Source organism: Marmota monax, unplaced genomic scaffold, assembly GCF_021218885.2.
Source record: "Marmota monax isolate L192 unplaced genomic scaffold, Marmota_monax_Labrador192_F-V1.1 WCK01_AAM20220418_F8-fsc00010, whole genome shotgun sequence".
In the NCBI taxonomy this organism is placed as follows: domain Eukaryota; kingdom Metazoa; phylum Chordata; class Mammalia; order Rodentia; family Sciuridae; genus Marmota; species Marmota monax.
In genome coordinates this window covers 19,190,538-19,328,288 of record NW_026692321.1, presented here as the reverse complement: position 1 = coordinate 19,328,288, position 137,751 = coordinate 19,190,538, and the positions used below count along the sequence as shown (strand labels likewise).

Below are 137,751 nucleotides of genomic sequence, written 5' to 3'. Positions count from 1 at the left end.
CAGGACCCGGACCCCATATCGAGCTAATACTCCAGCCTTTGTCAGTTCCACACCACAATTCAGGGCTGTCTGGCCCCCAAAAGTCAGCAACACACCATCTGGCCGTTCATTACGTATCACCTGAAGCAAGAAAGAGGAGTCATAGGCCTTTAGACCTTAGGGGTAGAGAGTGACTCAAAGCAGCTTAGGAACCCAGAGTGACCATAAAACCCCCCCATCCACCAAGAGTCCCCACCTCAGTCCAGTCTTACCCCCATCATACCTGGGTTACATAGTGAGGAGTTATGGGAAGAAAATAGACCTTGTCGGCCAGCCCCTGAGAGGTCTGCACTGTGGCAATGTTGGGGTTGATCAGCAATGTCTGGATGTTCTCTTCCTTCAGGGCTTTAATTGCCTAAGAGGACAAGAATGACCCATCAGCTTCTATTATAGAAGCAAGTCTTGAAATAGTCTTTGGCCAGCATTTCTACTCTTCTTCTTCCCCTCCTTATAATCTCAGTTCCCTAATAACCGATTTCTATCCTTCACCACCTCCTTCTTTCTGTATATCCTCAGACTTCCTCCCTATAATCAACATTACTTCAGTCCTTAAGACTCTACTCACATTTGCAGGTCACATACACTGGAGGGTGCAGATGACTATGACTTACCTGAGAGCCTGAATAGTCAAACTCCCCAGCTTGGCCAATGGAGAGGCCCCCTGAGCCTAGGATCAGAACCTTTCGTGGTGGTGGAAGACCAGAGCCAGGGGCAGGAAGCCCAGCTGGACAGAGGCGCTCGGCCAGCCGTTCTCGAACTGCAGAAACAAATAAAGTCAAGGAATGGCACAGCTTAGTGGGACCCAAGACACCATCTGGATTAGTCCCTTCACTTTCAGAAGAGTTCAGAACAAATCATGCATCTAATGACAGAGAGAGGACCACCAGAACCCAGGACTCATGACTCTGGAGTTCCTAACAGAGGTGACATAAACTGTCTGAGCTTGCTTATGTTCCCACCACTCCCAAACTCCAACAAGTATTTCTGGGGCATGTTGATCTTATGTTTAGGTCCACAATCCAATTCTACTCAGAGTGCTTACCTGTCTGGCCTCCAGGGTTGCCAGCTGCAGCCTCTTTCACAGTTTCCAGAAAGATATCAAAAAGTAATTCCATATCTGAAGGACCTGCTTGGTGCTCTGGGTGAAACTGGACACTGTTGAAGAGATTGGATGCTTTATCACTGGCATGACATCAGCAGCCTCAGAGGTGGGTAGTGGACAGAGGGGACTCAGTTCTACTGCTGGGCTTTACTTTCCCCATCTTCAAAGACCCTAGGGCTTCAAAGCCACACACTTGCCAGTTACCCTGGCAAGACTATACAGGCTCACCTGAAGAATGGCAGGTTGTCGTGTACAATGCCTTCATTAGAACCATCATTGGCATTGGTGAAGAGAGGAGCCCAGCCTATGGGCAGGGAGTCTGTTTCCACAGCAAACCCATGGTTCTGGGATGTCAGAAAGCAGCGTCCAGAGCCCACCAACAAGCAGGGCTGGTTATGGCCTCGATTCCCATATCTGGAGATAGAAGCATGTCAAGTCACAGGCCCCTTTCACTCTCTTTCCTTCTGTGCCAAACCTAGCTCTCCTGGCCCTCATTACTTGCTAGCCCCACTCTTGTTCATACACTAACACTCTCTGACTCTCTTCCAGTCCCCAATGTACCCCACGCCCCCCTCATGTTACAATTGTGTCACCTTCCTCTTCTCACAAGTCTCACCTCATCTTGTAGGTCTTAGCCCCAATGGCTAAGGCCAACAATTGGTGTCCCAGGCAGATCCCAAACACAGGTCGGGGATTAGGCTCAGATAAGACACGGCTCAGTGTGGCTACCACACTGGGATAGGAGGCAGGATCACCAGGGCCATTGCTTAGGAAAAGACCATCATACTCTGCAGTGGGCAGAAAAGATATCATTGAACATAGGATTTCAACCAGAAGAGACAAACCACAGCTCTTATCATATGAACAGAAGCCCTGGTGCCTCGTCTTTTTCACTGAGACTATGCTATTTTTACAGGAGTAAAAGTTGCTCCTAGCAACTAGACTGATGGACTGATTTTCCACCCAAGCTCCTGGTCTGAAGCCCTGGGCAGGCCACAGCTACTCACGTTGGCTGTCTAATTCATGGTCCCAGGGAACCACAGTGACCTCAGCCCCACGCTGGCAAAGACATCGAATCTGATTATATTTGAGGCCACAGTCCAAAGCAAGGATCCGAGGGACGCCCCCTGCATTGAATATCTGCGGAGTCTAAGGAATAAAGAGCAACAACAGTTGGCTGCTATGATCAGCAGGTATAAGGTGTGCCCCAACCAACCCCTACCTTTGAGGTCCCCCTGATTCACCCTCACGTATTTATCCCAGTTGTGGGCAGAAAATAACCAACATGCTTCCACTTACAAAATTCTGCTGTCCCTTTGTACCTTAATGGAGACCTCTGGCACCAGGGGCCGGGCATTGGGGTCCAAGAATTGCAGGGCTGAAGGCTCAGTCCCATCCTGGATCAACTTCCCAAGCAGAGACCCTTGTTCCCGCAACTTCTTAGTCAGCTCCCGAGTGTCCACTCCTATAAAAATAGCATAGTCTCAGAGATCACACTCCCCCAACTAAGTCATCCAGGAGCACTTTCATTCCAGAGACCTAAGTCACACACCACTATTTTATGGGCATCAAAATCCTGGTCAAACAGCTGAGGTTGTAGCTTAGTGGTAGGATGCCTGCTTAGCACCTCAGTACCACATAAAAATAAAGGTATTGTGTCCATTTACATTAAAAAAAAAAAAAAAAAAAAACTCCTGATCAAAGGACACTACCATGAAGTATTTGTGCCCTGAATATCACATCTGAATTGAATCACAATTCTAGATCAATCCAATTATAGAAAGTTAATTCCACAAGGAAAAACGATATGATAACTTTCACTATATGAATATAGCCAACAAACTATGGAATATTCCTAGGGAAAAATGACCTGTTTTCCTCAAATAGGTTAAAGGTCCATAGATTACATTTAAGTAATAGCAACCAAATGTAGCATATGAACTTTGTTTAGAGCCAAATTCAAATAAACAAATAGTTAAAAGAAATTCCTGACCTGAGGAAATTTTCAACATTATCTGCATATAAGGAATGGATTTTTAAAAAATATAACAGCATTAGTCATTTTAAAAAAAAATTTCTTTCTCGTAGACATTAAACTACTGTAGATGAAATGATATGATGTTTGAGGACTGGGGTTGTGGCTCAGTGTAGAGCACTTGCCTAGCACACATGAGGCACTGGGTTCAATCCTCAGCACCACATAAAAATAAAATATAGGTATTGTGTCCACCTACAACTAAAATGTGTGTGTGTGTGTGTGTGTAAGTTTTAAAAAAGTGATATGTTTGAGATTTGCTTTAAAATAACCTAGGGATGGTAACAGTGGTGATGAAATAAGATCAGTCTTGAGTGGATGATTATGGAATTCATTATACTATTCTTTCCTTTGTATAATGGAAATTTTCCATTTGAGTGATAGCTCAGTTTCTTCCCCAAGCCCCAAATGCCAATCTAAACCTTTGACACTTTCTGTCACCTTAGACCTTGGTTCTGAAAGACTTCAGAAACCTTCTGATTCTTTCCATCTAGGCACACTATGCTCTGTTGTGACACACCAGTGGCCTGTCACCATACCTTGCAGGCCAGGAATGCCATGCTGCTGCAGCCATTCATGCAGGGTGCAGGTGGCACTCCAGTGGCTAGGTGTGGGGCAGCACTCTCCCACCACCAGTCCTGCCACATGGATCTTCGAGGATTCGAACCACTACAGACGAAAAGAGGAGAAGGTGAAGAGCTTGGGGCTAACTATCTCCCTACAGCATTTGCCCCCACTGTCTGGCCATAGACCTTCAACTTGACCACCACTTGACCACAACTTGACCTGTCATTCCTTCAATATACCTAGTATTTTATGCTTTTGCACGGATAGTTCCTTTACCAACTTTGCTGTGCACTATAGAAAATACTGAATATACAGGCTCAACATGCCTGATTGCTGAAAATGACAATCTGCTTTTCCCTTATCCAAAATTGAGTTCACAAATCCTCTTTTCTGTGAAGGAATTCCCATTCACCCACTATAGCTATGCCTCCTTCTAAGATTTCACCGAACACCTTCCCTTCTTGCCATTTACATTGTATTGTGAATATGTATTTATGTCTGACCACACAGTATCAGTTAATAAACATTTACTAAATGTTCACTAAGTGCAAGCATTTTAATAGATGCTGGGGAAAAGCAGGGAGTACAAAAAGAAGAGGTTCCTATCTTCATGATGTTAATTTCTGATTTAGGGAGCCAGAAACATATAAATAAATGTTAATTACATAGTGTGATAAAAAAAATAAGTTGCATAGTACAATACTAGACATATCATATTCTTTTCCCACTTTATTAGGGATTATCATTTAAAAAAGTATAACACAACTTTGTTACTCAATAAATAATAACAAAACAAAGTTTCTGGGGGAGGGAGTAGCACACTTAAATCACATTCAGCTCAATGGTGAAGGGTTTAAAGGAAGATGGATTTAATCCACACATGTGCAAGTCCATTTACAGCACACATGCCACAAAAGTATCAGTGTTAGGCTAAGGTTTTAGGAGGCCTCACTTCCACTGACCCTATCAGGATCTCAATTTTGCAGTTTTATAAACTCAATTTTGTCAGTGTGTCCACAGCTGATAAAGTTGATGACTGACATATGTTAACCAAATTCACAAGATATTGCATTATAAACTAGAATTCAGTGTGTTTAAAGGTTTATAATGAAGAAGGGTTCTTTTCAGGAATAACAATGAGAGTATCTCTTATTCAGTGCTCCCTTTTGCCAGGAGAGCAAATCAAGAATCAAAGGCTCAGCAAGCCTAGAATCAGGCCAAAGTAAGTTTTGAGGAATAATGAATCTAGGCTATGGTGACTTCCACTATTACCTAACTGCTATGTGTTGGTTCTTTTTTTTTTTTTTACTTGAACTCTCAGAGGGCAACTTAGTTTCCAAATTCCAAGGAGAAAGACTAGGGAAATCTCACTCTAGCAGGAGACTCAATTTTATAATTTAGAATAAAAACACTTGAAAAGTAGAAAATGAGAAAAGGCAATGTAAGAAGTCTAAAGGATAATAATCAATGTCACTGGTTTTTTAGGTAAACTAGTACTCACTGTCACCCAGAAAGGCATGACCCTTTCCAATCTCCTATTAATTTATGTAATGCCGGAGCCCAGCTCTCCTCACATGATTCTACTGTTATAAATCCTTTGCTGGTTCCTTAAAAAATTAAGCTCAAATTGGTTTGGCTTCAAGCCCTCCAGACTCACTACAACCTATCTGTAGGACTTTTATTTCTGCATTCCTAGCTATTTGGACAACTGTTCTCCCAAACCTTTGCCACTTTCCTGGCTCCATGCCTTCACTACAGACAAAATATTGCACTCTGCGCTTCTCCAGGTACTTAACAACCCCTACCTACAGTTGTCTTAGTATTTACCACTTCAACGGGTATCTTTGTTCTTTCCAGGATGCCTAGCAGGGTGTCAATGTCGTCACTTCACCAACAACTACTGATTTGAAAAGAAATGTAGAGAGAAAGGATTGGGCGTGGCTACCTTTCGGAGGCCGAACTCATCCACTTCATCTGGGGGGATGCCATAGTTGCCGATCAGAGGATATGTCAGCACTAAGATTTGTGCTTTGTAGGAAGGGTCAGTGAGAGCTTCGGGGTAGCCGACCATGCCGGTTTGAAACACTGCAAAAAGAGGCACGGCTGGACTCCGGCAAGGGCACCCTTCACAACACCGCCAGAGCGGAGGTTACCCTCGTGGAGGCTGCCTTGGTAGTGAGGGGTGAAAGGGCCGGGGCCGTGGCACGGATGGGGATGAGGGAGTGTGTAGGTGGGGCCTGCGCACCGCGGGTTGGGTAGAAGGGCATCTGAGGGGATGCGGTCGGCAGCCCGCCCGGGCTTGCTTACCCACTTCCCCGGCAGTCGACACAGCGGCCCCGAAGGGCCGGCCCCGCAGCACTGACCCGTCCTCCAACACCAGGGCCGCCATGGGAACCGAGCTGAAGCAGGGGTGAACCCAGAGACGCAGGAGGCGCTGCACGCCCCACTGGAACCACGCGAGGGCGGCGCGCCGGAGTCGGTCCACGTGGCTAGCAGCACAGAGCGCTAGAGAGAAGGCGGGCGCCGCGAGGTAAGAGCCCTGGGCGCGCTCCGCTACTGCACGACTGCGGCGGCGCGAGCAGCAGGCAGCGTGAGGGGCGGGGCCGGGCACGTTCGGGGCGGGGCTCGAGGTGCGCCCGCGTTGTCCCCGCTGCGCCAAACCAGCGAGACCTGAAAAACCCGGCCTCCACGAAGCTGCCCCCCAAGCAAGAAACACGAAAGACTAGCCGCCTTTCCCTAAAATGTAAAAAAGAAAAAAGAGAGGGGAAAAAAAGGGGAAAAGTTCTTCTTCTTCTTTTTTTTTTTTTTAATGTTTATTGTAGTTAACAGCACAAATGGGAACTGGTACTGGTTCATTCCTGACTCAAGAGTGTCCAACACTGGTGTAGTGCAATTTTTCTTTTTCCTTCCAAATGCAGCCTCAGACTTAGGAGGGTCCGTTGGTCAATGATGCCCGTCAAGTTAACAAATCTTCCTTGCTGGGCTATATACATCAGGATGATCTTAGGTCAGTAGGAAGCCCTGTGTAGTTCATGAAGTCTTGGCTTTTCGGCGCTGGGTTCCCCAAAGCAAAATGGAGAGGGATAGTGTGGTGGATCCCAGAATCCCAAAGAACATAAATAGTGAGAAGGAGCCCTGTGATTAACCAAAAAAAAAAAAAAAAAAAAAAAAAAAAATTACACAGCATTCATTGCACAGAGGACTACATCCTAACACCTAGTTCATTCTGGGCAATTCCCCTATAGCTCCTCTTCTCTAGGTAACTGGCATCAGCTTCTTGTGGCTTTCCTTTCAGTGAGGTTCCTGCCCTATGCATTCCTTTTATTACTAATAAGAAGATCAAATCCTCACCTGGTGCATACACTTGTATCCGTGGAAGCCATCAGCACAAACACACTGCAAGACACCAGGACCATCAACTGCACAAGATCCATTCTCGGGACACATTTCTGGAAGTCAGAAAGAAAGGAGAACATCACTGAATGGCATCAGGTTTATTCCAAAATATGTGCTTTAACTTAGTTCTCAGAATACAAATAATCAGAACATAATAATATTTAAGATCTTTTCTTTCCAAAGAGTTAAAGCCTCAGATCTTCAAACAAAAGACAACTTAAGTATCATTATATTTCTGATCTAAAACAGATAATATAAGGGAGGAAAGGAAATGCTCAGAAGGGTGGAGATAAGACAGCATACCTGGGTCTCCAGTGCTATTGCAAAGGTTCCTTTGCCCTTGGCAGATCTTGTTGTCTTTATAAGAGATAACTTGTTTCCAGGCATTATTACCCCCAGGACAGCTTATATCTTGTGGCAGTACCCTGAAGACAACATAGGTGATCATAACATGCAGCCTGAGGGGCTGAGGGTGTAACTCTGAGGTAGAGCAAATGCTTAACATGCAAGAGCCATAGATTCAATCCCCAACACCAAAAAGAATAAAATAAAAGAAAGAAGAAAAAGAAAATGTAGCCCAAAGTTACTGAATTTGTAGCATTTGCCCTATCCTGTTACTCACAGAGTCTGGAGCTGGATAAAGCCATGGAAGGTGTTGGCCAAGTTATCCTTGAGAGGGTTTGCTTGAAGGTCTCTGCAAAGCACACACTGTTCAGGAAAGCATCTTTTTCCTGATTATCCAATATTAATATTCATTCACTTTCTAAAGGGTCCATCTCCAAAGATTTTCCTATCAACACTTTATCATATTCACCTTTTGGGCAAGGGGGTACCTAACCACTTACATGATAACAGCAGTATATGCTTGAGGAAAGTTTGGCCCAGGATCCTCCAAAGAACAGTTCTGGAGATCCAATCTGAGGAAATAAAATAATTAGTATAACTATGTATCTTTTTTTTTACTCCAAGGCAAGGTTTGTATTTGATTATGCAGTCCCCCTTTCAGCTAATGATAATTGAATACAATTGTTTAGAGCCACAGACTAGGTGTTGTGGTGGACATTTCAATCATGCATTATCTGATACAATCAATACTAGCTATATGTAGTTACTTTAATTTAGTCTAAAAATTCAGTGTTTCATTTGCATTAGTCACATTTCAAAGTGCATGTGAAATAACCACCTTAGTGGCTATGTTTTGTTTAGTACAGATTAGAACATTTCCATTATCACAGAATATTCTATTGGACCAAACTGTTCTAATACTTTTTTCTATGCACTGTGCAAATATTGGAAGAAATTTTGTTCTTGTTTAGATTAGTGAATCTTATATCGATTCTCAGATCCACAGAAGACATTTAAATTTAAAAAAATGTATCACATACAGTTTTTTTTCCAAGTGCAATTTCTATTACCGACGGATTCTAAACTCCTGGACATTAAACTCCATGACATGCTATTTTTTCTTCACTATCTATTGTTTTCCAGTCCTTTATTTTACAAACATTTACTGAGTGCCATGTGCAGTGGTGAACACCTGTAATCCCAGCATCTTGAGAGACTGAGGCAGGAGTACCACAAGCTTGAGGCCAAAGGTATAATTTAATGAGATGTGTAAAATAAGCAGGATTGGGGATGTAATGTAGTGACACAGCTCCCCTGGGTTCAATCACCAGTCCCGGGCGGAAAATTTACTGAGTAACTACAAATGCGAAAATTAGGAGAGGATAAAATATATATAACACAGTATCTTAGTCTTCAAGTGGATTACAATGTAGTAGGGGAACAAGAGCATAACTTAAAAAAAAAAAAAACTAAAAATGAATACATTAAATTACAATATGAAAGAAATCATAGGAGACCATATACAGAAATTTGAATGGTATAAACACTAAGTGTTACAAGGGAAAAGATATTACTCTGGGATGTGGTAGTAGGGAGCATTCACAAAGGATGTTGGAATTTAAGTATTGCTATGTCCTAACTTGGTGGAGGAATGCAATTTTAGTTATGGAAAGAGGCATGAAGAAACAAACAAAAATGGAATGCCTTTGGGGAGGAGGCAAGTCTGGCTGGAGCTAGACCTTATGGAGGGTTTGAGTGGGCAAGTAATTTAAATGATGGACAAACAGGTTGGGACTAGTTATGGTAGTTCATGATTTCAACTGTATCCTGTGGGCAAGAAATAGTTACACATACAATATGAAGGCAAGAGGATGATAATGAAAAAAATTGGCTTTCAGAAAGTTTAACACAGGAAGTATTTAGGTAGATTAGGGAAAGAAGAGAACGAGAGCAAGGCATGACATTTTCCAATTTGAAGTTTAGAGTGTACCCAGGAAGAAATGTTTAATAGGCTAGAGATACCCACATGTACCTGGAGCTTGAAGAAGTCAAAGGTCACTAAAAGATACCTAATTTGGGGAGAGATTTGCATGATGGTTATAGTTGAAACCATTAGGAATAGGCAGATTCTTGGGCAGGATGGCACATATCTATAATCCCCACACATTGGGAGGCTGAGGCAGGAGGATCAAGAGTTCAAAGCCAGCCTCAGCAATTTAGCATGGCCCTAAGCATCTCTGTGACATCCTGCCTCTAAATAAAATAAAAAATAGGGCTAGAGATGTGGCTTAGTGGTCGAGTGCCCCTGAGTTCAATCCCCCATACCCTCCCCTAAAAAAAAAGAATAGGCAGACCCCCCCCCACAAAAAAAAAAAGTGTAAAGGGAGAAAGGCAGCCAGGCCAAGGAGTGAGGGGTTAACCTGAAAAAAGGGCCAGGAAGAGGAATTTGTCGTAAAGAAAAAATGAATTAATCAGAAAAGGAAGAAAAGCCTTATTAGTGCAGTGTCTTGGAGAATAAGGGGAGAATCTCTTCCAGACACACAGTAAATAACCCAAGTCTTGATAATAAACAAAAGAACAAAGCTCTTTTCAAAATGGTGCCATAAAAGCCCTTTTTTGGTACCAAAGGGACTTAACCATTGAGTCACATCAGCAGCATCCCCCCCCCTCCCCGCCTTTTTATATTTTAGCTAGAGACAGGGTATCGCTTAGTTGCTTAGTGCCTTGCTTTTTGCTGAGTCTGGCTATGAACTCGCGATCCTCCTGTCTCAGCCTCCTGAGCCGCTGGGATGACAGACATTCACCACTGAGCCCAGCATAAAAGCCTATTTTTAAAAAGGCCCAAACTATGACTTTTAAGCAGTTTCATCCAGGAAGCACAGGATTGTTTACCTAGCCAAAAACGCTATAACAAATTTAAAAGTTTGAGGATCATGGTTTAGATGCCTCCGGTTAGGCACCAATATTTATCCCAAAACCCAATCTGGCAAGGATTGTAGATTTAGGTCTGAAACTCTTTTCCGGTGTCCAAGGATGTCTTCTACTCCCTCACCCCAAGATGGTGCCCTTTTGATTCAGGCAGCAGCGGGCCTGCAGCATTAGCTCCGGAGTCTGCTTACAGTAAAGGGCCACGTTTGACAAATTTTGCACACTCCCCGGACACTGGGTACATATCTGCAGAAGAGAAAGAAACCTTATTAGGGTTGTAGAAAGAAAAGCCAAGAGAACAAACAAGGATCAAGAATTCACTGCCAGTACACCTCTCCAGAATTCCTCTAATGCAGGGGAGATGGCTCATGTCATATATTTTTATCAGGCTGGACTAGGAGATGCCATTTCTTCTCCTAAAGCTGGGCGCTGAACGAGTGAGTCAGATTTTCAATACCAGTCTTCACAGGGGAAAGATCTTTAACTTTGAGGATTACTACACAAGGTTTTTACTATGGTCTCTCCAGAGACTTCGCATCTTGGCAGCCCCAGTTTAGCCGAGCGTAAAAGGACTGCAGGAACACAAAGAACTCGTCAAGCATTACAGAAAGAATAGTCCTATCACCGCACCACGCACGGCATTCGTGACTGGACAGCTTGCAAAAGAGTCATAGGACTCATCCGCACGAAGAATTTAAAACTATTCAAAGGCTGAGGAGAGAGGAGGTCGAATTTCATAGGTCTTTGAATGTGGGCAGGGCGAGGGCGCGGAGGCCTGGGCAACGTGAGTACTGTGAGTACTCGGGAGTAGGATCCGTCTGGGGTATTCCTGGGGCTAGGATCTGGAGGCCTCGAGGAGGAAATCCGAGCTTGAGCCGGCAGAGGGAGGGGAGAACCGCGGGCAAGCGCGACACACAGAGGGTCAACAAACCCTACTTCAGCCCGGCTTCAATTTGCTTCTGTACCTCGGGTAGCGCCAGAGCCCTTTCCACGCCCAGAGAGAGGAGCAGGGCCATAGCCCTGGAAACCAAGCTTGCACCACTACTAGGAACGATAGGCGCCATTTTCCGCCCTCTCCCACCCTCCTTGACAGCTCGCGAGAGCAGCGCGGGGCCCCGCCTCCGGAGCGCCACCCCCTTCTAGTGCAATCGCCTCGGGGCGTGGCTTAGTCGGACAGGTCCAGTCGCCGAGGGGCGGACATCTCTACGAGGTCCGTGCTAGTTTCGGTGCGCTCCAATGCTCATTCGGGGTGGACAGACCCACCCGCCTTTTCATTTTCCCCTTTGGCATACGCCCCTGTAGCCGCTCAGCTCCCCTGAGCCGACTGCAGACTCCCTCCGGCCCGCGTTGTGCTAGTCCAGATGCCAAGGTTGCGCCTCCGTAGCGATTCGGGCCTCTCCATCCGCCCTCAGTAAACATGGCGGCACAGCGGCTGGGGCGGGCAGGGGGCGGGGCCCCGCTGTCACCCGGCCTGGGCGCTGCGGGCCCAGCCCTCCAGCAATCCACGTGTGGAGACCCGGCAGGTGGGCTGGGCCGGGCCGGAGTGGGCGGGGGCGAAGAGGCTGGGCAGAACAGTTTCTGGGCGGACGAGGAGGGACTGGTAGGGGCGGAGCGGACTGTCCCTAAGCGTGGGGACTGGAGGTCTGAAGTGCGAGCAGTTAAGAGGTGAGCTCGGCACGTGTGGAGGGCAGGGGAAAGCCGGGAAAGAAAGAGGGTAAGGGTGATGGAGGAGCGGAGGGCGAAGGGCAAATACGGGTGGGAGGACACGAGCCTGGGAACGCCCCGGGCGCCAAGTCGCCTTCACCTCAGTCCTGAGACCGCGCGGCGTCCCAGAGCGTAGCGAGGAGGTTGGGGCAACACAGACGTGCTCTCTCTCTCTCTCTCTCTCTCTCTCTCTCCCCCCCCCCCCCCCCTCTCTTTTTTTTTTTTTTTTTTTTTTTGCCTTTCCAAAGACAGGGAGCGATGCTGAGTTCGGAAAGAAAGAAGAGACCTTCCTAGCCCTGGCTGAAGAACGGAGGTAAGGTAAGACAGCAGTATCCCAGGGTAGCCGGTGTTCCGACCGAAGGGTGCTAGGGGACTCCTGCTCTTGGAGAAACAGTTTTTGCTTTGATTAGCGTCCCCCCCCCCAAAAAAAAAAAATAAAAGCTCATTGAAGCCAACCAGAACTCATCTCGAGTAGCCAGCAGAGCCTTCCCTTCATGTTCTCCCAGGTATCTATTACTAGGTACCTATACCTGAGAATTTTCGGAATTTGCGTTTTACATTTGGATGGCAGGCACATTTTCCAAGATGTTAAAATCCGATCTTGGCATTTTGATAAGAAGCCCCAAGCTTTTCAGACTTTGAGGAATTTTAGACACAAGACAAATTTTGAGAGAATCTTTTTGGAGAAGTTGATCCTACAGTGGGTCCTTTACATTTTGTAGGAGTCAAAGCATTCCAGTGCAGTGTGCGACCAAAGTGAGTAAGGCTTTTTTAAAAGGGGCCCCCATGAGCTGTTTGTACCTTGGTATGTTGAAGTTTTAGTAAAACAACTTGGTTCCTCCTTTTGACTCCAACTCTCTGGCAAGTCCATTGGATTTTATCAGTGTAGGGTTTTTAGAAAGCCACTGCTCTGTTCCTAGAATTATACTGTGTTCGATGAAGGCTTTGTTACCGGTTTTTTTTTTTTTTTCCCTGTCTTTCCTGGCTCTCTTTAGCCATCCAGGAAGGTTCTCTGTACTTCAGGCAAATAGAATTTTATCAGGAAGCCTATCAGTTTACCTCAGCAGTATGGTGTCCCAGTCCTTTCTGTAACCACCTGCCTATCAGTGCCATTAACCATTTAGTTCTACATGTTCTTTGTTGCACATAGCAGACATCTCTTTCTAGTAGTTCCCATCATCTCTATCATTAGCAGTAAAAATTGTCAAAGAGGAACAAGAAAACTCAAGATGTTGCAACATAAAAAAGCCCTGGCCATCTTTAGATTAAACCAGAGTGACCTGTTCAGAACTTTGTTCTAGACACTAGCATTCGTGACTGTAAACATGTGACCCAATAATTGCCAGCTCTTTCTTCTTTTCAATGGTCCCAGGAGGTTCCAAGTTCAGGTTCAGTCTATTCCTTGCTAACCAGGTAGCATATGCCCAAGAATACTGGAGAGCTAAAGGATGGCCTGATCTTCCCTCCAGTGGGCAGGACCAGAAGACACAGTTTATATTAATCTATCTCTAGATTAGTTGAAATCTAAACTATGTGTCTTGAATGATTGACTATAGTTAACACTCAGCTCCTGCCCTTTCTTGGAGTAGTAAGGACAGATCTTTTCTGGTGACTCACCTGCCATAGTTACAGACAATACTCTTCCTTTAGACAGCATTATTTTTTTTCTCCCTTGTTTTGTATCATACTGCATAACCTTAAGCAAATTATTTGTTTCAATTACCTTGTGAAAAATTCCTGTCTTAACCTGAGAAATGGTATTTTGAAAGCATCAGCCATTATAACTTCATTATTTAGTGTTACTAACGAGAGCAAAGCACTTAGCACACTTCTGGGCTATATAGCAGATGTTTAGAAAATGTTAACTGTCGTCATGTTAGGCTATCTAAATACATGACACTCTGCTGTTTTTTCCTCTGTACCAATAAGTACTCCTAGGGCATTGGTTCTGAAGACAAGATGATATTTATGGAGAGCAGAATGGATGGAGAATTATTAGATCTTGGTTCTGATCTGGCTTCTGACAACAATTGGCTGTGCTTCTGAAAAGTTCACTTGAATAATCTGGGCCTTTGCTTATCTGTGAAATGAGAGGGTATAATAGTGATCACCTAAGATATCTTTAAATGCTGAAATTCTGCAATTCTATCTTTGCTTCTCTGTGTGTTCTTGGAGGATTACTATTTTTTGTGTGGGAGTTAGAAAAGCAACTTTCCCATTTTCTCTCAGTTCCTCCTTTCTAACTCCCTCCAACACACAGGGTGCCAAGAGTGACTTAGGCTGAAAGCCTAATCCATCTAGGAATGCTATTGAATATGAGCTCACTGCTTCCCATTTTGGAACTTCTGAGTTGGGGTGATAGGGCCATTTGATTCACAGCGATTGGTTCCCTGCATGGATGGACCAGAACAAATAGCTTTTGAGCTTTTCCCCACGCCTCATTCCTAGTCTCTTCTTAGCCACTTTATAGAGCCGGACACTCCACCTCTGCCCAGCTCTGCCACAGAACAGGGATTACTTCTCCAGGTAGGTGTCTGCCTGCAGCAGTGTGTGAACATTCTCCCCAGCTGGTTAGCTTTTGTCCACAGTGGTTCTGGAATCATAATCTTCAATCCTTGGTTCCAGCACAGTGCCCTGGCACCTTGCCTCTCATTTTGGAATCCCATCATTCTTTCCAGATCTGTTATTGACCTTGGTAGGGCAGGTGGAGGGTCTGAGAAATTGGGTATCAGGTTGATTGAGTAGTGTTGGAGAGAAAGGAAAGGGCACAGAGTGATTAGAATGGAGTTCAGGCTGCCATGGAGGCAAGCTCACTGTTGAGCAGTGTTGAGAAGTGGTGCTGTTAGAAGGGTGATTCTGGGAATCATGGGAGGTAAGGCTGAGGCTGAGGCAAGGGGAACAGGGGAAGCCCTGCTGTCATTGTTCTCCATTTCTTCTTCCCTGCAGGCTGTGGCGCCAGGCTGGGCTCTACTAGCTTAATACATTATAGTGACTGGGTCTTTGCCTACAAGGCAAAGTTTATATTAATTCTGAAAAGAAACTGGAGCTAGAGTTGATTTTTCTTTTTGCTACTTAGGTGGAAGCCCAAGAATATTATTGAATTTCATAGCTTTGCACACCCAAAGGTCCTAGCCAAATTATTGTCTCCTGGCTCTCTTACTCTGCTGCTTCCTCCCTTTCCAATTTCCCCTATCCAGCCCATCCCAGGCCTTCACAGGTAGTTATCGCCACACTGTCTGGTGCAAGTCTAACAGGTATGGAACAAAATAGGCTTGACTAGAAGTTGACTCCTTGCAGCTCACCCTGGACCATGTCACTGGGTGGAAGAGGAGGACTGTGATAACCGTGGCTGGGAGCCAGCTTGTAAGTTGCCTGCCCTGCCCAGCTGAGTGGCAGCCCAGAACCCAAGAGCAGCACCTGGCTACAGACCACAGACACTGCGAGGATGAGTGTAACGATGAGCACCGCAGCCCCCCTCCTCTCAACCTCGGACACAAGCGTGGCCACATCTACCTTCTCCTTTGTGGACTATGTGGTATTTGTTCTGCTGTTGCTTCTCTCCCTGGCCATTGGTCTCTACCATGCTTTTCGTGGCTGGGGCCACCATACTGTTGGCCAACTGCTGATGGCAGATCGCAAAATGGGCTGCTTTCCTGTGGCGCTGTCCCTGCTAGCCACCTTCCAGTCAGCTGTTGCCATCCTGGGAGTTCCATCTGAGATCTACCGATTTGGGACCCAGTATTGGTTCCTGGGTTGCTCCTACTTCCTAGGGCTGCTGATACCTGCTCACATCTTCATCCCTATCTTCTACCGTTTGAATCTCACCAGTGCCTATGAGGTGAGCAGGGAAGGTCGGGGGAGGCATGGGGACCTCCAGAGATATGAATGGAGAAGAGGACAGGACATACATGAGGTGATCTAGGGCCCTAGATCACCGCCATCCAAGGAAGATGACAGAGAATTCCCCTGAGTTTCTCAGTTCTTCCTGGATGGAGTCCAGGTGGGGCTGGGAGTCCGGGGAGTGCCTTGCTGAGGAAGGCTTAGAGTGGACATGCGTTAGATGTTTCCTCCTGGGTCTTTGAGGGAAGGGGTATGTGTTGTGGAGGGCAGGCTTGGGAGGATACCTTTTCTTTCTGTGTATTCCTACCCAGTACTTGGAGCTCCGATTCAATAAAGCAGTGCGGGTTTGTGGAACTGTGACCTTCATTTTTCAGATGGTAAGTGGAATGTGATAGAAATTGAGCCCGGGGCATGTAGAGAGCTGAATTTAGGCATGTTGAGGGAGATGGAGTTTTCCCTGCTCTCAGACTGGCAGGATTGAAATTCCTGTGAGGGGTCAATGTCATAGAAGCCATCAGCGGCCTCCTGCTGCCCATTCTGTCCAATGCCACCATAGGCACTGGGGTGATAGTAAGCCAGACTTTGGGAGGAGAAGGGAGAGGGAAGTAAACTAGGAAAGGGGAAATCTTGGGGAAATTGGAGCTGAGGTCCATCCTTCTCTCATCCCACCTGCATCTCCTCTCCCCATCACATCATTTCGCATATCCAACAGGTGATCTACATGGGGGTCGTGCTCTATGCTCCATCTTTGGCCCTCAATGCAGGTGAGGAGTCAGGCCCCTGGCTTCCAGCAGTGGAAGTCTGGGAAAACACCTTTGGGAGGGTCAAAGAAGGGCAATGTGCCATAAGAACCTAACTTTGGACAGGGAGTTAAATCATTGCATGGGCCCTTGGGTTGGCTTCTATCAGGTAGAAGCAGGATTGGTTCACCTTACTTGAAAGCTGATCAAACATTACTATGCCTCGCCTGAATTGGTTAATCAACACCTTTTGGTGGAGCTTTGCAAACATTTTTCCCCATTGAGAATGGTTTATTTTGTCTTTAATGACTAATTGCTTCATCTCTATGACTTAGCATAGCTGCATTCACCAGGGCTTTTCTGGCTTCTGTCTTGGAAAACCCTCTTCCAGAGATATGAGTGTGACTTTTATCTGCTTATAGTGACTGGCTTTGATCTGTGGCTGTCTGTGCTGACCCTGGGCATTGTCTGCAACATCTATACTGCATTGGTAAGTGCAGTAAGGCCTGAGAGATAAAGAAAGGATGAGGGGCTGGGATTGTAGCTCAGTCGCAGAGTGCTTGCGTCCCAAGTGTGAGGCACTGGGTTCGATCCTTAGCACCACATAAAAATAAATAAATAAATAAATAAATGTCTTGTGTTCATCTACAACTAAAAAAAAAGAAGAAGAAGAAGGAATGAGATAAGAATATAGGTGAGGAGATGGGATGAAATCTACGGATAGGTTGGGGTGAGGGAAGATGAGATTTAGGATGGGAGGTAGGAGTGAGGATGGGAATGATGCCAGTAGAGTCCCAGTGATTACTGCCGGAAAGTTGTGTAGCCTCCCCGCTGGTTGTGTCCTCCCTGTGGATAATGTGGAAGATATCTTTGGCAGGTGTGCTGTCTTTTCTCTGCAGGGTGGACTGAAGGCTGTCATCTGGACAGATGTGTTCCAGACACTGGTCATGTTCTTAGGGCAGCTGGCAGTCATCATTGTGGGGTCGAACAAAGTAGGAGGCTTGGGGCATGTGTGGGATGTGGCTTCCCAGCACGGCCGCATCTCTGGGTTTGAGTAAGTACACACTTTGACCTGACTGCAGTCTGCAGTATCTGGGATCTAAGCCCATCCTAAAACCTAGTATCTGGGCATCATAAGCAAAGGGCATGCTGGGAAGCTCAGGTGCAACACTACATGGGCAGGAAGCTGGCACTACAGAGAGGAACAGTGATCACAGGTGCCCTGCTGGTGTTTGTGGAGGATCAGGATGGTACCAGGATGACTACCTGGGATGAGGCTGGGGTTGAAAAGAGGGAACTCTCCCTCCAGCTTGCTGTGCTGTCTCTTGAGTCTATCCAGGTCCTTGTCTTAAGTCATTCTCTTAGCATAGCAGTGGCACTTTGCTCTGCTGTCCACTTACCTCTCTTTCCAGGGACAGGAAAGCCAAGTTGGTGTCTGGGGCTCTGACATGGTGGCTGGGTGGCATCTGTTGCAGGCTGGATCCTGACCCCTTTGTGCGGCACACCTTCTGGTCCTTGGCCTTTGGGGGAGTCTTTATGATGCTCTCTTTATATGGTGTGAACCAGGCTCAGGTGCAGCGCTACCTCAGTTCCCGCACAGAGAAGGCTGCTGTGCTGTGAGTGCGGGGTCAGAAAGCAGTAGAGTAGGGGGTTCCCTGGAGATGCATGGGGTGGGGCAGGATGGCAGGGTGCACATGCATCCATTGGAGCCAGGAAGTAGACCTCCTTTCTGAAGGCTCAGGAGGGTGTGCCTGATGGTGCCCATTAACCCAGACTTACCCCTTGGCACTGACTTTTTGCAGCTCCTGCTATGCGGTGTTCCCCTGCCAGCAGCTGGTCCTCTGCATGAGCTGTCTCATCGGCCTGGTCATGTTCGCCTATTACCAGGAGAATCCCATGAGTACCCAGCAGTCTCAGGCAGCTCCTGACCAAGTGAGAGGGCCTCTCCAGCTCCCTCCTGTGCCCATGAGAGGCCAGACCTGGCTTCCAAGCAGATAGTTTGAGTAGCTACAGAAAAGCCCCATGGCCTGGATGGGAGATGGAGGAAAAGTCCTCTCTAACTCTGAGGTTCCAGTAGTCTAGAGAGTCAGATGCCAGCCCTAGTCATCACCTAATTAGTGCTCATCCTGCCAGGGTGGGGGCGTGGGGAGAAGGTTACTTTTAACCTGTCCCTCACTATGCACGACATGCCCTGCCAGGAGTTGTCATATGCCTGGTCTTATATAATCCTTCCAGAAGTGTCATTTTATAGAGGAGAAATCGCCTTGGTGAGGTAGGCAGTGTGCTGACATCACACTGCTAGTCAGAGGCAGAACTGGGACTTGTGCTGCCATATGTCACTCTCTCTTCAGGGCCCCTTTTCTGTTGACTTGGGGGAGGTCACTTATAGTAGCAGATGCCTGTGTATCTGACTCCCTATCCTGATGCACCAGGCTCTGGGGACTTGCTGGGGCATGTGCAGAGGGGTTTCTGTGCACAGCCTACCTGGGGAAGGCACCTTTCTGAGGAGGTCCATGTACTCTGCTCTGCTTGCAGTTCGTCCTCTACTTTGTGATAGACATCCTGAAAGGTCTGCCAGGCCTGCCTGGGCTCTTTGTTGCCTGCCTCTTCAGTGGCTCCCTCAGGTATCCCCTTTGACCACTTGCCCCAAGTGTGGTGCTCCTACTCCAAGAGGACAGGTGGAGGAGGGATCCCATTGAGTTTCTCACTGTGCCATCCATTGTGGATGACAAGATATAGTCCAACTGTATAAGACCACAGCCTCTGCAGATGATGCTCTGTTTTGATTAAGAGTTCTTTTTATAATGTCAGGAATCGATTGACTTCAACAAAAGCTTTACCTACATCCGAAAAGGACAGTGTCTGGGGCTCAGTAGTAGAGCACTTGGCCTACCACATGGGTGGTCCTAGGTTCAGTCCCCAGTGCTGCAAAAAAAAAAAAAAAGAAAAGAAAAGAAAGAAAAATCAACAAGGGACAGTGTCCTTGCCTTCCAGACCTCCTCTGAAGTATCCCGAGTTCCAACTGTGAGGATGGTTCTAGGTTGCATATGTCATCTCTGTCACCTTTTGGGCCCTGTTCTCTCTGTAGAGTCCCTTGTTAGTTCTGCCTATCTTGGCTCCTGGGCACAGTGCTGTTCCTCATTCTCTTTTTTTCTAGCACCATATCCTCTGCTTTTAATTCATTGGCAACTGTTACGATGGAAGACCTGATTCAACCTTGGTTCCCTGAGTTCTGCGAGGCCCGGGCCATCGTGCTTTCCAGAAGCCTTGGTGGGGTTACACTTCCCCATATTGTCAGTTTTGTTCTTTCTGAGATACACCCTGACTACTGTCAGCACCTATTTTATTCTGGGCACACCAGTTGCCTGGTGAAGCCCACAGCCTTCACCCCATGGTTTTATATATCTCAGAGCGTTTCCTGGGGAGGTTTCTGAGTCACATAGCACTGAGAATGGGCAGAGGGACCTGGAGCTGGGGCATGAGGAATATGTGCCCTCTTTCCAGGGCTCCAGGAGTGGTGGCTTGGTTGGGTAGTTGTATTGTTTTTCTCTCTTTTTATTGTGTTTGCTCACATCTGCTTATTTTCTCCCTTGTGCTTTTCCCCAGCCTTTGGCTATGGGATACTTTGTCTTGGAATGGCCTACATTTCTTCCCATTTGGGATCTGTGCTGCAGGTAATGAACTATGGAGAGAAGAAAATACTTTGTAAGGAAGAAAAGGGATTGATTGAAATAGGAAATTTTCAGCAGGGTATGGCTTAAGGAGCAGGTGTCAGAAATCCCCTTTGATGACCACCTTTAGCTTTTTGCCACTTTAGACTCTCAAGTGGCAAAAAGCTCTCAGGTTACTTCTGGGATATTGTCAGTTCAGAGAGACATAGAGTTCAGCCTGAAGTGGGAATCCAGAGCACATGCCCACAGTCATTTCTGCCCTCTGTTCCAGGGGGAGGAGATAGACAGCTGATGAGTGGGGCTATGAGGCAGTGATTGGTAGTTGTGCTTGCTCAGTGAGCCTGGGGTCTTTGATTGTGGGTGGTGTGTTCTTTTCTCATTTTTCCTCAACTCTATCCTCCCCAGGCAGCAATCAGCATCTTTGGCATGGTCGGGGGGCCACTGCTTGGACTCTTCTGCCTTGGGATGTTCTTTCCTTGTGCCAACCCTCCTGTGAGTGATGTATCTGGGTCCACAGTCATGTGCATGGGATGGGCCTGTGGACTTGGTTGGCAGGGCTTTCAGGATGGGGGGCTGGAGACTGTGAAGGTTTGGCCTTGTGACAAGAAAGTGTGCTGTGTCTTTGGGCAGGGTGCCATTGTGGGCCTGTTGGCGGGACTCATCATGGCCTTCTGGATCGGCGTTGGGAGCATAGTGACCAGCATGAGCTCTAGCATTGCACCTTCACTTAATGGGTCCATCTTCAGCCTGCCCATCAATCTGACTACCACTACTGTGACCACCCTGATGACCCCGACCACCCTCTCTAAGTGAGGCTGGGCTTGCTGTCCTTCTCCTTGAGGGCAGAAACTCAGTTTTAAGGATCTTAAAACAGGCCTTGCTAAGGGATTGGCCACCAGAGGACTTTGGGAAGTGTTGGCTTGGGAAGTGTTGTTGCAGGTGGATAGAATGAGGTGTCTAAGAATGCCCTTTCAACCATTGCTAATTGTCTTCCCCCCTCTCTTCTCTCCAGGCCCACAGGGCTGCAACGATTCTATTCTCTGTCTTATTTATGGTACAGTGCTCACAACTCTACCACAGTTATTGTGGTGGGCCTGACTGTCAGTCTGCTCACTGGTAAGGATCTGGTATTGCTGTGCAGAAAAATGAGGAGGGGCAAGGGGGCTCCTGAGGACTCTGCCCCTCAGAGCCCTTGGCTGTAGGTAACAGCCAGGCTTCCCAGCAGAGGTCCCAGAGGTGGGAGGGGGCTGAGACTTCTGCTGAAGGGACAGCCAAGGACTTGCTGCCCTGGAGGGTTCCCCAGAAGTCACTCAGAAGTTCCTTTGCCTTCAGGGGGAATGCGGGGCCGGCCCCTGAACCCTGGGACCATTTACCCTGTGCTGCCAAGACTTCTCTCCCTCCTGCCCTTGTCCTGTCAGAAGCGGCTTTGCTGCAGAAGCCACAGCCAGGTGGGACCCACTGTCACATGACCTACTTCCTTCTCTTGCACACAGATGCCACTTGCCTTCTAAGTCCCCTCCTATCCCCTTTTCTGTCTCCTGTCTCCAGCACTCCTTTTTCTAATCATGTGCCTAAACAGGGACTGTCCCTAGCAGCTGCCCTTCCACAAGGCCGAGCTGGCTCGGGGAGCAGAAGGATCAGCTCAGCTCAGCCTGGCCTTTCTGCTGCCCTGTCCCACTCCTGCTCTGTACTGTGCTCCTCCCTCTCCTCCCCTGCTCCCCCACTGGCCTGGCTGGGCTCCCTTCTAGCGGGGACCCAAGCAGGGTCTCTCGCTTTCCTACATGTGTCCCTCATCACCCTTGCCCACTCTTACCAGTTCCACTGCCTTGCTCTGCATGTTCCCAGGATGTCCCCACGGACTGTGACCTGTTTCCGGAGAAGATGAATGGGGTGCTGTGGGACAGCAGAGACAAGGAGGAGATGGCTCAGGATGGCTCAGCCCACCAGGGCAGCAGCCCCACTTTTGTTCTCCAAGAGACCTCTCTATGATGGGGACAGATCCCCACTGCCAGCCAGCAGTCGGAGGACACTATAGTGCAGGGATGGGACTGGGTGACTTTGTCTACACCAAAGGATTTTGTTCTTAAAGGTTCTCACCTGCCATGGAAATTGTCCCATTCCAGGCGGGTGAGGGGAGGGCAGAGTTTCTCCTCATCCTTTGCCAGTCTGTTCTCTAGAGGACCAGGCTGCAAGGGGAAGGATAGTGCAATAATGAGCATAGGAGCAAATCCTCTGGGAAAGGGATATGGCTTCTGATTCAGCATAGCCAGTGTCCTTTGGAGAAGTTAGAGACCATACTTCTGGGGAAAATTGTCCTGGGGCTCGATTTGACAAGATTGACCAGCTCCACCAGCTCCACATAGCTCAAAGCTCCTTAAAGGACAACTGTTCCCTTATTATTCCATGTTGACACCAATTCTGTCAGCCTTGGTGGGCCCTGTGATCCCTTTCCGGTTGTCTGTGAGTCCCAGGCTCCTCATTCTTGTGTGCCTAATTTGTTCTTGAGAGGTTTTGATGTCCCTGAGCCTCTCTGAATAGGCAGGTGTGTTCATCTGCTTTGTGTACAGTAGGCAGATTTTCCACATCACTGACCCCATCCTAAAACACTGAAATGGGCTTTTGGGGATGGGCAAATATGGATCCAAGGAACCAGGGCCGTAACCAGGTCCTCTGTGGAATATGCTATCCTTGTCTCCTGAGCCAGGCACCCTGGTATCATTCTGTCATTGATACTCCTATTTTCTTTTGGAGTTTCTTTCTCATGTATCTTTGTTCCTAGGGAATAAAAATTGCTGTTGGATCTAGAGTCTTGGCTTCTGTTCTGTCTTGAACTATCCACCCAGTCCCTGGAGAAGAAGAGCCCCTCCTGTGCATAGATGTGTTTGTCAGTGGAAGGGACAGAGGGGCCTTCCACTGAAACTTCCTGGAGTTTCTGCAGTTCCACATCTGTTGGGGCGGCATTGCGCTCCTCAGGGTGGAAGATGTACTTACTCCTTAAGGCTTTACTTCTTGTGGCTTAGGCTGTCACCTGTTGCCCTTTTTGTCCTTTGCCAAACAATCTCTGTTGCTGAGAAGCTCTCCAGATTACCTCAGCAGAGATGTCCTAGGCAGATCTGAGGATTCAGCTCCTACTGAGGCCACCTTATGGCTCCCAGACATGACCCAGCTAGTCTCATATCCTGTGCTGGACATTCTGTCTTCCTGTATCCACCCCAGCCTTATTTTTTAAGAGACAGAGTCTTGCTGTGTTGCCAAGGTTGGCTCCATACTCCTGGGCACACCTGATCTTGCTTCTGCCTCCTGAGCAACTGGGACTACAGGCATATGCCACAGTGCTGGTTATATCCCAACTTTCTCTTTCCACTTTAGTTCTCTTTCCACTGCTGCTCTGGCCAGCCCTGTGGGAGAACAGGCTCATCATGCTCAAACCCAGACCCCAGCCACGGCTACTCTGCCCAGATCCAATTAGAGCACCAATGAACCTAAAACCTTCTGCTCATTATTTCCCCAATCCATGACACACTGGAATTGAGAATAAAAATTCCTATTCAGTATGGGATGTAGCTCAGTGATAGAGCTATCTAGCATGTGTGGGTTTAATCCCCAGCACTGCAAAAATATATAAATTCCTATTCAATATGGACTGTGGATATATAGTCTTGAGCTATTCCAGACCTGAGAAATGGCTGTGATGGTCAGGTCCAAGATATGTCCATTAACACTATTTCAGACATGCCTGGATGGGGCTTCAGGGGTAATGGAGAGAATAAGATCCCTAGAGTTTGATTTGCCAAATTAGGGTAGAAAGAGTCTACTCAGAGGCCAGGTGACTAGGTATGTAAGTTGTCAGTATCCATGAGAACTGGTTCCAAGAACCCCCTCAGATACCAAAGTCCTCGACTGTGCAAGTCCCCTATATAAAATGATAAAATATTTGCATATAATTTATCAAACCAGGGTTTTCCAATTCAAGCCTTGTTTCCTGGTTCAAGTACCCTGGCTGAGCTGCCTCTGGAGCAAGGTCTTATGCTGAGAACAAGCTATGTGAAAATGTCTAGGCAAAGCAGAAATGGGAGATTTCTGGCTCAAGCCATAGGAGAGAGCAACAATTGTGTATACCAAGAACTAGTGAGATAAGATCATCTGTGGATTCTTTTTTTTTTTTTAAGAGAGAATTTTTTTAATATTTATTTTTTAGTTTTCGGTGGACACAACATCTTTGTTTGTATGTGGTGCTGAGGATTGAACCTGGGCTGCACACATGCCAGGCGAGTGCCCTACCACTTGAGCCACATCCCCAGCCCCATCTGTATTCTTGAGGCCTGGCCTCTGAATCTCATTTCTTGGCCAATCCAGGAGTTATGGAACAGTCAAGAGCAGGGCACATATCCCTAACCCCAAGCCCAGGGCTTAGTATAAAGAAAAATTCACATTGACCATTCTTTCAGGAAATGGGGCTGGGAAGAAATACCCATAATCAGTCTCTTGAACTCAGAACCCTGAGCCCTCTCTTGCCTAATCTCAAACCCCAAGCACTTCTGCCCCCTCCCTCCAAACCCAAATGTTCTAAGGATTGTCCATCCTCCCAGCAGGGAGTCCTAGAGAACACCAGATTGACAGAGACCCCTAGGTCTGCCCTCCTCTCCGGTAGCCCCTCCCACTGGGGGCTTGAGGGCACTGCTCCCTGGCTTACTATCCCTTCCCACCAATCTGCCAGAGATCTAGACCTAACTGGTGCTCCTTTGTTCATTCTTCAATATATTCATCATTTACTACAAAGGGCCTTAAAATAGTGGCCATTTTATAGCTAAGGATACTGCTATGTCACTCCAGGACCCTGAACCAGATGCCACTATTGGCATTTCAGAGTTGCCCCATTTAGCCTCAAAGTCTTGCGTTTAGTTATATTTGTACAGAAGAGGAAATAGTCCCACAAATTTTCAAGAACTATTATGGGGGGCGGGGAATGGCAACAGGTACAGTTCTCCATACAAATAATTCAAAGTTCAGAGAACAAATATGCTCCTTTCCTTCTAATGCCATAAATTTCTTTTCTTCACATAGCATTTTACAAGTGCCATTTAATGCTTTTGAGGATGGAGTGTAATAGATCTGGGATCAAACGCTGGTTTAGCCAAGTATGGTGGTACAGGCCTGTAATTCCAGCCACTCAGGAGGCTGAGGCAGGAGGATATAAGTTTGAGACCAGCCTGGACAATGTAGTGAAAACCTGTCTCTAGCATGTGCAAGGTGCTGGGTTCGATCCTCAGCATTACATAAAAATAAATAAATAAAGGTATTGTGTCCAACTAAAAAAAATATTTAAAAATTGTTTCCATTTAAAAATATATTAGGGCTTTAGGGTATAGCTCAGCGGTAGAGTGTTTTGCTTATCATATGCAAAGCCTTGGGGATAATCCCCAGTACTGTATTGAAGGAAAAAAAAAATTGCATGCACTTTTATACAGAGGTATATATGCAATCCTTAAATATTGGTTATTATAGTAATTATTGTATTTTTCAATGTACTTTCATATACTACCTGATTTTATGCTTTGAGAGAAAAGCAAATCTCATCTGCATTTGTGTGTGTGTGTGTGTGTGTGTGTGTATGTGTATGGTGTAGAAGACTGAACCCAGCTGTTTTAGTCAGCTTTTTTGCTGCTGTTGCTAAAGGATCTGACCAGCACAATTAGAGGGGAGGAAAAGTTTATTTGAGGGCTCATGGTTTCAGAGGTCTCGGTCCAGAGAAGACCAGCTGCATCCCTCAGAGCTTGTGGTGAGGCAGAACATTATGGTGGAGGTGTGCCAGAGGGAAGCAGCTCACATCATGGTGATCAAGAAGCAGAGAGAGAGAGACTCTGGCTCCAGATACAAAATATGCCCTGTAGCCATGCCCCCAATTAACCACCTCCTCCAGCCACTCCTTCCTGCCTCTAGTTGCCACTCAGTTAATCCCATCAGGGATTAATTCACTGGTTGGGTTAGAACTCCCACAATCTGGTCATTTCTCCTCTGAACCTTCTTGCATTGTCTCACATGTGAGCTTTTGGGGGACACCTCACATCCAAACCATAACACCAGAACCTTATGCATGTTAGGTAAATAAACTCTCTTCCATTGAGCTATACCCTCAACTCATCATCTGCATTTTTACTGATTTTTAAATTCACTTTTTTTTTTTGTATTTTAATGTATAAAGTAACTGAATGGCTTGATTGGTAAAGTGGTTGAGACAGCTAGAATTTGGGTTTTTGACTTTCAGTGGCCCAACAAGTTGTACTATTGCTGTGAAAGCAGCATCCTTTTGGTCAGGGTGTTTACACAAACAATGGGGTCTCTCTGGAGACAGCAATCTGGAGTACAATGAGACATTAATTGGGGAGGCCAGTAGCACCATCATTCTAGAATTTTTCTAGGGCCACAGCTTTTAAACTTTTTGGATTGAGGCCCATGGGAAGAAATATATTTTACATCATCATCCAATACATGCATTGCTATAGTTTGAATCTAGAATGTCCTCCAAAATCCCTTGTGTTTAAAGCTTGATACTCAGTATGGTGCTCTTGGAAGGTGGTGGCAACTTTAAGAGTTGGGGTCTAGTGGGAGGAACCTCAGGGCTAACACATGTTAGCTGCAGGGTGGGCTGAACACTCAACCCTCATCTGTCTGGTTTCTTATGTGTCTGGCTCCTTGTTTGCCTCAAATCTGAACACTCAACCCCACTCAAGGCTGAACACTCGACTCCACCTGTCTGGTGCAAGGGAAACCCACATCTGGCCCCTGCCTGGTCTTCCTGATGGCAGAAGATGGCACCCTTAGCAATTACTCTATGATCCAATCATTGTAGCCAAGAAGGCAGCTTACAGACTCAAAGACCCCATTAGATTTTGGCTAGTAAAAACTCTCCCTTCCTCTTCACTCTTTCTTCTCTGTCACCCGCCCCTTCTCTCTCACCCTCCTTCTCTCTTTATCTCTCTTTCTTCCTCTCTCACTTTGCTGTCTCTCCCTCTCTTTTACTCTCTCTCACCCCCTGTCCCTCTCTCTTTCTTCTCTTGCTTTCTCTCTCTCTTGTGCTTTGCTCTCCCCCAATCTCTCTCTTGCTTTGCTCTGTCCTTCTCTTTTTCCCTGCTCTCTTTCACTCAATTTCTTTCTCTCTCTCTCTTTTTTCTTCCTTCTCTGTTAATGACACTACCAACAATAAAGATCTCTTGGTCGCTCCAAGTGTCATGGTCACTTTCCTTTCAACACATACTGTGTACCTTACTAAAACTAGAATTTCATGAAAAAAAATACCCATAGGGTGTAGTTAGTATTTTCTGAGCACCTCACCTTCCTGAATAATCCAGTCCATTATATGAGTAGAGGAAGGTAAGCTTTCATGGTGGGGACTGTTTGGTGTGGGATATCAGAACTTGAGTGAGGAGGGAGTGCACACATGGGATTGGCCCAGGTTGGGAAGTCACAGTCTGAGCAAGGGAGAAGAGCATCCACCTGAAGGGGCTGATTAGCCTGGAGGCCACAGGGTGGGGATGAGGAGAGGCCATGTGGGTTGGGAGCCCGAGTGGATGAGCATGAGCTCAGTGGGAATGCGAAGGGCATCTCCACAGGGAAGAGATCTGATGTGGGGTGTCAACTAGGGTGTAGCAAGGAGGGAGCCCGGTTTTCATAGCCTGAACAAGCGTGTGTGTGTGTGTGTGTGTGTGTGTGACATGAAGAATCAGAACCTAAACAGAATGAAGAGGGCATCTATACATGTGAGTAGCCCAACCTGGGTTGCTGGAGCCTGAGGGCAATGAGAAGGAGGTCTGTATGAGAAGAAGCGCTGTGGATAGGTGGGAGCCCAAGTAGGGTGAGGAGGTCATCCATCCTGGAGATTTCCTGGAGGTGGGTATCAGCATAGGATGGGTGATGAGGTAATCCACACAGGGGCCAGGTTGGGGCAAGAGTTAGGTTTCTGTGCAAGAGACTCTGATGGGGCTTTGGCTTCAGAGCAGTGTGTCAAATAAATATATTAAGGATAACACAGGATATCAGAGATGGGTGTTATATGTATGAAAAGGAAGGATGAATTCTGTGTTATGAATTGGAATAGGAGATATTAGCATATATTCATGATTTTCAACATATCTCTAGGAAATAAATAGAGACAGAATTAGCTCTGCCCAGAGAGCCTGGGAGCAGTAGCACTTCAAAAATAATAAGTATTTTGTGCCTAGATTTTGGCTTCTAAATGTCATTGTCCTCTAAAAAAAATCCAGGGCTTCTGAGAGAAATAGATGATTTTAGGGCGGGGGCCAAAGCACAAGATGTTCCAGGAACACCTTGTGCAAGAAAGCAAAGTACTTCTCAAGGGTTGATAAAATCATCTCAAAAAGACATAGAACCCAGCTGGCTAAATCTGGGACAACGTGAGCATCACAATTATAGTATTGGATTATAACCCATTGACCACCAAACAGAAATCATGAGTTAATATTGACACAAGGAAGTGAATAAATCAGAAGTTAGAGGAAGAATAATATCTTTACATAATTTTAAATACCTTCCTCTGTACAAAATACTTATTGGTTACAAGGGGAAAAGAAACATTTTTGTAGTGAAAAAGCCTGGCAGATATCATCTTAATTAAGTAATCAAAATGAGCATTATTAATCGTGGGGCAAATGACAGTCATGTGCCATCTGATAAGATGCAATGGGAAGAATGTACTATCCTGAGGTATTCCTATCAAAGGTGTATAACCCCAATCTGATCATGAGAAAACATCAGATAAAAAACTGAACTGAAAGACATTCTGTAAGATAACTGGCTTGTAATCGTGGAAAGTATGAAGGTCATGAAAGTCAAAGTCAATGACAGATTGAAATATTTTAGGCTGGAGACTCAAATGATATGACAAATGCAATATGATTCCGAAGTTCATTCTTCTGCTATAAAGGACATCATTAGGACAATAGGTGAAATTTAAATGGGAGCGGAGGATGAGATGGAAGTGATATTAATTTTGTGATTTTCCCAGTTCTATTGCTATTACATGGGATAAAGTTCTTCTTGGTAGGAAATATACAATAAAATTGATTTCATGCATCATCTACTAATTGTTGCAACCCAATGTTTGAAAAATGCTGTGGTGCTCAGTGTCCTTCCCAGCTTGCAGGTATGCAACTTGTTCCTTTTCCATTTCCAAACACTAACAGTCCCACAATTCTGGGGCAGTCATGGATTTTCTATTAAAGTGGCCACATCCTCTGAGGAGCCACTTCTGGCTGGTCCCCTTCTCGTGGGAAATAAAGGGCCCATCAACCTGCAGTCCCAATAGGCCACTTTGCTTCCCCTCTGTCTGTTCAAAAATGAAGCAGCCTACTCCATGTCAGGGTGATGGTGGGAGGGGTCTTGAGTCCATTTGGCCATTTTTGCCAGTCAGAGGAAAATCCTTCCAATCATTCTAGTATGTCACTGAGCCATTGGCAGAAGCTCTAGCTCAGCAATAAACTGTTTGGATTAATTGTCAATGAGAAAATTTTCAAACTAAAATTTGACATGGATATCCCAAAATGAGCATTAAATATATTTTCAGGTTCAGAAGGACTTATGAAGACAGATGTGGTGACCCACGCCTGTATCTCAATGATTTGGGAGGCAAAGGCAAGAGAATGGCAAGTTCAAGGCCAGCCTCAGCAATTTAAGGAGACCCTGTCTCAAAAAATAAAAAGGACTGGTTATGTAGGTCAGTGGTAAAGTTCCCTCTGGGTTTATTCCTGAGTTCTAAAACAAACAAACAAACAAACAAACAAGGACTCATAAAGTTTTCAATTATACCCATTTTTTGGAAAGAATTACTAGGGGAGATATTCCAGAGAGAAGAAACAGGAATTCATCAAAAATGAACTATTAGGGGCTGGGGTTGTGGCTCAGTGGTAGAGTGCTTGCCTAGCATGTGTGAGTCACTGGGTTTAATCCTCAGCACCATATATAAATAAATAAAATAAAAGTCCATTTACAGCTAATTTTTTAAAAAGTGAACTATTAGGATGACAAACCATTTAACCAAAAAAATTATAATCTGGAACTAAAATCCAAGATGATATTAGAGGGTTATGGAAGAGAAAGGGACAAAAGGAAGAAAAGTGAGCTAAGATCCTCTTTTTTCTTTTTTAGAGAACACAATTCAGACCAGATAACTACAGTAACAGAAAAATTAAAGTGTACATTGAATATTTGGAAGATAACTACCCCAAGCAACTTAATGAGGCCCTGTCTCAAAATAAAAAAATAAAAAGGGGGGCTGAGTTATGGCTCAGTGGTAGAGCACTTGCCTAGCATGTGTGAGGCTCTGGGTTCAATTCTTAGCACCTCATATAAATACATTAATAAAATAAAGATTCATAAATATCTAAATAAATATTTTAAAAAGGACTACAGATGTGGCTCAGTGGTTCAGTACCCCTGGGTTCAATTCCTAGTACAAAAAAAAAAGATAACTAATAACATACTGGATATACAATGTATTACTGTCACACTATTAGAGTAAAAAATAAACTATGTGGAAAAAGAAAATCCTTGATTACTTCAAACAAAAGTAGAAAAGGAGTAGAGGGGAAAGCATGCTAAATAAAAATCCTGAATGATAGGATAAGAATAAATCTAAGCAAATCCCTAGCCCCATTAATTATGAATATATAAAATTAAGCCATAAAAGTCATAGATGTTTGATTTAAAAATAAACAAATAAATCAAGCTACTGGTTATTTTATTTATTTACTTAGGTACAGGAAATTGAATCCAGGGGTGCTTTAACTGAGCTACATCCCCAGTCCTTTTTATTTTGATTTTGAGACAGAGTCTCACTAAGTTGCTGAGACTGACCTTGAACTTGCAATCATCCTGCCTCAATCTCCTGAGTCGCTGAGATTACAGGTGTGTGCCACCGTGCCCATGCTACTTAGTATTTTAAAAGAAATTCTTAAAAGAATTTAATGGCATAGAATTATTGAAAATAAAGGATAGAAAAAATGTGCCACTCAAATGGTAAAAAGACTGTAGAAATAGGAGCAATAATGTCATACAAAATAGGGTTGGAGGCATAAAGCAGTGAGCAGTGAGTTAAATGCATTAATCAATGATAGTGTTTTGTGTTGTTTTAAACAAAGAAGACTTCTGCTGTATTTGTGTATCAAACAACCAGATTAGTTAAACATCTGGATTAAAGCTCCTGTTGAAATTAATTAAAATGCCAAATAAAATTTTTTAATCTTCTTAAGGTGGGGCATATAGGTCAGTGGTAGAGAGCTTGCCTAGCATGTGTGAAATCCTGGGTTCAATCTTCAACTACACAAAAACCTCTTTAAGTCATCACCTAGCGACTAAGAGATTACAGATTTATTGGGCCAAAGTCTAGACAAGGCAGGAATCCAGAGCGGTAAGCAGGTCCCTGAGACTGCTTTTGTCCTTAGTATATTTGCAGATTTGGGTAAAATTGAGCTTTAGTTTTGTCAGCTTCAATTTTGACAGCAATGACATCTAGGCATGTGCAGACAGATAGAACTTCTCTCCACAAAGCTTTTTTCCTTTTCCTTTTTTTTTGGGGGGGGGGGCGTGGAGGACCCAAAAGTGTGATACCTTCAGGCCCCAGGGACTGAAAGGAGTGTTCCTTTAGACTCAAACAGAGCAGATGGGGTGGGAAGTGGGCTGAATCTCTGGAAAATCACAAATTGTCTTCTCAATTTATAGCCTAAATTTGCTTTGGTCAATAAGTCAAAATGTGGTACTTTGAAAAGAATGATGAAATTCACCAACTGGCAAAAACCAAGAAAGGACTGAATAATTCATTCTTGAAACACAAAGGATACATAATTATAGGTAGAGAAACAAGAGAGTATCTGAATAGTCCTATTCCCTTTAAAGAAAGAGAAACAGTAGTAAGAAATACCTTATGAAGAAAACCCCAGGCTTGGGCTGGGGTTGTAGCTCAGTGGTAGCATGCTTCCCTAGTATGTGTGAGGCACCAGGTTTAATTCTCAGCATCATATAAAAATAAATAAATAAAGGTCCATTGACAACTAAAAAAAATATTTTAAAAAAGAAAACATCAGGCTCACAGGTTTCACCATTGAGTTTGACTCATTCTTCAAGGAATACACAATTCTAAATTTACACATATGATTCCAGAGTATAGAAGAAGACTTTCTGAATACATTTCCCAAAAAACAACAACAAGCATATAAGACAGGGTCCCACAAAGTTGCTTAGAACCTTGCTAAATTGCTGAGTCTGGCCTCAAACTTTCCATCCTCCTGCTTCAACCTCCTGAGCTACTTGAATTATAGGCATGAACCACTGTCCCTGGCTAAAATTATGCCTTGTACATATCTCATTGTACAATATTTTAAACCTACAAATATCATGATAATATTGGCATACCTCTCATTTCCAAAATATTATTAAGAAGAAAAAGCAAAGCCAGGTGTGGTGATGCATGCCTGTAATCCCTGCTTGTTGGGAGGCTGAGGCAGGAGGATCATAATTATAAGGACAGCCTCAGCAACATAGCAAGACCCAGTCTCAAAATAAAATAAAAAGGCCCGGGGATGTAATTCAGTGGTAAAGCACCTCTGGTTTCATCACCGGTACAGGGGCAGTGAGGAGAGAAAAGAAATATACTGTAACTATAGCACTAGACAAGCAAAATACTTGACAATCTGATGGGGGGGAAAACTCATTTAATTTTTTTTATTACCATTGAGTTTGAGAATCAATCTCTCTCTCTCTCTCTCTCTCTCTCTCTCTCTCTCTCTCTCTCTCTCCCTCTCCCTCTCCCTCTCCCTCTCCCTCTCCCTCTCCCTCTCTTTTCTTTTCTCCTGTCCCCTCCCTCATTTCCTTTTTTGATTTAGACTCTTCTGTAAATTGCCTGGTTCCTATCCTTTGTCAATTGAAGAAATTGTTAGTAGACTCCCAGCAGGAACCATCTTCCAAAATTTTGTATATTTTGTATATTTGTTCTCTAGACCTTTTATAAAACATGGAGTTTATTCCTTTGGTACGTTGGAATCTACAGGAAAGGTGATGGTGTGGACAAGGAGGAAAAGGATGTTGTCAAAAAGGAACAACCAATGAATGTTGCCATGGCTAGACTGAAAGGCTACAGTTACCCAGGACACTATTGACATTGTGGTAAATAAACAAGCTAAGGGCACGATTCTTGCCAAGAGGACTAATGTGCGTGGATATTTTGGCCTCTCAGGGCCTTTAGCATGCTAAGAATGTGCTCTTCCATTGAATTATACATCACCCCCACCAACATTTTCTCTTCCATGAGAGAATCAGAGTTCTCAGATTCCAATTTTTAAATCTTTTAAAGATTTGGTTAGAATTGCAATAAGTTTATAGATTAATTTGTTTGTCTTGGGTGGCAATAGCATAGAAACTTCTACTCCTGGGTGATGGGGGGTCCACTGTGAGTGGCTTTCTGTTTGGTCTCCTTTGAGAATACCATTTGATTGGGACAGGGATTTTTGAAGAGCCCACACTCTAACTTGTCCACTAGGGGTCCCCAATATCCACAGTATGGATGGTGCTTATGGCAGGCTCCCCAGTGTTCTTTAGATAGGCAGGTCACTTTCAAGTAGAAAGCAGATGCTAAAAGCCCTTTAACTTGCATTTTTACATGCAGAAATGCAGTAGCAAGCAACCTCTACCTTATGGACTCTGAAAAATGTACTGGCTGAGGGCTAAAGCCCACTAAAATCCCAACCCTAAAGCAATTATACACAATGTCTTCCATTCTTGAATTGCATACTTGCCAAGAACCAGTTGTCTTTTTGTTTTTTCCTCCCTCAAAACTGTTTGCTGGTGGTACATATATTGTAATCACCTTGCAGTTATCAGGTGGAAGTGGAAGTCCAGGGTCCCCACAGAGCCCATGTTGACACCCTGGAAAGATACCTGGTCACCTTGGGGAAGAGGATAAGTTTAGACTCCCCACCAGGCCTCTGCTGAGCACCCTGACTGGGCAAAGACAGGGTGCTCCCTATATGGTCTCCAGTGACACTATAGGTGTGGGGCTCTATTTTCTGACTATGGATTTGCTATTCTGAACATGTCATAGAAATGGAATCATATACTACATAATTCTCTTTGCCTGACTTGTTCCACTTAGTATAGTTTTTGAGATCTTGCATACTGTAGCATGCACCATTGCTTCATTCCTTTATATCGCCAAATAGTAGCCCAGTGTATGAACTACCACATTTTGTTTATCCATTCATTACTTGCTGGACTTTTGGAGTATTTCCACCTTTTGCCTATTGTGAATGAATAATGCTGCAAATAATATTTGTGTACAAGTTTTTGTGTGGATATGTTTCCATTTCATCTGGGATTGACTGCTGGGTTACATGGTAACTCTATATTTAGCCTTTTTTGAGGAATCACTGTTATAGGATATCTGTTACAGGATATCTGTCCGCTGTAAAGCTTAGGCAGTCATAGAGACCCCCTCTTCAAAACCTGATTCTTGCAATCATTCCAGAAAGATTTCAGACATGTCACTCAGAGTAATAGGCACAGGAAAAGAGAATACTCTCAAGAGATAGAATGGGTCCTCTCAGAGAAGAGAGACCGACAGTGTGCTCCTGTTAGGGAACAGTCAGGTACGAATGGTGGGAACATGAGTTTAAGAGAATAATTCTATAAAGTGGGCCCACTGTGCTGACCTCCACATGCTTTCTTTTCCAAGAAGCAATTTACTTGCAATCCTGCCTGGCCTAAGCGGACAGGATATGTCACATTCCTCAGTAAACTACGTGTTATCTGTAGGAGAAATACAGGCCCAAAATAATGCCAATAAGAGGAACCCAAGTCTCCCGAAGGAGACTTTTGTGACCAGATCCTAAAACTCAGAGAGAGAATTTTTTTTAATAGACAATTCTTTCTAACCATAAAATCTGTAAGAACACAATTAGGAAAAAAATTTCCAATTAGAACAGGTCAGAGGGGCCAAGGTGACCTAGAGTTGTCATGGCAGTGGGACTTGAAAATCAGAAGTCATCCTGCTGTCAGTCAAAATTCAAGAGGTGGACCTGGCCGGGAATTTCTGGAAATTTCTCTGGGATCCCCAATAAAACTGCAGTGCAGAAGAGATGGATTGTCCCTCTCCTCCCTGAGAGGACCCATTCTCTCCCTTAAGAGTGTCCCCTTTCCCTTTTCCTATCCCTTCAATAAAACTCATTCTTGTTACTCTGAATGACATGTCTGAAATCTTTCTAATTTGACCACAAGAATCGGAGTTTCAAGGTGGGGGTCTCTATGTTGCCTCAGTTTCCCGGAGGCCAGAGCTTTATAACACCCTTCCCGCCCTCCAGATTTTGTTGGGGTCACAGGGAAATTTCCAAAGAGTCCCACCCATGTCCACCTCTTGACTTTTGATTGACAGCAAGATGACATCAGACTTTCAAGTCTACATTGTTTGTGGAGACAATTCTAGGTCATTTTGGATATCTGTCTGCTGTAAAACTTAGGCAGTCATAGAGACGCCCTCTTTCAGTTTCTAACTGAAACCTGTTCTTACAGATTTTATGGTTAGGGGGGAAATTATCCTTATGCCTATGAGTTCTGCAATCTGGCTTGTGTAAGAGTCACAAAAGTGCCCCCCTTCAGGGTAACTTATGTTTTTATCAGCATTTCCCATTTGGGCCTGCATTTCTCCCAAAGATAACCTAGTTTGGGGAGGAATGTAACATATCCTGTCAACTTAAGCCAAGTCGGGCTGCAGGTAAATTGCTTTAAAAAAAATGCATGTGGAGGTCGGCAGAGTGGGCCTAATTCATAGAATTATTACCTTAACCTTATGTTCCCACTTCTCAAGTCCATCTGTTCTGGATCATTACCAGGATGTTTTTCCATAATGGCTGCAAATTTTACATTCCCACCAGCAACGTAAGGGAGTTTCTGTTTCCTCCATATAGTCTTCATTGTTTTGTTCATCTTTTTTATCTTAGCGGGTGTGAAGTAGTTCTAACTGTGAGATTTGTTTTTTGTATTTTATTTTTATTTTTAGAGCAGCTTTAGGTTTACAAAAAAAAAAAATTGGTCAGAAAGTACAGAGTTGCTGGACTTGCTTCCTCCCTGAGCACAATTTTTCTATTGTTTGTACCCTGTATTAATGTGGTACATATGTAATAACTGACCAATAGGTGTTTGATATATTATTATTAACTAAATTATTAACTAAATCTCATTATGGTTTTGTTTTTGTTTATGTTAGGGTTCACTCTTTGTGTTATATATGCTATGGGTTTTGCCAGGTGTCTACCATTTCTAGATCTTTTTTTGCATGCAGTATTGGGGATGGAATGGAGGAATGCTCTACCTCTGAACTCCATCCCCAACCTTTTTTATTTTTTATTTTGAGACAGGGGACTCACTAAATTGATGAGGCTGATTGGACTGATAATCCTCCCACCTCAGTCGCTGGAATTATAGATATGCACTACTGCTCCTGTATAGAATTACTAATCTTCTTTCTGTCTCCATAGTTTTATCTTTTCCAGAATGTCATGTCATTGGAATCATCACTATGTGGTCTTTTCAGATTGACTTCTTTCACTTAGCAATATGCTTTCAAATTTCCTCCATGTCTTTCTGTGGCTTGATAACACATTTCTCTTTATCATTGAATAATATTCCATTGTTTGGATTACTATAGTGCATTTATCCATCTTCTGCTATGAGATATATTGGCTGTTTCTGAGTTTTGACAATTATAAATAAAGTTGCTATAAGTATTTGTGTGTAGCCAGACATGGTGGTACATATCTGGAATCCCTACTACTCGAGAAGCTGAGGCAGGGGGATCTTAGGTTCTAGGCCAGCCTGGCAACTTAGTAAGACTCTGTCTCAAAATAAAAAAGGGGGAAAAAAAGGGACTGGAAATGTAGTTTAGTGGTAAAGCACCCCTGGGTTATCCCCAGTACCTTAAAAAAAAAAAGTATAGGTTTTTGTGTAAAGATGTTTTCAACTCATTTGGTTAAATACCAGGGAGGGTGATTACTAAATTATATGATAGGAGGACATTTAATTTTGTGAAAAATTGCCAAACTGTTTTCCAAAGTACCGTTTTGCATTCCCATCAGTAATGAATAAGTTTCGGTTTTTCCACATCTTTATCATTGTTTCTGGTGTTTTGGAATTTAGCTATTCTAATATGTGTGTAATGGTGTCTCATTGTTTAGCTCTTCTAATAGGTATGTGACAGTATCTCGTCATGATTTAAATATTCCCATGAGAGGCTTTCTCCTTGTCCATACTTTAGTTAGGCTCCTCTGAACACTTTTCTTTAGGCCTCATCTTCGGCCTTCTGAGCTCAGTTTTAGCAAGAATTCTGCTAAGCTAATACAGCAAAAATCCCCCACCCTTGATATTCTGTCAAGTTCCTCTTTCTCCCAGCTTCTGACACCTGACCAAGTTCCTCTTATTAATTCTGTCTTTCCCTCACCTGGCCTGTTGACTGTAAATCCCCAGATACTCTTGTACTATATTTACAATACCAATAAAAATGCCAACAAGATTTTTGTAGATAGAGAAAAGCTGATTTTGAAATTTATATTCAAAAATAAAAGAACTAGAATAGCTGAAATAATTTTGAAAATAATAAAGTTTAAGGATCCACACTAGCTAATTTTAAGACAATCTATTAAGATGCAGTGTAGAATTAACAAAAAGATAGAAACATAAATCAATGGAACAGAATAGAAAATCCAGAAATAGATCCACACACATGTTCAACTGATTTTTTTTTACAAAGGTACAATGGCAATTCTATGGGCAATCTTTTCAATAACAGTACTGGAAGAATTGAACATCCTTATATAAAAAAAATGTAACTTTGATCTATACTTCACAAATTATAGAAAAAATAACTGATGAATCTTAATGTAAAATTCTTAGAAGAAAACATAGGAGTATGCCTTTTATGACCTGGGTTAGGCAGAGTTCTTAGATATGGCACCAAAAGTACAATATATAAATTTTTTAAATGGATAAATTAAACTTCATTAAAATGCAAAACTTTTGTTTTGTAAAGGACACTCCTCGGAGAATAAAAAGCAAAATCACAGTTGAAGATAAAATCTCTGCAAATTGTGTGTCAAAAGATTTGTGTTCACAGTATACAAAGAGCTCTTGAAACCCAACAGTAAGAAAATTATCAACTGAATTTTTTTGGGGGGGGTGTTCTAGAGATTGAACTCAGGAGCACTCGACTGAGCAACATCCCCAGCCCTATTTTTTGTATTTTATTTATAGACAGGGTCTTACTGAGTTGCTTAGAGCCTTGCCTTTGCTGAGGCTGACTTTGAACTCATGATCCTCCTGCCTCAGCCTCCTGAGCCCCTGGGACTACAGGCATGTGCCACTGTGCCCAGCACAACCAAATTTTTGAAATGGGCAAAAGATCTGAACTGATATCTTACTTAAAAAAAAAAAATATATATATATATATATATATATATGGATGGATGCAGGTAGGTATTTGCAGCATAAACAGAACACTCAAATGAAAGTGGTTCATGCAGTGAGGACTTTTGAAATTTCACAGAACAGAACAGAGCATCTGGAGAAGAGGATTCCATATCTGCCTCCTTCAGAAGTTCAGAGTTCTGGCTCAGTCTCTGCCTCATGGTTTCCCGCTCCTAGTGACAAAGTGACCTCTGCTATTCCCTAGCACCACATCTTCACAAGATGTCATTAAAGGTAGAAAGTACATTACTCATGTGTAATGCTGTAAGTTCAATTCCCAGCATTGAAAGAAAAAGAAAAGAAAGAAACTCAATTTCTTTAGTCAGTAGGTAAATGCAAATTAAAACCAAAATATGATATACTTATTAGAATGACTAAAATTAAAAGTACTAACCATACCAAGTGCTAAAGAGGATTGGAGGATTGCTGGTGTCCAAGCATAATGCTGGAAACAGTTTGGCAGTTACATTCCATGTGGCCCAGCAGTATCACTTCTGGGTATTTGCAATACAGAAATGAAAACTGATGTTCACTCAAAACCTGTATGCAAATATTTATTATAGCATTGTTCATAACCACCAATAACTGAAAATAATCCAGATGTCTATTTCAATGGGTGATTAGACAAACAAACAGTGGCATACACACAATGGCATATACTCAACAATAAAAAATTGTTTAAGATGGGGTCTCACTATGTTTCTCAGGCTGGCCTTGAACTCCAGGGCTCAAGTCAGTCTCCTGCCTCTGTTTCTCAAGTAGCTGGGACTACAGGTACATGCCACTGTACTGGGCTTAGGAACAAAATATTGACACACAGAGCATGGATTAATCTCAAATATATCATTCTAAGTAAAAGGCCAGTATCAAAGGCTATATACTGTATAATTTATTTGACATAAGAAAGGCAGAAATATAGTTACACATAAGTCAGTTGTCAGGGGCTTGGGTTGAGGGAGGGTTTGACTACAAGGACATTCTTTGGGTTTTTGGAATGATTCTGTGTCTTGTCTGTGGTGGTAGTTACATTTGTGAAAATTCATACAAATTACACAGTGATTTTTACTATTAAAAATTGAAAAAATCATTAAGCAAAAATGTAGTAGAAGAAAATCTAAGTGATTTTTACTTAATAATCACTGAATAGAGAAGTCCTTTCTAAGCTTAAAGCTCAGAAGTCATAAAATAAGTGATTTCTAAATTTGACTACACAAAAACTAAAGAATAGACTATTTTTATTAATGGAAATATAGGCAAAAGGTTAACAGTTTATAGAAAATGCAAATGTCTTTAATATTTTTTTTACTTGTAGACAGACAGCATACCTTTATTTTATTCATTTATTTTTATGTGGTGCTGAGGATTGAACCTTGTGCCTCACACATGCAAGGCAAGCGCTCTACTCTGCTACAAACCCTGCTCCCAAATGTCTTTTAATATATGAAAACTTTACTCCCTAGCTAGGTCTGGTGGACATACCTGTAATCCCAGTGACCCAGGAAGCTGAGGCAGGAGGATCAAGGCCAGCCACAGCAATTTAGCAAGACCCTTAACCATTTAGTGATACTGTTTCTCAAAATATAAAATAAAAATGGCTGGGGATGTAGCTCAGTGGTAAAGTACCCCTGAGTTCTATCCTCAGGATCGACAAAGAAAAGTTCAACCTTTAATAAGATAAGTGCAAATAAAACCACCATGAGATTTAATTTTCACCTCTCAGATTGGCAAAATTTTTAAAAAGTTTGATCAGAGTCTGGAATACATTTTTGACAGGAGTGTAAATTGGTAGTATTTCATTGAAGCCAACTTGGCAATAGCCATCAAAATCACATTACTTTTGATGCAGCAATTCAACTTTTAGCATTTTATGCCATTGAACTTCCCAACACAGACACCAAGATATTTATGGATAATCATTATAGTTTTTTTTTCTGCAAACAGAAATAACAAGTTAGAAGGAAAAGAAAATGCCTATCTTAGGCTGGGCTCTTGGTTTCAAGCAGCAGAAGTGGCTCTGATTAATGAGTTGAAAGCTATTTACTATAAACACGATTGTTGGAAGGGCTGGAGAATAGGCACAATGCTAAACCTCATGAATAAAGCCACAAACCACATACAGAAATAGCAGACCAGTAAAACACCCAGAACACTGCACTGGGGCCAAGTACAACACACTGCCATAAGCACCACCTCCCAGAACTTTCCTGCAACTATGACTGTTGCTGGTGCCAGCACTACCAAAGAGTCTTCTGCAGCAGGAACTTTCTTTGCAGTTCCTATGAATCCCAAAGCCATAAGCTTGTGCTCCACCCTTGCCAACAAAATGGGTGCCCTGCACTGAGCCCATTTCCTCTGGGGTCCACTTCTGGTTTAGAGATGGCATGTGTGAAACTCATCAGTGGAGATTCAAAGGAGAATAGAGAGTCAGTTTTCTCACCAACATTAGAAGTGTTCAACATGACTCATGTCCAGTATACTGTCTATCAATTGGAGATGGGCCAATACATTATAGCACATCCACTCATCAGAATACTATGCATCCCTTTCCCAGAAAAAGATTATTTAAAACATAATGATGTGGCAGGATCTCCTAGATGTGACCAGTGTGTTTTATATTCTCTAATTTATATTAAAAATAGAGCTGGGATGTGGCTCAGTGGTGGAACACTTATCAACCCTCAGCCCCGCATAAAAATTAAAAAATAGAGCCATACATGTTTACATATATACGTAACCTATAAAACTCTGGAAGGATACATAAGAAACTAACTGATAACCATGATTGCTTCTAGAGAAGGAGAAAGAGAGACTAAGATGAAAATGAGACTTTATAAATATTTACTTTTTAGTTGTAGTTGGACACAATACCTTTATTTTATTTGTATGTGGCGCTGAGGATGGAACCCATGGCCTCGCACATGCTAGGTGAGAACTTTACCGCTGAGCCACAACCCCAGCCCCAGAAATGAGACTTTTTGATCTGAGTTCTACATATGCCATGTGTATATATAATCTATACACAACACTTTAAAATAAAAATATTAGCCATACATTAAAACTGTGCTATTAAACATGTGATAACTTTTACTCATTTTAGAATGTTTAGAAATAAAACCAACAAACTGTGGGTATGATCTACACTAAGATCAAAAGTTGCCATAGATACTAATAATATTCAAGGGTCACTAACCCCAACTTCTGGTTAAAGGCTTTCCTTCTCACACCCACGATTGTGAAACAACATCCATTTGTCCCACAAAATTGGCTGCCTAGCTAGCACTTCCTGTGCTGCCAGTTTAGCTCTCTAAAGAAATCAGTGACATTGAGGGCAGAGAAGGCAAGAATCAGTCTTTACTGACCCCTGCCCCACCAAGTTTATGCAGGGTTTCTGCCTTTTTTGTTTGTTTGTTTCAGTACTGGAGATTGAACCCAAGGACATCCTGTCACTGGGCTATATCCCCAGCCCTTTTTTATTTATTATTTTGAGACAGGGTTTTGCTAAGTTGCCAGGTCTGTTTTGGAACTCACAATCCTCTTGCCTCAACCTCCAGAGTAGCTAGGATTACAGGCGTGTGCCACCATGCCTGGTTTTCCGTGTTTCTTAAGATGTGAGAAGTTGAGAAAGACCTCTATGACATTGGTAGGCCAGTAGGTCTTATAATAAAATAATTTTGTCTATCTGAGTAGGATTAAGTTCTTTGGCTGAGCTCTGGGTCTGTTAGCCATAGTTATTTTACACCTGTTGAATGAGCTTCAAAATCCTGTCACAGCTGAATAATTTAGATTTTTAGACTTTTCTTTCTCTTATTCTTTTTTTTTTTTTTTTGGTTGTTGTTGGTACTGGGGGTTGAACCCAGAAACTCTTTACCACTGAGCCACATTCCCAAGCTTTTTAAAATTTTTTAAAAATATTTATTTTTTAGTTTTTTAGATGGACACAATATCTTTATTTTATTTTTTTGTGGTACTAAGAATCGGACCCAGTGCCTCACGCATGCTAGGCGAGCACGCTACCACTTGAGCCACATCCCCAGCCCCAAGCTTTTTAAATTTTTTAAATTTTTGAGATAGGATCTCACTAAGTTGCCTAGGCTAGTCTTATTGTGATTCTCCTGCCTCAGCCTCCTGAGTCATTGCGATTATAGGTGAGCCTTTCAGTTACTTCCAACAGCATAAACAGAACACTCAAATGAAAGTGGTTCATGCAGTGAAGACTTTTGAAATTTCACAGAACAGAGCATCTGGAGAAGAGGATTCCATATCTGCCTCCTTCAGAAGTTCAGAGTTCTGGCTCAGTCTCTGCCTCATGATTTCCCCCTCCTAGTGACAAAGTGACCTCTGCTGTTTGTTCCCTAGCACCACATCTTCACAAGATGTCATTAAAGGCAGGAAGTACAAAGAACTTCCCACACTGCTCTAGCCACCCTCTCTCCCCCTCTTGTTTTTAATCAGCAAGGAAAATATTTCCCAGAAGCCTCAGTAGGTGTCCCCTAAGTTCCCATTGGTCAGAACTGTGTTTTAAGCCAATTCCCAAATCAATCACTGACAATGAGAAAGGGTTTTCATGTCTGGCTTAATCATAGCTCTTCCTTGGTGCCTGGGGAGTAGGGCTGCCTATTGATTGTTTATCTAATTTAGTTTTAATTGGGCATCCTGCATTTTTTATTGCTAAATCTGGCAACCCTACTGGGGAACACACCCACCTTCACCAAGCCCACTGCCAGCCCATATTTGACAATCAGAGCTCCATTCACAAGAAGGTTGTCATGCCTAAAAATAATCAACATGGTCTGGAACAAGCTTCCTACGATATTCTACAGCTTCAGTCAAGAAAGCTCTGGTTTGTACAACCCAGAATGGTCACATAAGCATGGGGGTGGCTAGTACCATGTGTGTGGGGTGTGTGTCAGGCTGGTAGGCATTGTTTTATATTACAGAATAAAACCAGTTTTCTCAGGGTCAACTGGCTAAAAGAACAGTGACAGAGTTTTCAAACATAAGATGTGTGAGCGTTCTTCTATAGGAGTGCCTAATAATGACAGTCACAAAAGAATGCCAGAGTCACAAATTTGCCCCTAGTCCATATGAGCCTGGTCTCAAGACTACAAGTCTTCCTAACCTTCTACATAGCAGATATGATCTGTTTTTTGCTGGTATGGATTTCTAGCCCAGATACTTATCCCTGTTTAGTCTAAAAGATGAAATGTGGCACATGGAAGCCCTAATTGACTTTACCAAGAGAGGCCTAGATGACACGGCTAAAAGAATCCCTCTATTAAACTTAGATAATGCTAATTTAAAAAGTTATTTTACTAAATCAAATGGCTAAAAAACGGGGCGAGGGGTGTGTGTGCAGGGGATATGGCTCAGTGTCCTTGGGTTCTATCCCTACCACCAAAAAACAAAACAAAACAAAAAATAAATAAATGTGTATAAATTTCTAACAACTCTGCTTAAGTTTTTTAAGCCTTAGATGGTCTCCATTCACAAATCAATGATATGATGGACTCAACCTTACTTTTTTTTTGTACCAGGGATTGAACCCAGGGGCACTTAACCACTGAGCCACATCATCAGCCCTTATTTTATATTTTGTTTAGAGATAGGTCTTGATGAGTTGCTTAGAGCCTCACTAAATTGCTGAGGCTGGCTTTGAATTCATGATCCTCCTGCCTCAGCCTTCCCAGACTCTGGTATTATTGGTATGCACTACTATACCCAGCTACCTTAAGCTTTCCTGAATTATTGTCTTCAAGGTTTTTAGAGACTGACTGAAATACTAATTGCTTTTATACTAAATTTTTTTTTTAAAAAATAATACTTTGCTGTCTTGTTTATTGTTGTCTTAACATGACCCCTGCCCTATGTACGCCTTTGTATGCCTCATCCAGTCACCTACCCACTGCCACCATGGACCCCTGGACTGCAGATACTTAATACCCTTAACTGTCCACGTTCCATCTCACAGAAAACAAGGGCTTTAGGTCACTCCCTGCAACTTCACCCTCTCTCAGCAGGAAGCAACCTGATAACCCTAAGAAACTTTAAGGACCAAGTCTTTTTTTTTGGGGGGGGATATTAGGTAACTAGAAAGGACAGTGAAAGGTCACTGAAAACCACCGGAAGCCTTATCTGATAGGCAAGCCCCTGGAGGATGGGGTCAGAATGTCACAACCTCCTCCAGCCATAATTCATTACATCCCTGTAAGAAAAACTATTGTTTCAGGATCAGGTCACACCATACCAGCTGGCCCGGACTCTCCCTTATCTCAGAAATGACATCACAACTCCAATTTCCCTGACAATGAAAACATCAAGATCCCACAAATAAAGCTTGCTGAGGACTATTCAGAGAGTGACAAACTGATCAAGGGGGCAGGAAATTGAGGCTAAAACAAGGGCACTCAATTTCTTTTAAAACTCCCACTCAGTGAGCCCCTCACGGTCCTCTCTCTAGATGGTGGGTGCCTCTCCTAGGCACCCTCATTACCGTCGCTTCTAACTCTCTCTGGGCCTCTTAAAAAGCAATTTACGGGGCTGGTGTTGCAGTTCAGTGGTAGAGCGCCTGCCTAGCATGTGTGAGGCACTGGGTTTGATTCTCAGCACCACATATAAATAAATAAAATAAAGGACCATCAACAACCAAAAAAAAAAAAAATTTAAAAAGGCAATTTACCTTCAGCCCCACCTGGCTTAAGTCCACAGGATGTGTTACATCCTCAACAAACAACCAGGTATCTACAGGAAAAATGCAAGGCCTCAAATACAGGTAAAAAGAACACAAGTTACAAATTAGCATGGGCCAAAGTGACCTAGAGTTGTCATGTGTGGTAGGGACTTCAAAGTTTGATGTCATCCTGCTCTCAATCCAAAGTCAAGAGGTGGACAGGATTCTCTGGAAACTGCCCTGGGACCCCCCACCCCCCCCCAATAAAACTGGAGGGCAGGAAAGGTTGCCTACACCATCCTTCTCTCTGAGAGGACTCACTTTCTTCCTGGAGAGAGTCCTCTTTTCCCTTTTCCTACCCCTTCAATAAATTCATGCCTGCTACTCAAAAAAAAAAAAAAAAAAAAAAAGTGTGTAGGACATGTTACAACCTGCAATTTGCATTTGTATGATCCAAAGTTTTAGAAACCACCACTTAGTGTTCTTTTGGCTTTGTTGTAGTACCTGAAGAAGAGCGAACCCTGCAGCCTCTCTCTGTGGAAGATGGGTACTACTGCCTTTTCAAAGACTACTTGGGTCTGAAGATCAAGGTGCCTTAGAAATGATGAGGGAGAATGAGAATGTTCCCTATGGACTCAGTACTGTTTCAACATTGTTTTCATGTAAGGGGTTGATTATGATATAAGTAATCAAAAGGCGTTTTTATTTCTAATTATAAATTTGAAAATTGGGATGCCACTCAATAGATATACGTAAACTCACAACTCTTTTGCAAGTCACCAGATAACCACTGTTAGTAAGCTGCCCCTGCCCCAGTAGCCCACAGGTAAAACCATGGTCAGACCCACGAACTCTGGCCCACAGCCCAAGCAGCCCTGGAAATTCTATCTACCAGATCAGAAACCATGTGACATGTATGTCATCAGGGAGAGAGAAAAATTTGATGGTTTGTGTGGAAGTACTCATTGTGTCTGATAAGTGCCTGTATTTTCTGGCCAGAGTACCTTGCCCCAGAGATAAACTGTTAGTATTTATTTATGAGAAAATAGTATATATTTCCTAACCTATGTTTAGGTTGTAGACTTGGCTAAAGAAGAGCTTATGAAAGAGCTTATAAACATGAAAGATTGAATATGTATTTATCTGTTCCATCTCAAATCCCCACTGTAATAACAATAAAGAAATAAAAACACCACAGACCCATAAGGTTAAAGAGGAGAGAGAAATGATGACAGAAGTCAAAAAATTCAGCAGCTTTGGAAAATGACAGTGTGTGGGGAGTGATAGGTTATTTAGCAAGACAGGGAGGATTAACCCTCAGGGAGCTCATGGGAGAGGTGCTGTGTTTTATATGTTGAACCATAGTTGAAATCTTGGGATAAATCCCATTTAATCCTGGTATAAAATATTTTTGTGTGTGTGAGCTGCTAGGTTTAGTTTGCTAACATTTATTGATGATTTTTGCATCTATAATTCAGAGGGGACCTCGATCTATAGATTTCTTGTAATGTCTTTGGTGATAGGGCGGGGGGACTCACAAACAAACTGCCAACAGGGGAACACCTTCTGATTTGTTTTTATTTCCTCACCTCATGGAAGTATGAAATCACAGATGGAAAGAATGTGATCGAGGTATAAGGATTCTTATTTGCATGCTAGAAATGGTGCCAAATGTCAATTTTGACAGCTTAACAAACCCTGCAATTAACCACTGTTCAATTTGAGAAGCTGAAGCACCAAAGATCGTTATGCAACAAAGAGGCATTATATGTGATAAAATACAACAGCTAAAAAGTACAGCAGCTAAAAAATCTGAGTGCTATTCCAAAAAAAAAATGTATCCAAAAGTTTTGAAATGCACCCTTATGGTTACTGAGTCCTGCATGTACAGTTACAACAATATTATGTGTGTTCTCATCCTGGCAGGACTCTCTATTTCAAGAAAAACTAATTGGAAGAGTTGTTTTTATTATTTTGTTGCTTTTTAAATATTGAAAGGGTGTTTAAAGTCTATCCAGAGTGCCACAAAAAACAATCTGGTGCAATGGCTGTTTGGCAACCCAGGTACAGGATGTTACAACACATTTTCCAAATATTTTGCTGATGGTAATCTTCCTGGCAACATAATGACAATGAGTTTATCTCGTGCAAAATGTGCAAACATGGAGGTTGTGAATGACCTGTGAGGTGGGGCAAGGGATAGAGATTAAGCGAAGATGCTCTCAGTAAACTGCCTTGTATTTTTTAGTTTTTGGTGGACACAACATCTTTGTTTGTATGTGGTGCTGAGGATCGAACCTGGGCCACACGTGCCAGGTGAGCACGCTACCGCTTGAGCCACATCCCCAGCCCCCAGGTACAACATTTTTTTACACCTTTATTTTATTCATTCATTTTTATGTGGTGTCAAGGATGGAACCCAGTGCCTTGCACATGCTAGGCAAGCACTTCACCACTAACCCACAACCTCAGCCTGCAAGAAATCAATTTTAATTATAATAGTATTAAGAAGAATAAAATACTCAGGAATAAGTTTAACTAAAATGAGGCAAGACTTGTAACACTAAAACTACAAAGTTTATCAAAAGAAATTAAAGGCAATGTAAATGAATGGAAATTTATCTCTTGTTCACGTATTGGAACAGGAGATAAATTTGGAAGACTTATATTGATAAGATGGCACCATTCCCCAATTGATATACATGGTCAATGTACCCACTATTAAAGTTCCAACCTGGGACTGGGGTTGTGGTTCAGTGGTAGAGTGCTTGCCTAGTATTGTGAGGCACTGGGTTCAATTCTCAGCAACACATATAAATAAATAAATAAATAAAGTTAATTTCCATCAACAACTTAAAAACATGTTTTTTAATTTAAAAAAAAAATTTCAACAAGATGACTCAGTGGTAGAGCACTTGCTAGCATGTACAAGGCCCCAGATTGAATCCCCAGTACCACAGGGAAAAAAAAATCCCAATTGACTTTTGTAGAAATTGACAAGGTTATCCTAAAATTCACATGAAATAGCAGTAAAATAATTTTAATTATAGTAAAATAATTTTGAAAAGTATGAACAAATTTGTAAGACACACTTCCCAACTTCAAAACTTAACTACACAGTTACAGTAATCAAAACAGTATGGAATGTATAAAATGCATAAAATAAACACAGAACCATGGAATTAAATTGAGAGTCAAGAAATGAACACAACTGCATGGCCACATGAAAAAAAGTGGGTTCTTACATAATATCATGTACAAAAACTAACTCAAAAGAGCTCAAAGATCTAAAAGTAAGAACTAAAACTATAAAACCTTCAAAGAAAACATTGGGATTGATTTTCATGTCCTTGGATTTGACAATGGATGCTTAGACTCTAAAAGCACAAGATACAAAAGAAAAAACAGATAATTGAACTTTATCAAAATTTAAAACGTTTTTTACATCAAAGGACTCTTTCAAGAAAGTGAAACAAAACCACAGAATGAGCCAAAATGTTTGCAAATCATATTTCTGAAAAGAGTTAGTATCCAGAATATATAGAGACCTTTTGTACCATGACAATAAAAAGACAAATAACCCAATGAAAAAACAGGCAAAAGATTTGAACAGACATTTCTCCGAAGAAGATATGTAAATGCCCACAAAGACATGAAAAGATGTTCAATATCATTAGTCATTAGGGAAATGCTAACCAAGTTCACAATGAAGCCAGGTATGGTGGCACCTGCCTGTAATCCCAGGTACTGGGGAAACTGAGGCAGGAAGATCATGAGTTCAAGCTAGCCTGGGCAAGATAGCAAGACTCCATCTCAAACACACACACACACACACACACACACACAGAGAGAGAGAGAGAGATACCACTTAACACCTACTATGGTGGCCATATATAAAACAACAACTCAAAAAAATAACAATAATTGGTGAGAAACTAAAAAAATTGGACACCTCATATATTGCTGGTGAAAATGTAAAACGGTTCAAACACTGTAGAAAACATTTTGGCAGTTCCTCTAGAAGTTAAACACAGACTATCATATAGCCCATCAATTCTACTCCTTGATGTGTACTCAAAAGAATTGAGAACAGATATTCAAATAAAACAGCAATGTTCATGACAGTCCTATTCATAATAGCCAACAAATGAAAACAACCCAAATGTCCATCAACTGATGAATAAACAAAGTGTGATAAGTCCATAAAATGATATATTATTTGGCAGTGACGAGTAATTAAATACTCACAGGTGCTTCAACATGGATGAACCTTGAAAACTTCATGCTTAGTGAAACAAACTGGATACTAATGTTCACATATAGTATGATTCCATTTATATGAAATATCCAGTAGAGGCAAATCCACATAGACAGAAGATAGATCAGTGCCAGATGCTGTAGGGAATGGGGAATGAAGTCACTTTCTGGTTAAAGGCCTTTTTTGTTTGGTTGTTGTTTTGCGTTTTTTTTTTAATTTATTAATTAATTTATTTTTGTAGATATAGATGGACAATGTGCCTTTATTTTATTTGTTAATTTTTATATTGTGCAAGGATGGATCCCAGTGTCTCACATGTGCTAGGCAAACACTCTACCACTGAGCTACAGCTATAGCCCCCCTTGTTTTGTTTTTGTTTGTACTAACAATTAAATCCAGTACCTCCCATATGGTAGGCAAGTGCACTATCATTGAACTACATTCTAGCCCTTATATGCACAAGACTCTATTTTATTATGAGACAGAGTCTCACTAAATTGCCCAGACGGGTGTTGAACTTGTGATCCTCCTGCCTCAGCCTCCCAAGTAGCTGGAATTACAACATTCAGTTGGTTAAAAGTTTCTCTTTCTTGGGCTGAGATTGTGGCTCAGTGAAGGAGCACTCACTTAGCATGTGCAAGGCCCTGAGTTCGATCCTTAGCATACAAAAATAAATAAAATAAGGGTATTGTTTCCAACTAAAACCAAAAAATAAATATTAAAAAAAAGTTTCTCTTCCTTTCTTTTTTTTTTGTGTGTGGGGGGGGTACCAGGTATGAACTCTGGGGCACTCTACCACTGAGCCATATCCCCAACACTATTTTGTATTTTATTTAGAGACAGAGTCTCACTGAGTTGCTTAGCATCTCACTTTTGCTGAGGCTGGCTTTGAACTCTCCCACCTCCTGCCTCAGCCTCTGGAGCTGCTGGGATTACAGGCATGTGCCACTGTGGCTGGCAAAGTCTTCTTTATGGGGGATGAAAATATTCTGGGAAGAGAGTGGTGACGGTTGCAAAACATTGTGAATGTAATGCAAGCCCCTGAATTGTACACTTTAAAGTCGCTAAAATGATGATTTAAAAAAAAATACACACACACACACACACATACACACACACACACATATATATATATATATTCAGGGGATTGAACCTTGGGTGCTTTACCACTGAGCCAGGTCCCCAGCCCTTTTAATTTTTTATTTTTAGATAGGGTCTTGCTGAGTTGCTTAGGACCTTCCTTGCTGAGACTGGCCTTGAACTTGCAATCCTCCTGCCTTAGCCCCAAGTACCTGGGATTATAGGTGTGTGCCACTGCACCCAGCTAAAATGATAAATTTTTATATCATGTTAATTTCATCAATTTTTTAAAAAAAAGTTATAGTGCTGCTCTTGGGATGACTCATTGTGAAAATACAGAAAATCTGGGCTGCTTCACCACCCCACAAATTGTGCTATTTACCCAGTCATGAACTGAGTAAATCTGTGTTCTGGACACCCCTTTTCCAAACTTTGTGAACTTCGTACTTGGCAATGTCTTCTTATCTTCCTGTTTTCTTTTTGTAATCATAAAAGTGCCTTTTCATTGTTATTTGTGGGAATTTTCTTACAGACATTTGGGCTCCAAAAGTTTCATATTATCCTTTGTGGAATACAATTATCAATCTCTAAGCCTTGCTAATGAATTATCTTATAAAATGGCATTCAATCTTGGATACATAGCTCAGCTACTTAAGTATCTGGATATTGTTGTTTGCCAAAGAGGGTTTTGTGTGTGTGTGTGTGTGTGTGCATGTGTGTTGTACCAAGGATCAAACAAACCCAGAAGCGCTCAACCACTGAGCTCTATCACTGAGCCACATTCCCAACTCTTTTTATTTTTTTATTTTGAGACAGAGCCTTGCTAAGTTGTGTAAGGCCTCGATAATTGCTGAAGCCGACTTTCCACTTGTGATTCTCCTGAGCTGCTAGGATTACAGGCATGTGCCACAGTGCCAGGTGGTTTTTTCTTTAAATTTTTTTTTTTTTGTAGTTGTAGATGGACAAAATGCCTTTATTTTACTTGTTTATTTTTATGTGGTGCTGAGGATTGAACCCAGTGCCTCACACATGCCAGGTAAGCACTTTGCCACCGAGCTTTAGCCCCAGCCTAGTGCCAGGTGGTTTTTTAATCTTAATTTGCCTGATTCTTCCTTTTGTCAAAGAATTATTAATATAGAATAATTGTTGTCTTAACAAATTTGTTTGGAATGTAGCTCAGAGGTAGATTGCCTGCTTAGCATCAAAGGCCCTGTGTTGGTTCCCTAGCAGCATCAAATTATTATAATTAATAATATGACTAATAATCATATAAACTATCATTTAAATATAAATCAGAAGGATGTATTAGGAAGTTTTTGTTTTATTCTAATAAAAAAATGCATAGGAAGAAACACCCCTTTTCTTTAATGTGGATGAAATCATGTCTTCATGCATTGTCTGGAATTGCTGCAGCCAGCCTGAAACCGCAACCAGAAACATCATCAACATGTGGAGAAAAGCAAGGCAGAAAGATGAACTTGTTGGATCTGGACTTGTGATGACCTTATCAAGGCTCTGAGCCAACCTTGGACCACCTGGCCTCCGCTTTGCCATGTCATGTGAGATAATGGCTGTCTTTGTTGTGTAAGTCATTTGATTTGGGGTGTTTTCTTTCAGCAGCTAAAAGCATCCAATTAATGCCATTGCTTCCATGAAGGTGGCGGTGAAAGAAGGTAACCGGTTCACTGATGCTCTGGCAAACTTTGAATCAGTACGAAGCCAAATCATGCATTCAAGGTAAAGTATTCACATAAATCAGTGTATGTCTGGAGATGCTGTAGCCTGTCATCATAAACATCCTTCCACACTGTGATGATCATTTCTGATCCATGCAACACTGGGCCTAGGATCCACACATCCTGCTAACTCTTTCTAAAGATGAGGCACATTTTTTTTTAAACCAAGAAACTCTTTAGATCACAGTTATTTGATTCTCATTTATACCTTCATATAGCTCAAAGCCCAATAAGCAACAAACATACACTTAAAAAGATTCATATTCACCTTATCCTCTATCCATTACAGTTCCCACTCTAACAAGCAGCTGCTTTTCATTATTATGTGTGGGTCTTTATGCAAATAGAAGAAAGCACATATGTTCTTGTAGCATGATATGCACACCATTTTGTTCTCCTAATTCATTTAAAAATATCTCAGAGATCTGTTCATGATAATTTCACAGCAATAGTTGAGACCTTTTCCCACAGAGCATGTTGTCAAATTTTGGATCTTTAACCATAATGACAAGTGAAAATGGTATTTCAGTGTTGTTTTGATCTATATTTCTCTTTTTGATGAATAAGCTGGCCTCTTTGTATTGTTTAATGGCCATCTGAATCCTTTTCCTAACCTCTGTGTCTCTTCATTTTTCTATCAGGTTATTGGTGGTTTTCTGATATTTTTAGGAGCTCTTCAAATATTAGGGAGATTCCCTCTGTGTCCCTGACCTGAGCTGCAAATACCATCATACAGTTGTCATCTGCCTTTTGCCTTTGCTTATCATGAATTTCTCCTTATTCATTTTCTCTATGCTATTTTCACATTTAGAAGTAGAATAGAAGTAGAGGAGGAGCCAGGAAGAAGACTCAGAAGGAACAACCAGTGAGGAGCCTAAAGAATGGGAGCATTTTAAGAAGGATCAGTGGTCAAGAGTAAATGATGCTAAAAAGAAACAAAACAAAACAAGTCAGCATAATGAGACCACAGAAATCACTGGGAGCAGTGGTATGCACCTGTAATTCCAGTGATTTGGGAATCTGAGGCAGGAGGATCGTGAGTTCAAGACCAGCCTCAGCAACTTAGGAAGACCCTAAGCAACTTTGTTGAGACCCTATCTCCAAATAAAAATGGCTGGGGATGTGGCTCAGTGGTAAAGCACCCCGGGTTCACTCCCCAATACAGAGAGGAGAGAGGAGAGAGGAGAGAGGAGAGAGAGAGAGAGAGAGAGAGAGAGAGAGAGAGAGAGAGAGAGAGAACAAAATCAACATGAGATTTGGGGAAAAGGCAGCCATCAATGATCGCACCAATGCAGTTTTAGAAGTGAGGTGGAGATGGGACCTGGAGTGAGAGGGCAGAGATATGGAAACAGTAACAATAGAGGACACTTTTGTTGCTCAAGTCTTCAGTGAAGGACAGAGAATGATTAGTAGAAATAACCACCAAAAAAAGAATATTGCGGGACAGATCAGTTGGTAGAAACTTTAAAGCGGTTGGTACTGGGATGAGGTTGTAGTTCAGTGGTAGAGTGTTTATTTGGCATGCAAAAAGCCCTGGGTTCCTTCCCCAGCATTGAAAAAAAAAAAAGTGGGGAAGATGCTCCTGGTGCTTTTGAAATTGGAAGTAGAAGAAATGCTTGGAAAGCAGCAGTGGAGAGTAAGATGGGGACCTTTTCATTCCATGACCACAAAATCCTAGGTTTGACTCCCTCAGAATAAAGTGAATCGAGGGCTTAAGCCTAGATGTGGGGTGTAGTTAGCCCCTTTCAAACACCCCTGTGGGCTTAGTGGGGAGATAGTGGTGAACTATTATTGCTGGAAGAGGGTTTGGTGCAGGGGAGGAAAGTCTTTTTAGTGTGCCAGTTGCTGGTATTACTTTTTATTACGTCCATTTCTGTCACTTGCCTTGGCTCTATTTCATTAGAAACCACTATTTGGCTTAGTTTCCCTTCTTCAGAGTATTGAGTCATTTATGTAGTTTTCTTTAACCAATAATGGTTGGGTGTTCCCATTCAGGACAGGCTGCCAGGGTCTCTTGGACCAAGGTGACACACCAGGAATTAGAAGATGCCCATTTTCTCCTAGTGGACTGCAGCCACAAATATGCCCACCCTTGACCCTCCACTAGAAGAAGGAGGCCACACTGAGTGCGTGTGTGCAGAAAGGGTGTGTCTTCTGGAGCAGCCCCTCTCCGCGTCTATCTGTTAGCATGGGGTGATGCTTCCAAGACTCAACAACTGGTGGGGCAGGCCTGGGTTCCTCTTCAAGAGGATCCACTGGGCCTGAAAGGTGAGTTCCTGCAGGGCTCCTCAAGTTGACAGTCTTTATCCCAAGCTTCAGGAGAAGAAGACTTCTCTCCACCATGATCCTGGTGTTCATGTCCAGGCTCATAAAGCAGAAAGTTCCACATGGTCTTGCCTCTGTGGATCCCAAGAGAAATCATGGCCTGAAGCTCTGTTAAAATACTCACTGTGGTTGTTTCATGACTCCTGTGAGGGCATTGGGAAGGGCTGTGGGTCAAGGGTGCATTCACACAGTATCTTCCCACCCCTGCATTTTCGTCTGTGTTTGATGGAGTCCACTGACAAGTTGTAAGTGGTACCCAGCTATCATCTCTGAGGATGGTAGCTACCTTCGAATGGGTAGCTACTGACAGGGCCTCTGCCACACCTTAGCAAGCAGGAGAGACTTGATTCCCCTTTCCCATGTAAGAGGTGTTGGTAATGTTATGGGCTGTTGGCTTTCCATTGGCAGAATCAGATAAAGTCACACTGGCGCAGGAACAAGACATTTTATTCCTATGCTTGAGCACAAAGGAGCCTACTTGTGGGGGACAGAAATCCCAGGCTGGCTCAAACAAAGGACAGAAAGTGTAGCCTTAGAGTGCTTCTAAGGTAGGCCAGGACAAGGTCTCTCCCTGTTGCCGCAGGCGGAGATAGAGTTTCAGCCACATCTGCGCTCTTCTTTCTGCTGCCTCTTCAAGTCCTGTGCGTCCCATTATTATTTCAGACTCTACCTCGGGTGTGAGTTTCACTATGCTAATGGGGTAAAGTAACTATACGATACCTCAGTGACTGTTCTACATGTATGCTTGCTTTTTGTTCTTGGGGGGAAATCCTAATATTGTTTTAGAGAAGGCTAATATCGTCTCACAGCAGGGCAGGCTATCCTTCTGTCTTAGTGGACCTGATCCATAACTGGGTTAATTGCTGTGTTTTCCTTGGTCCTGGCTTCCTGGTATATTTGCTGACCACACAGTCTTGGAAGGCTGAGCTGACTTTCCAACCTCTCGTCTCCTGGTGTGTTATCTTAACTTCACGGTCATGAAGACTGATCTACTTTTAACTCCCAAGTTTCTGGCATGACTTAACCCCATAAGACTAACAACTAATTTAACTGTGTCAGTAGCATGGAGTTCAGTGCCACGTCACTTCAGAGAAATTCACATGAATCCTTAAAGCAAAGAAGGAGCACCTAACACTTGTTTTTCCTGAGAGGGATATGACAGCCAGGCCATACAGCCAGGACCCAAGAGGACATCCGCTTAGAATCTGGAGATGACCACCTACACCACTGCCTCATTACGAGTGCCTGCTGAATATATTTGACAACACAAAGATGAGACATTCAGCAGCGGGCTAGTCTGGATAATAAGGGCCACTCTGCCCAGGAATAGAGACCACCAAATTCCAGCCTGAATAGAATTTCTTAGTGCCTTCAGGGAGCTAAATGGGTCTCACACACACTCTCTCTTTTTAAATCAGAAAACTGGCTCACAGAATACAACTGGGTTGATAAAACATGTCATCTGAAGGGACTCAGAGAAAACTTCTGTTCATTTTTGCCCTATCTAGTACCTCTAGAAGAACCAAAAGATTGGCACAATCTAAAATTTATACATGCTGGAATTGTGGCTCAGCAATAGAGTGCTTGCCTAGTGCGGACAGGACCCGGGTTCGATCCTCAGCACCACATAAAAATAAAGGCATTGTTAAAAAAAATAAAATTAAAAATAAAATTAAATTTTTACATTAGGGAAATCTTAAGATAACATTCTGGTTCTGAGTGTAAATAAAAATAGAACTTAAAATAAGCAGTTTTTGTACTTTTGCTTTATTTAGACATTTAAATGGTGGGAACTATGGAGGGATGTATTTAACTGGGTTAGGAAAATTATATACCAATCGTTGTGAATTATTATAAACCTAGTCCACCCTCTCTCCCGCTCCCCCCTCAACATCCTTCATGGTATATAATTTTCCTTGCATATTACAAAACTTTTTGCCTTCCAGTTGCACAACTTTCTTGTTAGTTTGCTGAGGCAATCTCTGTACGAATTTATAATCTGATGAATGAATCAACCCTTACGATGGTGTTACTAAATACACATATACAATGGTGGCCATTGTAATGGCAAGGGGCCTCTGGAGTTGGGTGTTCTTGAGCCAGTTACTGTAACAACTTAGGATCGTGAAAACTTTAGAAAAGATGCTGTTTTCCCCCAATGGACCTTCATAGGAGTGTGTGTGTATGGAGGAGTGTTCAGCCAGATAACATTCATAAAGATTGGTGTGACCCCAGTTGTTCGCATGGCAGCCAGTCACACCCACCATGCTCCACTCCATGTGACCCTGGTTTATTTATGTAACCATGCCAAGACACCTGGACAACAAGCCAAGCAAGGCTGTACGGACTCTGTAGACTTTATTGCAATGGTCAGTTTCCCTGTTTAAAAGGGGAGCAATATTTCATGTATTTCTGGTCAGGAGGCAGGTCAGATATCCACAAAATCTTACCCTGGCTCTTCTATCCATCATGGTCCAATTAGGAACATAAAAACTGCACCAGTTACTTTAACAGAAGTAGTTTATTTTTTTTTCTATCTACTGTGTCCCAGGCTTCTTTATTATTTAAGAACAAAGTATGAGTGATGTGGGGATTAAAATCAAGAGCATCATTGAACTTCACCTTCCCTCCAACCAGTTCCCCAACTCCTCACCCCACCCTTTGTGCTTCCAATTCCTTCCTTAGTGAATGAAGAACTTAATCCCAAAAGCCCTGGTCCAGACTCCAGGTTCTCTCCCTAGCTCCTCTTTCCTCTGCCCCCGTACCTGGGAAAGGCAGGTACCTCAGTTTGAATGCATGGGAGAGCCCAGAGTGGTGACAGAGACAGAGGGAAAGGCTTCCCCCTCAGGAAAAGGAACCGGGGAATAGAGTGTGGTGAAGTGAGGGCTTCCATAACCTGAGGTACCAAAATGGGGCCCTGGGGCCAGAGGAAAGGATACTGGTCCCCCTGAGAAAGGAGAAGCTGCAGCCTCAAAATCCTTCTCGTTGGGAATAATCAATGCTTGATCGTTTGCCCTTCTGGCGCCGGTTTCAGAACCACACTCGGACCACGTCCTTCTCAAGCCCTAGCTGTTCAGCAATGTGGCTGATCTGCTGCAGGGTGGGTTTGGGGCACTGCAGGAACATTTTCTCCAGGTTGCCTCTGACTCGGTTCTCGAAACTTGTTCGCTTTCTCTTCCGGGCTTGCAGTAGGGTCTCCGCTTTGCATTTCTCCTGAAGGTTCTCATTCTTGTCTGCTTCCTCCACCCACTTCTGCAGCACGGGCCGCAGCTTGCACATGTTCTGGAAACTGAGCTGCAGAGCCTCAAAGCGGCAGATGGTCGTTTGGCTGAACACCTTCCTAAAGAGAACCCCCAGGGTAAGCCCCACATCGGCCTGAGTATATCCCAGGTTGATCCTCTTCTGCTTCAGCAGCTTGGCAAATTCCTCAAGTTCTTTCTGCAAAGCTTGGATATCTTGGGACTCCTCAGGGTTTTGATCCACCTTCTCCTTCTCCACTTTCACAACAGCAGGGTGAGCAATGCAGGGCTCGGGGGAGGCCCCCTCAGAGTTGCTCTCCATCCCAGCTCCCACCTCAACCTCAGGCTGAGGGGTCTCCAGGCCACCGTGGGGAATCAGTCCCTTTCCAACCTGAGGTCCACAGTATGCCATCCCTCCACAGAACTCGTGAGGCGGAGGGTATGAGGGAATCCCCCACACCTCCGAACCTGGCCCAACTCCTGGCCCGATTCCTGGACCACCGGGAGGGCCTGGGAAGCTTAGCTAGGTCCGATGGTCAATCCAGCCCGGCTCTGGCCCTCCTGGCCCATCACCCCCACCGCCCGGAGGGGGCGAGAAGGCAAAGTCTGAAGCCAGATGTCCGGCCATGGGTTAAAAGGGCACCCCAAACCGGGGCCCTGAAAAAATAAGGCGAGGTAGTTTATTATAAGAACTGAAAAGGCAAAAGGAAAATGCCAAGGAAACAGAGGTGGCAGCTGAAGGAAGCAAGTGCAAGTAGAGTTAGTAAGGGGATGAGGTGACAGTTACTGGAACCTAAAACTTTGGAGGAGGGGCCCTGCAGAGGTGGAACCCAGACTTCAGAGGAAAGAGTGCGGTAACAGCTGTTGCCGGCATCTGTAAGGGGCACAATAAACACTGGTTCTGAGCATGAAAAAAAGCTGGAAGTGCAACTGCAGGAACGAAGAGCTGTCACCTCCCTGACACTTCAGGCTCTGGAAGCTCTGGCAAGCAGTCCCTCCTTCTCCTCCTCTTGTCTGAAAGGCTTCCTCTAGCGCCCTCTGTTGGCGGAACTTAGCCAGGTGTCCGGTAGCAAAGCAGAAAGTGGTTAGCAGAATCCCAGCCCCAGCAGCCACGGGAAGCTAACACAGGACTCTAGTTTGGGCTATTATAATCAATGCTATTATGAGCATTCTTGTATATATTTTTGATGAATTGTGCACTCATTTTGGGGGGTTTCATACTTTGGAGTGAACTTACTGGATTTATTAGATACATACATTAAATGTTCTGGTGGGTGTTTTGTGGAATCTGGTGATTTCAATTTGCATTTTTCTAACTACTAATGAAGTTGAGCATCTTTTGCCATTTGGAGTTCTTTTTAGAAGGATGCTTGGTTACATTTCTAGCCCATTTACAGTTTGATTTTAGATCTCTTATTGCTCTGAGTGTATGTTGGGGGGTTAATATATTCTAAAGGATTTTTTTTTCTGTGTTGGGGAGTGAACCCAGGGCCTTGCACATGCAAGGCAAGCAATGTACCCCTGAGCTACACCCCAGCCCTTTTAATACATTTTGTTGATATATGCCTTTTTGATTACAGATGGTGCCTGACTTATGATGATTCCATTTAGCAGTGGTATGAAAGAAATACAAATTCAGTAGAAACCATATTTGAATTTTGATCTTTTCTTTGGCTAGTGGTATGAGGTTCCACAGTTTGTCACATCTCCCAGTCAACCATACAATTTCCAAGGGGAACAACTGCTACTCTATGTGTGATATCTGGTAGACTGGGTGTATTCAATATATTTTCAGTTTATGAGATTTTCACCTTCTGATGAATTTAGTCTGGATGTAATCCCATCATAAGTCGAGGAGCATCTATCTCTGCACTTCAGTGTTATGAATGAGTTTTGTTTCAACTTCTGGCAGTACTTCTCAGGGTGTATTAAGATTTTAATGGTTTTATACTCACCTGTTGTGTCATTTTGGTGGCTCCCTCACAACACCCCATTTCAAAGGGTGTATGAGAAGAGGGTACCTGTATTTTCAAAAGGATCTCAAGAGTTCCAAGGGCTCAGCCAGTCACCATGAAGTTAGCTGTGGTTTCTGGGATGTGGATATGGAATTTACTTTCATCCAACTTGGACCCAACCCAGAGGTTTTGAACCACCAAAGCTTCAATACAACTGTCAAGTTATTTAGGCCAGCTTGATTTATGCAACTTGTTTTTTTCATCTCCTATCATCCTTAACTATTTCTATTTTGATTCCTGGATCACTTTTTTTGTGTGTAGTTTTTTTAAGTTAAAAAATAAAGTTGTCTCCGTCCCTTCATAACTTGTCAGTGTATTTAATGAGGCTGGTTTTGAGTTACTGCTTCTGTCCCCACTGATAACCTAACTGGCTGGTCATAGTATCATCTGGAGGGTACTCCTAACCTTGGAGCTGGCTCTGGTCCTCTGTTTCACTGCCAGGCAGCTGATCCCCTGCTAGGTCAGGGACTCCGGTCCCACAAGGAGGCAGCATCCTCACCTTCCCAAGCCAGCCTGGATGTGACAGCAGGGGAAAGGATGAAAATCAGGCTCAACCAAGAGGAGAGAGATGTTTACTCCCTATGTCCTAGGAGAAGAGATAGCTTCAGGAGAGGGTCCCTCAGAGTTTCTGGAGAGCGAGGAACTCAATTCAGGACAAATGGGGTCTTTGACACATGTGATGGAATTTCAGCCCATGTCAATGGAGGCACAGGTTTATTTAGGAAAGCAAGGAACACACATTCAAGGGAAAATGTGGGCCATCACCAACTCCCCTTTTAAAGAAAACCTGGGGGCTGGGGTTGAAGAGCTCAGTAGTAGAGTGCTTGCCTAGCACATGTGAGGCACTGGATTCGATTATTAAAAAATAATAATAATAATAATAAAGTAAAGGTATTATATCCATCTACAACTAAAAAATATTAGAAAGAAAGAAAGAAAAGAAAAGAAAGAAAGAAAGAAAATAAACCTGGTGAGAGGTCATATGGGAAGACATGGGATGACATCAGTCTGGTGATCTTGAGGGGGCTTATGGTGGTCTGGTCATTCTCAGGATGATATAGATAGAGAGACTGCTTTGGGAAGTGCCAGGTCTGGAAAATATATGGAACTTTAAATTCAAATTATATGTCCTTGCCTTTCTTTTAGGTTTCCTTTGTACCTATTCTTTTATTTCTTCTGTCTTATCTCACTGAGGGCCCCTCAACAAAGCAGGAACAATAGTGTTTTTTTTTTTTTTGAGGCCACTTGCTGGTGTGGGAGCTTGAGGGGGGGGTCTGCTTACCATCGAGGGTGGGGGATCACCAGTGAGGAGGGGCTGGGGGGCTTTCAAGAACTCTGAAGTCGGGGAGGAAGGACTCTGCCCTTCAGAGCCCTTGGTTGTAGGTAACAGCCAGGCTTCCCAGCAGAGGTCCCAGAGGTGGGGAGAGGGCTGAGACCTCTGCTGAAGGGACAGCCAAGGACTTGCTTTGAGGACTTGCTGCCTTGGAACATTCCCCAGAGGTCACTCACAAGCTCCTTTGCCTTTGGAGGCACGCAGGGCCAACCCCTGGATCTTGGACCATTACCGTGTGCTGCTGAGATTTCTCTCCCTCCTGACCTTGTCCTGTTGGAAGCGGCTTTGCTGCAGAAGCCACAGCCAGGTGGGACCCATTGTCACATGACCCACCCCCTTCTCTTGTCTGCAGATGCCACTTGCCTCCCAGGTCCCCTCCTATCCCCTTTTCTATCCCCTCTCTCCAGTGTTCCTTTTTCTAGTCATGTGCCTAAACAGGGACTGTCCCCAGCAGCTGCCCTTCCACAAGGCTGGGCTGGCTCAGGGATCAGCTCAGCTCAGCCTGGCCTTTCTGCTGCCCTATCCCACTCCGGCTCTGCACTATGCTCCTCCCTGCTCCCCCACTGGCCTGGCTGGGCTCCCTTTTAGCGGGGACCCAACCAGGGTCTCTCGCTTTCCTACATGTGTCCCTTCACCACCCTTGCCCACTCTTACCAGCTCTTAGTTGTTGATGGACCTTTACTTATTTATATGTGGGGCTGAGAATTGAACCCAGTGCCTCACACATGCCAGGCAAGTGCTCTACCACTGAACCACAACCCCAGCCCAGTAAATAGCATCTTATAATATAAAAATATATTTGGCCACCCAAGGTTTCCAGAACAGATTTTGAATACCCCTGATACCTTTGATACCTGATAGAGCAGAGGTCAGCAGTCTGTTTCTGTAAGGGACAGAGAGTAAATATTTTAGGCTTTTCAGTCTGTCTGGGTTAGTCAACTCTGCTTTGGTATCAGGAAGGCAGCCACAAATAATACTTAAACAAGTGGGTTTTATTAGAACATAGCAGCTTCTTTCCTGCATACTTTTGCTGTTAGGGGATCTCAGCTGCCTCTGCTGCCTCTAGCGCTTCATCCACCCATGCTCCCTAGCTCCTAGAATAAACACCACCTGCTCTGCTGCAGAGGCAAAGGGGCTACACCTGGTTCTGGGTGGTTCATGGATTCTGGTCTGCAACCTGACATGCCTCAAGGCCAGCATCATCTCATCAAGGAGGGCAAGGCCAGTCATCCTCTGAGCATTCCTTTGGCTCCCTGGCCTGACTATGTTGGTTGTCCAGCTGAGGAAGATGACCCCCAGACCACAAAGGATTGTCCTGGGCACTAAGGAAAACAACTTTGCCTAGAAAGGGCTTGAGACAGCCTTAGAAACTGTCCTGATGGAATCTGCCCTTCTTCAGACTCACCAGGTTCATCCCTTTGCCCTCTTTGTCTTCTATACCAGGGTGACATGGTCACCCAGAGTCTGATGATATGAGGCAAAGGCTTGAGTCCGAGCCAGGTGGGGCAGGGAAAACTCCAGATCAAAGTCTACTCAGTTATTAGAAGTTCCAGGGTCTCAGGGAACCCCAGAATAAAACTCCAAAGTCAGTTCCTTCATGCCCAGAAAGAGACTGTGTGCCACTCTTCAGGACGAAATTCATCGGAGACCTTTCTTACCCCCTCCAACTCAACCAGGAAGATGCTGCTATTCAGCTTTAAAAATAGAACACTCAAGCTGGACTTTTATGGTCTTGTGAAGAACACTGCTCTCGCCCTCCCACACCTGGTCTCTGCCCCTGCCTGGCCCCGTCTAGCTGCCCAGAAGCAGCTCTGCACAAGCTCTGCAGGATTCTCAGCAGAGACAGGGTTCCAGGCAGATTTATGTGTTCGGCCTTGGCTGAGGCCTCCTCCCATGGCTCCCCTCCACAGTCCAGCTGCTCCCACATCCCATGTGGCTCAGGCTGGGACGTACTGTGTCTCCTTTCCTACCTCCACCTCAGCTTGCTGAGTCACTCCTGCCCGCTATTCCCTGCTCCCAGCCAGCTCTGTGGAGGACCGACCCCAGTTCTTCCCAGCTGCCCCAGACCTTTACACTCATGAGGACAGTGATGGCTTGCGACTAACCATACCCTGTTGGGACTTAAGTCTGCCTACATGCTGAAATTTATCAAAAAGTTGGTTCCTTCCCTGCCTGCACTTCAGGTGCTGGCTTTGAAGCTTCATCTGACCTAGAAAGTTCATCTCTGTGTGTAGACTCTGTGATTAGTCTTCAAAATATTTCTTCAGGACCAGTGATGAATTCCATTACAGAGCTATCACATTTCTGGCGTCTCAAGACAGGACTTAGGGACAGCCTGGTGGGATGATGGCTGTGGGAGAATCTGGCCTAGGGAGCTAATTTACAGACTGATTGTAGAAATAACTCCAGAGTCAATGAAACCTCAGACAATAACAGCACTGGGAACCCGCTGACCCTGGACCTGTCTTGTTTTCCTTTGAGGTAAGGTTTCTGACATAATGGAAAGAGGAGACTGTAAGGATCGACCCCTGGAAAGGGGGTTGATGCACATTCTTTTTTTTAAGGTCCTTTGAGGATTTAAATGGGCATATCAGCATCCTGCATAGGCAGGGCCTTGAATGGTTGCCTGGTTCCATTAAGACAGAGTTGCCTCTGGGATAAGATCTTCTCAAACTAAACAGCTGGGACTATCTAAAACTTTCTCCAGAAACTGGAACGTAAGCAATGTAAGCTTTATGTCTTAACCTGTAGATATAACTCATGTCAAAACAGAAACAGTGGAAGGATGCAAAACCCAGAGAGGGAGAAAATGTAGTGATGAGGGGCAGCTGGAGAGACGCAGCATCCTGAGACAAGAATCCTAAATTCCTCACTGCCTCTTTGACGTTGGGTAATCATCTCACAGTGCCATATAAAAAAGCATATTTCTTTCTTCTGTTTTCCCTCTGGCTATGTGACACGGGCCCAGGTCTTTTCACACTTAAAGCTACCAAGAACCTATGAAGCCCCCTGGCTTTCCCATCAGCACCTGTGGCAGCTGCCATCCTGGCCCCTCCTTCTGCACCTGCGCCATGATTTTTGTCTTCTACCTGTGTGCAGAGGATTTGTAGGAGCCTTAGGGGAGAGAAAGGAGGGATGGTGCCTCACTTGACTTTGAACCAAGTCAAACCCATTCTTCACCCACTTCCTTGTAGCTGCCACAGAAGAGCCAAGGGTGAGGCTCTCTATTCTGTGCTTCCTGGGAACTCTCCACCGCTGCTTCACTTGGTCTGCAGACTAGACCTTGGAAGATGAGCCAGAGTCAAATCCAATGGCTGAGAGTTAGAGAGAAGATGGGTAGGTGCTGGTAGAAAACTCAGGTTCCTAAGCATGGTCTAGGAGAACAGGATGAGTGTGACAGTAGTCATTTGTCACCAAGAGCTGGTGAGGGTGGCCTGGTAAGAAGGAGAACATCTGCCTCTCCAGAGACTTGAGACCCCATCTCTTCATCCCTCATTCTTTGGCAGGAGGCAATGGCTGTGGTGAAGTCGAGGCCAGAGCATCCCAGACCTCCAGCATAGAGACGAGATCGCATGGGCCACTTCTGTAAGACACAGGATGGGTGGTGAGTGACTCTGCTGCCCTTCATTGTCCAGAATCCTTAACACCTGAAGCTTCTCCTTCCCTAGCACCCCTGCCTCATGCCTTCCCCCAGGCATCACAGCTCTGATGCCAGGGATCCCACACATTTTCCAGATACCCTGAGTCTGGCCAAGAGACACAGGAGGAGCTGGCTGAGGAGATCAAGGGCCCCCTCTGGTGGGCAGGAAGAACTCCCTCTCAACTGGGGTCCTCCAGGCATTTTCACTTCTTCCAGCAGGAGCAAGCAGTCCTAAAAAAACTCCATGTTGACTCAGCCCCTCCTCTCTAACAGCCCTTCCCACTAGGGACACAGGGTGCTTCTCCCTGGCTCACCTCCCTTCCTCACCAATCTGCCAGAGTTCTAGACCTAACCAGGTCTTCATTCTTTAATATATTTATCTACTACATGCAAAAGTCTTAACTTGGTCACCATTTTACAGTGAAGGATCCTGTTTTCATCTCAGAACTCTGCACCAGGTACCACCTTTAGCATTTTGGAGTTGTACCATTTTGTTTCTGAATCTTGCATGTTAGCTAGATTTGCAAGAAAGAAAGACCTCAAGTTTCAAGATATTTCAAGACCACGATATTTAGGGGAGAGAGGGTGGAAAGTATCCTCCATAAAAATAAAGTTGACCCCTTACGATGTTTTCCTCAGAGGGCAAAGTATGCTTCTCAACCGGCTCCTTACGGTGCCATCCTGGGGCCTGCTCAGGGACTGTGAGCAAGGTGTCTGGAATTAGACACTCTTGGACTCAAACCACACCCAGTCTCTTGTCCTCCCTCTGCTTCCTCATCTGTAGTCTTCATTTTGTTCTTGCACAGGTCAAGAGATAAGAGCATGCTAGAGCACTTAGCCTAGCTCCTGGCATAGCTTTAGCACTTCAGCCATGTTGTCTGTCATGGCAATGGCGATTATCATTAATTGCACTTATCATTCATAAACTTATTTTGTATTCAAGAGGAGAAGGCAAGCTCCTGTTAGCTTCTATTTCACATAGAATAAAGCCGAGGTTCAGGAAAGCTAGGTGACAGTATGGCAAACAGTGCATGCTGCACTATTGCCCCCCACTTGATTGTCCCAAAGAGTGGCTCTCTCCTGCAACAGGAGTTCAGAGGACACTGAGGTCAGTGTGTAAAGCAAGGTGTAAAGCCGCATGATGATCAAGGACTTTCCTGGATGCCATTTGCTTCCCCAAGCCCCGGCCCTAGGACATGCTCCTTTTTCCCTTTGACACTAAGAACCCCCAGAGTCTTTCCTTCTTCTTGGAGGAACCACATTCCCAGTCACCACCCCATGAGAAATACAGGGTTGGTCCCACCCCAAGAGCCAGTCTTGAGTCTTTTCCCTCTGCAACAGCAGGAAAAACTGACCCTGATGTCAGCTCTGCCCACAGCAGGGGCCCCAATCCAGTGCCCCCGCCTTTACTCCACCCTGCCTCAGGGTCCTGGGCAGAGATCTCCCCAGCCATGTCCCTGGGCCTATGACATACCTTGAGAGGGTGCAAGTGGCGGAGTCCACGCAGGAAGGGTGGCCAGGCAGGACTGGGCAGCTCATGGCCAAGAGTGCGGGTGAGATGAGCAATGTAGCTGGTGGCCAGCACCAGCACATCCAACTTGGAGAGCTTGGTGTCAGGAGGCACAGCAGGCAGAGCAGCCTGCAGGGCCAGGAAGGCCTGGCGCAGCGTCCTTACTCGGCTCCGCTCCCGTGCTGCATTCTCAGGACTGGCCTCACTCTGCACAGAGGGCCCCAGTGAGTAGGTCTGGTCCGAACCCCCATCGACCCTGGCTTCAAAAGCATTCTAGAAGTCAGGTGTCCTACTGCAGTAGTGGGTGCTGAACAGCAAAAACTGATAGACCTCAGCCCACCTTTGTGGTTCTCTGCCCCGCCCTGTTTTATAGCTGTGGGAAGGCCTGGGCTAGGGTCAGATGGCAGCAGGTGGCAAAGCTTGACTCAGAACCCAAGCGTCCAGGGTTCTCTCCATTATTCCCAAATTTGAATCCTGCTTATTGGGGTGCCCTTGGGCCCAGGGGAAACACAGAGCCACACCCTTTTCAGTAGGGCTGACCCTTGACCCAGCCAGGTCTTGAGATGAAGAGGCTGCTGTGGTAAAGGGGTAAGGGCGACAAACCAGGGATCACAACAAACTAACTAGGTCCTATCTCTGCTGCTGACTACTGTTTGGGGACATTGGGTAATTCACATCCCTCCTCCGGGCCTCAGTTTCCTTCAGAGAAGTGAAGGGAACTCTCTGAGTTATGCTCTGGTTAAGACCAGCTCTGATTCATTCCAATCAACCCCACAGGGCTCTGAGGAGTCTCAGGGGCTGATGTCCTTACTCTTGGGCAGGAACAATAACACGGAGTGAGGCTCATTGCCTTCCAACCCCTGCCTCCCCCGGGCTCCCTCTATTGGACCAGGATTTCCTTACCCTGCCACGAGCCGGGCTTCTAGCTCTGGCCCCTCGAGGGGTAGGGGAAGATCTGCACCATCTTTGGTCACTCCAGCTGGGCTCTTCCCACAGGTCCTGCCTTGTCCTGCTAAGGCGGCTCTTCTTCTTGTTAGTGCCTGGCAGCAACTGTGCTTTGGCCTTAGCCCGGCCATGCCCCAATCCTGGCATTGCTGGTGCCCCTCTGGCCTCCCTCTGTGGCATGCCACTCCCCTGAGGTATAGGGCTGCAGCCCTCAGATCAGGAGCACAGTGCCTGAGGGAGTCCTTGGGTTCAAGCTCGCTGGGGCAGGCTGGCCATTCAGCCAGCGATGTCTACATCTGAGGAAGCTGGCGCCAACTCAGTCCAGCTTCGTTCCTTGCTCTGGGAAAACTGCCCACCCAGCACAGCCCCCGCGAAAATCCTCCGCCTGCCTCCCAACCCTGCTGAGGGGTGGGGGTGCTGAATGCTGGGAGTGGCCAAGCCTGGGAGGAGGCCCATACTGAAGAAGGCAGGAGGATGAGGGAAGAGATGAGGTTGGGGTCATGGCTGACCCCAACGGTGGTCTTGTGGTGGATCTGCAGCTTCAGCTTTGAGGCACAAGTCCCTGGAGGTGTCCTGGATTTGTGTCCTCTGTGCCAGAAGACCACCTGCATACATCCTAGAAAGGCCTTTCCTCCTCTGGTTAATGAATGTGACCCTCCAGCCAGCCACAGGACACTACTCCGCACCCCCAAACACGCCCCCAACTCAGGACTTTCACTTCTACCTTTCTGTGCACTAAAATGCTTTCCTCCAGCTCTGCCAGGGGAATGCTGCCCATTCTTCAGGGCTCTGCTCTTCATTTATGAAGACTTAAAACCTCAGAGAACCTGTGTCCCCACCTGATTGGCTAGTTTCCTGAAAACTCAATGTTCACAGATCACTATGTGCCAGGAACATTATATGAATCCTGTTGTTTATCAGAGTAGCCCTATGAGGAAAAAAATAGTCATTTTAGATGTAGGGAAACTAAGATTTGGGGGAGGTGAAATAACTTGCCCAGTGTCAAATCCAGTGAGTGGTGGGCTAGGATGAAAAACGGGCACAGTTAGTGAGACAGGAGGCTTCCCCTCTCTGTATGCTGTTCTGCCTCCCATGGGTCACTCACACGTCTGCCTTTTGCTAAACAAGAAGGCCTTGGAAGACAAAGACTAGGACCCTGGTAGAGTTGCATCCCTTATATGGCTAAGTAGGAGGAAGGAAGCTGAAGCATAGAAAATCTGCCACAGTGGCCCTGCCTGTCCTCAAGTAACAAACTCTGCCTACAGCAGACTCCATCTTGCATGTTCCTGGTCCCTTAGTCTTGAAGTCCAGGGGAGACAATATAAGTAAAGTACAAATTTGGATGCTCATATAGTGAAAGACCCATCCAGCCAACAGAGAGAAAGGAAAAAAGAAAGATAAGTAAAACTAACCTGAATGTCCATCAGTAGGAAATTGATCAATTATATTCCTGGTGTATCCACACTATGGAATAATGTGTAAAACAAATCAGACAAACCTCTGTATTTACAGTGACATGAAAAAACTCTCAGGATACAATGTTAAATGAGAAAACCTAATAGTAGATCAATATGTATAATAAGATCCCAGCCTGGGGACTGGGGTTATAGGCATGTGCAAGGCACTGGGTTCGATTCTCAGCACTGCATATAAATAACTTATAATAAAATAAAACACCAAAAACCAAAAGATGTGTGTTAAGGTTATGTGCTATGTAAATGTTTAGTAAGGAGACTGAAAAGATGAATGCCATTTTTTTTTTTCATTCCAGGGCAGAAAATTAAACATCTACATCAATTCATGGCACACTGTTGTCTTTGGTATACAAAAGTCAGCCTTCCTCCCTCTCGCCCTTTCTTCCATTCCCTTCTATTGCATTCTCATTATTCTCCCTGTCATATGCAGCCTTTCCAGTGTTTGATGTACATTCTTTTGTTAGGAGGAGTGGTGTTTGAAAATATGTGTGCAAAGTCTCCTCTTCTACCTGCAGAGTCTAATCCCTCCCGCCTAAGCTAGGGCCAGACACAGGAATTGCTGCCAACAAACAGAACCAGCACAGCACCAGTGGAACAGCCAAAACGAGGTTATGAAGGGCCCTGTAGCTTCCTCCTTGTTCTCTTCCTTTATTTCCATCCTCTTAGTTTCATAATTTACTCCATGAACATCTGTGTATTCTTAAGTAAACCAAAAAATTGCCCACAGCTTTTGTTGCTAGTATAAATGCTATCTTATTCTTTATATTTTTAGTTGATTATGGCTGCTATGGAGAAATGCTATTAAATTTTTTAACATTTATCTTGAATCTAGCAACTTTGCTGAACTTTCTTTTTCGTCTTAATGTTCTGTTGACTCCGTTGGTTTTTCCAAGTAGATAAAATAATGACCATTTATCTTCCCCTTTCTAGAATTTATGCTTCTAGTTTCTTTTTCTTTCTTTAGAGCATTGACCAGTGCTTCCAGTACTGTTAACCAGAGATAGTGATGGTAGGCAGTGTTTTTTTTTAATATTTATTTTTTAGTTGTAGGTGGACACAATATCTTTATTTATTTATTTAATTTTTTTATGTGGTGCTGAGGATCAAACCCAGAACCCAGTGCCTCATGCGTGCTAGGCAAGTGCTCTACCACTGAGCCACAACCCTAGGCCCCTAGGCAGTGGTTTTTTCTCCACCCAATCTTAAGTGGAATGTATCAACAATTTCTCCATTAAGCAGAATCTTTACTGTAGGTTTTTGGTATATAACCAGCTTAAGGAAGTATACTCCTTGTTTGTCAATATATTTTTTTAAATTACAAATAGGCGTCTAAATTTATCAAAGGATTTTTCTGTATTGAGACAATAATTATTTCCCCTATTCATATGTTATATTATTAGATTTTTTTCATGATAATTGTTGCTTGAATTCCTGTTACAAGTCCCACCCAATTGTAATTCACTTTAAAAATACACTGATAATTCATTAGTTAATATGTTGTTTAGGATTTTTTGCAACTATTTCATAAAGGAAATGAGATTATAATTTTATTTATACTTATTTAGTTATGGAGTCAGGATTACATTAACTTCAATACAATGAGCCGAGTAGCTCTTGTTCTTTTTTTCATTTTCTAGGAGAACTTTTTACAAAATATAGGAATCATCTGTTCTTTGAAAGTTTGGTAAAACTTACCTGCAAAACCACTGGGCCTGGGTTTTTTTTCTTTGGCAAGTAGGGGAAGAGATTTTAGCTTCCATTTTTCTAATTTCTAATTGATTTAAGTTCCTTATTTCTTCTTAAGAGTATTTAGTATTTTATATTTTTCTATGAATTTATCCATTTTATTTAGGAACTCCAACACTTTAATGTACATAATATACTTTGGAATATATCTCCAAGAAAATGAGAAAAGCCAAATGTTCTATCCAGCAGGACTTTTATTCTATAAAATTAGTACAAGTCCCAGTACCAGAAGAGTGTGGGCTCTGAGCCATGGAGTGACAGTGCAGGACCAGACTGGTGGCACAGTTTGTGTACCTACCGACAATACTACCCACAGAATGGGCATGGCCCTAGGAGGCCTCCAGAGAGGCTGAAGTTCTAAGTACTCCCTAGACCAGCAGTTCTGTGGCAGGACCAGCAAGATTAAGATTGTCATACTCCAGCATTGCCCAAATAAAGAAAAAAGAAAAGACTGACATGAAACATCTCCAGAATGCTGTACCGTAGTTGCACACTTTGTCAGAGGCACAAGAATCCTGCCTAGTGTGAGGTAACCTTTTGCTATTGAAATTAGGGGCCATATGAAACTAACATGGCAATCATTAAGGACTAAGGATGTCTATAAGAAGCACAGAACCTCTTTGGATTGTAATCATGGGAGAACTCTAATCATAGGAGAACTGCCCACGAGGATCTCAGGGACAGAAGGTTGGCATTTGGATAGAAGGAGCAAAAACCACTCCAAAGACATCAGATGCCAACCTTTGAAACAAGCAGATAGTCAACAGTAGTGCCCATGCCAAGACCCTCAAATCAGTTTTTAAAAGCCACTCATTGAAAACTGCACCAGTTTGGGGGTCTGACTCTTGCTTTCTAACCAACCATGGAATAAGATAAGAAGCCGTGGAATGAGTGGCAAGTTCTCTCAGCTGCGGTGCAGTGTTCTTTTTCTCAGAAAACTCTCCCAGCTTCCATTCAGAGCTCAATGGAAATGTAATCCAGTTAGTGCTGAGGACAGACTTATAAAGGAAGCCATCAAAACCCTCACCAGATGACAAACTGGTGTGGCATCTTTCCTCTAAGGGAACGTACCCATTAGGAAAGGAGGGAGATCTGGTTCCTACTTTGCTGAGCCTAGTAGGACAAAGTATAAGAAGAAAGACAATATTAAAGTCACACCTGCAGCCACAGGAAAAGAGATCTTCTAGTGCTCAAGTGCACTCCCAGTGCTAGGTGGCCTGGACACCCTCAGAGAGGTCCTCTACCATGAGGGTTCAGTTCCTGGGAGGACAGTAAGTTCATAGTCAGTGAAACGGGAACTTCTCAACCTTTCACATCAGGGTTGCATCCATAGTAAAGATGCTAGAGTAGAAAGGAAAACCTACACAGTGAAAAACAGTGTCCATAAATCCCCAAGTGAACTAGGATTGGGTGAGACTGATGTACAGAGCTAATGGTTCCCATGCCAAGAGGTACAGAGGCCATTTCTAGCATTCCAACATCTTAAGTGCTGCTATAATCAGCAGAGAAGGCAGACAGGACTCGGAGCTTATCGTGAAGGGCTCTGTGTACTGAACATCCTCTCTGGGCACAGCTCAGGTCCATGCTGTGCCTGACTCTCTCTACTGGCATAATGCCACATGATGCCTGTGTGTGGGTGGCTCTGGGAAGTGGTCTTTGATATAAAGTTCTCTGTAAGAACTTTGTCTCAGCCTGGGGCTTTGCCTCTAGTCTCCAGGGCATGAATACAGCAGGGCACATTCTCTCAACTGGACTGAGTGAGCTTCCTGGAGAACACAGGCAGCAGAGCAGTGAAAGCACAGCTTTGGTATCATGCATTCTCTTCTCAAGTTGGCAGGCATAGCTACTTCATGAGAGGAAGGTTCAGGTGTGGTCCAACTCATGGGAAGCTGGACCTTCTGGCTTTCACTGTGGCCTCTAGCAATGATAGCAAGCTTCCTTCTTTTGGGTTCTTTCTTCTTCATTTCATTGGTACTGGAATTGAACCCAGGGCAACTTTACCACTGAGCTACATCCCCAGTCCCTTTTTTCTCTTTGAGACAGTTATTGAGACTGGCCTCAAACTTGAGCTCCTCCTGCTTCATCCTCAGGAGTTGCTGGGATTATAGGTGTGTACCACAGCACCCCATTCCTTCTTGGTTGTTTCAGTCCTGCACCATCAGCTCCACTATGACAGGCTAAGGAAAAGGCAGGCACATGTCCTATTTAGGTGTGGGGTTGACTGTCCACTGAGGAGTGGAGATGAAGGGATGCCAGACAGGATCATCTCCACCCCAGAACTTGGGTCCAATCTTCCAGGAGTGGTCATCTATGTTTGGTACAAAAAACCCTCAGACACTATTTAAGTGGAGGTCCCTTTGAAAAAGGGTTTGACCCACTGACCCATGTTCATCCTTCTTGTTCACAATCACACCAAGATATTCTGTCAAAAGACTTGATAAGATAAAAGTTCATAAAGATTATTATAATCCTCAGGCTAAAAAACTCATTTACAAAGTAGGAAATAAAAGGAATGTGGGGAGCTTTATATGGTAAATAATTAAGGACCATGTTTAGGTGCCTACCAGCAGCTGGGGATAAGTTAAATGACAATGATGAGCTGCAAAAGCAACTCATTGTGATGGAGTTCAAGTGTGCACATTTCAGTTTTCACACAGCGAGGCTCCAGAGTGGCTGGTTCAAAAGAATGTGTTGGGGGTGGGGCTGAGGTTGTGGCTCAGCGGTAGAGTGCTCACCTCACATGTGTGGGACCCTGGGTTCAATCCTCAGCACCACATAAAAATAAATAAGTCATATTGTGTCCAACTACAACTAAAAAATAAATATTAAAAAAAAGAAAATGTGTCAGTCAAATTGGGAAGAGGAAGAAGAGTCACAGAAGCAAAACTGGTGATACTCATCCCAGCACTATTCATGAGAGCTCTCCAATGGGATTTGTATATTTCCGTTGAGACAAATAGAATAAACACTTTTCACTTAGTGTTATTAGTTTATTACTTCCTCAGCTTGTCTTGTTCTAGGATCCTGCATGAAGTATCATTCTGTCTCGCAGATAGCTCTAGCTATACGATATGAAAACACTGATATATTGAAGGCAGCAAGTCAGTTCCTGGAACTGTGATTCACATGGTAAATAAAAAATGTGCATGCTAGCCAGGCGTGGTGGTACACACCTGTAATCCCAATGGTGTGGGAGGCTGAGGCAGGAGGATCGAAAGTTCAAAGCCAGTCTCAGCAACTTGGTGAAGCCCTAAGCAATTTAAAAATGGGCTGGGGATTGGGCTCAGTGATTAAGCCTCGTGAGTTCAATGCATGCATGAAAACACACACACACACACACACACACACGCAAATGCTGATTACATTTTAACTTCCCAAATAACTATAGGGAGAAAAATCTGCTAATTATTTCCTTTCTGAGTCTCTTTTTGGAGTCAATTTATCAACTGCATTCTGGCACTTTACCTCAGGCTATTGGGTTTTAGTCAGCATGACCAAGAGCACATTTCTAATCCTGGAAGGTGAATGGTCAGATACAACTGCTGCTATGATTTGAATGTGGCCCCCCAAGGTTTATACATTGGAAACTTAATGCCCAATGCAACAGTGTGTGAGGTGAGACTTTTAAGTGGCAGCAGAGCCCTCATGAATAGATTAATGTCATTATCATGGAGTGAGCTTACTTGTTATAAAGAAGCTCAGCCTTGTCTTGGGTTCGTTCTCTCTCTCTGTCTCTCTCTCTCTCTCTCTCTCTCTCTCTCTCTCTTCCTTTCCTTCTCTCCCTCTCTGAAACACATATGCACTGTTACCCTTCCACCCTTTGCCATGGGATAATGCAGCAAGAAAGCCCTTGCCAGATGATAGCCCCTTGCCTTGGACCTTCCCAGCTCCAGGACTATAGGAAATAACTTTGTTTTCTGCTAGGCACAGTACCATACATCTGCAATCCCAGCAACTGGGGTGGCTGAGGCAGGAGGACTGCAAGTTCCAGGCCAACCTCAGCAACTTAGCGAGACTCTATCCCCCCCAAAAAAGGAAAAGCTGGGGATGTAGCTCAGAGGTAAAGTAACCCTGAGTTCAACCCCCAGTACCCTCCCTCCAAAACAAAATAAGGAAGAAATAACAAATAACTTTGCTCTGTTGTTCTGTTCTTTATAAATAAACCAGTCTCGAGTATTCTGTCAGCAGCACAAAGTGAACTAAGACTACTGCCTTCCCCCAAGACACAGCGTATATGCCACTTCTATATGGCTGCATGTTCTCTCCAGGTTGTTTTACTTGAATCCACTCCGGCCATTGTGATTACTCATTTGTTTTCTAAGAGCTTGTGCACAGTTTAATAATCTCATAGAAAATTTTGGGAAAAGCATCTAGACATTTGCTGGTTTGAAATTCTAGAATTGATCGGTTTTGCCTTTCTTAATATTTACCTATCTGTAATTGTCTGGCACCTGTCTTATATATATAATTTCTCCAAAAAGACTCAGGGACCTGCCCCTACTTTCCTCTCCCCACCATATCATAATGTTCAACTCAAATAGAAAAGAAAGGAAAAGAAAATGAAAAGTGGCAGTGGTCAAATTCTCATAGACTACTATCAATGAACCCATCCACTCATCAGTCCTCAGTCATTTTCAGGTTTCTGGGTAGAGTGTGCTACACACAGAATTTAAAAGAAATAGAACACAGTGTTCTTAAACCTCAAGATGGGTGTGGGGTGAGAAGAGTGATAGATAACATCAACAGGAAACAACTAGCAAAATGAAACAACTGCATTATAATCTCACATTTACAACCTGCATGCCAAATGCTGAGAGAACTTCCATTCACTTGATCAACAAAATTTTACAACACAAATAGTAAATAATACGAAGCGGGGGAAGCAGTAGTTGGTGTGAACTGGAGTTACCCTAGACATTTTTCACTGGGACAACAAGAGGTTCTATTCCTTCCAATATTTCTGACACCAAATGTATGATGTTCTCTGTACAGTTTCTTCAGTTCTCTAGACACCAACCAGGTATCCAAAAATTCAATTAAATTCTGACACCATCTACCTGAGTTTGCATCAGATCACACAAGTTAAAGGGGCCCAAAGTCCCATAAGACTGCCCCCACATCAGATGATAGTTTCAAGTCCCAGGCTACCTGTTATTCTGGATAAAGGCTATAAATATAAAACTTCCACAAGTTGGATAAATTGATAATAACAGCTCAAAGAACTCAGGAAAACATTTTATTTGTTTTCCAGTTTATCATAAAGGACACATTTCAGGAACTGCAAAATGGAAGAGATGCACACTTGGTGTATATGCACAAATTGCTGTAGATGCAATTAAGGCATGGAAGACTTTACAAGGACATGGAGGTTTACAAGGTCAATTATCTAAGGTAATACAAGGAGCTAATGAACCTTATGCTGAATTTGTAGATAGGCTTACTCAAACAGCTACCAGAGTTTTTGGAAATACAGAACAAGCAATGCCATTACTAAAACATCTGGCTTATGAGCAAGCGAATCGTTTGTGCAGAGATATCATTAGACCATGGAAACATGAAGATTTAAACACATATATTAAATTATGTAGAGACATTAATGAACAAGAGCAAGTCGTGGCAGCTGCAGTAAAACAGGCTTTAGATGCCAGGCCAAGAACATGCTACAATTGTGAACAAACAGGACATTTTAAAAGGAATTGTCCCATTGGAGGAGGGTTTAACAAAACTAGGTATCAAAGGAGTAGAATACCAGGTATTTGCCCACGATGCCGTAGAGGGAGACATTGGGCTAATGAATGCCATTCTCAAACCTGCTGTTCTCCCTGTGGAAACACACAAACAGGCCCCCGACTCCAGACAATCACTGGGTCAGGACCTTGGTTAATCTCTCTGGAATCCAAATCGGCTGCTGTTCTCCCTGTGGAAACACACATACAGACCCCCGACTCCAGACAATTACTGGGTCAGGACCTTTCCATTGTCCTGTTAGAATATCCTTCCAAAGTACCTTGGGCTTATGCACATTTTTTGGACACATATGCCTTTCCACAGCACTAAGTCCTGATGAATCCAAATTTAAAAAGTTTAGAGTAAAAAGGGTTATTTTAAGTTTATCTTTGGGGAATATATACCCCTTCCCAATTCCATCTTTTTGCTTTAATAAGTACATTTTAATAGTTTGATGAGCTCTTTCAACTATGCCTTGTCCCTGTGGATTGTATGGGATTCCTGTTATATGAGTAATGCCAAATGATGAGCAAAATTGTTTAAAAGAGGTAGAAGTATAACCAGGGGCATTATCTGTTTTTAACTGTTTTGGAATGCCCACAGTGGCAAAATTTTGTAAGCAATGAGCTATAACATCTTTAGTTTTTTCTCCAGCATGAAGGGAGCCCATCAAAAATCCAGAAGAAGTATCAACTGTAACATGCAAATATTTTAATTTTCCAAATTCTGGCAAGTGTGTGATGTCCATCTGTCAAGTATGGTTAGGTATCAATCCTCTAGGATTGACTCTAAGATTAACTTGTGGTAAAAAGGTCACACAATTTTGACATTGTTTTATTATTTGTCTATCTTGTTCCTTAGTTATTTTAAAACGCTTTTGTAAAGTATTAGCATTGACATGGAACCTTTTATGAAAATTTATAGCTTCTTCTAGTGTAGAGAAAATATGTATGTAATGTGTAGTTTTATCTGCTAAATCATTGCCCAAACTAAGGGCTCCAGGCAATCCTGTATGTGCCCTGATATGTCCTATAAAGAATGGATCTTTTCTGTCCCAGATTAGACTTTGAATAGTGGAAAGCAAAGAGAAAACAGTAGAGGAAGGGGAAATCCTACCAGCATCTTCAAGGGATACTATAGCATTAACTATATACTGACTATCGGAAAATAAATTAAATACAGAATCTTTAAACATCACAAAAGCTTGTAATACTGCATTAAGCTCTACCTTTTGAGTTGATTGTTTGGGTACTAAAAATGTAAAAGTTTGATCAGGTGTAACTATTGCTGCTGTACCATTATTTGACCCATCAGTGAATATATTTGGAGCATTCATGATAGGTGTTTTTCTTGTCATTTTTGGAAAAATTACAGGATGCGATGACCAAAAAGACAATAAAGGATTAGATGGTAAGTGGTTATCAAATGAAACATTAGATTTGCACATGATTATTGCCCAAGTATTTAACTCATTAGCTAACTCATCAATTTGATCCATAGTATATGGAGTAATAATTTTATTGGGAGAAATTCCAAACACTCCCTTTGCTGCTTTTATTCCTTTGAGTATTAATTGTCCTACAGCCTCAGGATACCTAGTAAGAATAGTGTTAGGAGAATAAGATAAATGTATCCATAATAATGGACCTTCTTGCCAAAATACTCCTGTAGGAATATTTTTTGTTGGTAGTACAATAAATAATAAAGGCAAACTTATATCAATTCTATCCAAATGCATATTTTCCATATATCTTTCAATGATTTTTAATGCCTTTCTTGCTTCAGACCTTAACATTCGGGGTGAATTTGGATCTGATAGACCTTTTAGGATATCAAATAAAGGTCCCAACTCTCCTGTTGGTATACCTAAATAAGGCCTTATTTATGTCTCCTAATAACTTTTGAAAGTCGTTAAGTGATTTGAGTTGATCTACTCGTATTTGAATTTTTGGTGGACGGACCATGGTTGAGGATAATAGAACTCCTAAATAATTAATTGGAAAATTTAATTGTACTTTATCTATTGCTATCTCTAGATTATAATTTTTTAATAAGTTTGTAAGTGTGGCACAACATTCTAGCAATGTGTTTTTAGCTTTGTGTGCTAATAATACATCATCCATATAGTGAAATATTTGTAGTTCAGGATTTTGATTTTGAAGTGGCTGGATTACTTTGTTAACATAAATTTGACACATAGTTGGGCTGTTAGCCATCCCTTGAGGGAGTACTTTCCATTCATATCTCTGATCAGGACCTTCATGATTCAGTGCAGGGATAGGAAATGCAAAATGTGGACTATCCTCAGGATGAATTGGAATTGAAAAAAAAACAATCTTTAATATCTATAACTAAAACATACCAGGTTTTTGGCAAAGCAGACAACTGAGGAATCCCTGACTGAGCAGGTCCCATAATAACCATCTCATTATTAATGGCTCTTAAATCTTGCAATAATCTCCATTTACCAGATTTCTTTTTGATGACAAAAATGGGAGTATTATGGGGAGATACAGAAGGTTGTATATGTCCTTCCGCTAACTGTTGTTTGACCAGGTCATGGGCTGCTTGTATCTTTTCTTTAGTCAGGGGCCACTGAGGCACACTTCCATGCTGTGTCTGGGAACACAATCCTCCCAGCACCTCAATGCGTTCACCAGTCCAGAAATTCTCTGAACCCCAGTGTTTAGGTCAGAAGATTTCATTGCATAGGTATAGTGGATTAAATTATTGGCCATTGGTGACTGAATGCATCTCAAGTCCCTCTCTCCTCCCCAGAGATCAGAAAGTAGAGCTGAAAATCACCCTATGAATCACATGGTTGTTTCCTCTGGCTACAAACCACCATCCTGATGCTATCTCAAGGCTGACCAACAGTCACACATTCAGGTGTGGTTGAAAGGGCTCGTTATTGATAATAAAAGACATTCCTATCACTAAAGACAACAAATATTTATTATGTCATGGACATGAATAATTTTCAAATTGAGGTCCTCATATCCCTAGAGCATAAATGCTTTCCAAAAGGGCTCAAGTTTTAGGGTGACCAATTGTCCTAGTTTTATCTGGAACTATTTTGGTTTTAGCACTAAAAGTCCCAAGTCCCAGGTAACCTTCCAGGTCCCAAGCCCAGGCCTCCAATTCCATATTCTTTCCTTCTTAAAACTAATGTGACTGAAATTTTGCCCAGCTTGCTTTCCCTATCACCCACCCTCTCATAAGTGCCCCTCTCCCATTTTACACAAGCCATGCCATTCCTAATTCTACTATGAGAAATTGCCCTGGATGAGAAAGCTTCAGGGAATACATGCAAAGAGACCATTAGAAATACCCACATCAGCAAAGCCTCCTTTTTGGGCACCATGATCACTGCCTCACTTACATACATATTCCCGTTGAGGGCAAACCTTGGCATTGGAAACCAGGTAGTGTGGTCTTCTCCAGGATAGTCTGAATTCAGATTTACTACAAAGTGGAGAAGAAGTAGTATTAAGAATTTTTATTTAAGTCAGGCATGGTGGTATACACCTGTATTCTCAGCAGTTTGGGAGGCTGAGGCAGGAGGATCACAAGTTCAAAGCCAGCCTCAATAACCTAGCAAGGCACCAAGCAATTCAGTGAGACCCTAAAAAAGGGCTGGGGATATGATTCGGTGCTTAAGTATCCTTGGGTTCGATCCCCAGTACCAAAAAAAAAAAAAAGAATTTTTATTAATGACATTAACCCTTCAATCTTTCAGCAATTTTCACAGATAACATGGTTCTATATCTAGAAAACCACAAGGAATCTATTTTAAAAATCATTCAAACTAATAAGATCAGCAATACAAAATCAATATACAAAAATAAATTATATTTCTACATGCTATCAATAAACAATCCAAAACATGAAATTAAGAAAATGATTTCACTTATAATAATGTAAAAAGAAAATAATAGCTGGACATGGTGGTGCACGCCTGTAATCCCAGCAGCTCGGGAGACTGAGACAGGAGGATTGTGAGTTCAAAGCCAGCCTGAGCAACGGCAAGGTGCTAATTAGCAACTCAGTGAGACCCTATCTCTAATTAAATACAAAATAGGCTGGGGATGTGGCTCAGTGGCCGAGTGCCCTGAGTTCAATCCCTGGTACCTACCCACCCCCCCAAAAATGAAAGAAAATAATAACAACAATAATAGCATACTTATGGGCTGGGGATGTGGCTCAAGTGGTAGCGCGTACACCTAGCGTGCGTGAGGCAGTGGGTTCGATTCTCAGCACCACATAAATGTAAAATAAAGATACTGTGTCCACCTAAAACTAAAGAAATAAACATTTAAAAAATAATAATAATATCATACTTAGAAAAAAATTTAACAAAAGTTCAAGATCTGTACACTGAAAACTATAAAACATCAAAAGAAATTAAAGATGTAAAAAAATGGAAACATCTCATATTCACAAATTAGAATATTTAACATTGTTCTTATAGCAATATTCCCCAAAGAAATATATAGATTCATTGTATAGCTACCAAGATCCTAGCTGGTTTTTGTTAGTTTTTTGTTTCGTGTGTGTGTGTGTGTGTGTGTGTGTGGAAATTGACGTGTTGATTCTTAAATTATTATGGAAATGCAAGGGATCCATAATAGATAAAACAATCTTTAAAAAGAAGAGCAAAGTTAGAAGACTCACATTTCCCAATTTCAAAACCTACCACAAAGCCACAGGAATTAAGACAGTGAAATACTGGCTTAAAGACAGACACAAAGATCGATAGAGCAAGGTTCTGTGACACATGCTTGTAATCCTAGCTATTCTGGAGGTTGAAGCAGAAGGCTCACATTCCAGGCCACATTGGGCAATTCAGCAAGACCCTGTCTCAAAATGAAAATTTAAAAAGGGCCAAGTAACTTAGTGGTAGAGTGCTTGCCTTACATGTTTGAGATCTTGGGTTCAGTGTCCAGTACCACAAATATGATCAGTGAAATTTAATTGAGAGTCCAGAAATAAACCCCTAGATTTAAGCAGAATAATAGCCCCACCACTACCACCCAAAAAGTTCCAAGTTTTTATCCCTAGAACCTGTGAATATATTCGGTTATGTGGGAAGGAAAAATTAAGGTTGCTAATAAACTGACTTATAAGAGCTTATCCTTCTGCTATGCCAGTGGCCCCAGCAACTCGGGAGGTTGAGGCAAGAGTGTCTCAAGTTTGAGGCCAGCCTCAGCATCTTAGCAAGACCCTTTCTCAAAATAAAAATAAAAAGAGCTGGTGATAGCTCAGTGGTAAAGCACCCCTGGATTCAATTCCCAGTACCACACACACATACACACAAAATTATCCCTCATAATCTGGCTTTGCCCATTGTAATTACAAGTGTCCTTAAACGTTGAAGAGAGAGGCAGAAGAGTTTGAGTTAGAGGGAGAGGGAGATGTGACTATAAAAGAACAAACAGAGATATGGTGCTGGCTTTGAAGATGTGAGAGGGGAATCACAAATCAAGGAATGTGGGTGTCTTAGTTCACTTTCTATGGCAATAACAAAATACCTGAATCTGGATACCTCATAGAGATAAGAGGAATATTGAGCTCCCAGCTTTGGAGACTGTAGGTCCAAGATTGGGTGATCCCATCCGTTTCGTGTCTGGTAAGGGGCTCATGGAAGATAAAATCATAATGGTAAAAACACATGCAGAAGAAAATACATGGTAATACAGGAAGCCTACAGAAATTCAGGGGTCAAGCTTAGTCTTTTTACTACAACCTACTCTGGTAAGAACTCACTTACTCCACAAGACCAGTATGAATCCCTTTCCCCCATGACCTAATTACCTTTTTAAGAGGTCCCACCTCTTAAAAGTTTTACCACCTCAATATTGCCAAACTGGGAACCAAGCTTCCAGCACATGAACCTTTGGAGGAAATCCTTTTACGTATTTATTTAAACCATCACAACGGGCAAACTCTAGAAGCCATAGCAGACAAGGAAATGGATTCTCCCTTAGAGCTGCCAGAATGGAATGCAGACCCGCCATTGCAATTTTAGCCCAATGAGACCCATGTTAGACTTCTAATCTACAGAACTGTAAAATGATGAATTTGTTATTTAAGTCACTGAATATCAAGTAAATTGGTACAGGTACACCAAGAAACTAATTTAATAGTCAACTGATATTTGACAAGTATGCCAAGACATTCAATGGGGAGAGAATAATATTTTCAACAAATTGTGTTTGAACAACTGAATATCCACTTGCAAAAGAATGAAGTTGGACCCCTACCTTTCACTATATAAAGCAATTAATACAAATGGGTCATAGACTGTTAAAGAAAAAATTATTCAATGATACTGTTAAAACACAGAAAGGAAGACTTTAATCAGGACCACTGTTACAGGTATAGACACCATTGTAATGAGGACTTGCAGTGGAGAAAGTATTTGGGACTCAACTTCCAATACAGCAAGTGGTGATTTATAGTCAAAGCACAGTGTGGGGTAAGCAGAGGGAAAATTACTAAGAGGAAACATCAGGAATAGGGAATTCTGGCTAAACCATCCTCACAGGATTCTTGATGAAGACAGGCAAGGATGACTAGACATCACCTGGAGTATGATGGAAGGTGAGGAGATATTCAAGTGACCAAATAGTCAGGATGATCAGATATCAAGGAGAGGGGAGAGTCTAGCTAAACTTATTTAGCAAGGTTCTTTGCTAAAGTTGGATTTTATAAGGAAGTGAACAGATGAGACTAGAAGATTCAGAAGCCTGACTAAAATTTGGCCAATCAAAGAATCTTTGTCAAGACCTAAATGTGAGAGCTAAAATTATAAAAAGCTTAGAAAAAAACAAAGCAAATCACTTAACCTTGGGTTAAGTGATGGTTTCTTAGATAAGACCCCAAGGGCAGAACAAAAAACAAAATAGATAAATTAGAGTTCATCAAATTTAAAAACTTTTGTGAGTGGCTGGGTGATTCAGTGGTAGAGTGCTTGCCTAGCATATTTAATTTCTGGGTTTAATTTCAGGTACCACAAAATATAAAAATAATAAACAAAAATTTTTTAAAAATGTTCATCAAATGAGAAAGTAAAAAGATAACCCATTAAGAAAGTAAAAAGGACTCACAGAATTAGAAAAAATAATTGTAAATTGTATATCCTATAAGGGACCTGTATACAGAATATAGAAGAACCTTATAATTCAACAATAGGACCAAAAAAAACCCCTAAAAATAAGCAAAAGATTTGAATATAAATAGCCCAGAAGCACATGAAAAGATAAGATTAGTCATTAGGAAAATGCAAATCAAAACCATAATATGATACCACTTCACACCCACTTGGATTGCTAAAATCAAAAGGACAGGCAATAATGTATGTTGATATTAGATCATTCATACTTTGCTGGTGGGATCAAAAAATATCACAGTCATTTTGGAAGATGGTTAGGTACCTTTCCTCATAATGTTAAATACAGCTTCACCATCTGACTCAGTCATTTTGTTTCTAGTTATAGACTCAAAAAAACAAAAATACCTGTCCACACAAAATTTTTACAAGAATATTTATAGTAGTATTATTTGTGATTGCTAGAGTAGAAACAACAAATATATACAAACAATGTATGATCTATCCATACAAAGAAATATTATTTGACAATAAAAGAAATAAAGTAATTACACATAATACAACATAAACAAACCTTTCAAACATGCTAAATGAAAGAAGCCAGACAGAAAAGTTTGCTTATATAAAATGTCTTGAATATACAAATCCATAGGAACAGAAAGTAGATTTGGGGCTTTCAGGAGCTGAGGACAGTAAGAAATAGTGAGTGACTATTAATGGATATGGGATTTCTTTGGGGGTGGGGAATAAAGATGTTCTAAAATTAGATTGTGACAATGGTTGTAAAATCCTGAGACTATGCTAGAATACACTGAATTGCATGAGTTAAATGGATGGATACTATGTGAATGACATCTAAATAAAGGTGTAAATTAAATATTTTTAAATGATTTTTTAGTTATATGTGTACACAAAATCTTCAAATGAGAAAGTTACATGTGTACACAATATCTTCAAATGTTTGTTTTTATGTAGTGCTGAAAATTGAACCCAGTGCCTCACATGTGCGAAGCAAATGCTCTATCACTGAGCCACAACCCCAGCCCTGAAATGGTTTTTAAAACATAGAATAAGTAGATCCTAGAGGGGGAAAGATATGGAGTATGAGCCACTCCTCAGAAAGCAAAGGAAAATAGCAAGTAGAAGGGAGGGCTCCTCCCAGATAGTCTCTAGGTGGGGAGAACAATTAATCAGATAGCTTCTAGGTGGGGAGAACAATTAACCGAGGAAGTGGCGAAAGGGGTAAAGTATATGGGCAGGGAGGGGTTGCGGGGGTGGAGTGTAAAGGGGAAACTGAGTACACCAAAATATTTTGCCTGCTTAACACTTTTTGTCAGGGGCCAGCCTTTGCATGATCTCTGAGAGAGAAGAGCCCAGAGTTTTGAGGAGAGGATTCTATGATGTCAGCATCTGACCTTTGTGACATAGGCATTTGATACCAGGCAGAACTATCCCTAGGGAATGGGGCCTCTAGCTCCCATTGGGGGCGGCAACGCCGCCCCTTAGACAAAGTCCCAGTCTCCCAGAGGCTTTTACCAGCTGGCCCCAGTGCTGCTGCTGCTGGGCGTGGTAAGCCATCTCAGCCAGGGCCAGGCTGAGCTAAAGGACATCAGCATTAGCAGCGACCAGCGGTCAGGAGAACCAGATTGTCAGGAAACCAGGATGCTTACAGAATCTCTGAGTCAGGATTAGGAGGACAAAACCCTGTAACCAGAAGACCTCTGCCTGGCTGAAGGAGGACTGAGGGCAACATTCAGACAGAATTCTGGGTGAGTTTAAGGTGATAGATGCTGGAGGCAGAGGAAGGTGTATTGCCCTTTCACCATTTGATAACTCCTCTCTCTCCCAGGTCCCCTCTTTGCTGAAGTGTCTTGTGAAACAGCCCAGAGGAATCCTCATTGGTAAGAACTCAAGAGAACCAGAATACACTCCACTCAGTTCCCATCCCCAAAGTCGTCTCCTTCTCCAACTCCCACCCCTCTCTCTCTCTCCTCCCTCATCTTTTCCTCCCAATTTCTTACCTCCCTGGGAGTATTTTGTCAGTTCTTCCATCTCTAAAGGTGACAAAGACTTAGGGTCTTGGTAAGTCCAGCCTGAAGCTTGGCCCCGCAACTTTCTTTCACCAGATGCAGAGCCAGAAATGGACCAATACCCCATATCATGGGCTCTGTCTCCTTCTCTGCAGATCCTATGAGCTGTGTCTTCCTCTGCTCCATCCAGAGAGTCACCGCTGCCCCTCAGTTCCCAAAAGGCAGCTCTGATTTCTCATTCCCATACATCCCTCGTCAATGGCTGACTGCAAAGAAGTGAGAAGCCAAGCTTAAACCTAGGCTCCCCGCTGAGCACCTCGAGACCCGGTGCCAGAGAGCTCAGTGTCTCCTCCTGCTGCCAATGCCCACAGCAACATCAGGCTGGAGCCACACTGCACACAGAAGGCTTCCTTGATTCTCAGCCACAACTAGCCTCAGAGACCCTTGTCCTGATTCTGCTAGGTCTCTGTCCTTGGTCTCGTGGCCCCAGTCCCTGTTGGATTCAAGGCAATGTTGCCTCAAAATAAGGACCGGGTGCTGCTACAGAACGCAGTGCCCCCTGGGCGCCCCCCGCAGGGCCTTTCTCAACTTGTGGACTCCTCTACCCGAAACCTACAGCCTCTCTCTCCCTACCCACCTTTCTCCTCTTCCACACAGTCCTATTTCCCTTTCTCCCCTTCTCCACTGTCCCCTAGTCCTGGCCTCCATTCCTACTCTTCTGAGTCAAATTCTGACTTTGCTCCACACCCCTACTCCTCTCCCCTCCCAAGTTCCCCCACTTTCTTTCACCAGAGCTACGGCACTATTGCCTTTCCACAGTCCTCCTCCCCCTCCAACCAACAGCTCTACCCATCTCCTCCTCTGACCCGCTCCTCCTCTCCTTCCCAGCCACACAACTCTCCCCGCTCCGGTTATCAGACTCCTTCCTGCCAGCAAGACCTACCTAGCTCCACGCTCACTTCCCCCAGCCTACCTTCTCCAGGGGTCCGCTCTAACAAGCAGACATGGCACTGGCCTCAGTACAGGGAAACCAAGTCCCCTGGGGTGGTGGGAGGATGTGTGGCAAGCGAGAAAGACCCTGCAGAGTTCAGGGACCCAGGGGCCCTGGCCCAGGCCCTGGTGGTCCACCTGGGGCACCGCCGCATCGCCCACGACCTTCGGCTTCTGCTTCTGCAGCACCTGTGGCTAGGCAAAACAGGCCAGGCCCCAGTTGTGGAGTATCCCGTATGCCTGGTGTGCCTGCGACTCCGCGGTCCCTCTTGCCCCAAAACCAAGTACAGGACTGGACCCCGGCTGCTTGCATTCCCCCAGCTACTGCCCTGTGCACAGGGCCAGGAATCTGGGCCACTCCGCATAGGCATCGGCTTTGGCCTCCGCCTGCCTCAGGGCCAGGCCAGGGCTTTGCATCTGTTGCCAGAAAAAAGGCGGGAAGAAGTAGGGCTTCAGGGCAAGGCCACTCAGGCTCCTCCGCATCAAGCACCAGTAGCCCAGACCCCAGCAGCTCAGCGGCTCAGAGCCCCAGCGGCTCAGAATCAGGCAAATTCAGTCCCAGGCACACCCTCGCAGGCCGGGAGCCACAGGTCTGCAGGCCTCCCATCTCCAAGATCCACCCGGTGTTCGGGGCCTCCACCTCAGGCACCAAAACAGGCCACCGCTTCCCTGAAGCCCAAGCTGCCTCCTGCCCCAAAGAGGCCTTCCTCTCCAGAGCCTGTTCTCCAAAAGTCACAATCCTAGTTCCAGAACTGCAGAGGCTCCCTGGAGCACCCCCTCAAACCCCCACCCTCCCCACCAGGCCCCAGATCTCGGGGAGCCCCCGAGACACCCTGAAGGGCTGGTTGACTGGAGGTCAGGTCTGTTCTCCTGCCCTGAACCCTGGAAACCCCTTATGGAGTTTGCTGTCTCCTGGCTGAAGAGGACCCAAGGCACCTAAAGCCCCATTCAGCCTTCAGTGTATCCAATAAAGCCTGACCCTGAGAAACTTATATTTGTGTCCTGAGCTCAAAGAAAGGGGTGCCAGTTCCCTACAAGGCCAGGGTAGGAAGCAGGGATGTCAAAAGAAATAGAAGGGCCAAGGACAACGGGTGTCCTATCCCAGGTGGGGAAGGGACCCAAAAGTCCCTAGGTCCTGAGATGCACAAAGGCTAGGTCAGGCCCTTCACACTTTTAATTCAACTCTGAGCTCAAAGAATGGGTGGCTGCAGCTACAGGGGTGCCAGTTCCCTACAAGACTAGGGTAGGAAGCAGGGATGTCAAAAGAAATAGAAGGGCCAAGGACAACGGGTGTCCTATCCCAGGTGGGGAAGGGACCCAAAAGTCCCTAGGTCCTGAGATGCACAAGGGTTCGGTCAGGCCCTTCACACTTTTAATTCAACTCTGTGGAACCAGACACTGGTATCCTCACAGATGAAGTCACCAAGCCCATTCCACTTGGGGCTCTGAGATGAGGATGCAACTGCCCATTTCTCTTGGCCGGGAAGGGCATTCCTAAAGTTCATTCGCAGGGGAGCACAGGGATCCTGACATAGAAGAAAAAACGAAGGCACTCTCAGAAGGGTGGGGTGTCAGGCAAGGAAGACACCTTCCAGGGAACCAAGCTGTCCCCAAGTTTGTTAGGGTACACCTTCACTGCAGAAGTGCAAATGAGAAGCCCAGAGAAAGGGAATCGAAGACTCTGCCAACCATAGGACAAGGTAAGGATGGAGAACAGTTTCCACACATTAGGAGGTAAGTGAATCTGGGATTTGAAGCCAGGTTCGTTTCAAGTCCATGTCGCCTCAAATAAGAGGCAAGAGCCGCAAGCGGTCTCCAGCCAGTGCGCTTGGACTAATCACGTCCTCCCTGGTGTAATAGATAAAAGCTGCATGTATGAGTCGGTGGATCACTCCTCAGGTAAAGAGTCGTAATTCTAGGATTTGTTTATTAAAGGCTTATTGACCCTCGGTAGCCTCTTCCAGGCCCGCCTCCGCTGCTTCCCGCGCCCAGCACAAAGATGGCGGGTCACCGCAAGCGGTGAACCCGATCCGTGTCGGAATTCCGCTGCTGTAGCTCAGCGGCCCGCTAGTGCTGACGCGTACCGACGTTGTGCGCCTGCGCAGAGAAAGCCGCGGGTAGGGCGCCTGCGCAGTGCGCGCCTTCGAGCTAGAGTCAGACCCAAGTGGAGATAGCTGGTGGTGGGTGGTTAGAGTTGTCGCAACCCGGCGGGTGTGAAAGGGATCGGGAGTCCTCCCGCCAGCGACCGATCTAAGTTCAGCAGCGGCCGGGGAAGTAGCCGAAGTCCGGACGCGGCATGTCCTCGGTGCCTCGGGGCTGACAGTGAACGCGCGGCGGGCGGGATGGGCCGGCGCCGGGCTCCAGAGCTTTACCGGGCCCCGTTCCCGTTGTACGCGCTTCAGGTAGACCCCAGCGCGGGCCTGCTCATCGCTGCGGGCGGAGGAGGCGCTGCCAAGACCGGCATAAAGAATGGAGTGGTGAGAGCGCGAGGCCAGTAGGACCGGGTCACACCGCGGGCTGGGGACAATTCCGGGGCCGCAGGGGTGGCCCGCACCCCAGCTTCGGGTCCTGCCCATTTACGGTGGGAAAACCCGGCATACCGGGAACCCCCGTGCGAATTTCAACCGAGAATTTTACTCAGCAGGCGGTTGAGAGACTCGGAAGGAGGAGTAAAAGGTGCACACCCGCCGGGTAGGCAGGAATGCCTAAGCTACACCTTGCGAACGGCTCCAGGGGTGTTATCCGGGCTTTTTCTTGTTGATCTGCCCTGTAGCAGACTCCAGCGCTGCTGTTGGCCCTTAGGCTACCTAGGTTCCCTCTGTGTTTGTGTGTGTGTGTGTGTGTGTGGTGTTAGGGATTGAACCCAAGGTCTTGTGCCTGCGAGGCAAGCACCCTACCAACTGAGCTATATCCCCAGCCCCGGTTCCTTCACTTTTTGGAGTTCCACCCTGTTTGTCTGTAAACTGGAGATAATTATCCCAGCCTGCTTGCTATACAAATTTGGAAGCCCGCCCCCCCCCCCAAAAAAAAAAGATAAACAGCTCGAAAAAACCCTGTGAACTAGAAAGTGCAGTGATCAAAAAGGGTAAGAACTAAGAGAAGTTTGCCTTGCATGTGCTCCGGGCACCCCTGAAATTTGCCCATCCTTGTTCCCTCTCTCATAGCACTTTCTGCAGCTAGAACAAATTAATGGGCGCCTAAGCGCTTCCCTGCTGCACTCCCATGACACGGAGACACGGGCTACCATGAACTTGGCACTGGCGGGTGATATCCTTGCAGCAGGGCAGGATGCCCACTGTCAGCTCCTGCGTTTCCGGGTCCATAAGCAGAAAGACAACAAGGCAGAGAAGGCAGGTGAGGAGCTTTGGAAAAAGGGTTAAATGAATAAGATCACTTTCATCTTTGTCTTTAAAGAAGTGAAACTGCAAATAAGGTCATGTTAGCAGCTAGAAGCTGTAGAAATCCTTGCCATATAGAGAGCAACCAATTCTATTTAATACAGAGGGCTGGATCCTGGCAAGCTGTTTGTGTTGCAGGTTCCAAGGAGCAAGGGCTTCGACAAAGGAAGGGGGCAACCCCAGCAGAAAAGAAATCAGGAGCTGAGACCCATCCTGAGGGGGGAGAGCTCAAGGTTGAGAATTTGCAGGCAGTGCAGACAGACTTCGGCTCTGATCCACTGCAGAAAGTTGTGTGTTTCAACCATGATAACACCTTGCTTGCCACTGGAGGAACAGATGGCTTCGTTCGTGTCTGGAAGGTGTGACTTTGGGGGTTTAGGGAAGATGAATGGTAGTTGCAACAAGACCAAAATTGTAAAAATCTGAATGAGTTCTGGGAAACTTGTGAGTGGCCATTGAAGAAGAGGGGTGAGGATCATAGTGCTCTTGCTATCTGGCCTAATCAGGTTGGTGGCTTGGCTGCAGGTACCCAGCCTGGAGAAAGTTCTGGAGTTCAAAGCCCATGAAGGGGATATTGAAGACCTGGCTTTGGGGCCTGATGGCAAGGTGAGGTGAAGTGTGGGAAGAGGATGCAGAAAGGAGTAAGGAGGTGCTTATACTGTTTGCACAGGAAGTAGATCCCTAACTAGCCATCTCTGGAATCTTTATTCCTAACTAGTTGGTAACTGTGGGCTGGGACCTTAAGGCCTCTGTGTGGCAGAAGGATCAGCTACTGATGCAGCTGCACTGGCAAGAAAATGGACCTACCTTTTCTAACACGCCTTACCGCTACCAGGCCTGCAGGTATGAAGACCCTGACGGTGGCTAAAAGAGGCATAGCCTAGCTATGGTGGGGGAGAGGGAAGACTGGAGGACAGGATGAGAGGAGGAGGAAGTGTGGCCTTGCCAGGTGTTAACATCCAGCATGATTAGGGACAGGAGTGCACAAACCTCTGAAGAAGACGACCCAGGAGCTGAATAGTCCCTTGCTTGGCTCCTAGGTTTGGGCAGGTTCCAGACCAGCCTTCTGGGCTGCGGCTCTTCACAGTGCAGATCCCCCACAAGCGGCTGCGCCAGCCCCCACCTTGCTACCTCACAGCCTGGGATGGTTCTTCCTTCTTGCCTCTTCGTACCAAGCCCTGTGGCAATGAAGTCATCTCCTGCCTCAGTGTCAGGTATGAGACAATGGTGGCTTGGCTGGGCAGAGGGGTCCTGGGGGAGTTTGGGAACAGTCCTGCCTGAGTTCCTGAAGATAATGAGCCTTTTGTTGTTTGTTACAGTGATTCGGGCACCTTCCTAGGCCTGGGTACGGTCACTGGCTCTGTAGCTATCTACATAGCTTTCTCTCTTCAGGTAATGGGTGGACATTGGCATAGCCCTGTGGGAAGACTGTTGGCTACTCTACCCTGAGTGCCAGAAGGGATCTGGCCCATCCATAGGGGAAGCCTGGTGGGGGTGGGCAGAATGTCTCCCAGAGGGAACGCTTCTAACTGGGCTTTCCCTCACTATTTTTCTTCCTATCTTCAGCGCCTCTATTACATGAGGGAGGCCCATGGCATTGTGGTTACAGATGTGGCCTTCCTACCTGAGAAGGGTCGTGGTCCAGAACTTCTCGGGTCCCATGAAACTGCCCTGTTCTCTGTGGCTGTGGACAGTCGTTGCCAGTTGCACCTGTTGCCCTCAAGGCGTGAGTCATTGGGGGTTTGGGTTCCTGTCCCACCTTTAGCTGTAGCAGAAACTCACCCATAGAGAATAGCTGCTTGTTTGCTTTGTTTATAGCCATCCATCTGCCCCCTCCTTAACAGGTTGAAGGTTTTGGTCTTCAGTCTCTGAAGCCCCTTTGCTCATTTCTCTCACCTCCACCCACAGGGAGTGTTCCTGTGTGGCTGCTGCTCCTGTTATGTGTCGGGCTTATTGTTGTGACCATCCTGCTGCTCCAGAGTGCCTTTCCAGGTTTCCTTTAGCCTCTTTAGCCCCTGGGAATCAGGGGCCTGGACACTGCCACCTTCAAGAGCAGAATAGAGGCCTGGACTCCTATTACTCCATTTGGATCCATAGTTGAAGCTGCCTCTGATGAGACTGATGGGCCCTGCTTGCCCTTCTCTGTTAAAGCTTGGTTGTGGCCCTGTGTGATTCTGGGTCCTGGGAGCCCTGGATTCACCACCTGTGGGTCCACCCAAGACACTAATGTCTAAAGCCTGGATCATAAATACTACCTGCCTCCTTCCCTCTGTCTACCAGAGGCTCCAGTGTTGAGCTTGTCCTCCTCCAGGAACATGTGAAGATGCTGAAGACCCTGGAGGTACTGCCGTCCTTCTTAAAGAAACAATCTGTTTCTCCTCCCCTCACAGCCTTCAAATGATAACCCTGGTCTTTATTGAGACAAGGACTGGCCTGGCACCTACTGTTAAGGCAGGAAAGGGCAAAAAGAGGACTCAGGTAGCAACCTCTGAGTTCAGGTGGATAGTGCTAAGCCAACCAGGCTAAACAAGCAGTAAGTTCCTGGATGGTCTACCCCGGCCTTGAAGAAAGGGAAAAATGAACCTCAGCCCAGTAGGCAAGAAGAGTTGATATTTAATAAACAAGGGAAGATTGAACTGAGATCCCAAATGTACTCTTGTCAGCTCTTTATGTCCCCAGAAGGTGGGAGTGCCTTTAGGTCAGTCAGCTCTGCTGGATGCTGGAAGATGGCACTGGCATACTGATGCAAGAGGCGGTTCATGTAGCAGTGCTGCCAAGGCAGCAGCCCTTCCATGAAACCGATGTGGCCACCCCGAGCTGTGATGAGCAGTGCAACCTGGGGAGAGCGCTGGGCAGCCTGTAGGGGTAAGGCTGGGAGGGAGTCAGAAAAGAGGTTAGGGACCTGGTATTTAATGAGAACCCAGTTTTTCCACCTGTACCTCATGGTCCACTTTCTCTGAGGTTAAGGTTTCATGATTCAAGCTACTCACCATGGACTGGGGAGAAGGGGTCATCTGCTGCATTGAGGCAGAGCACAGGGATCTGGATGGCATTGACCTTGGTTCTTGGGCTTGATGCTTGGTAATAGTCATCACAGTCTTTATACCCAAAGGCTATAGATGTGTAGCGCTCATCAAGCTGGCGGATTGTGCGGGCCTATGTGGTAGGGGCAGGAGGGGCTAAGATAACAGAAGAGGAAGACAGTGGTAGAGTAATATTGGGGCTGAGGATGGTTGAAAGATTATACCTGTAGCACAAAGTCTACATCCACCACGTTTTCAATTGTCCTTCTATTTCTGGAAAAGAGTATAATCAGGGTTTATCTTGACTCCTGCTTATGGCCCAAAGCCTTTAGCCTATTGTACTATCTCATACATGAGAAAGCCTAGGTAAGAACTGACCAAGTATTGGGAAAGCCTGGCACATCTGCTGTCCTGCCCTCTCTTCTGCTCCCTCCTATTTGCAAAGACCCTCCCTACCTGTTCACAAACTGGCAGAGCCCAGCAGTGAGGGGCCCATTGAAGAGCAGTGAGTTGAGGGGGGTCTCCAAGGAGTGAGAGGTCTCAAAGGAATCCCAGCATGCAGATAGAGTCAGTCCTGCCACCAATCCCGCAGCCTTCCCAGTTCGTGCCAGGTAGTTCAGCACCAGTATCCTGCAGGATTGGACAAGGGGCCATGAAAGAAGGTTTGCACAAGTGAGTTGGGATGGAGAAAGAAAGGACATGGAGGTGGAAAGAAGGGAAGACTGGGCCTTTGACTTAAGCCCAGGCAACCATTACCCTCCAAAAGAGATGCCCACAGCCAGCAATGGAGCTTGGGGGTAGCGGCGCTTTATGAGGTTCACAACTGTCTCTAGATCTTCAGTATTGCTGGCACAATATGCCCTGTGAGTCTAAGGGCAAATGGGATTATTGGACAGGGAGGGAGGAGACTAGAAGGCAGCAAAATGGAAGGGCTTAGGAGGTGGTGGGGAAAGGGAGGAAGGGTAGGTAGGCAGGATGGTAGGGCCCCAGGGCCAAGTGTCTCAAAAGGGAGCAGATACATAGCCATCATGGGGAAGGAGGGTACTCACCAGCAGTTCTTCCCCACGGCAGCCCCGGTTATTAAATACGACAGCTCTGGGGGCATAAATAGGTACATCAACCAGACCTTCCCCTTTTGATCCCCTCCCCTTTTGATAGTCTTCAAAGAGACCCCTGTTAAGACTCCCTTCCTAAAGCTCTCCATCAGGATTGGACTGACTTCTCCCTATTACAACTTCTCAGGCTCCCCAACTCCTGAACTGTGCCCATCCTTACCTGTAGCCGTCCCTTAAAGCTTGGCTTGCCAGGTGTAAAATGTATGTCTCTTGGCTACTGCCACTGATGCCAGGAAGCAGCAACACAATGGGCTGGGTGGCAGGATCAGAGTAGTGACTGCTGGTGGGCTGCTCTGCCCAGTCTAGCATGAACTGGCCTCCATCTGGAGTTTGGAGGACTTCACTGTGGTTTGGAAGAGATGGGCACACAAAGATACTACTAGGGATTTGATGTACTTCAAAAGTTCATCCCCTGCCTCACCTACATGTCCAAGAGTTTCCCACTAGCATCATTTGAAGGTATGCTTATGTAAAAAATAAGACTGACCAGAATGGGGCATGAGATTGAATATTACCTTGTGGTGTGCAATCAGAGAGCCCTTCCATTTACTCAATCTCACTGTGCCCTCAACACACTGAGGTAAATGGAGCAAAGATTACCTTCCTTTAAAAGAGGTAGATAGGTTTCCCCTAGGGACTCGCAGCTTCATGTCCACCCCATTCTGTCCCTTCTTACCTCTGGTAAGGGACTAGGGGCTGAGACTGTAGGAGGACTCGAAAGATGGTTTGTAGCCGTCCCTCAAAACACCACAGTGTGGGGTAGAAAATTTCCATAGTGATTGGACAGTGTTGCTCCAGGAAGGCCAGAAACTGGGGTCCAGCCACCAGGCGAGGCCTCTGTAATTACATAGCATAATCTTCCTTGATTTTTGCCCCAAGCTTGTGAGGCACCCAGTACCAGGAGGTGAGTAACCCTTCTCCCCAGAGATCAGCCTAGCGGACCCTGCTTTGTCAAGTGACATATCTACCACATCTTAGTCACAAATGGCCATGAACAGTCAGCCAGAATTCCACAGAACCCCAGTCCTGGAGTGTCACCTCTCCCAAATTGACCCTAAACAGAGCTGCTGCAGCTGAGTGCTGACTGCCCCGCTCAGCCTATCCCTGCTCCCAACCCACTTGGGAGACAGCAGGTAATATAAAGCTGATCCCCTGTAGAAAGAGCTGGGGTTGTGAGTAGGGGCTGAAAAAATGTAGCACCATTGGCAGTCTTTTCCTTGCTGTCTTCTTCCTGAGGTGCCCTCTGGCCATAGGCCCCTCTGGATTTTAGTACCTCATCTGCCTATTCCTGTTGTTCCTAATGTCTCTGCTCACCGTTGAAGGGCTTCTTTCTACAGGGCACCTACTATTAGACCTTTCTTTACAGAAAGAACAGTCTTCATGTAAACAAATATTTTTATTCATGCCAGCCAGGACAAAGAGCACAGCAATGGGATAACAGGGGCAGGTGAGATTAGTGAGTACTGACCTAACTTTCGCTTTCCCTGCTTGGTTCAGAATAGGCCTCAAGTGAATGAAGGCCCAGCCACATAGAAAGCTTAAGAAGGAGTATGTGGAACAGGCAAAAGGCCTCAGCCTCAGTAACAGAAATTGCATTTCGGAGGAACTTGCTCGGATTCCTCTTTTTCTTACAATCCACATGCTCAAAAGGGACTGGGCAAATGATAAGATAAACCAGAGAGGTCAAGTTAATAGTGTGACTTTTGGGAGATATGACTTGGACCCTGCTCCTTAAACCCTGGAATAAAAGTAATGACTCACAGGGTGCTAGATGCACTAGTTTAAGCCAACCTTATGAGATAAGATATAAGTGAAGAAGTTATGATTCTCAAAGGTCATCTGGTTTACCCAGTCACATAGCAAACAAGAGGCAAGGCAGAATTAATAATTATGGTATCACAGTAATACTTGTAGGTAAAATCTGGAGTGCTCATTATGTTCTAGGCATTGTGCTTATTAAAGCACTTTACATGATTTTATTTTATGATTGTCATAATGGTTCTTTAAGCTCTATGATCCCTCTCTGTGAAGAGTCTGAAAGTCAAATAACTTGTCAGAAGTCAAACTTGGGGCACTTGACCACTGAGCCACATCCCCAGCCCTGTTTTGTATTTTTATTTAGAGACAGGGTCTCACTGAGTTGCTTAGTGCCTCAATTTTGCTGAGGCTGTCTTTGAACTCTCGGTTCTCCTGCCTCAGCCTCCTGAGCTGCTGGGATTACAGGCATGCTCCTGGATCAAACAACAGCTTTGTGTCAGAGCTGAAGATTCAAATCCAAGATGTTCTGACTCTAGAACTGAGCCATTTAGTCACTGTACTATATTACCTCCTAATTGCCAAGATTTTGAGTTGCTATCAACTTATTAAATCCTCACACAGCTCAGTAGTAGAGAACAAGACCAACAAATTATTTTCCAGGCTTGACTTATGTGAGTTAGCCTCTTGATCTCTAGCAAAATGTTTATTGACTCAATCCTAGTAACATGCCATTGGCTGCTGTGGATAAATCAGTACTAATCCATTACCATGCTGGACAGCCTAAATTCCATGTCCTCAGGCTCTCCAGAATGGTACTTTCCTTGCATCAGTATCTGGAAATCAAGAAAGGGTTTGGAGTATAGAATAAGGACTCTGCTGTGTGGCTGGATGCAAGCAAAGAAAAATGTTTTATTCAGGACAGGTCTGATCTGACCATCTTTCCAAATCTGCTGTGTAAGGTGAGGCTTAACAGTATTGTGAGACTGTGGGATTTTAAACTTTTTATTAAGGAAGGCTTATTATTATTATCCATGGTGAGGATCAAGTCCAGGGCCTCAAGCATGCTAAGAACACACACTCTACCACTGATCTACACATCCAGGCAAACTTATAAGATAGTGTCTTGATATGTTGCTCAGGCTGGTCTGAACTCTTGAGCTAAAGCAATCCTCCTGCCTCAGTCCTAGCCCCAACAGCTGTGACAACAGGTGCAAGAGCCACAGGGCCCAGCTCCTATAGGCCTTTTATTTACATTTGTGTGTGTGGGAGGGTGGGGGGTATTATTGGGGATTGAACCCAAATGAGGCACAAGACCTTTCCCACTGAGCCACATCCCCGATCCTTTTTATTTTTTAATTTGAGTCAGGGTCTCACTAAATTTCTCAGGGCCTCACTAATTTGCTGAGACTGGCCTGGAATTTGTGATTCTCCTGCCTCAGCCTCCTAAGCCACTGGGATTACAGGTGAGCACCACCACACCAGGCTCCTATAGGCCTCTTTTAAGGACTTGAATCAATAGGTTTCTTGTTGAGACTCAGCTAGCTGAAACAGATTTTTAATGAAGATCAAAAGATTTTTCTGTACTTATAAAATTTCAGTAAGAAAATCCCCAAATTGATCAAAATCAGCCTCTTGATACTTTTTCATCACACTATATGTGGAGAACTTAATACAGGGCTGAATGTACATAGACAGTTAAGGTTATCCATCAGGTCTGACAGCCCTCAAAGGAAGGGAGCCTTTATTGAGCTGATGGAGGTGGTCCTGGGATTGCCTACAAACCACAGGCCTGTTTCCATCATTCAGTGCTGCTAATGAGAAAACTGCCAGACCACCTAAAAAGGAAATCGGAGTATGCACGTCTCTTTTGACACTTCAGGATGTCTTTCACCCTGCCTTTCCCCAAATGCCTGTCCACATGGTGCCCAGCCGGATCAGCTGGCATGGGAGAATGCAGAGAATCTAGGGAGGCAAAGAACTGACTCTCCATTAAGTGATAAAAGCAAATTTCACCTGAGGCACGAGACCTAACCATTAAACTCTTCACAAAAGGCTCGAATTCCGGTTGGAAGTGGCTCCCTACACCCGAGTACCCCAAACCCACCGTTCAGAGCGCTGGGCTCGCACCCACCTGGAGCACACACGCCCAATAGTAGCCCAAGTAGAGGGCAACGCCAAGAGCCAAAAACAGAGAGAATGTCTCTGTCCATGTGCCGTTCTGGGAGCTCAGGGAGGAACTCAGCATCTTGGGTAGGGAGCTCCCAACTCCCAAGCTCCCGACCGGCTCCAGATCCTGAACCTTGCCTCTTCCGCTCGCAGTTCGGCGTCTGCCCCGCCCCTTTCACACCATTGGTCGGTCTTCAAAGACCCGCCTCCCGCCTGTGCTGGGAATGGAGCGACGAGAGGCGGTGCCAGGGCGCTGAGTGAGCTGCGTAGCTGCCCTCACTGAGGCAGCACCAATGACTTGCCAATAGCCTCCGGCCCCCTCTTCCTTACCTCCCAAGTCCCCTTCGCGGTTACAAGCGTGCAGCTCAAGGACAAGCAGCCTCTCCCACTGCTGCCATCTTGCGAGCCATCTCTGGCTCCTTCCTCAAACTTCCCCTGCAACAGCAAAATCAAACATCCTAGTCAGAACTCTCCAATTACTCAATCACACTCTGGGCACAGCCATCCTTGTGGGATATTCTGCCCTGCCATGCAGAGTATATTCACAGTGACCTTCATACACAGGGTACAACCACTGTCCAACTGTGACAACCCCAAACTGTTACGCGCTCCGGATTTTGATGCTCAGTGGTGGCAATCCAAATCCCAGGTTAATGTCATTCCTGCAGTGTCACTCTGTTGTCTCATACAATCCCTGCCAATAGTAGTCATACAAAAGATACTTTACTCATCATTCACTCTGTACCAGGCACTGGATATAGATATCCCAAGGATTCTGATCCTGTCTTCATTGGGATAGAGTAATAAGCAACATAGAAGAGCTATGGTTTTCTACCTTGATTGCAGATGAGAATCACTTGGGAGTTGTACAAACTGTCAGTGCCCATATCCCACCTCTAATAGAGTTGATCTGAAGAACATCTCAGGTATCAATGTATATAAACGATTCGAATATGTCCTCAGGGTTGAACCTCTACTATAGGGAGTGATGCTAGAAAAAGGAAGTACTTGCTGCCATAGTGGCACTGAGGAGGGTGCCCAAGTTTCATTGGGAAGGGGACAAAAAAATGAATAGGAGTTACCCAGGCAAGTGGGAGGTGGGAGTGCTAGCTCCGGGATAAGTGAGAGACTTCTTAAGGGAGCCAAAAGATATTTGGTGTAGCTGAGCACAAGGGTGGCCAAGGACCAGGTGGTTAGCAGCTGCAGAAAGAAGTTAGAGTTTATCTTAAAGGCAGAGGAAAGCCATCAAAGGAGTTTAAAAAGGGTTGATTGATGAGATCAGACTTATGTTTTTAAAGAATCCCTTAGGCTACTCGGGTTGGGGAAGAAGGAAAACAAGCAGAAAAAAACAGAAACAGAGAGGCCAATGGGGAGGCTGTTACCCACACTCCAGTAACAGAAGATGGCTGCCCAGACTTGAGGACAGCTAGAGAGAGGAGTGAAAATCTTCAAGATAGACAGGTGCAGGGGCACACACCTGTAAATCCCAGCAACTCAGAAGGCTGAGGCAGGAGGATCACAAGTTCCCCAGCCTCAGCAACTTAGCAAGGTCCTAAGCAACTTAGTGAGAATCTGTCTCAAAATAAAAATTTTTAAAAGGGGCTGAGGATGTATCTCAGTGGTAAAGTGCTCTTCAGTTCAATCCCCAGTACCATTAAAAAAAAAAGCATAAAAATAAATCTTCAAGATAGGATGTGCTAGTAGTTGGAGATGGGGCAGAAGGAGAAATATGGATGACCCTCCCAGGTTTGCAACTACACAGAGGCAGGGATGTTTGCCCTGGGATGGGGAAGCCATGAGAGGGAAAGGTTTGAGGAGAAAAAGGATGCATTCAGACTCAGACATGTAGAGTTGAGGTGCTGGTAGTTGTTCCGTGTTTTCTTAGATTCTGTATTTTTCTATTTGGCATCAACTAATCTCAGGGTCTAACTAGTGGCCAGGGTTGTTACATTTCCCCTGTGATCCAGAGCCCATACTCTGAGCCACTTCCTTTATTTAACTCTCACACTCCAAACCAATATTTCCCTTACCCTAAATCACCCCAGGACCTGGTGCCACACAACTAGGGATAACCCCAACATTCTGAAGCTCTCCAGAACTATTCAAACTAGCTAATCCTAAACATCCCCCTACTCTTCCTTGCCTTTCCCACGAAGAAGACCCCAATAAAGGCTGAGGCCTTTGCCTTCTTGCTTCTGCCTGCCTCCTGAAGCACTGGTGCTTCTCCTTGCAGCCAAGCATGGCTTGCCTTGCCTCTCATCTCTAGGGTAACTGTGAATAACATTAAATTTTCTTTCAATGGCACTGACCTCTCAAATTAGTAGGTTCTTACTTACAAATGGAAATTAGAGATTTGCTAGTCATTAGCATTTAGATGATGCATTAATTTACAGGGTTGCTAGAACAAAGTATTGTAAACAACAGAAACTACTGTCTTAACACTTCTGGATGCTAGAAGTCAAGATCAAGATGTCAACACAGTTGATCCTCCTGAAGGCTGTGAGGATCTGTTCCATGCATGCCTTTCCCCTAGCTTCTGGTGGTTTGCCCACAATCCTTAGTGTTCCTTGGCTTGTAGAAGCATTACCTGCATCTCTATCTCCCTTTTCACGTAGGTTTGTCTTAGTCTCTATGGGCTGCTATAACAAAATACCACAAACTGGGGAAATTTATAAGCAACAGAAATTTATTTCTCACAATTCTGGAGGCTGAAAAATCCAAGATCAAAGTGCCAACGTGTTCACTGTCTGGTGATGGTCTGTTCTTCAAATATAGTGCCTGGGGCTGGGGTTGTGGCTCAGTGGTAGAGTGCTTGCCTAGCATGTGAGGCCCTGGGTTCAATCCTCAGCACCACATAAAGGGGCTGGGATTGTGGCTCAGTGGTAGAGTGCTCTCCTAGCATGGGCGGGATCCGGTTTTGATCCTCAGCACCACATAAAAAAAATAAAGGCAAAAATAAATAAATAAATAAATGCATTGTGTTGTGTCCATCTGCACCTAAAAAAATAAATATTAAAAAATATATATATAGAGAGAGTGCCACCTACTTGACCTCACAGTACAGAAAAGACAGAAGGGGCTGGGGATGTGGCTCAGTGGTTAAGTGCCCCTGAATTCAATCTCCGATACCAATAAAGGCGGGGGGCAGGGGTGCAGCAAGAACTGCAGAAGGGGAACTCTGAAGCCCCATTCCCATTGTTTGGTAGGGCAGTTTAACCCATTGCCTTGAGCATGCTCAAGGCAATGGGTTAAACTGTGCTCTGCCTCTGACCTACACCCTCAACCCTTTTTGTTTTATATTGAGACAGGGTCTCCCTAAGTTGCCAGGTTGATCTCAAACTTGTGATCCTCCTTCCTCAGCCTCCCAAGTTGTAGAATTATAGGTGTGTGCCACCACACCCACTGACCTCATCTTAATTAATTACATCAGCAAGGACCCTATTCCCAATTAAGGCACATTTTGAGGTACTAGGAGTTTGGATTTCAACATATAAATTTTTGGAGGACACAACTGAACCCATAACAGAGATGATGGAAGTTATGTTAGCCATAAACACTGAACAGATGGGGTGTGAAATGCCCAGAGAGGGAGGGAGGGAGGGAGGGAGGAGTGGATATTGTGAACCAAGGAGGCAGTGGCCATCAAGACTCCCCATAGGAAGGATAACAGGTGAGAATGGCTTGCTGCTGTCATGACTGCTGATGGAAGGTCTGCTGGAGAGGGGGAAGCTGAAGATCAAGACATGAGGTCATTTAAAGAACTAAGTCTTTGAGTCAGTGGGTGAGGATGCAGTGCAGAACCTAGGTAGAGGGACTGGCCACTAGGACAAAAGCAGGTGACAACCTCATTTTGATCACAAAGCTACAGCCACACAATTGCAATGCTGCCACCATGGCCCTTGTGGTGATAGTTTCTCCTGACAACTCCACCTGACCCTCCCCTCATGCGACTGAGCCATTCCTCAGTTACACAGTGACACCTTCACTGGAAACAGCAGTCGCAGCTCAGTGTCATTTGAACATCACTAACAATTCCGGAAGAGTTCACCCAGATATACCTTGATACATATAGTGCTTGAATCCCATACTATCACACACCTAGACGATCAAGCATACATTGGCCATACTCTCTCAAGCCCATGCCCACACTGGACACAGACACAAAATATCCCCACTGTGTCAAGTTCCTCTTACCCATGGCTGCATACACCAGCCACAATCACACATGAAAAGAGTAAATTATTCCATTCTATTTTGTCACATACATCTGCATCTCCCAAGCAGAGCCACTTGCACCCATGGCATGACCACAGTTAAACCCTCTCATAGTACCAGCCTTGCCCTCTGTCTGCCTCTCTAGGTGTGTGTGTGTGTGTGTGTGTGTGTGTGTGTCTATCACACACACCAGCCTCACCAGTCTGTTGGTCTCAGTGACACCGGTACCCCGCCCCTTCCTCCCGCGGGATCGCAGGGCTCCGTGGTCCGCGGGGGCAGGGGAGGCGGGCGGGGCGGCGGCTGGCGCAGCTCCGGACTCTGCCCGGCCCTGGGCGGCGGCTGCAACCAGGCGGGCGGGCGACGTGGAGCGGCCACGTGGAGCCGCCCGGGGGAGGGCAGGCGGCTGGTGGCAAGGCACCCGCGGCGCGGCAGCCTGGAGCTCGCACGAAGCCGAAGCCGGAGCCCCAGCCCGGCTCAGCGCCTCCGCAGCAGGTGGGTCCGACCCCGCCCCGGGCGGGCTGTGGGCGGGTACCGGGTGCCAGGGCCAGGCGGCCTCCTGCCTCTGGTCGGGATCTTAAGAGCCAGTTCCTCTGCATCCCTGCGGCTTGGACCCAACTGGAGCTGGCCCTCGCCTCTTGGCACCGCTGGGAAGAGGTCATCCTTGAGAGCAGGTAGAGGAAGGGTCTGAAAAGCGCCCCCTGAGGCCCCTTGGTTTGATGATGGGTCCCAGAATCCCCCCCGCCCGCCCCCAGCGCTTTTCCCTCGCGTATGCGAGGTGTTGCTCCAACAGCCCTGGCAGCTGGCGGCTGAGGGCAGCTGGCTGGAGATTCACCTCATCTGACAGATGGCGAGGTGGAGGTTTGGGAAGGGCCCAGGGTTGTCTTCTAGCTGGAAGTGGCTGGGCCCAGACCAGCTCAGGTGTGCTGCACCTTTGACTGTAGACCACTCTCTCCTTTCTTACAAGTAAGGGTGGGGATGTTGGGAGGCCCAGTGGCATTGGATGGATAAATCAGAGGATTCAGTTCAGTTAACTTCCTAACAGTCGGACTTAGCTAGAAATGGAATGGACGCCCTGTGAGATGCTAGGTTCCTGTCCTGGGACTATTTGGGCAGAGATTGAATGGCCTTTTGATGGGGATACTGTGGAAAAAAATGTTGGCACTGAATGGGAAGTTACACAAGATAACCTAGAGCCCTGTCATGTCCTAGAGTATCTGAAATACTTAAGGAGCACCTGCTTGCTGCCAGTCACTTAGCCTACATTATCTCATTGCATCCTCCCCAAACCCTGGTGAGATTATATGAGCCTCATTTTAAAACCGAAGATCCCAGGACTCAGGTTGAGCAGCCTGCCTAGATCACATAGCAGTGTCAGAGGTAGGATTTAATAAGAGGTCTAACCTCAAGGCTGAGCTCTCCTCCCATGCACTGGTGCAAAAGCTTGAAAAAATCTGAGGCAGGAGGGTCAATGTGAGTGTGTGTGTGTGTGTGTGTGTATGTGAATAACTTTACTGAATTATATCCTATTAAGTAACAGTTATGGTGGCTTTATGTGTTTATTAGGCTAATTATGTTCATGAACATGATAATTATAGGAAATGCTTAGGAACATTTTTATTTGACAAACAGTGGTTCAAGGACTCCTTTATTTCTGTTGCTTACAAAAGCTTTTGTAAATGCTTTAAAATGTGTAAATAGGAACAAATTACATTATACCAACCTCATTACACATTACATGAGGCATTAACCTGACTTTCTTTGAACAATGGAGGTGGATTACTTGTACTAAAAATGTCACAGCTGGAAGCATTACTTAAGTGAATATAACATTAGAGCTGGGAATGTAGCTCAGTGATACAGCACTTGCCTAGAATGAATGACACCCCGTTTGCCCTGCAACACCACACACACACACACACACACACACACAATTTTAAAACAACCACACACACAAACAATATTACTCTAAAAGTTCACATGCAGTTATTTAAGTTTTTGAAGTGAACTACAATGTATGCCGAAGTTGTCAGAAGGGTCCAGGATATTTCAGATTGATGATGGAACAGTTTGGACCCAAGCCTTGGAAAGTGAAGTGAAAAGTTTTTTAGGAGACTTTTTTTGAAGCAGAGTGTTAGGGTAATAGAACACTGAAAGATGAATCAAAGATAACTTGATATCTATAGAAGGCCTTGAATGCTCAGGTAAGGACTCTGGATTGTAATAGAAATAGGAGCCACTGAAGAGTTTGGAGAAGGACATTGTTAGCAAATGAAGATTTATCTGATATGGGTGTGTATGAAGAATACACTAGAGGCAGAGACAGCAGTAAAAGAACACTATATTAGTGTGTGCACGAAGAAATTTACTATCCACTTAGTAGTTGCTACAACTTTGTGTGGTAAATATTATCTCCAGTAAGCAGACAATGTAACTTAAGTTTGGTGAGGATAATTAACTGATCCAAGGTCACAGGATAATCAGTCAGTAGTGGAACTGGGAGCTGAAAATGAGTCCGGCTAGTTCTGAAGCTATTCTCTGTCCTCTACACATATTAGATAGTTACATATGTAAGGGATGCATAGGACTGAGAGGAGGAGAGAGTTAGTGATTCATGTGGGTGGGGCTCAGAACCAGGTATCTAACTTGCAAGTCTTGGTGCAAAAATGATTGAGAATTTCAAGACAGTGACAGCACAGCATTAGACTAAGTACAAGGACCCAGCCCAACCCAGCAAGGCCCTATGTGACTACACAAGTTGCACACCCACGAGGCCAGCCCTTATGGAGTTGGTATTCTAATTCTTGACTGAACACACTATCTTAAAATGTAATGACTTAAAATAGAAGATAGGGGAGAGCCCTTGTGTCCTTTGGAATTCCACCAGGTGCTCTATTAATGCTTGCAAATGATCACCAGCCTGCAGACTCCACCCACTCTACCCCCAAGCATCAGACACCCTGAATGCATACTTGGGGCTGAAAATAGTCCTAGCCCTGGCATTGCTCCCTGGCAGACTAGATTATTGGATAAACTCTTCACCTCCTAGCTGGGCCATGGGAATCCTCTCCTTTTTTTTTTCCCCCTCACATACAAACAGTGATGCATAGATTTTTCTCACTTTCTTTTCTACCTTTCTTTGGAGCTATTCTTATGCAGGTGTCTTAAAGGGGGTGCGGTGGCTTAGAGGCTTAAAATGGTTCTGTTGACTTTATTCTTGAGTGCAGTCTGGGTAGGGTAGTTGGAGACAAGTACATTTTTATTCTTTCAGTGTTTATTAGGACACCTTTAAGGCTGGGGATTGGAATTGGTAAAGTTTGCTCACTGCCCATGGGAAGCTCTAGGTTCCCCAGGTATCTCTATCCCAATGTAGTTTTCCCACATGGCAGTGGGTAGGGGGGTGGAACTAGAACTAAGTGTAAACTACCTGGACCTGGCCATCACATGGCATCATTTCAACAATTCACTGGAGGCAAGCCACTAAACCCAAATCATATGCAACGGGAGGGGAAGGGAATTAGACTCCAGGTTTGGCAGGAATATAAAAAACTTTGTGGACATGTTTTTGGAACCATCATGGTTGGCCTGAGTAAGTAGATCAGTGGGGTTGGAGGGTGCTTCCCCCTTGTGCCCAAACTGCCACCACCAGAAAATCAGTCTTTGGAGTTCCCAAATGTCTCTTCTGAAAGGCAGCTGCTAGCGGATGGCAGTACACTAAGCCTATAATAAGTTTTGACAGCTCTGAAGGATGTAAATTACTCCAGTGACTCCTGGCGCCTAGGTCCCAGCAGAGAACAGATGGGGAGGAGAAAGCAATTAGAGAGGCTCCAGGTGGGAAGACAAGGAGGGAGGATATATGTGAAGCCACTGCAGAGCAGCCCAGGAGAACTTAAGAAGGAAAAAGTTCTAATTGTATAACAGGTGCTATACTTTACAGGCCTTGTCTCATTTCTTCCCTACAGGCCTTGTCTCATTTCTTCCCTACAGGCCTTGTCTCATTTCTTCCCTACAGGCCTTGTCTCATTTCTTCCCTACAGCCCTGGGGAGAGCTCTCATCAGCCTGATGTCACAGACCTGAGATGGAGAAGGCTCTCAGCTAGTGAACTCCAAAACCTGCACTTGAATTTAGGCAGCCTGAGGTCAAGGACTGTACCCTTGAACTTTGGGCTAGACCACCCTTCCTTAGCAATTGATTCTTTCTCTCTTTTTAGATGGGGATCTCACTAATTTTCCCAGGTTGGCCTTAGGCTCATGACTTGCAATCCTCCTGCTTCAACCTCCTGAGTAGTAGGGATTACAGGTGTGTGCCACTGCACCCAAATTCTGGTTTTTTTTTCTCTTAATTGTTTTAACATTTATATCTTTTCTTATTAAATATTTTAAAGACTAAAGGGGGGAAAAGAATAAGAAATGTGGTACTAGCCCAATTATCAGCTTAGTATTGATAAGATAGTGCCTCACTTATAGTAGGTGCCTAAGAAATATTAAAGAAATAGACTGGGAATGCGAGCATGTGCTTAACAGTGGTAGAACATATATATGCTTAACATGTAGAGGCCCTGGGTTTGATGTACTGCAAAAACAGAAAAAAAATTAAATTGTTATTGTTTATTTTTATTCTACACACATTAACACTTTCCTTCCTAAGGATGTTTGCCCCTCTGGTCTTTGTCATGTGAAATCTATGGTACTTCCCATGTGGGTTTTCAGCTTTCCATCACTGTAACAAATACCTAAGGTAACCATCTTGTAAAGGTTCATTTTGGCTTATAGTTTCGGAGGTTCCAATCCATGCTCTGTTGGGGCCATTGCTTTGGGGCTTGTTATAAGGCTGCACATCATAGCAGGGAGTGTGTGGTAGAATAAAGCTGCTTTCCTCATGGCTGGGAAGCAAAAGAGAAGAGACTCAGGTCTCACAATCCAGTACTTAAAACACCTCCAACACTTGAAAACCTCCCATTAGGCCCCACCTCTTAGTGTTTCTACCACCTCCCGAAGCACCAAGCTGAGGGCCAAGCCTCTAACACAAGAGCTTTTGGAGGATATCCAGATTTAAATGATAGCACCATAGTATCCTCTGTGGTGTCCAGCCCAGGATCCTCACCTTTTGGAATTCTCCTTCTTGCCCTTTCCGGCCAGCTGGTCCTCTCATATGCACCCCTCATTTCACCATAAAGACTGGAACCTCCAGCTGACCCACCCTTCACACCAGCAGACTGGATACAAAGCATCTCTCTGGCTCATTTACCCATGTTTCATCCAGCTGCCTGGCCATTCAGGCCCATTGAAGGCAGGGCCTTCCCACTAACCTCCTAGGAAAGGAGGCACACAACTCTGCAATTCTTGGATTTCTATTCAGTGGCTGTGGGGGTTTCAAGGGAGATTTCAATCTTCAACTCCCTGCTGAGGCTGCACCCACTGAGGACTCAGGTATCCTCCAAGCCCTAGCTGCTATCACTGTCTCCTTGAACTTGACTTATGGTCTCTTTCACCATAAAGAGGTTTAGACTTTTTTTTTTTTTTGGTACTGGGGATTGAATAAATGGGTTGAAAAATAAAAAGGGGCATTTAGACATGGAGCCACATCCCCAACCCTTTTTATTTTTCACTTAGAGACAAGTCTCACTAAGTTGCTTAGGCTGACTTTGAACTTGTGATCCTCCTGCCTCAGTCTCTTGGGCCATTGGAATAGTCCTCTTTTATTTATAAAAAGTATTTTCATTTTAAAGTCTGTTTTGTCTGATGTCAGTAAAACTATACCAGCTTTCTATGGACTAGTATTACCTTTTTATTGTTTTTCATCTTTTTGCTTTCAGTCTTTCTGGACCTTTACTCTTTGTTAACTTCTTGAAAATTGGGTATAAGTATACTTTATTTTGTATACCTTTAGATAATCTCTATTTTTTTAAACTGATGAGTTTATATATTCTGTATTTATTATGATTACTGATATACTTGGGTTTGTTGTTACAACCTTATTTTATTTTTTGTTTTGTTGATTTCTTTTTTCTATTTTCCTGCCTTCTTTTGAATTGATTTTTTTTTTTAAAAATCCATTCATGTCAGGCTCAGTAGTGCACGCCTGTATCTAAGCTGCTCCGGAAACTGAGACAGGAGGATCATAAGTTCAAGGTCAGACTGGAGAACTTAGTGAGACCCTGTCTCAGAATAAAGTACAAAGGGCTGGGAATGTAGTTCCATGAAACAGCATTTTCCTAATATGCATGCGGCCATCCCTAATACCAGAAAAAACAAATTTCATTGATTTTTTCCTCTACTCGTTGTGATATTGCACATTCCATTTCTATTTTTTCTTAGCAATTACTTTTATATTTTAAGCTGCATGTTTGATAAAATTAATCAACCTGTCCACTCTCTTCCCGAACAACCAACTTCATTCACTTTATGTGTTTTATTGTTATATATTGTAGTTCAGACCTTTTTTGCTCCATCTATTAACCTAATTATCATTGCTTAATGGTCTGTTTGTTTAGATTTACTCATGTATTCTCTAATTCCTTTGCTTAACATTTTTCCTTGCATTTCAGACCTCCCTTCTAAGATCCTTTCCCAGAAATTATTCCTTAGAACTTCCTTCGATGAAGAAATGTTGATGATAAATTCCCTTAAGTTGTTCATCTAAAATTGTTTTCATTTTACTTCTTTGAAGACTTTTTTTTTCCTGCCACATTGGGAATTGATGCTAAGCTGAGCTATAACACTGAGCTATAACCATAGCCTTGAAAGATAATTTTGTTGAGAACAGAATTCTAAAATAGCATTGACTCCTGCTCTCTGAACACATACAAATTCTCTAATACTGCATTTTGGCATTACTTACTGTGGGGAAATTGCTGTCAGTCTAAGCACCTTACCTTCTCTTTTTCTTGATGTTCTATAATTTAAGAACAATAGGTTCAGAGATGTCTTTCTGTTTATTTAGTCCATGTGGGATTGTTGGGCTTCCTGGGTTGGAATATTAGTGTTTTGCAACCTTATGGAAAAGTCTCAGCTAGTATCTTTTCAAATACTGCTTCTATCTAATTTTGTCTATTGTTTTTTCCATCCTTCATACTGCTTAACCTTTGTTTTATATTTTATCTTTAACTCAGTAAACTTCATTCTGAATAATTTATTCAGATCTATTTTCCAATTCATTAATTTTCTTTTGTTAAATTTTTTTAAGTTGTTGATATAGACCTTTATTTATTTATTTATATGTGGTGCTGAGAATCGAACCCAGTGCCTCACACATGCCAGGCAAGTGCGCTACCGCTGAGCCACAGGCCCAGCCCGCTCATTAATTTTCATATCAGCTATGTCTAATCTATTTAACTTACCTGTTGCATTTTTTAAATTAGTTTTTTATTTCTAAAAATTTTGATTTTGTTCTTCAAGTCTACTTGATTGATTGATTGATTGGGTACTGGGGATTGAACCCCAAAGCACTTTTTCACTGAGCTATAGCCCTTTTTATTTTTTATTTTGAGACAGGATCTTGCTAAATTGCTTAGGACCTTGCCAAATTGCTGAGGCTGGCCTTGAATTTGTAATCCTCCTGTTTCTGCCTCCGGAGTTGCTGGGATTACAGACATGATCATTTTTATAATCTCATTTCTTTCTCATAGTTTCAAGCTTCCCTTCAATTTCTTAAAGTATATTAATACACTTACTTTATATTTCATGTGTGATAATTCCAATATAGCAATTTCATTTTTGCAGGCCTACTTTTGCCTGCTCTTGTTCTGCTGACTTTCACTCACAATGTCTTATTCCTTCTCATATTTATAACTTTTTGGCTGTGAGTTCAAATTTCTTGAAACTTTACCAATGGAAATTATTATAGGCCCAAATTGGAGTTGGGTCCCTCCTGTCAGTCAGTTGGAGCCACGACCAACCAAATCGCCTTCAAAATAAATTATTTATGGTTCTAGGTTTTCTGAACCATACATCTGCATTAATCCAGTCCTCATACCCACATTAGAACAAATTCTCAGGGAAGCCGAGTGCAGTGGCACATGCCTGTAATCCCATTGCCTTGAAGCCTGAGGCAGGAAGATTGTGAATTCAAAGCCAGCCTCAGCAATTTAACGAGGCTCTAAGCAACTTAGTGAGACCCTGTCTCAAAATAAAAAATAAAAAGGGCTGAGGGTGGGGCTCAGTGTTTAAGTACTCTTGGGTTCAATTCCCTGCTAAATCAAATTCTCAGGGGAATTTTTTTCCTCCCTCTACCTGGTGCCACTGTCAAGATAGGCAGATTTGCTTCCTTTCTTCATGGCAAACTTTTGTTCACCCTTGTATTGAAGACATAGCTCTTTGGAGCCAGCTTCACCTAGGAAATTTCCTATTCATCTCTTCATATTGGTGAACCCAACTTTTATTGCTGATCTCCTCTGCTACGTGCAGCACTCAAACTGCTAGCTCAAGTTCATGTGGGTTGAGTTTGGCGGCCACTCTTGAGGCAAAAGCTGACGTCAAGCTTTCTTTTCTCCCAGATTACTATTTCCACGGTGCTTTTGTGCACTGAAAATTTCTTGCCAACTCGATGCTTTTGAAAAGATACTCTATTTTTATCCAACTTTTTAGTTTCTTTCTTTGGGACACTTACTATCATACTACAAGACGTGGCAGTCTGGGCATTTTGCTGGCTCACTCAGCTACTGGTCTATATGCCTTTGAGGGTGACATGTTGATATGGAGATGTCAGTGCCAACTGCCTATCTTGAGCAAGCCCAAGACCTTTTCTCCTTCTGGGCACAACAACTAAAACCCAAGGATCTGTAAGTGCTAGCTGGTATTGGCAAACACTTTTAGGGAAGCTGTGGTTTCAACATTCTTTTGGTGACTGGGGCTTAGAGACACCAATAAACTATGTGTCTTCACTGTGGCTGTTTGGGCCAATCATACCCATAGAAAAATGAAGACAGGTTCTACCATCACTGAGGCTTCACCTTTTTGTGGACTTCCATGCTTTGTAGATTCTTGCTCAAGGTCACTCAAAAAGGTAGAATTTTCGTTTATCTCCCCATGAGCCAGATGTTCATCTGCTCCACCCCTCACAGGAAATTGATGTCCACTCTAGCAGTGGTTCTGGACTTTATTAGGGGTTGTGGAACTCTTGGAGAATTGAATGAAAGTTATGAACTTGTTTCTAGAAGTTGAGAGTCAACTCTAAATGATCCTCAGTATTTGGGTGCAATACCTAAAATTAGGATAATTACTCAGGTGCAGAAACAGAAGTACAGCAGGGCAGGGATTAGAGCAGGTTTATTGTAGGAAAGGAAAGAGAAAGTGAAATACACCCTGGAGAGAGGGCTCCACAGATCAGCCAGGGACCTAATGAAATGATTAGGCTTTACCAATGGAAATTATTATAGGCCCAAATTGGAGTTGGGAATTTGTAGTAGAGCTAAATCTTGGAGTGGCAGGTAGCCATGCCTCTCTGGGCCCAGAGGTTGTCTTGCTTATTGCCTGTTTTGGGGGAAGTCATATGCCTGTGCTGTGTGAAAACTGAGAGCAGCTAGGCATGATGGTACAAGCCTGTAATCCCAGTAACTCAGGAGGCTGAGGCCAGAGGATTGTAAATTCAAGGCCAGCCTTAGCAACTTAGTGAGGCCCTAAGCAACTTAGCAAGAACTTGTCTCAAAATAAAACATAAAAAAGGTAGCTCAGTGCACCTGGGTTCAATCCCTCATGGCATGTGCCTGCGTACTTGGGTCACTTGGTCCTTTCTGACCTAGCATTTCCAGCAGAAGGTCATATAATAGTCACCTGACCCTCAGAGCAGCTTGTGGGTACATGTGACCTTGGCAATATGATGTGCACCCATAAATCCATGAAGGATGTGATCGATCTCTTTCTGGAATGTAGCAGCTGGGGAGACTGGTGATGTCCTTCAGTGGCTCTGAGTGGTCTACCTACTTTTCTATAGCCCTCATGGTGTGGCACAATGGGTATTGAGTCTTCTAGGTCAGTTGCCAGTTAGGGACCCTTTTATAGCCACCCTGTCTCTCATTTCCCCTTCTACCATTCCTTTTCATCTCGAGCTAACTACACTAACAAACCTCCCTCTAGGAAAATCCAGTGTCAGCCAGAGTGTAGGGTACCATGTGAGGGGGTTCCTGATCCTCTGCTTTGACCATCAAGCATCTGACGATGGGTTTAGGGTTTCAGAGCTGAACTCTGGTGGGCTTTTACTTCCTGGAAAATTCACATTAATATATACACACACCTGGAGCTAATCAGAAAGCTTTGTGTTTTGTTTTCAATTGATTGATTTCATCAATTGATCCAATTTGACTCTTTTTAAAAATCATTTATTTATTTTTTAGTTGTAGATGGACACAATACCTTTATTTTATTTGCTTATTTTTATGTGGTGTCAGGGATCGAACCAAGTGACTCATGCAGCTAGGCAAGCACTCTAGTGCTGAGCCACAACCCTGGCTCCGCCAATTTGACTCTTTCCATATAATCAAGTGACTTCTTTTTTTGGCGTATGAACCTACATAATATAGCTCTCAGGGGAAATTCTTATTTTTTCCTTTATACTGAGATCTGCTTTTCCTAACTGCCTTTGGTAAACAGCAACTCCTGGGCCACTGTGGTTGGACTTTGATTTGGTGCTTTCAGTCTATACCTTAGTTTGAATTTTTCAAGGAGTCTGTGCCTTTTTTGGATTTGTCTTCCAGTGTGTTTTTAATAAGCACAAGCTAACAATCTGTCTCCCTGTCTGTGTCTCTGTTTAGGTCTTGGTCTTCATATGACTCCCTGAGTAGCTAATCTTGTCTTTTCCCTTTCTGTCTATAAAACAAATGGCCTGGGGGCTGGGGCTGCAGCTCAGAGGCAGAGCATTTGCCAGCATGCCTGAGACACTGGGTTCGATCCTCAGCACCCCATAAAAATAAACAAATAAAATAAAGGCATTCTGTCCATCTACAACTACAAAAAAAAAAAATTTTTTTTAATGGCCTGGGGCTGGGGATGTGGCTCAGTAGAAGATTGCTTTACTAGTCAAAAAACATTTTTTTAAATAAATCCCTGGGTTCATTCCTAGCACTGCAAAATAAACAAAAACAAGTGACCTGAACTAAAGTTAGGTGCCACTTAAGGTGGTACCTCTCTGAGCACCCTGCAGGCTGACAGGGACAGAATGCATATACTCTGGGGAGGGGCCCCTGCCCCCCAGCACTGCTCTTATGGGCTAGAGCTGGAGTAGGATGGATTTTGAACACAGTGCCATGTGCTAAGATCCACCCAGGAATCTTCCCTGGGCAAGAGTCCTGTCCCCTGCACTGCAGGTAGAGGCAAGGAAAGAAGACATTTCTGTCTGACCCAACTGGTTCCCAATATGGTGGCAGACACCCCTGTCCCCTGACACCCTAATTCCATTCCCAGATCCAGTTCTAGGAAGGATGTCACCTTGGCAGATGAGAGCGTTAATGCTGCCACTGCTGCTGCTCCCGCTGAGTCAAGCTGCTCCCAAGGATGGCGCCACAAGGTAAGGGATTAGGAGGGCAGGGCCTAGGCTGGACCAGGGAGAGTTTTGGGAGAACTCAGAGGGTGTGGTGGGTGCCTCTGGGAGCTGGGACTGGGGAGTAGGCTCCCTGAACTCTGAATCCCCCACCCCAACCACCTGTCCTGTGCCTATCAGAATGTCACAACATTGGCATTCAACACTTGGCTGAAGCCCTTTGGAAGCCGAGAACTCAGCTCCAATATGGGTGAAGCGCCAGTAAGAAGCCAGAGGCCAGGAAAAGGGCTCTGGTCCTCTAATCAAGACCTACTTGTGGGAATACCAAAGAAATAGACATCATTCCCACGTCACTTCTGTTTTATAGAATCACTTTTTGAAGGTCTTATTTATTTATGCTGTGCAGTTGGATATACTGGGTAGGTATGGAGAAAAATATAGGAAGAGTGGCAAAGGCTGGCACCTGTGACCAAAATGACTGCAACAACTCCTGCCAGCTTTCTGGGATTACAAGCCTGCACTGACAAGGGCAAACAGGTAGCTCCATCTAGAACTGGGAGCACATTTTGACATATGCACCCTCTCCTTGAAAAAAATAGTTAATTGCGATCTGTCTATCTATCTAAACCTGGGTGACACTGCCAGGCCTAGGTAGAGACCTGCTCCTTGGCTCCCAGCAATGAAGGAGTAGGCTGCCATGATCCATGTTGTCCTCCACTCATTGGACTGTCTTCTTAGGCCCCTGACTTGCGTCTATAAGGTGTGGCCTCATCTGGCCTCTACCTCATCTGATACTTTCTTTTTGTAGGGAGAGGGGACACTGGGATTGAACTCAGGGGCACTGGGCCACTGAGCCACATCCCCAGTTCTATTTTATATTTTATTAGAGACAGGATCTGAGTTGCTTAGCACCTCGCTTTGCTGAGGCTGGCTCTGAACTCCTGATCCTCCTGCCTCAGCCTCCCGAGATGCGGGGATTACAGGCAAGTGCCACCGCACCTGGCCTTCACCTGATACTTTCTTTGGGTTTTCACTGAACATCTAAACAAGGCAATTGCAAAAACAAAATCCAAGGAGTCCGGAAGCCTTCTTCCCCACAAGGGTTTTGGGAATTTGAGAGAACAACTCCCTTTGGTTCTGGGGAGAGAACTCTACTGGGATACAGTGGTGGAAGGCTGGCGGGTTGGGCTCTCTGCAACGCTGGTCCTTCTCTCCTCCAGGCCAGACCCTGAAGCTCAGCAGCAGACCCTGTCCAACCCCTTCCAGCCAGGCCCAGAGCAGCTCCGGTGAGTAGGTTGGGCTGGGTCCTTGGGTGACTATGTCAGGCCTGGGGACTGGCCTTGCCGGGGCTGATTTGCTACTTTCCCAACAGACTTCTGCAGAACTACCTAAAGGGACTAGAAAGAATGGAAGAGGAGCCAGAGCACATGAATCGGGAACAGGGTGAGGGGCTGCTGGGCTGCTGGGCTGGGAGGCTCAGGGCAGCCAGACTGGGACTGAGCCCCGGCTGCCCTGTTGGCTCCTGCCTTCTCCACCCGTCCTCAGGGCCTCTTCTAACTCAGCTTCTCCTCCCCAGTTCTCCTCTACCTTTTTGCCCTCCATGACTATGACCAGAGTGGACAGCTGGATGGCCTGGAGCTCTTGTCCATGTTGACAGCAGCTCTGGCTCCAAGGGCTGCTGACTTTCCCATCAACCCGGTAAGCTCTGCTGGAGACCAGGAGACCAGCTCCTTGGCACTTTGGATATTTTCATCATGACTCTTTACAGATTTCCTGTAAGAGGGAGGGGGATTAGATCCTGCATGGCAGGAATGGGGGGCATTGGGAAGGGACAAGGCTCCGGGGAACATCTTTGGACACTAGAGACTCCATGGTGATTCTGTGCTTCCACAGGTGATCCTGGTAGTGGACAAGGTGCTCGAGACCCAGGACCTGAATAGGGATGGGCTCATGACCCCTGCAGAGCTCATCAACTTCCCAGGAGAGGCCCCTGGGAATGCAGGGCATACAGAGCCCAGAGAGCCCCTCGCTCCAGCTCCTCAGGAACTACAAGCTGCTGGAAGACAGCCCCCATTGGCTAAGATCCCACTGAAACAAGAAACCCTGGAAGCCCTGGGTCTCAGAGAAGAAGCCGGAGGCCAGGAAGAAGCCAGAAGGGAATCCTTGGAGCCTATACAGGAGGCTGGGCATCAGGCGGGGGCTGAAGGAGATACCCCAGGCTCCACAGGGGAGGCTAGGGGGCAGGTAGAGGCTGAAGGAGATGCTCCAGGTCCTGGAGGGGAGGCCAGGGGACAGGTAGATGCTGAAGGAGATGCCCCAGGTCCTGGAGGGGAGGCCCCGGGACAGGCAGTGGCTAGGGACAATGGAAGGGAAGGCAAAGAGCTTCCAGGAGAAACACAGGAGTCCAAGAACACCCCAAATGAGTTTGAGGTCCATAATATTCAACTGGACAATGATGAGATGTAAGCCTGGAGGAGACAGGCCTGTGTCCCTTGTGTTCTCTGTGAAGGAACATAAGCTCAAAGGGTGGGGGTGTATACGTTGGAATGAGGACCACCTCTGGGTCCCCTTTCTGGCCCCAGTGGATGGCAGGTCTTTCTGTGCAGGTCTTTCTGAGCTTAGGGGGCCCCGTAAGTTAGGGGACAGCTTTCAGGCCCAAACAACAAATAAACAATGAAATGAATTCTTCCCCTGGGCCATTTCTCCACCAGTCCATCCCCGGCAGGCACAGGGCATTGGGAACTAGACAGGCCTCTTGGAGGGGCAGAAATTCAGCTTTCCCAGTGTGCCTGGGCCTGGGGTGCCAAGACAGCAGAGTCTCTAGTACTAGCTGCAGATAACTCCATGAAGAAGGCTCAGTCTACCCCTGGGGCCCAAACAACCTCCTGTTCCCTGAGTTCAGATGCCCTGTGCCCTTCTGCAGCTCAGGACAGATGGTCCCTATCGCCCTGTCTCTGTGCAACACCCCCCAGTAATATCAGTAATAACTATCATTTTATTGAGAGCTTAGTATATACCAAGTACGATGCTGACATTTTAGGTTGTCTGATTTTTATCCTCACAATAATTCTATGACCAGGCAGAATTAGCCCCATTTGACATAAAAGGAATTGCAGAAGTTGGAGTTAAATAATGGGCCATAAAGTGTCACATGGCTAATAAATGGCAGAATTGAATTCAGAGCTCAGGCTGATACCCATGCTCTTGATCACGTTACATGGAGTCACCATTCCTGTGCCAACTCCAATATGGGAGTTGGCCACAATAGGATTTGGACCATTTGGACCTGACCTACCAGAGGGACAGCAACACTTTGTATCTGGGCCACATTTGCACCTTCACCACACGACAGACTCTGGGAAGTGGTATTTTTGGACGATGAGGGCCCCACAGAACCACAGAGTTGGCTCCTGCTCCCTGGCCTGTGGTCTGGCATGCTGACTCCTGGCTCTGGGGCCTCTGAGTGGAACCTGCACAGAGCAGAGGCTTTCCTCAAGGCTTCTGGTTATTTGGATGGATGGCTGGGCTGTGGCATGAAATGTCCTCTTCAACCAAGAGAGCTCAAGTTCTCTCCCTCTCCCCTACTCGTGGATGATCTATCTTCACAGGGGAAAGCTGAGCCTCCCACACAGCTGACAACAAGACCAGGTGCTTCCTGCTGCTGTGGCAGCAACTCCTCTGGGAGTTGTGGAGGTTAATTTGGGGAATGGAGAAAAAGAGGAAAGACCACAGTGTTAAAGTCTCAGAGCAGTTTCAACATCAAGAAGGACAAATAGGTGGCCAGAGGAAACTGGCTCAGGGGAAGATTTATTTGATCTGAGGCTCTGCAGGGTGAGATATGGGGAAAGGGAAGGACAAAGGACACAGGACCCAAGCAGAGTCCTTCCTACTGACCACATCTGCCTGGGTTCAGGGCAGCCTGGATGCCAGGCTAGACAGAAGGGCGAAGGCAATGGTAGCCAGTGATGCCAGCCTTCACGGGAGATGATGAGCCAGTGTCTCCTGCCACATGGCTCTCACACGATGCCATCAAACCCCTGCAGGCCACACTTCTTGCCAGCCACCTGACAGCCAAATCTCAGTGCCTCCTGCATGCTCTTGCCTAGAGGAGGGACAATAGCTGGGTCATCCTGGTGTTCTTAACAAGGGTAGGCCTCAGCCCTGACCCTGCTGGCTGGGGTACTCACCCTGGGAGAGGCTGAAGATGACAGAGGCATTGAAGGTATCTCCAGCCCCCAGAGTGTCCACTACCCGGGGTGGTGGGAAGGCATCCGAATGGAGCAGCTGGCCATCAGGGCCCAGGGCATCAGCACCCTCCTCAGCCCAGGCACAGACAAGGGTGGCCCTGTAAGACTTCCACTCAGCTGGGGGTTGGCCCAACTCCAGACCTGTCAGGCAGACCCTGGGAGTCTAGGCTCCCCCACCAACTCCCTAAGGCCCCTTCTGGCTTCCCCACTCACCCTTTCCTCACACGACCATACAAGCCCCTCAGGGCTTCCACTGCTGACTGGAACCCCAGGTGCTTGGCCACATCTTTGCTGACAAACACCTGTGGGCAGTGGAAGAGAAGCTGGCAGCCACCTCTAACTCTACTCACTTACCAACAAAAGCCCTGTGTGGCCCTAGGCTATAGCATGATTCCCCCAACATGGCCACATAAATCTCCAACATGGCATCTTGCTGTCCCGTTTTTATGCTTGCTTAAAACATGCTAGACTATAGCCTTGTGAATTGTGAAGGCAAAACCCTGTCTATTTGCTCTAGGATCAACGAATTGAAAACCCACAGAGAGCCTGGAACACCATCTTGGGGTGAAATCTATCCTGTCCAGTCAAAGCACGCTGGTTCTCAGGAATAGTTTTGTTTTGTTTTCCCCACACCACTGTGCCCTCTAGAGCCTGTTTCCTCATCTGTAAAACAAAGCTCTAGGGTTTCTAGAAATCCACCACTAACTACACAATCGAATCTCCAGAAACAGTTTTTGTTAAAAAAAAAAAAAAAAAAAAGAGCTGGTTCTACCCCTACCAATTAAAGAAAAAAAAATGAGGAGGTGAGGCTCAGACATTTGTTTTTTAAAATGATACACCAAGGCTGAGGACCAAAAGCTAGACATCTCCAACCAGCTTTGGCTTTGATGCTGGGATTGTTACCTAAATTGAATTTGTACTAGGCTCTGCCCAGTTGTGTAAGTCTCCCTCCCACCTTCCCCTCAATTCTAGTGGATTCTACAACCTGCCACTCACACCCCAGAGTTGGAAGAGGCCTGAAACCAGAGAACAGTTCAGTTCCCTCATTTTGCAGAGAAAAAGTCAGGAGGCCCAAGAGGAGATGCCTGTGGTTTTCCAGGCCGTGAGCAAACCCTCTGGGCACACTTATTCCTGTGCACCCACCTGAGGTAGAAAAATCCTACTTCTTGGCCACTGGAGAACCTACAATTGGAGCTCTGGCCCTTCCAACATTGCCACCCCAGAGCAGCCATTTTGAGTGTGGCAGGCAGGTCAGAGGCTTCTCCAGCTCCCTTTAAGAACTGAGTTAGCTGGATGTGGCAAGAAGGGCCTGCAGGGGCACTCACCAACTCCCCATAGCCAAACAGCTGGAACAGCTCCTCTCGGGGCTTCTCTATCTCCACGGACACCCGGATCTTCTGCTCTGGAGGCTGCCTGGCATTGTGCTGCTCTATCCGCTGCAGCATCTTTACCTGTTCTGAAACATTCCTGCCCTGGGACAGGACAGGGCAGCTCAGGCAGTTCTGGCCAATCCAGCTCATCCTCCCTCCCTGTTGGACTTTGGGTGAGGAGGGAGAGGAGCTGGGGGAAGCTGAGCTGGAACCTCATCCTAAGTTACAAAATTCTAGGGCTGCCATAGACTCTGGAGACCTTACCAACTAGCTCTCCCATTTCACAGATGTGAACACTATAGAACAAGAGGCTTTCTGAAGGACCTACAGTAAGTTAAATGAGTGGGATAGGGCTGGAACTCAGGACTCCTTGGGGTTTCCTTTGACTAGACTTCAAAACTTCTCCCCTGGATGAAGGTTCTAGTTCTCTTTGAGATCTGGGTCCAATCCTCTTATTCCTGCTTCCTCGGATGTAAGATAGGTCAACCCCTAAGCAGCCAGCCTCCTGCCAGAGGTAGAGCTGGACGAGGCAAGGCCACCATAACACAAAAAGTAGCAGAGCCAGTGCCTCCTTCACCCAGTCCTTCCGGGCCTTAGTTTTCTTACCTGCAAGCCTTAGGAAGAATGGAGAGGGGAGGTGGGGGGGTGGATTCATTTATTTCTAAGGTACTTCATAGTCCAAAGAACCCAAGAAGGAAGCAGAACATGTGGATGGGCCTGGCAGGCTGAACCCCTAGAAACACAGGTAAGGCAGGGCTTGCCTCAATGTGAATCCACTTGAACCGCGTCAGATCCACCTTCTCAAAGTCCTTAGCAGACACATCTGGTAGGTTCCTGTGTCACAAGTTGGGAAGGATAGAGAAGAAAGGGCATAAGGTCAGCCAGGGCCATGATCTCTGACTGACTGACTGCTAGGGGCCCTCTGCCTACTAGCACTGCCAGTGGTGGAGCAGGGTGCTAAGAAGCACAGGGTTCTCAGCTTCAGCTGTAGGATAAGCTCTGTACAGTTTGCTGAGGTTCCCCTTTCTGAGTCTGATGTTGTACCACTTCTAAGGGTAAACTCAACTACAACCTGTGCCAAGGGGCCAGCTCTGTGTGCTCTGGAGACCACATCTCCCAGAATGCTCTAAAAGTGCCAAGGACTACACTAGCTCCTAGCAGAGCTCTCTCCCATTGAACTACAAAGCCTATGGCCACCCTGCTGGGAGCTAACTCTAGTCCTGCTCAGTTCTGGTGCTTCAGCACTGGGAATTTGTTCATAACACCCAGAGCACCCTATTCTGAGTTCAGCAGCTTCCTGTTGTAACCCTGAGATCAGAGTTGGCACTTCAGGAAAAGTTTATGTTTGGCTGTCCTACATGTGGAGACCCAGGAAGAGATCTATCTCAACCCTCCTTGGACAGAGACCTACACCCAGCTGATGTCCTCCCTTGTGTTCTGAGGCTGAATCCTTGGTCCACTTCACTAACTGTGTGACCTGAGGCTGCTTCCCCATCTCTCCACGGCATTGAAACCCCCAACCTCATGGGATTGAAACCCACCTGCTGAAGTTGGAGATGTGTGTGTGAACAAGTCTGGATAGAGACCAGTGGGCAAGAAACATTTCTCCCCAAAGTTCCTCCCCTCCCTTCTGTGAGTCTCATGTTGTATCCTTGATCAAAGTTGCTCCAGATTGTTGCTTCATGGGCAGATGACCATGACTGCCCAATCTTAATGTCACCTCTAACACATATGTGTACCTACTCACTCTGGGACACATGGACCCCAAGGATCATAAAGTCTGTCTTGACATAACCTCCCCCTTCCCCAGGTCCAGTGGTCATGCTAGACAATAGAGAGCCTGAACCCCAGGGCAGCTGGGCTTGGGCCCTCCCAGCCCTAAGAGTTCCTGGCACACACTAGGTTCTCAGTAAACTGAACTTCTGGGATTCTTCAGGAAGGAATCTGGAGAGGAAGGAATGTCAAGGCCCACAGGACCTCTCCTGAGGACCGTGGGACACCAGAGGGATATCCCCAAGTTTACCACCACATCAGATGGTCCTGACCTGCTGACCCAGTTTCCCTTCCCTCTCCATTAGCAATGGCTGCAAATGGTGTGTGGTGTGTTTGGTTTCATCATGCTAGGACTTTTGGGTGCCCCTCATCCCTTTTGGACACACAGAACCCAGCTCTTGATGCCATGCCCAGGGTGGCAACCCTGGGGCTGACTCTGAAAATCCGAGTCCCTTGTCCTAGTTGGTATAATATGGATTGATTTACATCTCCCACCCCTCTGTCCTGGGAACAATTTCCCCACACCCACACCCAAGCTGCTGATTGACTAATTATGAAAGAATCACATCATCAATCACATTTTGTACAGGTCTGCCTGCCCATTATCGGTGTTGACCAAGGCCAAGTGACCAGGCAGACCAGAACCCACCTCTTCCCACCTCGCTTCTCCCCTAATTGAAAACAATTCAGAAATCACTGAACAGTTGGACTTGGGGGCAATTTCTGATTCAGAGAAGCCATTGGCGGGGGAGCTGGGATGTCCCCAGTGGTGAATGAGGGAACTGATTGGTGGGTTGTGGCAGGTTGAGGCCAGGGGGCCTTACGTGTCGTAGAGCACAATGGTACGGGAGCCACTGGAGTTGTTGACGATGCAGCAAGAGCAGGGGGTGTCCCCCCTACTCTGCCAGGCCACATGAGACACATCTATGCCTCGCCGCCTGAAGTCAGCCACCAGGAAGCTTGGGGTGGAGCCCGAGCCAGAAAAAGGGCAAGGAGACACAGATTAGAGCCCACACATGGCTTGGACCTCCCACAGGAGTGGGAAAGCGGTGCTGGAGCACATGGCCTATGAGAGAAGAAGGGTCCTATCCTGGACGTTTGGTGACAGTGGCGGCATCTGGCAAAGCACAAACAGGTGCACAAACCTGTAGGCATGGAGGATGGTGCGGCTACCACTGGTCTCGTTGATGATGACTGTGGAGATGGGGATGGAGCCCAAGGTCTGAAAGACCGTGTAGCGTAGGTCCACGGAATAGCGACGGAGGTCATCCAGGACAAAACTGCCAGGGTGGAGTAACCCAGGGGAGGTGCAGTTCGGCAAGGGTTTGGGGGACTGGAGGGCAGGGCCACTAGGGACCCTGAAAAGCAAGGTGTGAGCAGAGGGGGCTGAGAGAGAACTAAGAATCCCAGTTTGCTACAGGCTGTGCAAGAGGGCCTGGCAGGGGTGCAGAGCCTGGAGCTCAGAGAGAGAAACACAAAAGGACATTCTTTTAGGTCCTGACTACAGCAAACTCTAACTCTTGACTCCGTCTTCCAGTACAGCTCAGGTTGGAAAGATTTGCTCCTGCTCATAAAGCCAGATAGGGGGTAGATTTGAGGTCTAGAACCTATATCCTGTTTGAATCAAGTAGGTGTGGGCATTGTAGCCTTTCAAGCAAGGGCCAAGCCAAGGCAGAATTAATTATTAATCACCAAGGTGATACTTTGTACCCCCCAGCTGCCCTCTGCATGATCACTCCCATGGAACTCTTCTCTTTGGAGTCCCTTCCAGGCCTCCCATGATTCCTCTCAATGCTATGCTGGCTTCCATAGTGCCCAGCCAGGAATTGGTGCTGCTTGGTGGGCCTGCTCACTTGCGTGTTCTCTCCAAGCCAGGTTAAATGCTCCCTGGGCAATGAGCTGGCTTTGAATGCCTGAGGCCCCTCCAGTTTGGGCCTGGTTAGGACAACTTCCTAGAATACCTTCCAGGAACATCCCCTCAAGAAGACTGCACCAGCAGGAGAATTAGGAGCCCAGCCTCACCGTTCCTGAGCCTTCTTGGAATCACGCTATTCTGTGCTCAAGAGCTCGCAGCTATGCCCAGCAATCCAGCACCATACTGGGTTTTCTCATTGACTTGCAGTAACATCAGAGTTGGATAAGACAGTTGTGGGCATCTTACAACTCAAGGATACTTTAAGTAGTAGTTTTCCCAAAGTAAATAAGGTTTGGTTTACCAAGTAACTTTTTGCACCTACAGTGCCTAGCATAGAGTAGGTGCTCATTAAATGTTTGTTGAACACATGAGGCGAATTCGGAATGGCCCACCAACCAGCATGATTGCTTTATAAAGGAGAGGCCACTGTCCTAGGCAAGAGCCACAGTTCTGCCTTCAAGTAGGAGGGAAGGAGCTAACGGAAGAGGGTTAACAAGTGACGAGCCCTTGGTGCCAAGTCCCTCTGTCCCACCTCCAGGACAGATTCTCTCCCCCTCCTTGCTTTATGCCAGTTCCTTGAGGCAGAGAGTTTGACTGCGACTCAGGAAGTTGGCCTCTGGCAACAGCCCCTTCAAACCAGGGTTCAAAGGGCTGTGCTTCACAGGACAGCAACCTGGCAGTCTGCCCTGATGCCCACAGTGGGCAAAGTGTGGGCCTCATTCCCGATATGTGCTTGCTGAGTCGGCAGTGCCAGAGGTCAAAGGGCTTTTGGGTCCTTGCAGCAGTCAACATGGAGAAAGCGCGTGGGCCACTTATGGGCCGCAGCCTCCACAGCAGGCTGGGAGGTGTGGATTCTCGGCTACCTCTAGCACGAGGCTTTGAGATGTCCCGAGCAGGGCACTCTTGCTACTTCAGTGAACAACAAGGACATGAACATTGGCCCTGCCCTTCAATGGGGAAATAAAATGTAAGCCTGGACCCTGGGATCATGGGTGCTGGATATCCCTGAGGAGGGTGAGGACAGTGTGTCCCTAACTGCCTTCTCGCTTGAGCATAGTCAAGATAAAGGTCTGGAGAAGGGCAAAGGGAATCCATCACAATCTGTAGGAAGCAAGGAAGGAAGCAAAAGGTGGGGAAACCTAGGTAGGCTTTGCTGCGAGCTGTGGAAAAGAAATCTTTGCAGGAACAGTGTTAATACCCGAATGGTGGACCGGCCACCTCAGATAGGTCTCAGAGTCTGGACTCCACTGTACCCACTCCCACTCATTTCTGGTGGCCACTATTCATTTCTTCTACCCCACCCACCCAGGGTTCAGACACCCTTCTCTCCACACCCTGAAGGCAAGTGTCCCCCAGCAAGGGCTCCCTCCTGCACTCACTCGGCAACAGGGCCAGAGGCCAGCGAGCCCATGAAGGCACAGGGGGCTCCGAGCAGGGACAGAACGGTGCAGGAGTTGGACGCGTTGCCTCCACGTTGCCATCTCTGGGAGAGACACCTGGAAGGCACAAGGCAGGTCCCTCCCTGCAGCACCAGTAAACTGGTCCTGGGAGAAGCAAGGCCAAATACTGTCCCTCAGAGAGCACCTAAGCAGCTGAGGCTCAGCCAGGGGAAGGGGCTTAGCTGTGGGCCAGGTCTGTCCCTGAAGTCTGCGTTACATTCAAGCTCAAAACATTTACTTTTTATGCTTTTACCTGATCTTAGGGCAGGAAAGCACTCACTGGGCTCCATCACTAACTCTGGGTCCTCTTTTTGGTCACAATGACCCCTTTCCTCCAGTCAGAGTTGTTCCCAAGAGGCCATCCTTTCAGCTTCCCCCTTGATGGCCAGATCAACTCCTAAGGCCTCCTCTCAAAGGGATCACATGTGCAATCTACTCCTGTCTCGGGAGAGTCAACTTCAACAATAAAACAGTTATAAAATGAAATGAGCAAGAAAGGAAAGCAAACCCCATGCTGATTCCTTAAGAAGTTTGTAAGGGCTGGGGATATGGCTTACCCTGGCATTAATGAGGCCCTGGTTCCATCCCCAGCACCACAAAACAAAAATAGGTGACCTACTATGTCAAAAGTCAAAAGATTTGAGTACAGACCAGTTTTTCTCCATCTTTACTGAAAATCTATCAAAAGGAAAGTAACAATATACACCTGAAGGAGCTGGAGTTGTGGCTCAGTGGTAGAGTGCTTGCCTAGCAGGTATGAGGCACTGGGTTTGATCCTCAGCACCACATAAAAATAAATAACTATAATAAAGGTATTGTCCATCTACAACTAAAAATTTTTTTAAAAAAATATACAAGAATTTCCATTATCAACAACAACAAAAATGATAAATAACCACTAATTAAGAGAAATAAGTGAAATCGAATCTTTGGACTAAGGTATACTTGTACACAAAACTTTCCCTTCAGGGGAATATGATCTTATGAGGAAAAGAGGATGCAAATTTGTAAAGGGTCAAAAAGTCATCAAGCCATGTGCTTTAGGGAAATTTTCAAGAAAAGAAAGGAGGAGCCTAGAGGAAATGGGACTTGCTAAAGATCATACAAATAGTTAATGGTAAAGTTGATATTAGAATCCAGGTTTCCCAACTCCAAAGCCACTATTATTTACCCTGTATTTTGAAACAAAAATCAGTTAAGCCCAAGAATCAATGAGGTTTCTAAGAAGAAGTACAGGATATCACCCTGAACAACCTTTCGATGTCTCACTGATACTCTTGTGTGGAGCTGCTCAGCAGACATAAAGACACTTTGGGGAAGGTTCTCCTTGACATAGGCCTTGGGAGGTAGGGGCCACTCTTCACAGGTCTGGCTGAGCTCCATAACCTCAGAATTCCTGGGACAGGCAGAGCTCAGATGACCACGAAGGAATGGGTCCAACTCAGGTTTGCTCTTCTGAGGGGCCCAGCAGAGTCCAGGAGCCAGGCTATAGAGAAACAGTGTGATGAGGTGGGGGAGGGAGGCAGCACACCCAGAGGGCAAGAAGCTCAGAAAACAAGGGAAGGGTCTCTTATAGAGGTACTTCCCATAGGATTCACTTTCTGAAGCTGCCTCATCAGCACGGGAGCTAGCAGGCCCTCCTTCTCCTGGCCTCCCACAGCGTCAAGTTTAAGGAGAACAACAATTCAAGTCTTCCTTGGTCCTGACACAGTCCTTGGAGAAACTGCAGTGCTGGAATTTGCATGTTCTCCTGAGAGGAAGGCTAACTCCTCACTGAGCACCAGGTCCTGGGGCGGGTTCTACTTTGGTAGGTGAGTTAGGTCTACATAGCAGCATATCTAGTGCCCCTTCCCCACTGTCTCTGCACCCTGACAAGGGGTTCTAAACCTCTGACAAACAAAGCAGCCCAAAGCAGAGGGTTAACTCCATGAGATGAGAGGCAGCAAAAGGACAGGAAAGACAGGAGATGGCAGAGGACCACAGCACTAGACTTGGAGGTCGGAGACATAAATTGTAATCGCTGCTCTGCTACTTACTAAATATGGGGCCTGATAAAAATCATTGAATTTCTCCAGATCTTCAGTTTCCTCATATATAAGAAGGATTTGACTGGTGCTTACACAGGTCCCAGGGAAGGTATGAAACAGTGTATGTGACAGTGCTCTGTGGACTCAAAGCCAGAAGGGCAACCTGGTCTCCCGCTTTGGCCAGCCTTGTAGCTGTCCATGCTGTAGTGTCTTGCCAGAGTTCAGCCCTGAACTGCATTTCATCAAGTTCTTGGTTGAGACAACCAATACCTACGGAGCAATTCTCATTGCTTGGAGTAGTAGGTTGCACCAAGAGAAAGCCAGTGTTCCACCCCTCAGAAACACCTCAGTGGCTTGACACTGGGTGGCCCTTATCAAGAGTAAAGATAAGGGCTGGAGTTGTAGCTCAATGGTAGAGCGCTTGCCTAGCACATGTGAGGCAGTGGGTTCTGAACCTCAGCACCAGATTAAAAAAGTAAAGAAATAAAATAAAGGTATTGTGTCCATCTATGACTAAAAATACTAAAAATAAAATAAAAAGTAAAGATAAGAACTGTCCAATAACTTTTCAACTTCAACTTCCACCAGACAACTAAGGAGGATGTGTCCACTGTTGTTCACCTGTCTTTGTAAAAAGGCCTCTGGTAGATTCCTTTTGGATTTAACATTAGAAAAAAGCTTCCCCTGACCCTGATGCCACAGAGCTAGTGAGCCCTGAGCTGTAGTCAAAGCTCAAATGCCAATCTAACTGCACATACCTTTCACTGCAAGCGACCTTATATTTTTAAGAAATAGTTGAGATATGTGTGTGTCAAATAAATTAGAGGTAAATTTGGTGAGAGGCAAGTGCATAGGTTTGGAGTTTTAAAAAAAGGAAAACTGGCTCCACACCTTCTGCGTCTTCCTAACTGCGCCCCCTTGGGCGAATCACTTCATCCCTCAGTCTCTACTTGCTTGTAAAATGGGGATCCTGGTGCCGGGCACAGTCCCACAGTTAAGATGGGAACAGGCTACAAACGTTATACAAAGCCTGAGTCTTATTTTGAAAGTCCTCCATTCTCTCCTCTCTCCTGAGGGCCCCCAGGCTTCCCTGGCAGAGGGCTTTTGAGGTTGGACCCTCACCGCCTCACTGTGGGGTCCCTGCCTCAGCAGCCTGGAACACTTGCGCCGGGCGCTGTTGGAGATCCAACAGCCCGTGGGGTCTCCGAGGGGCCTGGGCGCCCCTACCTGCTATCCGTGTCTTCCTCCGGGTACTTGTCCACCACATTGATGATATCCAGCACCACCAGCCCCACGCATAGAATTTGCTTCTCTTCCATGAGGCTGTGCCCCGAACCTCCTGCCCGTGGCGGGGTGCCTGTCAGAATCTGTCTCTTATCCTGGAGAATGGTGTTCTGGCTCCCGGGGGCTGCCCTGGCTCCTCCTCCGCGCGCGGGGCTCCTCCTTCAGGGAAGCGCCTGCGGCGTCCCCGGAGAAGTGCAGTGGGGAGGGGTGCAGATGGCCTGGCCCTGCAGATGGCACCTCCTCCCACTTCTCGCCCTCAGTTTCCTCACTGGGCGGATGCAAACCTCTAGAGCGCAGCTAGGCAATCCCAAGAATACAACGCGAAAGGCGCTAGTAATGCGCCACCTGGCCCGCCCTGTCCTGCACCTGCAGCTCTGACTCCTGACCCTGGACAATGGCGTGGAGCCTGGTCTGGCCGCCGCAGCCCTGAGCTAGTAGCCCCAACCTCCGCTAGCTCGGGCCCGCCGCCCCGACCCCGAAACCCGGGCCTTCCCAGCCTGCACCCCACCTCCGCTGCCCGGAGCCAGGCGGACTGCGGGGCGTCACGTGACGGGGAACCCAGCCCAGCTGCTCTAAGGTCTCGTGCCCAGCGACCTCTGGCGGACGCGAGAGAATAGGCACGACCAGGAGGACGTGCTGGCTGGGGCCCGAAAATGCTGGCTCACCTGGCGGCCAGTGCCCCGCACTCTAGGTGGGCGGAGCCACCCGGAGCCGAGCCGAGCGGGCCCCGGGTCCCCTCCATAGGCCTCCGTCTCCTCGCGTCACGTGTGCTCCTGTCAACCCCTGAGCACGCACTGGAGCAGAACAGTAATGTTTTTGTAGAAAAAACCAAGTGTCTTTATTCCTGAATTGTTTAGTATGGCGCTATGGGCCGGAGCCCGCTGGGCATAGCCCAGAAGCCGGGCATTCGGCCTAGAGCGCAGGTTGAGGGAGCAAAGGGTGCAAGGATCGGCTCCTTTACCGCAGTCCGGGTCCTGGAGGGCATTCTGGAAGGGACATTGGTCAGACTCAGTCTGGACAAAGGGAGGCCAAAGTCCCCGAGCCGGCGCGCACCTGGCGTGGGGAGAGGTCGCTGTGGGCGCCTGTATCGTGGCGGGGCCAGGTGCAGCGGATTGCCAAAGGCTGAGTGTCCCGACCCAGGCCGGGAGCCGAGATCCCGACGCCCTGCTGGCCCTGTGGCGGGTGTAGACCATCCTGGCGGTCAGGCCAGTCCCGCCTACGCCTGTTCAAGCTCCTGGTCGCCATAGAGCAGCGCTCCACTGAAGATGGTGAGTGGCTCCTCCGAGTGTGCCAGCTGCCCCATGACCAGGTCGATGCAGACTGTGTCCCCCGCCTGCAGCGGCAGGATGAGGCTGAAGACACCCAGAGCACCCGGGCTAGGCTGGCTCTCTGCCACCGGCTTGTTCTCCAGGCCCTCAGGCTCGTAGCCGCCTGAGTCTATGCGGGCCACGCCCAGGTTAGAGCGCGACAGCACTGCCTCCACTTTCTCGTGTCGGTGCCCAGTCAGCACTGCGCTCAGCAAATAGCGTCCGGATAGTGGTGCGGTGAATATACCTGGGGACAAGGATAGCGATCAGAAGGGAAGACAGTAGCCTGGAAGGCCTCCCAGAGCGTAGATTCTTAGAGTAGGGGTCTCCTCAAGTCAGAGTGTAAAAAGATTGGCATTATATCAAGGAGTAAGAATGAGAAGACATCACTGCCCAGCCTCCTGCATTTCCCCCAAACGCTCAGTTCAGCCCCTCCCTGGCTTACCTGTCACTGGGTCATAGTAACCTCCATCATTGAGCAGGACTCTGTCAAAGGGGACTGTGCCTGGTTCAGACCGGGGCAAACTCAGGGCAGCTGAAAATGCCACCCGAGGCACAGACACTGCTGGTGCCCCCTCCACTCCTGCATGGGGGTAGGGCAGGTGTTAGAGTGGATGCTCAGCCAGAGCTGGCTCCCTTTCCCTAGGGGATCTCCATCTGGGCTGCCTGAGGACTTCCATCCTCCAGCCAGAGATCAGCTCTCCCTCTGGCACCTAATGAGAGGAACTTACCCTGTTCACCCTGGGGACCTGTGGAAAGAGAAAAAGGAGCAGTGAGAAGGAGGGCAGCTCTCACAAAATCACTCAGCAAACATCTGCTGTGTCACTTCTGCCATTCTGGGTGCTATGTGAATTTCAAAGCAAAAAAGGGGGATCAAGAAAAGGAGGAATAGCCAGGCATAGTAGCACACACTTGTAATCCCAGGGGCTCAGGAGAATTGTGAGTTCAAAGCCAGCCTGAGGCCCTAAGCAACTTAATGAGACCCTGTCTCTAAATAAAACATTTTTTAAAAAGGCTGGGGATGTGGCTCAGTTGTTAAGCGACCCTGGGTTCAATTTCCAATACCAAAAAGAAAGATAGGTAAGGTCCATTCTGTTTGACTGTTGGACCATGAGTCCTTGCCTCTAGACTTTCTTCCACACCCCCAGATGTCTGTGTAGGCTCAGCCTTAGTCTCCAGTACAGCAGTGGGACCAACATATTCAAATGCAGGCACTATGCCAGCTACTAGTCACTTTCCTCTATCTACTTTTAGTCATCCGGAGTCCCTTATTTCTTACTCGCTTCCCCTTCTCTATCAAGCTCAGAGTGTAATTAATGTCAAGCTAAGGGCTGCCCAGGGAGTGGCAACCCTAGCTCCAGCAGGGGTCGCAGCCCACATACCTGGTGGGCCAATAGGCCCCTTTTGTCCATCCTTGCCTGGAAGTCCTGGAGGTCCAGCAGGGCCTGGGGGTCCCTGTACACCAGGAGGCCCTGGAGGCCCAGCCTCACCAGAAGGCCCTATGGAGACAAAAATAAGTTGAAGGAGAGCCCTAAAGGGAGCATTCAATGGATGAGAAAGATGGTTCCATGGATAGGGAGATGGGGTGAAATAGGTGGGACTTGCAGGATGATGGGGAGATGGGACCCTTGCTGCCCATGCTGGATGTTGGCAGAGCAACATCCCACCTCCACCCACAGACCTATCTGAGCAGCCAGAGAGAAGGCAGGCAGCTAGAACCTTGCATCATATCTGGACACACTGTGACCCCTGGGACATTGGTTGGAGCTGTAGTTCATGCTGGACAGAACAGGGAGAAGATCAAGCCTGGGCTATTGTGGGGTGGGAGAAGAAGGAAAGGGATTGGAAAGGGTCTCCCCATGCCTCTTCTTGCCCCTTACCAGTGAGGTCCCTCAGGCTGATCTGTTGCAGACGGTCCTCTAGGAGCAGCAAGGAGCTGTTGAGGGCACCTAGCCGTCTGCCCAGGCCTGCCTGACCCCCCAGCAGCTTCTCTAGCAGGGCTGCCTGTGTCTGGCTGGTGCTGTTGGTTTCCCGTAGCCCAGCCCAGAGCCCAGCCACGTGTCTGGAAAGGCCCTCACGCAGGCCCTGTAGTCCCCCTGCCACAGTGTCCAAACGCTCACAGACTCCCTCAAGACGGCCCAATCGCCCCTCCAGACTCGGGCATTGGCCAGCCTGTGCCTGTCCCTCCTCCAGGCCTCGGAAGCGCTCCTCGCTCTCTGTAGCATGCTCTGTGGCCTCCTGCTGCAATCTGTTAATCTCAGATATGATGCTGTCCTTGGTGGCCCCCAGGTCAGCCAGATCAGCACCCTGTCCCTCCACAGTGGTCTGGAGCTCGTGCAGTGAGTCATTGAGGGAGCTAAAGGTGAGAATGACCTCAGAGAGCTCTCCTTGCAGGGCCTGTAGGGCAGAGCCAGAGCTGCCCCCGAACACGCTGAAACCATCTAGAGGCCCACGGCTTGGTCCTCCAACACCCGGGCCAGCCCCAGGACCCCGTGGAGGTAACAGAGGGCAGGAGCAACGCTCCACACCATCCCGTAGACGGCCCAGCTCTTCTTGGACACCGCCACAGGCCCCACAGCCCTCGTCCCCACGGGCCTGCAAAAGACCCTTCAACTGGCTCAGCTGTGCCACTGTGAGATTCAGCTGCAGTGTGAGCTCTGTAGCCGTCTTCTCCTGTGCATCCACACGCTCTTGGAGCTGGCTCACAATCCCTTGCAGTTCCTCTAGCGTGGCCTGCTGGGCCTCCCCTGCTGCTCCCACCTTGTGTAGACCTGAGCCCATCAGTCGCAGCTGGCTCTCACTGTCCAGTACCCTGCGCTCTAAGGCACTGAGGATCTCACTGACCTGAGAGTCCTGATCCCCAGGAGCCCCAGAGCAGAGCTGCCCACATGCCTGCACAGCCCCTGCCACCTGCTCTTCCAGCAGATCCAGACGCCCACCCAACTCCCCACTCACATTGGCTAGCAGTCCCTCCAACCTCTCCAGCCGTCCCTGGGCAGCAGGCAGCCAGAGGCCCAGCCCCCTAGGACCCCCAGGCCAGCCCTCCTCCTGCTCCTCTGAGGGACCCAGAGTGGAGTTGAAGCGGTCCTCCAAGCGAGAGAGGCGGGAGGCTAAGCTGGTGTATCCTGGGGGGTGTCCCCCTTGCCCAGTAGCTCCTCCCAGCTCAGTGCCTCTCCGCCCACTCAGCACTGTTACTGAGCCGGCCACTACGTCCAGCCTGCGCTCCAGCTCTGCCAGTCGTCGGCCTAGCTCTGGAGGGCAGCATTCCTGAGGGGGCCTGCGGCCCATAGCAGGCCCTGTGAGTTGCCGCTGCCGCTCTTCCACAGAGGCCAGTAGCTTCTCCAGTGCTCGAAGCCGCTCCCTGTCCTCCTGCTGCTGCTGGCGGAAGCCATCCAGCCCAGCCAGGCACACAGAGCATGACTCTTGCAGCCGCCGCTCCAGCTGTCGTAGCAGCTCCTCACTGGGGCCAGGAGGGGCTGGGACAGGGGCTGGGGCCCTACCGCCTCCACCACTGCCACCACTGTGGTGGTTATTGAGGTGGCCCAGTTCCTGGTCGTGGGTGGAGACTCGGTTGTCCAGGAGCTGCAGCTGGTGCTGGATCTCATTGAGTGTTTCATGCACGCCAGGGCGGGCAGCTGCATCTGCTGGCTGCTGCCGTCCATTAAAGGCTGTCTCCACAGCCCTCTGCACATCTTCTGCCAGGCGCCCACTCAATCCCTGCAGGACTCCCCGAAGGCCTTGCAGCTCCTTGGTCAGGCTCTGCACCTGCTCCTCCAGCTGCTGCACCTTCTCTGACTCTCCAGGACCTGAAGACAGGGGAAGGCAGAGGGCAAAGAGGCGTCAGAACTTAGGGCCTATCTCCTAGGCCCTGCTCACCCTAGTTCCAGCATGGGTCAGAGGCATAGCCAGCTCTGCCTCTTCTTTAGGTAATTCAGGCAAGAAGAGAAGAAAATTCCATTCACTGAATGTATAGGCCAAATTTGAAATATGACTCTATCCCCTTGCAACTTCTCCCCTGGGTAGATACTACGAACTCTTCCTGTTGGATAGACTGGGAAACAGAAGACCAGAGATATTAGGTAACTGGCCACAGATTACAGGTTTAATAAATGGTAATGCCAAATTTCAAATCCAGATCATCTGTCTGGCCACCAGCCCAGGTCCTTTCCACTTTTTCAGTGTCTCTTAACATCTTGGAAATTGTTTCTTCATCTAGGAAATGAGAATGACATTATCTGTCCTCCCTCATCCGGCTGTCAAAGGGCCCAAAATGGGACTGTGGGGGAGGTGCTTTGGACATCACACTGTAGCAATGACTGGGCATTTCCCAGTCATCTGGGACAAACAAGAGGGAGGCTCTGTGGCAAGCCTTCTGGGCTCTGGCTAGATGGTGAGAGAGTTAGCTAGAAGTTCCTGTTTCCATAATTATAGTACTGCTATCTCTTTGGCAGGAAAAGTCAGTACATCCGGTTTGCCCAACACACACACACACACACACACACACACACACACACACACCCCACGGGAAGACTGCTGCATTCTGGGACCTGCGGTCTCCAGAGGCCATAGAGAGGCCTGGGACCTGTAGTCAGGTGCAGTGCATGCTAGGACTTGTAGTCTCAACTGGCTTCCCCATGGACCGCTTCTCAAAGGAATTCCCCGTTCTTCCCTCAGTTGTTCCCAACTAGGAAGGATCTTGGCCACATGTGGGCGTCTGTGAGCACATTCTCTTTCTGTCTTCTTTTTCTCTGTCTGGTTTGCACGTCTTTCTGTCTCTGTGTCTGTCTGTCTCACACACATTCTCTCTCTCTCTCTCTCTCTCTCTCTCTCTCTCTCTCTCTCTCATACACACACACACACACACACACACACACGCGCGCGCGCGCGCGCACACGGAATCATCTCAGGGATCTCATTAACTGCCTTCTGCCCCTCTCTTCTCTGACTTTGAGCACAAGAGTTTTCTGTCAGTAGCTTGGCGCCACATTTCCCCCCCAGGATTGTCTCCCATTACTCCTGCCAGAAACTCCCACACTCACCTTCTCCCCCTAGTCCACTGAGGTGGCTGCCAGCACTGGAGCCAGAGAGGTTGGGACGGGCAGGCCGGGGCCGGGGGAGTGGTGTGGAGGGTGCAGGGCCCAATGCTGGGGCAGGACCTTCCCCACAATCATCTCCTGCATACCCTTGACAGCACCTCCACTCCATATCCGTCACTGTCTTGTAGGCCACACGGTAGCGAGGGCGGAGGAAGCTTCGGTACCTGGAAGAAGCAGAGGAAGCCCTCTCTTCTCCCTGTGTTTTCAGTGACCCTGGGCAGCTGCTGGTGGACAAGCCCTTTCCCTCAGGCTGGATGCCCCTTTCTGGCCAGCATGTGGCCTTGCTCAGTTGACAGCTGTCAGCTTTTTGGCCAAGGGCCAAATCCCTGCTTTTCTTCCCCTTGCCCCATGCTGGAAACTTAAGCATCCCTCCTTGACCTGTGTCAGGGAGGGCCTGGGTATTGGCAAGTAAGGGAAATGTTCTTGTAGTTCCCATCAGGCAAGCTATTGCCCCAGCATCTCCTCGAAATGGCTCTGACCAAAGCTCTGTCCTGCCCCTTGCTAAGGGCTTTACATAAACTCCCCATTAGCCACCTTCAGCCTTGCCCACCTCCCATCAGGTGCTCATTCCTCAGCACTGGAGGCTTACATGATGCTTCGGGGACACTGGGGCTGGCCCCAGCCACAGGGCTGATAGTCTGGCTTGACGAAGGTCTCCACTCCATCTTCAAGGACACAGCTCACTGTCCGGGTCACCACATAGGCACACCAGTTCCTGTAGGCACAACCCTACCTGGGCCCAAGGACCAGAAACACATACCCAGAGGAGGGCCCAGGGACTATCAGAGGGACCGACGGAGGGTCAAAAGATGTAGGGCCCTTGGAGACCAGTGAGAGCCAGAGTTTTGGCAGGGGCAGCACCCCCCCCCCCCACACACACACACACACACTTTCCTGTGTAGCCAGTGCAGATAAAGACTTTTCAAGATGGGGAGAGGCACAGAATGGAAAAGCACAGCTGCAGAGAAGTCAGTCTTCGTGGCTGTGGGGTCCTGGGGAACCTCTGAATTCACATAGTCATTTATATCCCTTTCTGGCCCTGTCTCAAGCCCCAGCTTGTCATGCAGTACATGAGCCAGCCAGCTGGGTCCCAGCAGATGATCGCCTGGATGTGGCTCTTCCAACTACACCTCAGGGAAGAGGACAGGGGCAGGCCGAGGTCCGGCTCAGGGTTAAGTAGAGAATAAGCCATTGATGAACTCGGCCCCCCTTGGGGCTTGCAGCGTTGCACTCTTGGCCCCATTCATGCCGGCCTCTGATCTGTGGCCGGCTGAAGTGAAGCAGAGCAGGAGTGGTGTCAGAATTATAGATTACTGGATGGGGCCAAGGAAGCCCTAGAAAGGGACAAAAGATCTGCTGAGGATCAGAACTGGCATACAATGGGAAGCTGGCAGAAATGTCTGGCTCATGCCTCTTGGGATAGTTTCCCTGGGCACTGAACTGCAGGTCCCTGTGGGGAGGAGATGGGAGCTCATCCCCCTTAGGCCATCCAGACCCTAGAAAAGGCTCTCAAGTAACATGGGCATGTGAGAGGTCACTGATGGATGGGCTACTCTCTCCCCAGCATGGTGGGTACCAGAAGGGTGGCCAGCACACCCACCTTTAGCCTGCTTCCCACCCACCTCCAGCCCTGAGCTGGAACCCAGATTCTTACCTGTGGCGGCTGGCAGGCCGGGGAGCATTCTGGGCCTGGGGCCCTCCGGGGCTGAGGGCCCCGCCGCCCCCTGTATAGAGGCTGTAACCTCGAGGAGGGTAGCTGGCAGCCCTTGTGGCGGCAGTCAGCAGGCAGCAGAGGTAGCAGCTCCAGAGTGTGAAGGGGGCCATGGTGAGGTGTTCCGTGGTGACCCTCAGAGGCACATCCTGGCCTGACCACTGGCGCTTCTGCCGGGCTCTGGGGGATGCTGCTCCTCCAGGGGACAGCACTCCAGGCCAGTCCTGTCCCGGGCTTCCTGCCGGCAGCCCCCAGCCACACGCCTCCTCCTTGGCTCCCGCCGGGCCTGACCCCTCTCCCCCACCTCTTTCCTCCTCAGGCTCACGTCTGTCCCTCCCTTGGTTCCTTCCGTTCTCCTCTTCTCCACTTCTGAGGGGAGTCTGTTCTCTGGGCCCCTGGCCTCCTATGCCTGGTCCCTGCTCTTCTCAGATGCTGCTTTCTGGGCCTCCGCCCCCTCACCCCAGCTGGCCCTCTTGTGGTCTCCCAGTTCTTTTCCCTGATGACCGGATCTTGGGGGGTGGGGGGTGACAAGGCTTTGCCCCTGTGGCTGTGCAGAGGCACAGAGGCGCAAGAGTGACTGTGGGGCGGGCCAGCCTCCTCCCTCCCTGCTCACTCCCCTCCCTTCCCCCCTGTCTGACTGGCGGTCTAGCCTCCCCCTTCCTCCCCCCACCTCTCCAACCATCCTGCGCCACATCTGCTTCTTGTTAACTCCGGGAAAGAGAGGGGGAAAAAAAAAGGAAAAACAGAGAAATGTGGAGTTGCCGCCGGGCTTGGGGCCAGCCTCTCAGACAGGCCACATGGAGCTGGGGCCAAAGCTGGAGAGGAGGCCCAAGGCTGGTGACTGAGACAGGGTGTGGGAGCCAGAGCCACAGCTCTCCTGGGCCAGGGTAGCCTCCCGTGGGAGAGGACTGAGAGAGGGGAAGCCCAGAGGGGAAAGCAGAAGAGCAGGACTGTACAGGGAAGAATGAACCAGCAGGCTCAGCAAGGCCTCACTGACCATCTGCCCAGCTGCCTCCTTTTAGAGACATGAACATAGAAGTCCAGAACAGGAAAGTTACCTGCCCAAAGTAACACAGGCAGTTAATGCCCCAAGTTAACACAGGTAAATTAAACTCTATATACCCAGGTCAGTGACTGAAGTGGCCAGGGAGAAAAAAACAAAATGATCCACTGAGGCAGGTATAAAATCCTGGGAAGACAGAAGAGGAAGAAGGAAATCTGGAAACTGAGAGCAGTCTACTTTAAGTAAGGAAGGGGATGTGGGAAAGAGAAGACAGAATCTCCTTAAAGCATCAAATGAATACAGGCCTCAGGCTTGTTTTGGTGAATGCCAGGCCCTACCTGGAGGTAGGTGGAAGTGGTGGTAGTAAGTGGGACCTATCTGTATAGCCAGAGAAAGCCACTCCACAGCCTGGAGGCAAGTTTTTTCCTGCAGCCCTCAAAGACCCCTAAGTCTTATCTTGTTAGGTCTTATCTTATCTTGAAAGATCCTGGTGAGATATCTGTTCTGTCAGCCTGGCCACCCCACCCCTGCACCCCACTGGTCCACAACACTGTGCTTGAACCTGGGTGTTCTGGGTGGGAGAGAGAAGAAGTTAGAAGACAGGAGAATCTGTGGGCCAGGCACCAAGGAGGTACCTAGTCAGCAAAGGCACGCCTGAGGGTTAATCACTGTCAACTAAGGAGCAATTCAGACTGTTGGGAAATGAGACACAGCCCCCAAACAG

At 45.8% G+C, this 137,751-nt stretch overlaps 10 protein-coding genes, 1 long non-coding RNA gene and 1 pseudogene across 33 annotated transcripts in view; 5 read left to right on the top strand and 7 right to left on the bottom strand.

Moving 5' to 3' along the window:
• Nucleotides 1-6,319, bottom strand: part of Cad (carbamoyl-phosphate synthetase 2, aspartate transcarbamylase, and dihydroorotase) — a 22,878-nt gene extending 16,559 nt beyond the window's left edge. For both annotated transcript variants that reach the window (XM_046441461.2, XM_046441463.2), the window contains exons 1-11: nt 6,051-6,319; nt 5,689-5,828; nt 3,716-3,845; nt 2,464-2,606; nt 2,149-2,290; nt 1,758-1,929; nt 1,370-1,555; nt 1,082-1,194; nt 651-796; nt 263-394; nt 1-120 (exon numbers count right to left, since the gene is read on the bottom strand). The exon at nt 1-120 is cut by the window's left edge and continues 114 nt beyond it. In XM_046441461.2, the coding sequence (XP_046297417.1) occupies nt 1-120; nt 263-394; nt 651-796; nt 1,082-1,194; nt 1,370-1,555; nt 1,758-1,929; nt 2,149-2,290; nt 2,464-2,606; nt 3,716-3,845; nt 5,689-5,828; nt 6,051-6,132 (1,506 nt within the window). In that variant the 5' untranslated portion in view covers nt 6,133-6,319. The remainder of the gene's footprint in view (nt 121-262; nt 395-650; nt 797-1,081; nt 1,195-1,369; nt 1,556-1,757; nt 1,930-2,148; nt 2,291-2,463; nt 2,607-3,715; nt 3,846-5,688; nt 5,829-6,050) is intronic.
• LOC124090709 (uncharacterized) lies at nt 5,724-8,598 on the top strand. Its single transcript, XR_006851203.2, has 3 exons — nt 5,724-5,915; nt 6,124-6,273; nt 7,039-8,598. It is a non-coding gene; the product is annotated as an uncharacterized LOC124090709 (long non-coding RNA).
• Nucleotides 6,599-11,523, bottom strand: Atraid (all-trans retinoic acid induced differentiation factor). Its single transcript, XM_046441480.2, has 7 exons — nt 11,378-11,523; nt 10,537-10,658; nt 7,985-8,056; nt 7,762-7,833; nt 7,443-7,564; nt 7,095-7,192; nt 6,599-6,878 (listed from the first exon to the last, which is right to left on the bottom strand). The coding sequence occupies exons 1-7, from the start codon at nt 11,474-11,476 to the stop codon at nt 6,774-6,776; spliced, it is 690 nt and encodes a 229-aa protein (XP_046297436.1). The 5' UTR covers nt 11,477-11,523; the 3' UTR covers nt 6,599-6,773.
• A 54-nt stretch (nt 11,524-11,577) lies between these two features.
• Nucleotides 11,578-23,173, top strand: Slc5a6 (solute carrier family 5 member 6). 14 transcript variants are annotated; one of them, XM_046441476.2, is made up of 18 exons: nt 11,578-11,935; nt 12,369-12,434; nt 14,576-14,642; nt 15,414-15,954; nt 16,268-16,333; nt 16,669-16,720; nt 17,119-17,186; nt 17,596-17,750; nt 18,172-18,312; nt 18,499-18,628; nt 19,232-19,320; nt 19,854-19,966; nt 20,303-20,370; nt 20,773-20,859; nt 20,998-21,176; nt 21,380-21,483; nt 21,700-21,815; nt 22,213-23,173. In XM_046441476.2, the coding sequence occupies exons 4-18, from the start codon at nt 15,562-15,564 to the stop codon at nt 22,354-22,356; spliced, it is 1,905 nt and encodes a 634-aa protein (XP_046297432.1). In that variant the 5' UTR covers nt 11,578-11,935; nt 12,369-12,434; nt 14,576-14,642; nt 15,414-15,561; the 3' UTR covers nt 22,357-23,173. The 14 variants fall into 14 exon arrangements, with proteins under 14 accessions (XP_046297432.1, XP_058434414.1, XP_046297429.1 ...); XM_058578431.1 differs by having other exon boundaries at nt 12,365-12,434; XM_046441475.2 differs by lacking the exon at nt 11,578-11,935 and adding an exon at nt 11,976-12,077 and having other exon boundaries at nt 12,365-12,434.
• Nucleotides 23,174-57,544: 34,371 nt separating this feature from the next.
• LOC124090850 (POU domain, class 5, transcription factor 1-like) lies at nt 57,545-60,352 on the bottom strand (annotated as a pseudogene).
• A 542-nt stretch (nt 60,353-60,894) lies between these two features.
• Tcf23 (transcription factor 23) lies at nt 60,895-71,018 on the bottom strand. Its single transcript, XM_046441460.2, has 3 exons — nt 67,590-71,018; nt 66,651-66,893; nt 60,895-65,119 (listed from the first exon to the last, which is right to left on the bottom strand). The coding sequence occupies exons 1-3, from the start codon at nt 67,809-67,811 to the stop codon at nt 64,940-64,942; spliced, it is 645 nt and encodes a 214-aa protein (XP_046297416.1). The 5' UTR covers nt 67,812-71,018; the 3' UTR covers nt 60,895-64,939.
• Nucleotides 71,019-85,000: 13,982 nt separating this feature from the next.
• On the top strand, nt 85,001-88,718 carry Prr30 (proline rich 30). The gene is made up of 3 exons (XM_046441710.2): nt 85,001-85,459; nt 85,540-85,591; nt 85,876-88,718. Exon 3 carries the CDS (start codon nt 86,231-86,233, stop codon nt 87,452-87,454), a length of 1,224 nt encoding a protein of 407 aa, XP_046297666.1. The 5' UTR covers nt 85,001-85,459; nt 85,540-85,591; nt 85,876-86,230; the 3' UTR covers nt 87,455-88,718.
• Nucleotides 88,719-88,866: 148 nt separating this feature from the next.
• Preb (prolactin regulatory element binding) lies at nt 88,867-92,750 on the top strand. Of its 2 annotated transcripts, XM_046441444.2 has the most exons (9): nt 88,870-89,187; nt 89,875-90,064; nt 90,247-90,467; nt 90,634-90,714; nt 90,827-90,951; nt 91,149-91,322; nt 91,428-91,500; nt 91,675-91,834; nt 92,017-92,750. In XM_046441444.2, exons 1-9 carry the CDS (start codon nt 89,053-89,055, stop codon nt 92,109-92,111), a joined length of 1,254 nt encoding a protein of 417 aa, XP_046297400.1. In that variant the 5' UTR covers nt 88,870-89,052; the 3' UTR covers nt 92,112-92,750. The 2 variants fall into 2 exon arrangements, with proteins under 2 accessions (XP_046297401.1, XP_046297400.1); XM_046441445.2 differs by lacking the exon at nt 91,675-91,834 and having other exon boundaries at nt 88,867-89,187; nt 92,017-92,070.
• On the bottom strand, nt 92,702-98,343 carry Abhd1 (abhydrolase domain containing 1). Of its 2 annotated transcripts, XM_046441446.2 has the most exons (9): nt 98,136-98,342; nt 94,923-95,083; nt 94,407-94,589; nt 94,181-94,226; nt 93,888-94,000; nt 93,588-93,761; nt 93,356-93,404; nt 93,099-93,264; nt 92,702-92,979 (listed from the first exon to the last, which is right to left on the bottom strand). In XM_046441446.2, the coding sequence occupies exons 1-9, from the start codon at nt 98,247-98,249 to the stop codon at nt 92,768-92,770; spliced, it is 1,218 nt and encodes a 405-aa protein (XP_046297402.1). In that variant the 5' UTR covers nt 98,250-98,342; the 3' UTR covers nt 92,702-92,767. The 2 variants fall into 2 exon arrangements, with proteins under 2 accessions (XP_046297402.1, XP_046297403.1); XM_046441447.2 differs by lacking the exon at nt 94,407-94,589 and having other exon boundaries at nt 98,136-98,343.
• A 4,393-nt stretch (nt 98,344-102,736) lies between these two features.
• Cgref1 (cell growth regulator with EF-hand domain 1) lies at nt 102,737-117,037 on the top strand. 3 transcript variants are annotated; one of them, XM_046441455.2, is made up of 6 exons: nt 102,737-102,877; nt 113,780-113,882; nt 115,076-115,141; nt 115,228-115,298; nt 115,432-115,553; nt 115,749-117,037. In XM_046441455.2, the coding sequence occupies exons 2-6, from the start codon at nt 113,797-113,799 to the stop codon at nt 116,319-116,321; spliced, it is 918 nt and encodes a 305-aa protein (XP_046297411.1). In that variant the 5' UTR covers nt 102,737-102,877; nt 113,780-113,796; the 3' UTR covers nt 116,322-117,037. The 3 variants fall into 3 exon arrangements, with proteins under 3 accessions (XP_046297411.1, XP_046297412.1, XP_058434412.1); XM_046441456.2 differs by lacking the exon at nt 102,737-102,877 and adding an exon at nt 102,923-103,056; XM_058578429.1 differs by lacking the exon at nt 102,737-102,877 and adding an exon at nt 106,620-106,682.
• Nucleotides 117,038-117,637: 600 nt separating this feature from the next.
• On the bottom strand, nt 117,638-128,371 carry Khk (ketohexokinase). Of its 5 annotated transcripts, none has more exons than XM_046441448.2 (9): nt 127,854-128,368; nt 124,540-124,656; nt 122,391-122,603; nt 122,070-122,204; nt 120,234-120,306; nt 119,428-119,574; nt 118,316-118,404; nt 118,043-118,200; nt 117,638-117,957 (listed from the first exon to the last, which is right to left on the bottom strand). In XM_046441448.2, the coding sequence occupies exons 1-9, from the start codon at nt 127,943-127,945 to the stop codon at nt 117,872-117,874; spliced, it is 1,110 nt and encodes a 369-aa protein (XP_046297404.1). In that variant the 5' UTR covers nt 127,946-128,368; the 3' UTR covers nt 117,638-117,871. The 5 variants fall into 5 exon arrangements, with proteins under 5 accessions (XP_046297404.1, XP_046297405.1, XP_046297406.1 ...); XM_046441449.2 differs by having other exon boundaries at nt 122,391-122,525; nt 127,854-128,361; XM_046441450.2 differs by lacking the exon at nt 122,070-122,204 and having other exon boundaries at nt 127,854-128,371.
• Nucleotides 128,372-128,721: 350 nt separating this feature from the next.
• Nucleotides 128,722-136,614, bottom strand: Emilin1 (elastin microfibril interfacer 1). The gene is made up of 8 exons (XM_046441435.2): nt 135,968-136,614; nt 134,903-135,028; nt 134,257-134,477; nt 131,098-133,023; nt 130,600-130,716; nt 129,949-129,966; nt 129,663-129,800; nt 128,722-129,464 (listed from the first exon to the last, which is right to left on the bottom strand). The coding sequence occupies exons 1-8, from the start codon at nt 136,135-136,137 to the stop codon at nt 129,127-129,129; spliced, it is 3,054 nt and encodes a 1,017-aa protein (XP_046297391.1). The 5' UTR covers nt 136,138-136,614; the 3' UTR covers nt 128,722-129,126.
• Nucleotides 136,615-137,751: the final 1,137 nt, after the last annotated feature.

Bases quoted from the DNA above. Each gene is read 5' to 3' on its own strand.
- Atraid (XM_046441480.2), bottom strand. From the start codon at position 11,476: ATGGCGCCTATCGTTCCTAGTAGTGGTGCAAGCTTGGTTTCCAGGGCT. The intron at 7,834-7,984 runs GTAAGTGGTTAG...TGTGCTTTGCAG, and splicing joins GCATATACTGCTGTTATCAT to AGACCTTCAAGCAAACCCTC. The intron at 7,193-7,442 runs GTATGCTGTCTT...TCTGACTTCCAG, and splicing joins CAATAGCACTGGAGACCCAG to AAATGTGTCCCGAGAATGGA.
- Slc5a6 (XM_046441473.2), top strand. From the start codon at position 15,562: ATGAGTGTAACGATGAGCACCGCAGCCCCCCTCCTCTCAACCTCGGAC. The intron at 18,629-19,231 runs GTGAGAGGGCCT...CTCTGCTTGCAG, and splicing joins CTCAGGCAGCTCCTGACCAA to TTCGTCCTCTACTTTGTGAT. The intron at 20,860-20,997 runs GTGAGTGATGTA...GTCTTTGGGCAG, and splicing joins TTCCTTGTGCCAACCCTCCT to GGTGCCATTGTGGGCCTGTT.
- Tcf23 (XM_046441460.2), bottom strand. From the start codon at position 67,811: ATGCCACAGAGGGAGGCCAGAGGGGCACCAGCAATGCCAGGATTGGGG. The intron at 66,894-67,589 runs GTAAGGAAATCC...CCCTCTGTGCAG, and splicing joins GAAGCCCGGCTCGTGGCAGG to AGTGAGGCCAGTCCTGAGAA. The intron at 65,120-66,650 runs GTATGTCATAGG...TGTGTCTTACAG, and splicing joins GCCACTTGCACCCTCTCAAG to AAGTGGCCCATGCGATCTCG.
- Prr30 (XM_046441710.2), top strand. From the start codon at position 86,231: ATGTTGCCTCAAAATAAGGACCGGGTGCTGCTACAGAACGCAGTGCCC.
- Preb (XM_046441444.2), top strand. From the start codon at position 89,053: ATGGGCCGGCGCCGGGCTCCAGAGCTTTACCGGGCCCCGTTCCCGTTG. The intron at 90,065-90,246 runs GTGAGGAGCTTT...TTTGTGTTGCAG, and splicing joins CAACAAGGCAGAGAAGGCAG to GTTCCAAGGAGCAAGGGCTT. The intron at 91,501-91,674 runs GTAATGGGTGGA...TCCTATCTTCAG, and splicing joins ACATAGCTTTCTCTCTTCAG to CGCCTCTATTACATGAGGGA.
- Abhd1 (XM_046441446.2), bottom strand. From the start codon at position 98,249: ATGCTGAGTTCCTCCCTGAGCTCCCAGAACGGCACATGGACAGAGACA. The intron at 94,227-94,406 runs GTAAGGATGGGC...TTATGCCCCCAG, and splicing joins GCTTTAAGGGACGGCTACAG to AGCTGTCGTATTTAATAACC. The intron at 92,980-93,098 runs GTGAGTAGCTTG...ACTCCCTCCCAG, and splicing joins CCCCTTCTCCCCAGTCCATG to CCTTACCCCTACAGGCTGCC.
- Cgref1 (XM_046441455.2), top strand. From the start codon at position 113,797: ATGTCACCTTGGCAGATGAGAGCGTTAATGCTGCCACTGCTGCTGCTC. The intron at 113,883-115,075 runs GTAAGGGATTAG...TCTCTCCTCCAG, and splicing joins CCCAAGGATGGCGCCACAAG to GCCAGACCCTGAAGCTCAGC. The intron at 115,142-115,227 runs GTGAGTAGGTTG...CTTTCCCAACAG, and splicing joins CCAGGCCCAGAGCAGCTCCG to ACTTCTGCAGAACTACCTAA.
- Khk (XM_046441448.2), bottom strand. From the start codon at position 127,945: ATGGAAGAGAAGCAAATTCTATGCGTGGGGCTGGTGGTGCTGGATATC. The intron at 118,201-118,315 runs GTGAGTGGGGAA...GAAGTCTTACAG, and splicing joins TATGGTCGTGTGAGGAAAGG to GGCCACCCTTGTCTGTGCCT. The intron at 117,958-118,042 runs GTGAGTACCCCA...TCCCTCCTCTAG, and splicing joins CATCTTCAGCCTCTCCCAGG to GCAAGAGCATGCAGGAGGCA.
- Emilin1 (XM_046441435.2), bottom strand. From the start codon at position 136,137: ATGGCCCCCTTCACACTCTGGAGCTGCTACCTCTGCTGCCTGCTGACT. The intron at 133,024-134,256 runs GTGAGTGTGGGA...CCCTGTCTTCAG, and splicing joins CAGTGGACTAGGGGGAGAAG to GTCCTGGAGAGTCAGAGAAG. The intron at 130,717-131,097 runs GTAAGGGGCAAG...TTGTCTCCATAG, and splicing joins CAGCCTGAGGGACCTCACTG to GGCCTTCTGGTGAGGCTGGG.